This window comes from Monodon monoceros, unplaced genomic scaffold, assembly GCF_005190385.1.
Source record: "Monodon monoceros isolate NGI ecotype Baffin Bay Population unplaced genomic scaffold, NGI_Narwhal_1 Super_Scaffold_14, whole genome shotgun sequence".
NCBI classification, from domain to species: domain Eukaryota; kingdom Metazoa; phylum Chordata; class Mammalia; order Artiodactyla; family Monodontidae; genus Monodon; species Monodon monoceros.
The window spans coordinates 39,224,316-39,365,972 of NW_021703770.1; the positions used below are offsets into that span (position 1 = coordinate 39,224,316).

Here is a 141,657-nt window from a genome sequence, read left to right on the forward strand (position 1 = left end):
GTCAACTTTAATTTACCACTTGCCCATGGTTTCCTTGGCTTAGACCAGCTGCTCTTGCATTGTTTTTCACATTAGTCATGATTTGCAGAGCTTTGGCAAATGTACAGCAAGAGGCACTGTGGAGGCGAAGGCAGTTTCTCCTGTGTCATTCCCACCAGAAGGTGGCCATGGCATATCTGCTTGCTCTGGACGTGTCTGTTGGGTGTGTAACTCATGGATGGGTATGTTATTTTCATGTCTGCACCCAGTGGCTTTGCCAAGCACTCAGCCTCTTACCTACTCCAGGTCCTCCTGGAGATAAGGCACTGCACTAAGGCAGGAATAAGGTTATCTGGGGGCCATACAGAGAAGAAAGAGATAGACTGCTTTCCTAGCCAAAATACCACCACAGACAATTTTTTTTTTTTTGGTGGTACGCGGGCCTCTCACTCTTGTGGCCTCTCCCGTTGCAGAGCACAGGCTCCGGACATGCAGGCTCAGTAGCCATGGCTCACGGGCCCAGCCGCTCCGCGGCACATGGGATCTTCCCGGACTGGGGCACGAACCCGTGTCCCCTACATTGGCAGGCGGACTCTCAACCACTGTGCCACCAGGGAAGCCCCACCACAGACTTTTTATTAAATTAATTTTTTTTGGAGTAGAGTTGATTTACAATGTTGTGCTAGTTTCTGCTGTACAGCAAAGTGAAATCAATTATACATATACATATATCCACTTTTTTAAAATTCTTTTCCCATATAGGTCATTATAGAGTATTGAGTAGAGTTCTCTGTGCTATACAGTAGGTCCTTATTAGTTATCTATTTTATTTATAGTAGTGTGTATATGTCAATCCCAATCTCCCAATTTATCTCCCTCCCCAATCCCCCTTGGTCCAACACAAACTTTTAAAAGCAAACAGCACAAATGTTTCTATTACCACGTTCTTGGATTGGAAGAATCGATACTGCGAAAATGACTATACTACCCAAAGCAAACTACAGATTCAATGCAATCCCTATCAAATTACCAATGGCATTTTTTACAGAACTAGAACAAAAAATCTTAAAATTTGTATGGAGACACAAAAGACCGCAAGTAGCCAAAGCAATCTTGAGGGAAAAAAACGGAGCTGGAGGAATCAGACTCCCTGACTTCAGACTATATTACAAAGCTACAGCAATCAACAATATGGTTCTGGCACAAAAACAGAAATATAGATCAATGCAACAGGATAGAAAGCCCAGAGATAAACCCACACACCTATGGTCAACTAATCTATGACAAAGGAGGCAAAGATATACAATGGAGAAAAGGCAGTCTCTTCAATAAGTGGTGCTGGGAAAACTGGACAGCTACATGTAAAAGAATGACATTAGAACACTCCCTAACACCACACACAAAAATAAACTCAAAATGGATTAAAGACCTAAATGTAAGATTGGACTCTATAAAACTCCTAGAGGAAAACATAGGAAGAACACTCTTTGACATAAATCACAGCAAGATCTTTTTTGACCCACCTCTTAGAGTAATGGAAATAAAAACAAAAATAAACAAATGGGACTTAATTAAACTTTAAAGCTTTTTCACAGCAAGAAAACTATAAATAAGACAAAAAGACAACCCTCAGAATGGGAGAAAATGTTTGCAAATGGATCAGCAGACAAAGGATTAATCTCCAAAATATATAAACAGCTCATGCAGCTCAATATTTAAAAAATGAAAAACCCAATTAAAAAATAGGCAGAAGACCTAAAAAGACATTTCTGCAAAGAAGACATACAGATGGCCAAGAGGCACATGAAAAGATGCTCAACATCACTAATTATTAGAGAAATGCAAATCAACACTACAATGAGTTATCACCTAACATGGGTCAGAATGGGCATCATCAAAAAATCTACAAACAGTAAATGCCGGAGAGGGTGTAGAGAAAAGGGAACCCTCTTGCACTGTTGGTGGGGATGTAAATTGATACAACCACTATGGAGAGCAGTATGGAGGTTCCTTACAAAACTAAAAATAGAATTACCATATGACTGAGCAATGCCATTACTGGGCATATACCCTGAGAAAACCATAACTCAAAAAGACATATGCACCCCATTGTTCATTGCAGCACTATTTACAATAGCAAGGTCATGGAAGCAACCTAAATGCCCATCGACAGTTGAATGGATAAAGAAGATGTGGTACATATATACAATGGAATATTACTCAGCCATAAAAAGGAATGAAATCGGGTCATTTGTAGAGACGTGGATGGACCTAGAGACTGTCATACAGAGTGAAGTAAGTCAGAAAGAGAAAAGCAAATATCATATATTAAAGCATATATGTGGAATCTAGAAAAATGGTACAGATGGACTGGTTTGCAAGGCAGAAATAGAGACACAGATATAGAGAACAAACGTATGAGCATCAAAGGGGAAAAGCGGGGCGGGGGGTCATGGTGGTGGGATGAATTGGGAGATTGGGATTGACATATATACACTAATATGTATAAAATAGATAACTAATAAGAACCTGCTGTATAAAAAATGAATAAATAAGAAAAACAAGTTATGCAAGTGAAAAAAAAAAGAAGAAGAAATAAAATAATAGTACCTTGAAATTGATATGATGATGCTCTCATCAGGCAAGTGACCTCTTTGGAGGGCTCCAGAAGACCCCTGGTGCTTGGCATTATGAGGTAGATACTTCCTTCCTCACTTTGTAATGAATCTTGATCAAGTGTGTGTGTATGTGTGTGTGTGTGTGTGTGTGTGTGTGTGTAAGAGAGAGAGTGATTGTGACAGTTAAGGGACAACTTGGCTGGGCCATGCTGCCCAGATATGTTGTCAAACATATGTGTTTCTGTGAGAGTGTTTTTGGATGTGATTAGAATTTAAATTGGTGGGCTCAAGTAAAGCAGATTGCTCTCCCTAGTGTGGTGAGCCTTACCCAATAAGTTGAAGGCCTGAACAGAACAAGACTGATTTTCCCCTGGGCAAGAATTCTGTCAGTCGATGGCCTTTGGACTTGAACTGCTCTTCCTGGTTCTCCAGCCTGCTGGCCCACCCTGCAGATTTTGGATTTGCCAGCCTCCATAATTGCCTGAGCCAATTCCTTAAAAGAAATCTCTTGCTGTTGGCTCTGCTTCCCTGGAGATCCCTGACTAATTCTGGTGAGACAAGAGGAGTATCAGTGTTTTCTGCTGCCTTGTACCAGCTCAGGGACTTCACTTGACAGCCCTGCTCATAGCACTTTTTTCACAAAGATTCTGCATTTTAGAAATACTGTAGTCTTTTTGTCTTGTGCCTGCTTTTCAGCATTTCCTTACTTGGGATAAATTAAAAGCATAAAACAGGGAATAATATGGTCATTATTAGATTGTACTATGTTCAAGGGAATCTTAATTCAAACTAAGACCAAAGACACACACCCACTCCTCTTCTGCTGACAAAATAAAAGACAATATAAGCCAGTCTCCATCAATGTAGTTCTATTATAAGGACCTACAAGGCAAGGATCATTTTAATAATTATAATATGATAGTAATAACAATAGCTGCCACTTAGGAGCCCTTACCAATTATTGGGCATATACAGGACTTTACATATATTATTTCCTTAAACATGATAATAGATTTGAGCAGCCTCCCCAAATGTACTGGGGAATCACTACAGGCTCCCAAGTTGTAGTGTTTAGTATCTCCCTAGGAATGATACATTTTGAAAGGGCTATCTCCAGATGATTTTCTACTAGATTCTTTCCAGTTTAGTTTTATGTATCTTCAACTCTTCATGTGGTAGAGTAAATATGTATGGTGGAGGTTTTGTTTACCTAGATCCAATGACAGAAAAGCCAGCATCATCAGAGAATATGTTTATTCTGGGTAATCAAGTATTCCGGTTATATAGATTTCACATAACCATACGCAGCTGAACAGTTGTCAGATAAATTTAATTCAATAAGACATATTTAATGCTCTGCCTCTGGAATGTAATTGCATTTTGATGGGTCATAAACCTCTTTAGGATATCTCACTGCCTTTGGGTCATCTTCACAGTCATCGATTCTCACTGTATTGTACCACTATTTTTTTTTTTGCAGGGGTATAAACTTTATTCCTAATATTTTATGTCATAAGCTGGGCAATAGTAACATGGGGGTTTAATATATAACTTACATCCTTCATGTCTAAACTGTTTTAAACAAAAAACAAGAACAAAGATTCATGCAGTCTCTGCTTCCAGAGAGACCTGGTTTTGAATCCTGGCTCTGTTACTTACAGGCTGTGCAATGCTGAGTAAATCACTGAACTCCCCTAAATGTTAGTTTGCTTTTCTGTGATTGGGGATAAAAATAGAAGCTACCACATAGGAATGCTATAGAATATTGAAATAACAGGATACATTTAAAGCTCTTAGCATACTGTCCTGTTCTAGAATAAGTGCCAAAGAAGAATAACCTCTGTTTAAACATGCTTTAAATAGTCTCCTTGATTTTTTTTATGCTCTTTTTTTTGACATCTTTATTGGAGTATAATTGCTTTATAATGTTGTGTTAGTTTCTGCTGTATAACAAAGTGAATCAGCTATACGTACACATACATCCCCATATCCCCTCCCTTTTGTGTCTTCCTCCCACCCTCCCTATCCCACCCCTCCAGGTGGTCACAAAGCACCGAGCTGATCTCCCTGTGCTATGTGGCTGCTTCCCACTAGCTATCTATTTTACATTTGGTAGAGTATATATGTCAATGCCACTCTCTCACTTCATCCCAGCTTACCCTTCCCCCTCCCCACGTCCTCAAGTCCATTCTCTACGTCTACATCTTTATTCCTGTCCTGTCCCTAGGTTCTTCAGAACCATTTTATTTAGATTCCATATATATGTGCTAGCATACGGTATTTGTTTTTCTCTTTCTGACTTACTTCACTCTGTACGACAGACTCTAGGTCCATCCACCTCACTACAAATAACTCAATTTCGTTTCTTTTTGCGGCTGAGTAATATTCCATTGTATATATGTGCCACATCTTCTTTATCCATTCATCTGTCAATGGACACTTAGGTGGCTTCCATGTCCTGGTTACTGTAAATAGAGCTGCAATGAACATTGTCATACATGACTCTTTTTGAATTATGGTTTTCTCAAGGTATATGCCCAGTAGTGGGATTGCTGGGTCATATAGTAGTTCTATTCTTAGTTTCTTAAGGGACCTCCATACTGTTCTCCATAGTGGCTGTACCAATTTACATTCCCACCAACAGTGCAAGAGGGTTCCCTTTTCTCCATACCCTCTCCAGCATTTATTGTTTCTAGATTTTTTGATGATGGCCATTCTGCCCAGTGTGAGGTGATACCTCATTATAGTTTTGATTTGCATTTCTCTAATGTGTATCACTACTTTCTAATCAATGGGATGCTAAATAAATGAGCCTTTATTGCATTACTTGCCACAGGGGAAAAGGGGCTGTGTTTGTCTATAAAAATATCATTTGAGGTCTATTTAAAAGTGTTATAAGGTAATGGGAAATAGGAGCTGTGAAATATACTTTCTCCTTACTCACTGCCCACCAGCACCTGTCGGGCTTTCTGGATGTTTTTGTCCTGGATTTGCTGCCCGGATAGGCGACAGAGGCATACATTGTCTTCTGAACTCGCTTAACTTCTGTAACAGGTATTTATCCTTTCCCTGATGGTGCTGTTGCCCTCATTTCAAGGGGTAGGATTTTCACCCAGGAAATGCTCTGTGCATGGTGCCTGCAGGGACACCAATCACTGGTGTCCACAAAGTGCTGCCCAAGGCCTACCAAACCCAGACAGGGGAGGAAGGGTTTTGCAGGCGAACTTCCCTAGGTTCGAGGACAAATGAAGTCACTTGCTGGCTGTGTGACCCTGAGAGGATAATTCGACCTCTCTGAACCTCCTTTTTCTTATCTGTAAAATTGGGGTGATAATTCCTGTGCCATGGGGGAGGGGAAGGACTGTGAAGATTCAGTGAGGTAATTAATATAAAATGCTTAGTACGTGGTCTGGAATGATAATTCATGAACGGCAGTGAGTCTAATTGCTTGTAAACCCGCCATCAGCTCAGATTTCCCTGACCATTGAAGACACAGAATCTCAAATTATGCTGTGAAAGGCAAAAGACATCCCCAAGATGTCTGAAAATTCCTGAGGCTTAATCTCAAGTGGACAGTCTGCCCCTTCCCCCTACACCCCCTTTGCTTCCAGGTCTCTAGCTCCTCTGTCTACAAGCACTACTTCTGTTTAGACGCTAACAAAGGAGAACAGTTCTTCTGTTTCAATACTAATATTGTAGTACTTTGACCTTCAAATTTACCTTCCAGTTCAGGAATCTTCATTTACTTTTTCTGAAAGGCCAGATTCAGAATGTGAAATTAGAGGAACAGCACATGGGGTTACGGTGGAACCGTCTCTTCTCCGTCAGCTTTCCAATGAGAATGTGCTCATCACTGTCTCTAAAGAAATAAATGTCTTGATTGTTTGAACAAAAAAAAATCACCACTCACCCATTATTATTATTATTATTTTGCGGTACGCGGGCCTCTCACGCCGCGGAGCGCAGGCTCCGGACACGCAGGCTGAGCGGCCATGGCTCACGGGCCCAGCCGCTCCGTGGCATGTGGGATCTTCCCGGACCGGGGCACGAACCCGTGTCCCCTGCATCGGCAGGCGGACTCTCAACCACTGCGCCACCAGGGAAGCCCCACTCACCCATTATTGACCCAGATCCTTTGCTCAAAACATGATCAAGAAGGTAGGGAAAGCCAGGGTGTGTGTGTGTGTGTGTGTGTGTGTGTGTGTAACAAATTTTTTCGTTTTAAAGTTTTCTAATAGAACATGTCAAAATAAACAAAAGTAGAGAGAATAATGTAATAAACTCCCATGTACCATCATTGCCCAGTTGCTTTGGCAATTATCAGCTCATGCCTAGTCTTGTTTCATTTCTGCTGCCCTCTACCATACTACCCTCCCCGACAGCCGGAATGGATTCTTTTGAAGCAAATACAAAATAGCAAACCACTTCATCCATAACTCTTTTTATGTGTATTGCTAAATGAGAACCTTTTAAGAACTGAAATCACGTAACCATTTTCACACCTAAAAATGGACAACAAAAGAATTTCCCTATTTATATATATATTTTTCAAAAAAGAATTGGTTTGGGGAATTTCCTGGCAGTCCAGTGGTTAGGACTCTGTGCTCTCACTGCCGAGGCCCTGGGTTTGATCCCTGGTTGGTGAACTAAAATCCCACAAGCCTCAGGGTGTGGCCAAAAACAAAAAAAAGAAATAATTGGTTTGTTTCAATCAGGTCCAAATAAAGTCCACACCTTCTCTTAAATTTCTTTTAATCTATAATCTTTTTTTCCTTTTCAGTTTATACTTGGAAGAAACAGTCATCTGTCCTGTAGTTTCTCACATTTTGTATTTTGCAACCCTGAGTGTCATTTCATCTGTAACTTGTTTCTCTGACCAACATTTCCTATAGAGTAATTCTTTATTTTATTTTATTTTTTTTTTGCACTACGCGGGCCTCTCACTGCTGTGGCCTCTCCCGTTGCAGAGCACAGGCTCCGGACGCACAGGCTCAGCGGCCATGGCTCACGGGCCCAGTCGCCCCGCGGCGTGTGGGATCCTCCCGGACCGGGGCATGAACCCGCGTCCCCTGCATCAGCAGGCGGACTCTCAACCACTTCTCCACCAAGGAAGCCCACCTATAGAGTAATTCTTTAGACCTACAGTCTAGAATGGAAGGTTTGATCTGACTTAAGTATAATTTTTCCATCAAGAATTCTTCATAAGTGGTATTGCATACTTCTTTCAGGAGGCAAACTGGGCGACCCGTTGTCTGTTTGTTGTAGTTTATCATCTTTGATTAGATCCGATTTTTCAGTAGGGATTGCAAAACGGTAATATTCTAATTCTATCATTCCTTCATTTATTCACTGGAAGACTTCAAGAAAGAGAAACTTTTCCTTAAAACTATTTGGTTACCCTGAGATACAGTTTGTATGGCAAGGGCAGGTTAAATCCTTGATTCTTACATGTGTTCAGAATAATGAATTGGTTCTCAGGCATCCTCCAAGGGTGATCAATGAGTTTTGTTGTCAAGTATAATTACAACCACATGGATTTTAACATATTTGATGTGTTTCAGTTCATTGCAGTCATTATTCTTGTTGGTTTTCAAAAATTTCACCTTTTGCCTCTGAGAGCCTCTTTCCGTTTGCTTCTGAATCCTTTGATACAACCCCAGTATTTTTTGATAACTTCCTTGCTGTCCGTTATGACAAATGTTCTAGGTACATTTTGTACATTTCCTGCTCCAGACCTAGAATCAGCAGTTTCTCCAAGGAGGTTTAGTTCCTTCTGTGAAAAGCAATATTTAAAGATCACAAGCTGGCTTTAGGGCTGCTCAGTGCTTATGAGGTGGTCATTGTTTCTAGGATGTTTCAGTGGACAGAATGATAAAAAATATTTAGGAGAAAATACATCATGAGTTCCTGCTAATATTTTGAATTTGAACTTAGTACTGCAGGACTTTAACTTCTTTGATTTTGTATTTGTATATTTCCACTCTTCTGCCTCAAATCTTGGTTCCAAACAATATTAACATAATTACTTTTGACTTTACTATCTACATTTCAGAATGATGATATTAATATAATTGCTAGCAGGATGATTTCTGAAAACAGTTCAAGATTTTTAAAGTGATTTTTGTCCTTAGGTTCTAACCCACTAGGGTTCACAGAAATATTACTGTTTGTTTTTTTTCTTCCTTTTTTTAAATTTTATTTCATTTTAATTTATTTTTGGTTGTGTTGGGCTGCGCGCGGGCTTTCTCCAGCTGCAGCAAGCTTGGGTCACTCCTTGCTGCGGTGCGTGGGCTTCTCAGTGCGGTGTCCTCTCCTATTGCGGAGCACGGACTCCAGGAGCACGGGATTCAGTAGTGGTGGCTTGCAGGCTTCAGTAGTTGTGGCATACAGGCTCAGCAGTTGTGGCTTGCAGGCTCTAGAGCCCAGGCTTAATAGTTGTGTTGCATGGGCCTAGCCACTCCGCAGCATGGGAGATCCTCCCGGACCAGGGCTTGAACCCATATCCCCTGCATTGGCAGGCGGACTCCTAACCACTGTGTCACCAGGAAGCCTGATATTACTGTTTTTAAATTACTTGGATTAGTTCCTCTCAGGTTATGCTTCCGACTCAATATGCAGCAAAGTTCATTTGTTTAATTTGCTTTCTATTTTTAGGAATAGCTTCTTTTCATTTTGATTTAATGTTGTTTTGTAGTTATGTAAAGAATTTACATGGTTCCAATGTCAAATCTATACAGTCAGTTATATTCAGAGAAATTCTAGCTTCTGTTCTTATTCTCTCCGCTTTGATCCCTCGCTTCCCCTAAGGTAACTATTACACAAATATGGTTTATCCTTCTATTTTCTGAAGTATAAGCAAATGCACACTTACATGTGTTTATATATGTACATAATTTTATATACATACAAATATATAAATTTGTGTCTTCCCCTTCCTCATTATTAGATAAATGGTATCATACTATATATACTTTCTTCAATCCTGCGTTTTTCACTTAATAGTTATCCTAGAGATTGCTCCATAATGGTATATAGAAATCATCCTTGTTCCTTTTAACTGCTAACTGTTCATCGAGTGGGTGCAGCACATTTAATTCAACCAGAGCCTTATTGTGGGTATTTTCGTTGCTTCTAGTTTTTTTGGTTTTTGGTAATAACTAGTGCTGAAATAAATAACCTTGTACATACATGTTTGGATAATTTTTCCAGTGTATCTATGGGATATATTCCTAGAAGTGAGATTTCTAAGACAAAGGGTAAAAGTAATTTTGCTAATATTGCCAAATTCCCATCCACAGCGTTGTAATACCATTTCGCATTCCCGCTGCTCTCGCTAGCAGTGTATGAGAGTAGTTCTTTCTCCATAGCCTCTCCAACAGGACTTGTATTTTAGGTTTTTATTAATCTGAGAGTTAAATAGTCTTTAACTGACAATTGTTTTTTATTTTTAGTGAGGTACAGTGTTTTTCTCATATGTTTTGGGGCTATTCGCATTTCTTTCCTGTAAACTTGTGTTCATATTGCTTGTCCATTTTTTTTTTTTTTTTTTTTTTTTTTGCTGTACACAGGCCTCTCACTGCTGTGGCCTCTCCCGTTGCCGAGCACAGGCTCCGGACGCGCAGGCTCAGCGGCCATGGCTCACGGGCCCAGCTGCTCTGTGGCATGTGGGATCTTCCTGGACCGGGGCACGAAGCCGTGTTCCCTGTATCGGCAGGCGGACTCTCAACCACTGTGCCACCAGGGAAGCCTAATTCTTTGAACAATATTGGCTGCTAGGCCTGGTCTGAGCTGAGCTCCAGTAAAGCTAACCACTCCCTCATTAGCTCAGAGAGAGAGTGACCTTCCTCCAGACCAGCTGAGAGACAGACTGGATCCAAGTCAGCCAGGTGATGCTCTTGCTGCATGACAAGGGAGGTCAGGGGGACATCTAAGAGGATACAGCTGGGGAAGAGATCTCGGTAGAAAGCGCTCTATGGGATAAAGCGGTTGGTGTTATCACCGCATGGAAATGACACCCGGGCAGGTTTCACAGCCCGGGCAGGATTCCCAGCGAAGTAACTCTCAGAAAAGGTGGAGTGGAAGGACAGCTGGTGAGAATGCTCCTAGGGTGGAAGTGTTGACGTTTTGGCTGTGGCTCTGTGAGCTGATGCATCTGCCTAGCGGACTGAGCTGCGCATCTGATTGTCGTGCCTGGTAGGTAAGTAGAGCTGCGTAGGAGACGCATTCTACAGGAGCTCAGCCCAGGGCAGCTGTGAAGTGCTTTGATTTTTTTTTTTTAATTCACACCTGGATTCAAGCCTTGGAGAGTCCATTTTTATCTTCTTTGTTCCTCAGTTTCCTTATTTGTAAAGTAATAAAAATAATGACCTCACAGTTTCGTTGTGAGGATTAAATGAGATACTGTGCTTAGACCAATTAGGAAAGTGCCCGGCAAAGGCCCGCATTAGATCGGTGGGTCTCAACCTGAGCTGTGCCTTTGGTACCAAGAAGAACCTAGAGATGGTTGCTGTCAGGTCATCAAACACCAATCCTATCAGAATCCCTATGATTCCATGCAGCCAGGGCTAAGAACCTCAGTCCTGAAAATTTATTATTTGTCTTCAGAAAATTCTTTCAGGGGTTAGAAAAGAGTGGTGGGTTTTGGTTAACTTTTAGTCAAGTCCTGTGTTGTTAACTGTTATTAGTTTTCTTTTGTATTTGTAACTTAGAGACGGTACAGCCACCTCCGTCTTGTAAGTCTGTTTGGATATAGTCCTGGTTCTAGGCAACCCCCTTTGTTTCTCATGTTTAGGGAGCAGATTTAAAAATAGTCCCTCTGGAGCCCTGTCTCTGTGACACACTGGTCAAGCTCATCAGGTTTAAATTAGGGGCATGGGGGTGAGTGGGATTCTAGCAGTTTAATTCAAGATGCTCTGCAGGGCCTCCCCCATGCTTTGTGAGGGAGACCTGGTGTTTCCTGAGCGTTCATTGGTGACCCCCGAGAACCTCTCCGCAGTGGCCCCCCTCCTCCCCTCCTGTGCACTGTGAGAAGCTCCTGAGGACTGGCAGAGGCAGGGGAACTAAGTGGATCGTAGATGTGAGATTTCAGTTCCTGGATTTTCTCACGTAGCAACTGGGAAATTTCAGGCTTAAGATAACAGAGGTTTTCCAGAAATTCTCCTGGGCTGTTACTGACACTAGGCTTAATATTACCCTGAGTGGAAAGACCAAAGGGAGAAAAGAATTTCTCCTTTTTCTTCCGAGTTGCTAGGTGTGGTCATGTAGAAAGAAAATTTTCTTCCCTTTTGGGTGGGCAGTGAGTTTAAAGGGTTTCTTTAGTGTTGAACTGCCTGACCTGAAACACTAGGAGAGAGACCGAAGGGCCTGTGGTCGGTCACACTGTCTTCTCCTTCCTTCTTTGCTCAGGGCAAAGATAATCTTCAAGTACTGAAATGTTCTTATTCACATTTTTAAAAGTAAAACATAAAAGAGGAGATCAAATAATAAGTAAAATAAGTAAAACAAGTATATTTAAGTGAAAATAAAATGATTAAAAACCCTCAAAACATCTATGATAATAGAACACAATGAATTTGTTCTGAAATGCCTGGTCTGAGGTAACTGCAAATGTTTAGCCTGTGTCTTGTATTTCATATCAGGGTGGGTTTGGCTGCAGGACTTACCTCTTCCTTTTTTTGTTAACAGCTTTATTGAGATAAAATTAATGTACATAAAATTCACCCATTTAAAGTATAGAATTCAATAGCTTTTAGTATATTTACAGAATTGTGCAACCATCATCACAATGAATTTTAGAACATTTTCACCAGCACAGAAAGAAACCCCATATCCTTTAACTATAACCCTCCACCCCATCCCCCTACTCCCTGACCTCAGGCAACCATTAATCTACTTTCTAGCTCTATGAACTTCCCTGTTCTGGACATTTCACATGAATAGAATCATACAGTACTTGGCCTTTTTTTGTCTGGCTACTTTTGCTTTATCCATGTTGTAGCATATGCCAGTGTTTCATTCCTTTTTATGGCTGAAAAATATCCTATTATGTGGATATACCACATTTTGTTTATCCATTTGGCAGATGAATGGACATTTGGTTGTTTTTACTTTTGGTTATTATGAATAATGCTGCCAGGAACATTCATGTACAAGTTTTTGTTTGAACATATGTTTTCATTTTTCTTAGATACATACCTAAGAATGAAATTGCTAGGTCCAATGGTTTAAGTTTTTGAGGAAACTTCCAGAATTTTTTTCCAAAGTGTCTGTATCATTTTACATTCCCACCAGAAGTGTATGAGGATTCTGATTTCTCTACATCCTCTCCAATACTTGTTATTATGTGTATCCTTTTTATTATAGCTATCTTAATGGGTATAAAGTAGTATCTCATTGTGGTTTTGATTTACATTTTGCTTACACCTAATCATGTGGACCATCTTTTCATATATTTGTTAGCTATTTGTGTACCTTCTTTAATAATGTCTATTCTTACCCTTTGTCTATTTTTATTAGATTTTTGTGTATTTATTTTTGAATTGTAAGAGTTTTTTTTATGTCTTCTAGCTACAATTCCCTTCTCGGATATGTGATTTGCAATATTTTCTCCCATCCTGTGGGTTGTCTTTTCACTTTTTCAATAGTATTCTTTGAAGCACAGATTCTTAATTTTGATGAAGTCCAATTTGTTTTTTCTATTGTTTGTGCATTTGCTGTTATATCTAAGAAACCATTGCCAAATCCAAGGACATACAGATTTACCATTGTTTTCTTCTAAGGGTTTTACAGAGTTCTTACACTTAAGTCTTTAATCCGTTCTGAGTTAATTTTTCTGGATGGTGTGAGGTAGGAGTTTGACTTCATTCCTTTGCATGTGGATATGCAGTTGTTTCAACACCATTTGTCGAAAAGGCTATTTTTTTCCCAGGAAATACTTCTTAAGGACAACATTTTCAGAGGCAGTCCCAATGTTTTGTTGTCTAGTGAGAGACTCATAAGCAGAGAAGGGAAACCAATGTTTATTGAGCCCCCAATATCCAAGTCATAGAGTCCTCCTAGACAAGGTTGGTGATTTCCAGGCATATCCATTGCCAGTCTTCTATTTGTACCCGTGACAGGAATTACTAATCAATCACAGCACACATGCTACCAGGGCTAGCATGAAGCAGTGGTGTCCCAGGAGGATCTGTTTGGGAGGAATTAAAACCGTGGATTTTGGATATGTTTTTGGATATGTTGAGTTCGTTGTGCGTTTGGGAAGTGTAGATGGTGCTCTGGCAAAAATTGGTTGTACTAAAAAGACTGAAGCCCAGTCCAAGAGAGAGATCTGGGCGGTGAGAGGGACTTGAGATTTTGGTGTACAGATGGGAACAGATCCAACCTCCTAGAATGAGTGATGAGGCCAGACAACTTGGGATTGACCCCAGGAGTCTGGTGAGGCTACAAATAGGACTACCAGGGACTGGCTCGAGAGGTAGAAGAAAAACCAGGACCGAGTACTGGCAAACAAACCAAGGGTAAAGGACAATTCAGGGAGAGCTGTGGATAGTTTCAGATGTTTTAAGAGGTCTGGTAAGGTGCAGCCCGGAGAGCATCTCTGATTATCATGAGGAGGTGTTATCACCTTGGCGAGGGCAGTTTCCATGGGGTACAGGAGGTGGAAACAAGATGCAATGGTCTGGCCAGTGAACTGGATGTGAGGAATGACCCATGCTGGTGAAATCTGATAAGAGAGACAGAGATAGGTCTCAGAAAACCAACAAGGTTATTGTAATTTCTTGGAATTAAGAAAAATCTGAGGTCAAATAAAACATTCAGTAGACTGTGAAAAAAAATGTCTGAGGCAAGATGAGCATCTTTGTGTCTGTCAGATTCAATCTTCATGTACATCAAGTCAACTGCAGTGTTGTATGAGACAGATCCTGCAGAAATGGATCCTAAATGATGGGGGAAATTAATATCAAGCACAGGCCTTGCTAAAGAATATTTACTGGTGGATAAAGCACAGAATCCTTAAGCTGTGTTTCTCAGAGAAGGGTCCATGTGATTACCCACATAAGGAATCCAGAGGGCTTTAAAAATGTTGATCCCTGGGATGCACCCCAGACCTACTGAACCAGGATCTCATGACATAAGGCCCAGTTTTAATAAACTCTTCAGATTTAGAAAGTTCTAGAAGGCATTTGTCCAATGTATGGCTGATGTGGATATTTCCTAACCATTCCAGTCACAGGATTCTCTAGCAGTTTCCTGACATGGGTAACTAGCGCCAGATCAAGGACCTTGTCTAATTGCCTGGAGCAACCATCTATAGATGGAGTAAAAATATTTCTGAAATAAACAACTGCAAACCGGATCTACTTCTGTCAGAATAGAGAGCAGGGGAAAAAACCTCTTTATTAGCCTCAAGCTGTCTTTTTTGAACATTTTTAGGTTGAACACAGGTGACTCTTAGCTAAGATTTTGCAACTGCATTATGTATGGTTCGATGTTTCTTGGCATTAGTGATTTATTTTCTTATCTAACTCTTAAATCATTTAATAATTCCTTAAAGTGTCCTGGTTTGGAAAATTGCCCAAAACAACAAAAGAATCCCAAACTCAAACAAACGCACAGACAAGTATAAGAGCTGTAAAAGTAGGGGGTGTATTGCTTATATTTAAACGGACGCTGTCCTGGCCAGTGAGAGGAATTAGGGAAAATTTTGCTTCAGCCTCAAAGATTCACTAGCAGAAAATTAGTTTCACCTCATCCCACTAAATAAATATGGAACAAAAGATGTAAAATATTGGTTTGAGGGGGTACAAAATCGTTCACTTGTCTGGGTTCCCATCAGCCTTGGTTGAGCCTGTCTGCAATCCTATTTGGAAATATGGAATTAAACAACTGAAAGGAGTTCAATTCTAAAAAGTATTTACTGAGTGCTAATGGAAGACAAAGTTTCTGCCATCATTAAGTTAACCTTAAGAGACAGATATCGAGTAATTTAAAAATATTATTGTTATATATGTATGTATTATCCAACTTCTGTCAGGTGAGGCTGTATGTTGATAGGCCCATGATAAAATGTTCTCAAGACACATGATATGTAATGCAAATAAAGTCCATGTTAAAGTGCAAGTGCATGAAAAATGGAAAAATGTAGCATTCGTAGACTTCGTTTACCATGAGTTTTAAGTAATAGGAATATTAAAAATGTGACATACTTTGAATTTTAAGAATCATTCCAAATTTCATAAAGTTTTTATCTGGGAGGCTCTCCAAACTTTATTCATTGCTGACTAGCACTGTCCATAAATTAAATATTACTTACATATTTTCTAGGGCTAATGTTTGAGGAATGGTTAAAACATTATTATAGACAGAAGTGCTAATATGTTTTAATACCATGAAGCTGTTCGTCAGAAGTATTTGCCCAAATCTTTCCAATTGTTCACTTGTTTCCATCATATACATAATTTATGTCTACTTCGCTCTGATACAGGGAATTAATAATCTTCATCAATTAGATTTTCCTTATTATTCCTATTATTACTGAGTCAGTATTAAACTACTGAACTAGAAATGCCTCATTTTTGTGTGAAAATGGGTTCCTAAAATGCGTGTTCACTCTAAAACACAGGGCAAAACGTGCATGCTCTTAATCTTTGGATTTAATCTAGAATTATAAAATCCAGATAATTTTATAAATTATAAATATATAATTTAATACATAAACGATGAAACACACAGCTCTGAGCACCATGCTAACCTGTTATCATGGAGAGCACAGGAAAAGCCTTTATAATTCAGAGATGCAATCACCTGTTAATTTCTCTGATGGCTTTTTTAGAATTTAATCAATCTGATGCTCTGACTTGGAAGCTACAGCCTAGAGGTAGCATAAAATATATAGGAAAGCCCAGTTCAGGAACTTGGCCATCTCCTGTCAGTAACGGCCTCACACAGAGGGACTTCTTCCTGTAGATTTTTTATTACTTGGAGCCAGAAGGAAAATAATCTGGCAAGTTCAGCACTTGCGGTGAATAGGTTGGGCTTTGACTCAGACAGACGAGGGCTGGAGTCCTGATTCTGTAATCACAGGCTGTGTGACTTGGGCAAGAGGTAAAACCCCTCTGTGCCTTTGTTTTCTGTTTATAAGATGGAATCCACTTCAGGCCATGTTGTAAAGACTAAACAAGAAAACATCTTTTTTAACATATGCTATGAACATAGCTGTATAATATTGCTAAGAAACAAGGATTAAAAGTGATACATATATATACATTCTTTTGCAGAAAACTTTATAGATTTAAACGTACTTTTTGCATACCTTATTAAAAAGTACAAAAAATTTCCAAAGAAGAAGCAAACTCCTTTCAAAGCAATGCCATGAGATTCTTGTCATTGATTCGGGGAGGTGAAACATACAAGAGGAAGCTATTTGATTTTGTGGAGCCAGGTCATTTCATTCAGCTCAGGGGAGGGCACAGATGTTAAGAATGTGAGAGCTGCTTAGCCTCACTGACCTCATTTCCCTAAATGTAGTTATCTTGGCTGTGAGACAGAGGAAGAAGGATCTTTCCTGGGCCTGCTGGTCCACTGAGTATGCTAACCACTGGCACGCAACTAGATGGTTTCACTTCACGGTCCCCAAGATAAACGAGGCTTAGAGCAATCACTAAGTCTTCTCAAGGGGATCTGGGAAGCAAGAAGCCCATCTAGACAGTGGGCTGTGCTCTTGTGCCTTCATTGTGCTAGATGCACACCTAGCAGATGGAAAACACAACACAGCTCAGGAGAAGCCCAGAAATGAATATCAGAATGGATATCAAATTTGACACAAAGGCGACCTTGATTCTCATCTTTAGTGTAGATTCCAAGATTGACTGAGGGGTGGGAATCAGGAATCTGTCTAAAAGAGCCCTTGCCTTAAGAAATCTGGGGCCATGTTGTTTAATCGGAAACCTCATTCTGAGTGAAAAAAGTAGTAACTTGCTCTCAGGCAAATCCATTCTGAGTGGTGAGAAAAAGGACTTGGTGTGTGGTTTGGGGGAAGGCTACTGCTGGTTGTTTCATGCAAACTTTGAAGAGGACCCTTGGGTTTCAGAAGCAGGTGCAGCCCATTTACATCATTGGCTGTACCTTCTGAGTCATTTCCCATGTCTCTCGTGGCTGGTTATCAATGAACTGAGTCACTGCTCAGACATGGCACCCTGTGCTTGTCTGTGTTTAAGACGGAATCTACACAAATATATGTCAGCTGAGTCTTCTGTGCTAAGTGGTGGGGGAGCAAAATATGGATGAACTCTTGGATATCATGGACCTCGCACTCTACAGATAGTTGAATACACAGAGAGTTTTTCCACTTTAACTTCTTGTCTTCTAATTTATTAAACCTACATTCCAAAATTCAGAAACCTGTTTTGAGATATATTAGATGTGAATTAACTTCTTTTGGTACAAACACGTTTCTTTCCTGGAGTACAATACCTTTTATGACATCTGATGGTTCCTGAAAATCAATAAAGCCAGTCGACGGTTAATGTTTGACTGAAGGTGAAGGGAGAGGCTGGGGAAGCAGAGCAGAGCAGGGGAGTGTCCTCTGGGGAAGATACTCAAGTCCCAGCAAGAGTCTCAACGGTTGAATGGAAGAAAATAACTTTTAACAACCATTTTGTTACTTACAGAAAGGTAAGCGTTGACATGTCTTAACTATGTCGATAGCGTATTTCTTTAAGAATGACAGAATAGATGGTGAAGGGATTACTTAAGTTGCTGGACAAATTGATTCCTTGAGGGGTGCTATGTATCATTTGCTGGGAAGGAAAGTTTATTCCTAGTGTGATAAATTTTGTTTACTGAGCATAATTTCTTTCGTGGTTTCTTTTTATTAGTCTATATCTTTTATAAATTCATTGGATGAACTGGTTTGGCTTGAATCTAGCTTGGTAGTGACATTAAAGAAAAGAATAAACTTTTGGATGTTTAAATGTGGATTACACCCATTCTTTGTAATTAAAATATAAAAAAAGTTCCTAGCCCTGAGATGCCCTGGGGCTCTTATACTCTACAAATCAGGGCTGGAATCTCATGTTCACAAAGTGTCATATCTCAGATGTGGTCTTCAAAAATTACAGTGAGATTCAATTCAGGATTCTTTTTTTTTTTGCGGTATGCGGGCCTCTCACTGTTGTGGTCTCTCCCGCCGTGGAGCACAGGCTCCGGACGCGCAGGCTCAGCGACCATGGCTCACAGGTCCAGCCGCTCCGTGGCACGTGGGATCCTCCCGGACCAGGGCACGAACCCGTGTCCCCTGCATCGGCAGGCGGACTCTCAACCACTGCGCCACCAGGGAAGCCCCCAGTTTAGGATTCTTAGGACTGACTGCCCAGGACACAGCAGGGAAGGGGAAAGTCATAGGAGGAAAAACGCCCTTTCTTAAAAGGAGCGGAATAAGATTTGAAAACAGACAGATCTGCCTTCCCAATTGGGAAAGCAAGGCTGGTGTGTATGTTGGTCAGATTCTGGTCCTTCTTTAGGCCACATTGGCAGATGTAACATCAACTAATGTGTGATTATTTTGAGATGTCAAAACGTGTACAGCTTATTGGTGTCTTCAAAGGTCCAGCCCCTGCCTCTGTCTCAGTTTTTTCTTCATTGTGAGTGACTTTCTGGGAACAGATGCCCTCTGTGATGGGGGATACCAAACAGGAGATTGGAAGAGCAATGTATTCTCTAATATTTTCTTGTCTTTATTTTTCTTCAAAAACTTAGATAGCAAGAGAGGAATAATTTGAAAGAAGAAGAAAGCATATGTTTAGGTGACATGGAAAATGGATGGCATTCAGCTCTCACCAGGAAACAAATGAGTCTTACTGAGTGAGGGTTTATCATGGACTGTTGGGTATATAGTTTATGAGTCTTCAGGGTTGGGCAGATGGATTAGGCCAGTTTCATCATTTACCAGCCAGCAAGCACTGAACAGATTGCTTAAGCTCACTGTACCTTAATTTTCTCATCTACAAAATGGAGATATTTGCCTAACCAAGTGATTGTGAGAGTAAATTAGATCAGCGTGTAAAGAACTCATTACTTTGTCTGACAGCCAACAGATGTTCAATGAATATTATCTCTTCTTTCCATGAGAAAGTTCAAGCAGGTGACGCAGGTCAAACTGAGAAGTTGCTGTTTCATTCTCTAGGGGAAAAAGCCCAGTAATGCTGCAATAACTACATTGTCCATTGTGCAAGGGAGAAACCAATTCTATGCCAAAGAAGTGGGGTCCAATAATATGAGAGGATGAGAAAACACTTGAGTTTTGCTTTTTTTTTTAAATGAGGCATTTTATTTATTTATTTTTGAGGTTTTTTTGTTTTTTTTTAACATCTTTATTGGAGTATAATTAAGCAATTATAATGGTGCGTTAGTTTCTGCTTTATAACAAAGTGAATCAACTATACATATACATATGTCCCCATATCTCTTCCCTCTTACGTCTCCCTCCCTCCCACCCTCCCTATCCCACCCCTCTAGGTGCTCACAAAGCACCGAGCTGATCTCCCTGTGCTATGCAGCTGCTTCCCACTAGCTAGCTATTTTATCTATTTTGGTAGTGTATATATGTCCATGCCACTCTCTCACTTTGTCCCAGCTTCCCCTTCCCCTTCCCCGTATCCTCAAGTCCATTCTCTAGTAGGTCTGTGTCTTTATTCCCATCTTGCCCCTAGGTTCTTCATGACCATTTTTTTTTTTTTTTTTAGATTCCATATATATGTGTTAGCCTACGGTATTTGTTTTTCTCTTTCTGACTTACTTCACTCTGTATGACAGACTCTAGGTCCATCCACCTCACTACAAATAACCAATTTCGTTTCTTTTTATGACTGAGTAATATTCCATTGTATATATGTGCCACATCTTCTTTATCCATTCATCTGTCGATGGACATTTAGGTGGCTTCCATGTCCTGGCTATTGTAAATAGAGCTGCAATGAACATTGTGGTACATGACTCTTTTTGAATTATGGTTTTCTCAGGGTATATGCCCAGTAGTGGGATTGCTGGGTCATATGGTAGTTCTATTTTTAGTTTTTTGAGGAACCTCCATACTGTTCTCCATAGTGGCTGTATCAATTTACATTCCCACCAACAGTGCAAGAGTGTTCCCTTTTCTCCCCACCCTCTCCAATTTTGGACCTGCCCACCAGAAAGACAAGATCCAGCCTCAGCCACCAGAACACAGGCACTAGTCCCCTCCACCAGGAAGCCTACACAACCCACTGAACCAACCTTAGCCACTGGGGGCAGACACCAAAAACAACGGGAACTGTGAAACCTGCAGCCTGCGAAAAGGAGACCCCAAACACAGTAAGTTAAGCAAAATGAGAGGACAGAGAAACACACAGCAGATGAAGGAGCAAGTTAAAAACACACCAGACCTAACAAATGAAGAGGAAATACCTGAAAAAGAATTCAGAATACTGATAGTAAAGATGATCCAAAATCTTGGAAATAGAATGGAGAAAATACAAGAAACGGTTAACAAGGACCTAGAAGAACTAAAGAGCAAACAAACAATGATGAACAACACAGTAAATGAAAGTAAAAATTCTCTAGAAGGGATCAATAGCAGAATAACAGGCTGAAGAACAGATAAGTGACCTGGAAGATAAAGTAGCGGAAATAACTACTGCAGAGCAGAATAAAGAAAAAAGAATGAAAAAAATTGAGGACAGTCTCAGAGACCTCTGGGACAACATTAATGAGGCATTTTAAAGCCCCTCTGATGTTTCACTATAAGCCTTCTGGTGAGGTGTGGGCGTGGCATCCTTTGAAACTTGCTAAGATGTCCCCTGGGAAAAGTCACTGTCATTCAAGGTGAAGATTGCATTTCTGGTACCTCCTCCATTCTTTTATGAAAGGCAAAATATATCCTGGCAGCAACTCGACTTCCTATTCCTTTGTCAAAGGAACTCTCTGGAGAGTGTGCTCTCGCTTTTCTTCCAGGTCAAGAGAGATGACTCTGAGAAGGAAAGCTGAGCACCACTGTGTCCCTTTCTCCAAAGGCTGACAAATAAGTGCTTTTAATGGCTCTTAGTTTACACAGATAGAAATATACATATTTATTTGTTGGCATACAATTGTATTCCTTCAGAAACCTCTGGTGTTGAATTTAGAAGGAGCTAGTTGTTCTGTGGTCTCCCCAATGATTAAACAAGGAAAGAGTACTGACTTTTGTTAGGGGAATATCTATCTATCTATCTGTTACTTGTGAGAACAAACATGAATGTTTACTTAGGTATAAGAAATATTAACTTAATAAAAGCAGACATTCACCTAGTGGTTGAGGTTTTAACCATACTCAAGATGATTTTTTCACTTATGCATATATGACAGACAAAGCTATCCTTGGCTATTGTGTATGTGACACAAAGAAAACTTAATTTCTCTTAAAATATTCTGTAAGCCTGACACTGAGTTCTCTCATCCATGATATTCTGAATCAATGATTTCTTACCGTATGTTAATTATTTTAAAACATTAGGACTTGTGTTTCTGAGTAAGAGATAAAGAGAAATCAGAAAAGTAGATTTATGCCCTTAAAGAATATTTAAGGATGAGCACATCTTCCTCACACAGAGGGTCTGTGCTTGGTCTCTGCAGTCAGACTGACACCCTTTCCTCAACCTCGCTGAGCTGTTTCCTGTCCTGTGCGATGACAACAGGACCTGCCTCTAGGATTGTTGTGAAACTTAAATGAAATAAGTCTTCCAAAGTACTTAGCTTAGTAAATGTTCATTAAATGCTAGTTTTTTAAACTTTCAATTATTAAAAAAAACTAGCGAATGAGTGAGATTTCATAGTGATATGGCATCCTTTAGAGGTAAACTAAATGGCACACAGGATTATTTGGTGCTGTTTGGTTCTGGTGATGTTATGAATTCTAGTCACATTCTTTCCTGTCCACATCACCTATGATATTCGAAAACAAATTTTGCAGTCCCCTCCTCTGTACCTTCTCTGTTCTTGGGAAATGTGTGGTTTAGCCTTAGAGTGTGGTGAAGTGTTTTAATTCAAAGCCCTTAACTTTTTTTTTTTTTTTTTTAACGAAAAGGATGAGCCATGACCGACTCGATTTAAGGTTTGCCTATCACTTAGCTTTCGTAAGAGGGGGGAAAGAAATCAATGCTTATGTATTGATTTACTTGCAGAGTTTGAGAACTGGGACCTAGAAATTTCCTGTCCTTACCCAGATAAATGGCAAAATGACAGGAGTGTCTAAAAATGCCTCTTGGAGTCTCTGGAGCCCAGCAGGAGATTCAATCAAGCTTGGAGTGGACCCCCTGGGATGCCGTGGGCACTGCATGTATAATAACTGGATAAAGCCCCATCCGAGGCCACCCTATCCTGGGACGGCAGTGCCCCTATCAGTCAAAACTAGAGTTCCTTGATATATTAGTTTGCTAGGGCTGCTGTCACAAAGTACCACAGACGGGGTGGCTTAAGCAATAGAAATTTATTGTGTCACAGTTCTGGAGGCTCGAAGTCCAAAATGAAGGTGTCTGCAGGGCTGGTTCCTTCTGAGGACCATAAGAATTGGTCTCAGGCCTTTCTCCTGGGCTCTCAGACGGCTGTCTTTCCCATGTGTCTTCATGTTGTCTTTCCTCTATGTGTGTCTCCACATCCAAGTTTTCCCTTTTCATGAGGACACTAGTCATATTGGATCAGGGCCCACCCTAATGACTTAGTTCTAACTTCATTACCTCTGTAAAGACCCTGTCTCCAAATAAAATCACATTCTGAGGTACTTGGGGGTTAGGCTCCAACATGAATTTTGAGGCAGGGGACACCATTCAACCCATAACACTTGGCTTGATTGAAAAATGAGAGACTGCTGAGGTGAAGGTCAGAAGGAAATGAGGAGAGAGGGTACAAATCAGAAATAGATGTGCTGTAGGAGCCAAATCTCCTAGACTGACGGCCCTCTGAGAAGGCAGACTCATGTCAGCATCGAAGAAGAAGGGCAGCTATGGAATGAAAAAAAACCTTTTTGAATTTTTGGAAGGATGTGTAATAGATTCAATGCCGCTAGATGTCTTATTTATCAGGATGCTTGTGCTTTCATAGAGAGAATAATATATGAATAGAGTACAGGTGTGAAATTAGCCAGGCAGTGTGATCTTGGACAAGTCTGGTAACTGTTTTGACCCTCACCTCTTGATTTTTGATCTTTGAGAGAGAAATTTTAACAGTACCTGCTTCATAGGGTTCTTATGAAAAATCAATAAGATAATTCATATAAATCTCTCAGCATGTGCTGAGACAAAGGGCTTCTAGTAGATGTTAGCTGCCTTTGTGTTGTTATCCTGGCTGGACACAGATTCAGGATATGGAGGGTTTCAGTGTTTTCTGGGCTACGGTGAATTAAACGAAGGCTTCAGCCCTAATCTGCAAGTCCAGCAGCCCTGATTCTGCATGTGTAAGTGGTCCAAGATTAAAGCAAGTGGTGGTGGCTTTTTAAAACTCCCCCTAAACCTTTGACCTCTGTTGCTAAGGATGTACTTGCCATCTCAGATAGTTGCCATAGAAACTGTCTGAATTTAGTCTTTGTACCTGAGGAAACCCTGACAAATAGCAAAAATTCCCAGCAGATGGTTGGATCAACTATTTCAGGTAGTTCAGACGAAATGTCACTGAATTATCTGGAAATCTACTCCAATCCTTTGCCAGGTAGGGTTTGTGAAATAATCTATCAAGTGTGTATGGCTTGGTGATTTTAGGCAATTTCAGTTATAAACCATGGTTTCCCTCCAGCATCATTATGATCCAGGATGTGGTATTCATTAGTGAAATTATGTCTGTAAAAAGAGGAAATATAGGCAAGACTTGTTTGAGAGGCTGAAGTCCTCTTCTGGAATAATCCTAGCAGTGGTGTAGTTTGCCTTGGATCATTCAGACGAAGGCTTTGCCTGGCCACTTCATTTGGCTGTGAGGGTGTTGCTGTGAAGGGTGCTTCTTGAGTATCCTTATGGCCAGGGCCATTGAAAGCTGGGAATTGTGATAGGAGCTGTCCTGTGGGACAATATTTAATTTCTGACTAAGCAAACTTGGGTGGCAGAAGGAATTTTTATTTGACAAACACTGTTCAAAATATTAACTTATTGAGTCCCATAACTCTCAAAAGTAGATACTATTATTATCCTTGCTTTACAGATGAGTAGACATTAGTCGGTGAAGGAGCCAGGATCCAAACCAGACAAACTAACAACCACATGGTATGATAGATTTGTCCACAAAGAAATCACGAGACCCTAGGCATGGGAGCAGAAAGCAATTACTTCTGTTTCCCACCAGAAACCCTTCCGTGAAGGATGAAACTAAATGTAAATGACAAAAGAAAGGATGAGTGTAATGCTACGTTTACTTTTTAGGTTCCATTAAAACACCCCGGACAGTGGCCTGTTTGAGCATCTGACTAAAATAAGGCATTTAATTTATTTTTATTTGCTTTTTATCATTCAACTTACATGTCTTTGGAAGATTGAAAGTGCTAAAAAAATCATTTCAAGTGGAGATGGTATATATATCAACCAGCTCTTAACCTATTTACTGAACAGAAATCTGTTCATGTATTTAAAAGAGAAATAATCCTCTTTGTCAACAATAAAAATTTATTACTTTGCATCAAAATAAATCTTTAGATTTCAAATTAGTTTCCTTTAACATTTTCTGTTTATTCTGAAAGCTCTTATAGATTGGACAAATTCATAGAACACCAATGTTAGACAATCACAAGTGTTTTAGAAGTTAAGAAACATCTGTTGAGAGCTTAGTATGTGCAAGCCATACTATGAAGAGCCATGAGAGGTTAAAAAAATATGATTTTAAAATGAGGCCTCTGTCTTGAAGGACTTTGTATTCTAGTAGTGGCAGCAACACAGACATGTAAATATGTGATAAAAAATAAAATGCAGGCAGGAGGGGCCTTGAGAGGAAGATGCTTCTGGCTGGAAATCAGGGAGATTTCATGAAGGACGTAGGTTCTAGCTCCATGAAGCAGACCTTGTACCCCTTACTTTGTCATCCCTGTTCTTAGCACAGCATCTTGCACATAATAGAATTATTAAATTCAGTGATTTTAAAATAACTGAATAAGTTGGTCTTAGATGGTAGGGTATGAGAAGTAAAAGTAGAAGTGAGAAAGGATAATCTCAATCCAGCTTGATTCAGAAAATATCAATTGTCATTTACTCCAGGTGGGGCCCTGTGCCGGGTGGGGAGAACAGCCAGTGACAAATTGTGGAGACAGGGAAGCTCGGTGCAAAGTCCGTGGGGTGCTCAGCATTACTGGGTGTGGTGGGTGTGGGAGATAAGGCCAGATGAGTAAAGTGGAAGCAGCATTTAAAGGATCTTGAGGGACTTCCCTGGTGGCTCAGTGGTTGGGAACCTACCTGCCAATGTAGGGGACAGGGGTTCGAGCCATGGTCCGGGAGGATCCCATGTGCCGCGGAGCAACTAAGCCAGTGCGCCACCACTGTTGAGCCTGCGCTCGAGAGCCCGTGAGCCACAACTGCTGAAGCCTGTGCGCCCGGAGCCCGTGCTCCGCAATGGGGGTGGGGGGCCACAGCAGTGAGAAGCCTGCGCGCCGCAATGAAGAGTAGCCCCCGCTCACCGCAACTAGAGAAGACCCACGTGCCAGCGAAGACCCAACGCAGCCAAAAAAATAAAAATAAAAGTTCTTGAACGCTGAGGGGTTTGAGGAGAAACATCCTCCAATGTGTCATTATTGTCTGTATTTTTACTTCTCTTAAGCAAATATTGGTTGATAGCTGATCATGTTTATTTGGCTAATATAAAAAAAGACCAATTAGACTTAAGAATACCAATTTATTCATTTAGATACATTTCATATTGCAATATGCTAGAACCTGCGATTCTTATTTGTTTCTGTGTGTTTCCAAACCCCGTGAGCAGTCTAAAGCAGCAGAAAAATGTCTTGTTTGTGTTTGACAAGGAGCCAATTCTAAAATGATGTTTGGACACATCGACCAGACTAATTCTGTTGCAAAAGCTCATTTCTAAACATTCACAAAATTTACAGATCTAGTTGCACCGAAGGGTTGTAGTCCTAGCTCTTCCTTAACATAGCTGTAGATCCTTGGGACAAGTTACTTCATTTATATAGCATGTACAAGCAATATGTACATTTTCTACGTCTCTACATCTCTACACCTACAGCTACGTCTGTTCAGCTATCACACTGTGTAGGGTATAGCAGAAAGACTCGAAAGGCTCTTTGGACTTTGGCATCTGACAGATCTGGTTGGAAACATGGCAATATCACTTCCTAGCTATGTGTCTTAAGGTGAATGGCTTAACTTTGAACCTCAATTTCCTCATGTACAAAATAAGAGTAACATTTCCTAACTCATTATGTCTGTGAGAAACTCATAAGAGCACTCATTTATTACTGAGCAATTGCTATGTATTTTCCATTTGAGGAAACTGAGGCACAGAGAGATTAAGTAATACACCCACGGCCACACAGCTAATGAAAGGCCAAGCTGGGTTTCTGGTCCAGGATGACTCAGAGTTTACCTTCTGTACCTCTGACATCCTGTTTGTAAAGGTCCCTCCACTAATCTACCCTATAGAATGATGCTTAATAAATGCTCATTTCTATCTTTATCTCCCAGGGCATTTGTGAAGCTAAAATGTGATAGTACTTTGACCTCTATAAAGTTCAAATATAAGCTATCCAAGAGTAAGGAATTAAACAACTTCAGGGTCTAAATTTTTAGAGTGGTTAGAATTTTATAACCATTTGCCCATGCTGATTGTACTGATGATATAAGTTCAATGCAGAAAACTTTAAAAAATAAAGGAAAAGATAAAGAAATAAACCAAGATCATCCACAATCCCTAGAGGCGATAAAATAATTGGAATTTTAGTGAAGTGAATGCATTCTTCATTTCCCTGGTTTTTTGTTTTGTTTTGTTTTAGCAGTCCAATATTATGATAGGCAACAACCCTGCTTTACAGGCCATGTGGAAAATTTATCTCAGATCTTAAAATCAGTTAGTCATCATGTGTCTTAGGGTGAAAGTTATAATTTCTGTGAAATGCAAAGGCACGAGGAAAAAGGAAAAATAACATTGAAAAGAATAGAAGAGGGGCAGAGTTTGGATTTTTATTGGGTTGCTTTTGAAGTAATAAGTACATTTTTTCCTTAGATGTATGGCATAGTTAACAGCAAGGTTTAGAAGAGCAAAGAGGCAGCTGGTGAGGTCTTTGAATGAAGGGTTGTGAACATTCTTGGGTTCTTCCTGCTTGAAGAAGCTCATCCATTTGCAGGTTTGAATCAGCACCACTAACATTTTAGTATCTACTTATTGTGGCATTTGTCAAAACATATATCCCCCACGCATATAATGAGTGAAAATTATACTTATTGCCTATCATTTAAGACTCTTAAATGAAGAAGACTAATAAAGTGAAGCGGTTAGTAAAGATGGAATTAGCACACGCTTGTTTCCAGATGTTGACTTGTGGTGGCTGTGGACAAGGTATCAGGAAGCTACTGGAAGCCCAGGCTGTTCCACAGAGCAGAGGCTGAACTTCAGGAATGCCTTCTACTAGGTTTATAAATGAATATGATCCAATGATCCTTTATGCTTGGAGAAGCATGGTTTTAACAGGATTGGCAACTAATCAACTTATCTCCGGTTTATTCACAGGAGTTTGAATAAAGAAAACCATGACGATGCAAGCCCAACTGCACTGCTTGTGTCTCTTTACACTTTACTTGGTAAGAGAAGAGAATGTTCTTTATTTATTTAGTAGAATATTCCCAGTCATCCTTGTACCCCGTACCGGGGAAGCAACAGCTATCATCATTTAAAAAATAGTCTATCAAAATTAACTCATTGTGAGCAAAGGACAATTTGTCCCGATGGACTATTTTTGTTGAAATAGCTACAAGTCATATGTCCAACCTTTAACCAGAGGTGTGCTTTCTCCTCAGCTCTTAAAAGCCAATGTCACTTCACGGGCAAGGTTTAAGCAAATCCATCTACTTAGCTTTAGACCATTGCATACAGCTCAGGGAATCTGGAAAGAAAAGTATACTGATACATGTGTTAGTCTATGTCCCTTAATCTTGACTTTTTTTTTTTTTTTTAACTTTGACCATGAGAAATTACCACTGAAATTAAGAAAAGCATTTTCTCCATTTTTGACCCTGCTCTGCTCTGTACTTTTCTTCCCGTATATGGCTTGGAGTTTTCTGACCAAATTTGTGCTTAGTCACTTGTTGAGCTAACCCTATCGACTCGGGCTTCTAGAAGTTGGAGCTGGATGGAACCTGGGGAGACCAGACCTTAACCTCGGGTAGAGACAGGGATGCTGTCTTCACTTTCCTTATGAAGCTCATAAAGGTTATACACTTGCCAAATCTGTTGTATTATGAAGCAAGATTATGGGGAAGCATTTGCTTTCTCCTTAGAAGGAAGCTACTAGATCCTCATACCTCTAATCTTGGTTCCTTTCTTCTAAAACCCAAATATACCATATTGAATTTCAAGTTCCAGAGAGCCCCTGAGAGCCCACACAGTTCAAAATATTTAGAGTGAAATACAGCCAAACTTGTAAACCTACCAGAGCTCTCCCCTTGAGGGGAAAATCTGCAGTTCAAACCTTACGAGCAAGGTACATCCTCACAGACCAGGGCTTGAAGCGTGTAGCTAAGACTGCCTAAGGACTGGGTCTAACATCCCCACTTGACTTCTCTCCTCTTCCTACCCTCTCAGATGTCCTTTGCTATCTGTATTATCTCAGAATGGTGGTGAAGTCAGTGCCTAGTTCAAACTTGGCACTGCTATTGATTGGTGATAAGAACTTGGGTGAGTTACTAAGCTCTGAACCTCAGTTTTCTGCCCTGTGAAATGGGTCTAATAATAGTACTTGCCTTATGTGGCAATTAAATGAGATAATGCATTTATCAAGCCCTTGAATCAATGACTCGCACAGTCTAAGGACTTGATAAATATTAGCTATTATTATTACTACCATGTTTTAAATATTCAGCGTCTACACTCAGATGGACTCTGACCTCCATGAGGAGAACTGTGTTTTAGTCATCTTTGCAGCCTCAGCACATAGCACAGTGCCCGGAACAAGTTAGAACTTAAATACATAATTACGGATTTATATTAGGAAACATTAGGAAACAACAGTGAGACCTAAGAGAGAGAGAAGATTCTGTCATGATAATTTGACATTAGCAGGATCATCAGCTTCTTGTCTGAGAAGGGGACATGCATTTTTCTTCCTAGATAAAGGATGAAAGTAAGTTTTCCTTTTCCCCTACTCTCACCCCAGTGGGATTTTTACCTGGAGTAAGAAATACTGCCCAAACTACTGCTGGCAGCAAGAGCCTTGCCCAGGAGACAGCCACGTGCACAGCTGTCTCTGGGTGAAGGAGGGAGGCTGAGGTCTGTGTGCTGGGATTTCAGGGTCGTTGGGACGGAGCCATTTCTCTTCTGCCTTCACCGACCCCTATGCCCAGACCCTCTCCTGTGAAGACTGGAAGTTCAGTTGGAGCTTCTTTCCTTCAGCATAAGGCTTTATTCAGCAGAGGTAGCCATTTAAAGTGATTGCCAGTCATTTATTCTATACTATGAGTGGCTCTCCTGTTCTTTCCTGAGAACTGGTTCTCATAGGGGGTTAGAAACACTGCACGAATATATTATAAGGGCACTGATGAGAGGGTTTGGGAAAGAGTGCTGAGTAGGGAGGCAGGGAAATCAAGGAGAAGGCAACTATTTTGGAGTTTTGCCTGGGACTATGCTTCTTCTGGAAGGAAGAGCTGACATACATACTATATAAACAGAGAACTCTTGCTGGAAAGTACAATGACGGTGGCTACTAGGCAGGCAGATCTGATAACAGCATGCGTCCTTTGCTGGCCCGGAAGGCAGTGGAGCAACGTGGTGCAGAGTTGGGGCTTGGTGGTCCAACAGAGCTGGCACCATCCCACAGCAGCACCAGTTATATGTGCCTCTGCTGTGGGACTCCTCCAGAGCTTTCCTGATATTGTTGAGGATCAGAAGAAATGACATGTGTGGAGGTTCTAGTTCCATAGCTGCCATACAAGAAACACTCAAAAATATCAGTTCCATTCTCTTCCTACTTTTCACCTCTTTATGCAAGATGGTGGGTTTTATTCTTCCAACTCTTTTCACAAATTTCCACCGTAGCATTCTTCCCAGTTATGGATGTATGGCTTGATGACTCATGACGTGCCCATGCATTTTGAAATCTTTATAGCTCAGATAGCCAGGTTAATGGGCAGGAAGAGAGATTTGTTGCCCTGATACGAGAACCCAACCCAACTTTGAACATTGCAACTGAGACTTATCCTTTATTTCTCATAGGTGAGCCAGCTCGTCTACCTGGGAAAAATGCAGGCTTATTTGTGAGGTTTGCCTGACTAATGTAGTTTTCCTATAGATGCCATCACTGGTGTGGTCAGCTGAAAGATGGGCTGCTTGCTGACGTGAGCAGAAAGTTGATGAAGCCATTTGCTGTTAAGCAGTAGCCCCTCAAAAAGCACTGCCCTCGTCCTGTACCAACCATGGCACCTACATCTTGTGTCCTGCCTTGCAGAGAAACTGCTGGAGCTGGAGAAGATGTGGAAAGGACTGGAAGGGAGGAAGAGCCCCCAGAGGAAAATACACTTTGAGAGGAACTGATGAGCTAGAAGTCTGTATAGTTATTGTGTCAGTTAAGAATGCTTTTAGCTACAAGCAAATTTAGAGTGTTTCCAGTCAATAGGGATTTATTTTTCTCAGACAACGAGAAGCCTGTCGTGGGCAGTCCCAGGCAGGTTTAGCAGTTCTGTGATGTTATCAGAGATTTGGGCTTCTTTCTCTTTGCTCCACCGTTGTTTGAGCTGGTTTATCCCCTTGTGGTTTCATGATGGCTGCCACAGCTACAGACATGAGGTCCATTGCTTGAGCAAGACGAACAGGGCAGAGGCCAGCCACATCTGTCTTTCTTAATCAGGAATACAAAATCTTGACCAGAACCATTCCCTCACCTCCACCCAGGCACAGCAGACTCCACCTTTTGTTTAACAAACCAGAACTGGGTCACTTGGTCACCCTCCTAGCTGCAAGGGAGTCTGGGAAAGAGATCACTTGTCTTCCCAAGGGAGAGAGGCTGGCAGTGGCTGGGGACAGCTAACCCAAGGGCCTGACACAACTCTGAGGGAGAGGAGACCAAATTCCAAAGTCTTCAGTGTTCTTTTTGTTTGTTTGTTTGTTTTTTACATCTTTATTGGAGTATAATTGCTTTACAATTGTGTTAGTTTCTGCTTTATAACAAAGTGAATCAGTTATACATATACATATGTTCCCATATCTCTTCCCTCCTGCATCTCCCTCCCTCCCACCCTCCCTATCCCAACCCCTCTAGGTGGTCACAAAGCACCGAGCTGATCTCCCTGTGCTATGCGGCTGCTTCCCACTAGCTATCTATTTTACGTTTGGTAGTGTATATATGTCCATGCCACTCTCTCACTTTGTCACAGCTTATCCTTCCCCCTCCCCATATCCTCAAGTCCATTCTCTAGTAGGTCTCTGTCTTTATTCCTGTCTTACCCCTAGGTTCTGCATGACATTTTTTTTTCTTAAATTCCATATATATGTGTTAGCATACGTTATATGTCTTTCTCTTTCTGACTTACTTCACTCTGTATGACAGACTCTAGGTCCATCTACCTCATTACAAATAGCTCAATTTCATTTCTTTTTATGGCTGAGTAATATTCCATTGTATATATGTGCCACATCTTCTTTATCCATTCAACCGATGATGGACACTTAGGTTGTTTCCATCGCCGGGCTATTGTAAGTAGAGCTGCAATGAACATTTTGGTACATGATTCTTTTTGAATTATGGTTTTCTCAGGGTATATGCCCAGTAGTGGGATTGCTGGGTCATATGGCAGTTCTATTTGTAGTTTTTTAAGGAACCTCCATACTGTTCTCCATAGTGGCTGTACCAATTCACATTCCCACCAGCAGTGCAAGAGTGTTCTCTTTTATCCATACCCTCTCCAGCATTTATTGTTTCTAGATTTTTTGATAATGGCCATTCTGACTGGTGTGAGATGATATCTCATTGTAGTTTTGACTTGCATTTCTCTAATGAGGTTGAGCATTCTTTCATGTGTTTGTTGCCAATCTGTATATCTTCTTTGGAGAAATGTCTATTTAGATCTTCTGCCCATTTTTGGATTGAGTTGTTTGCTTTTTTGTTATTGAGCCGCATGAGCTGCTTATAAATTTTGGAGATTAATCCTTTGTCAGTTGCTTCATTTGCAAATATTTTCTCCCATTCTGAGGGTTGTCTTCTGGTCCTTTGCTGTGCAAAAGCTTTTAAGTTTCATTAGGTCCCATTTGTTTATTTTTGTTTTTATTTCCATTTCTCTAGGAGGTGGATCAAAAAGGATCTTGCTGTGATTTATGTCATAGAGTGTTCTGCCTATGTTTTCCTCTAAGAGTTTGATAGTTTCTGGCCTTACATTTAGGTCTTTAATCCATATTGAGTTTATTTCTGTTTATGGTGTCAGGTAGTGTTCTAATTTCATTCTTCTACATGTACCTGTCCAGTTTTCCCAGCAGCACTTATTGAAGAGGCTTTCCTTTCTCCACTGTACATTCCTGCCTCCTTTATCAAAGATAAGGTGACCATATGTGTGTGGGTTTATCTCTGGGCTTTCTACCCTCTTCCATTGATCTATCTTTCTGTTTTTGTGCCAGTACCATACTGTCTAGATTACTGTAGCTTTGTAGTATAGTATGAAGTCAGGGAGCCTGATTCCTCCAGCTCCGTTTTTCGTTCTCAAGATTGCTTTGGCTATTCGGGGTCTTTTGTGTTTCGATACAAATTGTGAATTTTTTCATTCTAGTTCTGTGAAAAAGGCCAGTGGTAGTTTGATAGGGATTGCATTGAATCTGTAGATTGCTTTGGGTAGTAGAGTCATTTTCACAATGTTGATTCTTCCAATCCAAGAACATGGTATATCTCTCCATCTATTTGTATCATCTTTAATTTCTTTCATCAGTGTCTTATAATTTTCTGCATACAGGCCTTTTGTCTCCTTAGGTAGGTTCATTCCTATTTTATTCTTTTTGTTGCAATGGTAAATGGGAGTGTTTTCTTGATTTCACTTTCAGATTTTTCATTAGTGTATAGGAATGCCAGAGATTTCTGTGCATTAATTTTGTATCCTGCTACTTTACCAAATTCATTGATTAGCTCTAGTAGTTTTCTGGTAGCATCTTTAGGATTCTCTACGTATAGTATCATGTCATCTGCAAACAGTGACAGCTTTACTTCTTCTTTTCTGATTTGGATTCCTTTTATTTCCTTTTCTTCTGTGATTGCTGTGGCTAAAACTTCCAAAACTATGTGGAATAATAGTGGTGAGAGTGGGCAACCTCGTCTTTTTCCTGATCTTAGTGGAAATGCTTTCAGTTTTTCACCATTGAGGACGATGTTGGCTGTGGGTTTGTCATATATGGCCTTTGTTATGTTGAGGAAGTTCCCTCTATGCCTACTTTCTGCAGGGTTTTTGTTATAAATGGGTGTTGAATTTTGTCAAAAGCTTTCTCTGCATCTATTGAGGTGATCATACAGTTTTTCTCCTTCAGTTGGTTAATATGGTGTATCACATTGATTGATTTGCATATATTGAAGAATCCTTGCATTCCTGGAATAAACCCCACTTGATCATGGTGTATGATCCTTTTAATGTGCTGTTGGATTCTGTTTGCTAGTATTTTATTTAGGATATTTGCATCTATGTTCATCAGTGATATTGGCCTGTAGTTTTCTTTCTTTGTGACATCCTTCTTTGGTTTTGGAATCAAGGTGATGGTGGCCTCGTAGAATGAGTTTGGGAGTGTTCCTCCCTCTGCTATATTTCGGAAGAGTTTGAGAAGGATAGGTGTTAGCTCTTCTCTAAATGTTTGATAGAATTCGCCTGTGAAGCCGTCTGGTCCTGGGCTTTTGTTTGTTGGAAGATTTTTAATCACAGTTTCAATTTCAGTGCATGTGATTGGTCTGTTCATAGTTTCTATTTCTTCCTGATTCAGTCTTGGCAGGTTGTGCATTTCTAAGAATTTGTCCATTTCTTTCAGGTTGACCATTTTATTGGCATAGAGTTGCTTGTAGTAATCTCTCATGATCTTTTGTATTTCTGCAGTGTCAGTTGTTACTTCTCCTTTTTCATTTCTAATTCTATGGATTTGAGTCTTCTCCCTTTTTTTTGATGAGTCTGGCTAGTGGTTTATCAATTTTGTTTATCTTCTCAAAGAACCAGCTTTTAGTTTTATTGATCTTTGCTATCGTTTCCTTCATTTCTTTTTCATTTATTTCTGATCTGATTTTTATGATTTCTTTCCTTCTGCTAACTTTGGTTTTTTTTTGTTCTTCTTTCTCTAATTGCTTTAGGTGCAAGGTTAGGTTGTTTATTCGAGATGTTTCCTGTTTCTTAAGGTAGGATTGTATTGCTATAAAATTCCCTCTTAGAACTGCTTTTGCTGCATCCCATAGGTTTTGGGTCGTTGTGTCTCCATTGTCATTTGTTTCTAGGTATTTTTTGATTTCCTCTTTGATTTCTTCAGTGATCACTTCATTATTAAGTAGTGTATTGTTTAGCCTCCATGTGTTTGTATTTTTTACAGATCTTTTCCTGTAATTGATATCTAGTCTCATAGCGTTGTGGTTGGAAAAGATACTTGATATGATTTCAGCTTTCTTAAATTTACCAAGGTTTGATTTGTGACCAAAGATATAATCTATCCTGGAGATTTTTCCATGAGCAATTGGGAAGAAAGTGTATTCTGTTGTTTTTGGATGGAATGTCCTATAAATATCAATTAAGTCCACCTTGTTTAATGCGTCATTTAAAGCTTGTTTTTCCTGTAACTGGTATCTAGTCTCATATGTTGTGGTTGGAAAAGATACTTGATATGATTTCAGCTTTCTTAAATTTACCAAGGCTTGATTTGTGACCCAGGATATGATCTATCCTGGAGAATGGTCCATGAGCACTTGAGAAAAATGTGTATTCTGTTGTTTTTGGATGGAGTGTTCTATAAATATCAATTAAGTCCATATTGTTTAATGTATCATTTAAAGCTTGTGTTTTCTTGTTTATTTTCATTTTGGATGATCTGTCCATTGGTGAAAGTGGGGTGTGAAAATCTCCTACTATGAATGTGTTACTGTTGATTTCCCCTTTTATGGCTGTAAGTATTTGCCTTTTGTATTGAGGTGCTCCTATGTTGGGTGCATAAATATTTACAATTGTTATATCTTCTTCTTGGATCGATCCCTTGACCATTATGTAGTGTCCTTCTTTGTCTCTTGTAATAGTCTTTATTTTAAAGTCTATTTTGTCTGATATGAGAATTGCTACTCCAGCTTTCTTTTGGTTTCCATTTGCATGGAATATCTTTTTCCATCCCCTTACTTTCAGTCTGTATGTGTCTCTATGTCTGAAGTGGGTCTCTTGTAGACAGCATATATATGGTCTTGTTTTTGTATCCATTCAGCCAATCTGTGTCTTTTGGTGGGAGCATTTAATCCATTTACATTTAAGGTAATTATCAATATGTATGTTCCTATTACCATTTTCTTAATTGTTTTGGATTCGTTATTGGAGGTCTTTTCCTTCTCTTGAGTTTCTTGCCTAGAGAAGTTCCTTTAGCATTTGTTGTAAAGCTGGTTTGGTGGTGCTGAACTCTCTCAGCTTTTGCTTGTCTGTAAAGGTTTTAATTTCTCCATCAAATCTGAATGAGATCCTTGCTGGGTAGAGTAATCTTGGTTGCAGGTTTTTCTCCTTCATCACTTTAAATATGTCCTGCCAGTCCCTTCTGGCTTGCAGAGTTTCTGCTGAAAGATCAGCTGTTAACCTTATGGGGATTTCCTTGTGTGTTATTTGTTGTTTTTCCCTTGCTGCTTTTAATATGTTTTCTTTGTATTTAATTTTTGACAGTTTGATTAATATGTGTCCTGGCATGTTTCTCCTTGGATTTATACTGTATGGGACTCTCTGTGCTTCCTGGACTTGATTAACTATGTCCTTTCCCATATTAGGGAAGTTTTCAACTCTAACCTCTTCAAATATTTTCTCAGTCCCTTTCTTTTTCTCTTCTTCTTCTGGAAGCCCTATAATTCGAATGTTGGTGCATTTCATGTTGTCCCAGAGGTCTCTGAGACTGTCCTCAGTTCTTTTCATTCTTTTATCTTTATTCTGCTCTGCAGTAGTTATTTCCACTATTTTATCTTCCAGGTCACTTATCCGTTCTTCTGCCTCAGTTATTCTGCTATTGATCCCATCTAGAGTATTTTTAATTTCATTTATTGTGTTGTTCATCACTGCTTGTTTCATCTTTAGTTCTTCTAGGTCCTTGTTAAATGTTTCTTGCATTTTGTCTATTCTATTTCCAAGATTTTGGATCATCTTTACTATCATTATTCTGAGTTATTTTTCAGGTAGAATGCCTTTTTCCTCTTCATTTGTTAGGTCTGGTGGGTTTTACCTTGCTCCTTCATCTGCTGTGTGTTTTTCTGTCTTCTCATTTTGCTTATCTTACTGTGTTTGTGGTCTCCTTTTTTGCAGGCTGCAGGTTCGTAGTTCCCGTTGTTTTTGGTGTCTGTCCCCAGTGGCTAAGGTTGGTTCAGTGGGTTGTGTAGGCTTCCTGGTGGAGGGGACTAGTGCCTGTGTTCTGGTGGCTGAGGCTGGATCTTGTCTTTCTGGTAGGCAGGTCCACATCTGGTGGTGTGTTTTGGGGAGTCTGTGGATTTATTATGATTTCAGGCAGCCTCTCTGCTAGTGGGTGGGGTTGTGTTCCTGTCTTGCTAGTTGTTTGGCATAGGGTGTCCAGCACTGTAGCTTGCTGGTCATTGAGTGAAGCTGGGTGCTGGTGTTGAGATGGAGATCTCTGGGAGATTTTCACCGTTTGATAATATGTGGAGCTGGGAGGTCTCTTGTGGACCAGTGTCCTGAAGTTGGCTCTCCCACCTCAGAGGCACAGCAATGACTCCTGGCTGCAGCGCTAAGAGCCTTTCATCCACACGGGTCGGAATAAAAGCAAGAAAAAGTAGAAAGAATGAAAGAAAGAAAGAAGGAAAGAAAGAAAGGAGGGAGGGAGGGAGGGAGGAAGGAAGGAAGGAGGGAAGGAAGGAAAGGAAGAAAGAAAGAAGATAAAATAAAATAAAGTAAGATAAAATAAAATAAAGTTATTAAAATAAAAAATAATTATTATGAAAAAAAAATTTTTTTAAAGAAAAATAGAAGACCAAAAACAAAAAAACCAAAACCAAAACAAAAGGACGGATAGAACCCTAGGACAAATGGTGGAAGCAAAGCTCTACAGACAAAATCTCACACAGAAGCATACACATACACACTCACAAAAGGAGGAAAAGGGGAAAAAATAATAAATCTTCCTCTCAAAGTCCACCTCCTCAAATTGGGATGATTCGTTGTCTATTCATGTATTCCCCAGATGCAGCATACATCAAGTTGATTGTGGAGCCTTAATCCGGTGCTTCTGAGGCTGCTGGGAGAGATTTCCCTTTCTCTTCTTTGTTCTCACAGCTCCTGGGGCTCAGCTTTGGATTTGGCCCCGCCTCTGTGTGTAGGTCGCAGGAGGGCGTCTGTTCTCCGCTCAGACAGGACGGGGTTAAAAGAGCAGGTGACTCGGGGGCTCTGGCTCACTCAGGCCAGGGGGAGGGAGGGGCACGGAGTGCGGGACGACGCTGTGGTGGCAGAGGCCGGTGTGACTTTGCACCAGCCTGAGGCTCGCCGTGAGTTCTCCCGGGGAAGTTGTCCCTGGATCCCGGGACCCTGGCAGTGGCGGGCTGCACAGGCTCCCCGGATGGGGGGTGTGGATAGTGGCCTGTGCTCGCACACGGGCTTCTTGGTGGCGGCAGCAGCAGCCTTAGCATCTCATGCCCATCTCTGGGGTCCGCGCTTTTAGCCGCGGCTCGCGCCCGTCTCTGGAGTTCCTTTAAGCAGTGCTCTTAATCCCCTCTCCTCCTGCACCAGGAAACAAAGAGGCAAGAAAAAGTCTCTTGCCTCTTCGGGAGGTCCAGACTTTTCCCCGGACTCCCTCCCCGCTAGCCGTGGTGCACTAACCCCTTCAGGCTATGTTCACGCCGCCAACCCCAGTCCTCTCCCTTCGCTCCGACCAAAGCCCGAGCCTCAGCTCCCAGCCCCGCCCGCCCCGGCGGGTGAGCAGACAAACCTCTCGGGCTGGTGAGTGCCGGTCTGCACCGATCCTCTGTGCGGGAATCTCCCCGCTTTGCCCTCCACACCCCTGTTGCTGTGCTCTCCTCCGAGGCTCTGAAGCTCCCCTCTCCGCCACCCGCAGTCTCCGCCCGTGAAGGGGCTTCCTAGTGTGTGGAAACCTTTCCTCCTTCACAGCTCCCTCCCACTGGTGCAGGTCCCATCCCTATCCTTTTGTCTCTGTTTATTCTTTTTTCCTTTGCCCTACCCAGGTACGTGGGGGAGTTTCTTGCCTTTTGGGAGGTCTGAGGTCTTCTGCCAGCGTTCAGTAGGTGTTCTGTACGAGTTGTTCCACGTGTAGATCGTCCTCTGTGTTCTTGTTTGTTACTATTTTTTTGTTGGACAACCCAGATCAACTTAATCAAGATTCAATTAACCAAGGGATATAGTACAAGACCTTTTCCCCCATGATTTCATCCTAATTGTTTTGGGGTTATTCCCAGTGTTTCTATACGATAAGAGTGTACTAGCTCCTCATAAAGAAATGGAAAATAAATTCTCTTCTCTCCAGTTCTTCTTTCTTTTTTGGTTTTACCTGTCCAGTTCCCCAAACCATTAACTTTCCGTATCATACTTCTAATTCTAACCTATCCCAGCCCTGATTCCCATAACAAGTAGGAGACCTGAAGAACCACTCGGGAAGGAGGGGGCACTGGCATCGGTGTGGGTGCTAGATCCTTCGTTCCAGAGGGTGCTCTCTGTGGCGGGTTTACGGCTGGCTGCCCCTTCTTGCGTTCCGCCTGCTCCACTCTGCCTCGCGACTCCCGTTAGTGACCAGTCCTGGTGGGAGACGAAGGGATGGCAGGAGCTACTGCTGAATGCACCCTCCTGCACATCCCCATGCTGCCAGCTTTCCAACCCCCTCCCCCCACCCCAGGCTGTCTTGGCTGCTTCTGCTGTTGTGTAGTGTGGGTAGTGGCTAAGAGGGCTGGGTCTGGAGTTGCAGGTTCGAATCCTGCTTCCTGCACTACCTGGGCAGATTACTTAATCTCTCTGCGTCTCAGTCTAATCACCGGTGAAACAGAGCTGGCAATAATAATCTACCCTATAGGGTTGTTGTTGGGATTCAATGTGTTTAGGACAAAGCTCAGCATATACTAATTTAGCAAGTGTGAGCTCTTCTTGTTGGGTGCCAGGCAAGCATTGTACTAAACATGTCTACATATTTTTTTCCCCTTAAAAATTCAATTGTCTTTGAGGTGCCTGAACTCTAGCGTGCTGGGAATCTGCCATGGATTTCCTTATAAACTAACAGGAGTGGAATAGAGGGGTTTTAAGAAGCTGGTGTAGGGGCTTCCCTGGTGGTGCAGTGGTTAAGAATCCACCAGCCAATGCAGGGGATAGGGGTTTGAGCCCTGGTCCGGGAAGATCCCATATGTCGCGGAGCAGCTAAGCCCGTGCGCCACAACTACTGAGCCTGCGCTCTAGAGCCCGCAAGCCACAACTACTGAGCCCATGTGCTGCAACTACTGAAGCCCATGTGCCTAGAGCCCGTGCTCCGCAACGAGAGAGCCACCGCAGTGAGAAGCCCTGGCACCACAACGAAGAATAGCCCCTGCTCACTGCAACTAGAGAAAGCCTGTGTGCAGCAACGAAGACTCAATGCAGCCAAAAATAAAAAAGTTAAAAAAAAAAGAAGCTTATGTGAAACCATGTAGAATTTAACAGCATAGTGGCATTGTGGGAAGATCATGAACTTTCCTTCAGTTAGAACCCAGTGTGTGTGCCATGTCAACTGCTTATGGGTTTTACTCTGGGCAAGTAGCTAACCTCTGTGAGCCTCATTTATAAAACAGGAGTGTTAATTTCTCCCCACAGGGTGATTGCTTGAACGGTTAAATGAGAAAAGCAGTGTTAGGCTCTAAGCAAACCATTTTGACATAGTAGAACCTCAACAAATATTAGACCCCTTCCTGCCTGTTTTGACCACATTTCACATTGTTTTGAGCCAGGTTAGAATCTTAGGTTTCATATATCAGTCCTGGAACCATAAGAAAATCAGCAAGTGACACATATACATTCATAGTAGATGGTGATGTTAATTTTTTTTTTTTTTTTTGCTAATTTTCTTTTTCTTTCTTTTTTTAACAGACAACTGGATATGGCCAAGAGGAAAAGTTTAGTGGACCCCTGAAGCCCATGACCTTTTCTATTTTTGAAGGCCAAGGAACGAATCAAATCATATTCCAGGTAATGGCTACTCTTGATCACTGTCATCTTGATTTTGCAGGCTCCCTCTTTTACTCCTTTATCTACTGTACACCCAGAAGTAAAATATAGGCATAGTAGATCTCATTATCAAGAATGATTTCAGAAGCTAAGTTAAACACACAGATGAGTGGCTTCAGTGTTATAAGACGTTGTACCTAACTTCCTCATTCGGACTTCCTCAGTGGTGTCTGGGGCAAGTACTCCCATCTCTAGGGTGGGGACCTTGGTGCCTGTAGACTCCGCCTCTTCCCCCAGGGTGGGAAGGGAACCTGTCTCTGGGGTGACATGGCCATCTGAGTATCTGTCTGTTCAATGAGCTGGCTGCTTGAAGCATTTGAAGGTGCGGGTTCTCTGGAATACTGCTGGAATTGTCTGCTTTCCTCACGGCATCCTCTGAGCCCGTCCCTGGGCCCTCACCCATGGGTTGGACAAGGCACAGTGGGAGGCAGTCATCTCATTTAGTTAGTTAACTGAGAAAGCATCAGATTGAGGGGTGGACTGAAGCTTTAAGGGCACTGAAATAATCCCGGAAATGTAATGGAGAGAGGGAGAAAAACATACTACTGCATTGACCAGAAATCCCCTGGGGAAGCGTGCTTGGCCTTGGAGTGGCTGAGGATGCTTTGATGAGCCTCTGGGTGTGCCCATGATCTCCCATCCCATGCACTGGGGGAGCAACAGAGGGTTGCTAAACTACCATCTAAGGTGGATGCCTTCTGTTAACTGTCCAAGCATTTGTTTCGGCAGTTCCTGTCCACAGAGGAGAGACTGAAAGCTGCCTCATGCCACCTTCTGTCATTTGGTACCAAATTAGTGCAAAGGGGCTCCATAGTATGAGCTGTTGGGGGGTGCACGTGTACCTCTGTGCCCTGCTGTGGGTATTTTAGAGGCTTTGACCTCTCCAGTCAGGGAAGCCGGCACTGAGCGAGGAGCAAATGCTTTGAGAGCTGGAGGCTAATAAGAGAAGAGTGTTCCAGCAAAGGCACAGCTTGGACACCTGCCCTGTGCTGGGAGAGGGCAGGGCATGCCCCGAGTTTTGGCAGAAGGCCAGCAGAGAGCCTAAAGAAGAAGGTAGGAGAGGAGGCTGCAGAGACAGGAAGGGCCCTGACTTCTAAGGCTCTTAGATTTTCTCCTCAAAGCAGAGGGCCTGAATCAAGTTTCCATTCAGGGCTACAAACTGGAGGGGGGCGGGAAACGGAAGAGGTTGCAGAGGAACTGGTTGGGAGTCTATGGCAGGGCGCACACAAGAGGTGATCTCGTTAACTAACATTCCCCCCCTTGCCAGGGAGCACTTAGTTATAGATATCTTGTTTACATTTTAAAAATTCTGTTCAAGATGTAGAGAAAAAACATATGGACACCAAGGGGGGAAAGGGGGGGGTGGGATGAATTGAGAGATTGGGATTGACATATATACACTGATATGTATAAAATAGATAACTGATGAGAACCTACTGTATAGCATAGGGGACTCCACTTGGCTGTACAGTAGAAACTAACACAACATTGTAGAACAACTATACTCCAATAAAAAAACATTCTGTTCATTTGTGTACTTTTATGCTTCATAAGCTGGTAAGAATGCTGTGGGCTAGGCACACGTTCATCTTTTTTTTTTGAATTTGACATATTTGTATTTATTTATTTATTTTTATTGGGGTATAGTTGCTTTACAATATTGCATTAGTTTCTGCTGTACAACAGAGTGAATCAGCTATATGTATACATATATCCCCTCCCTCTTGGACCTCCCCCTCCCATCCCACCCATCTAGGTCACAACAGAGCACCGAGCTGAGCTCCCTGCGCTATATAGCAGGTTCCCACTAGCTATCTGTTTTACACATGGTGGTGTATATATGTCATTCCCAATCTCCCAATTCATACCAGCCCCCCACGCCCCCGCCCCGTGTCCACACATCAGTTGTCTATGTCTGTGTCTCTATTCCTACGTTGCGAATAGGTTCATCTGTACCGTTTTTCTAAATTCCACATGTATGCGTTAAGATACAATCTTTATTTTTCTCCTTCTGATTTACTTCACTCTGTATGACAGACTCTAGGTCCATCCACGTCTCTACAAATGACCCAATTTCGTTCCTGATGGTGCCTATTGTTATAAGGCACTGTGCTGGGTACTGAGGATACAAGATGACACCAACACCATCCCTGCCCCCGGTGAGCTCATAGGGTAGTAGAAGGAAGCTAACAAGTAAGCAGACAATGTAGTGAAGGGTTCTGATCGGAGTCTGGTGGGCTGCAGAGGGAACCAAGTGCAGATGGAGAAAGAGCGCTCGATTTTAAGTGTGGGCGGTAGTGGTTGAACAGAAAAGGTTTCACTGACCCCTCAGCTGAGTATTTAAAGTTGAACAGGCACTCACAGACAGAAAGCGGGCCCTGGATACAGTATGGGAAAAAGCACGGGGCTGTGCAAATCAGCAAGAGAATGAAAGATAACAGGTGGTTTAGGGTGTGCAAAGGTGAGGCTGCCGAGGTCGGGTGGTGGGGATGGGTGTCCAGACCGGCCCTTTAACCTGTGGTAGGCTGCAGGGCACCTGTGGAGGTTAAAGAAGGTGTGAAGGAATTAGACTGTGCTTGCACAGACCTACTCTGTGATCACTGTAAGTGTGGGATGAAGGGGGTGAGCCTAGAGGTGGGAAGGCTCTCGGGACAGTTTGCCATAGACCAGTGGGAAGCGGTGGAGGCCTGGTTTAAGTAAGCATAAAGGGGGAGTGGAGGGAAGGAGAGGGGTGGGAGCAATGCAAGGAAGTCACACCTTCTGGGGTTGGTGACTGAATGAGTGCAGTGGGCGAGAGGAGGTGTTTAGGGTAACTCCGAGGCCTCTGGCTTGCTTCACTGGCTGGTTAGTGATGTCATTCAGAGAGAGAGAGAGAGAGAGGGAAGGAGAGAGAGAGAAGGAGGGGAGGGGAGGGAAGATTTATGGGAAAGTCAGTAAATAAGTGTTAGGCCTATTGAATTTAAGGTAATATGTGGGGTTAGCTAGGTGGAGATGTTGAGGAGACAGTGGCCATGTGGGTCTGGAGATACAGACTGGGGAGCCTTCCTCACACAGGTGCTAACCCAGTGCTTGGGTGTGAAAGTCCATCTGTAGTAAGTATCTCAATGGCCCACAAGGGCCAGGTAATTGATGAATGATGCTATCTTGGGATAAGACAGGCAGTGGCAAAAAACAGATGTAGAAAAACCCCCAACTGTGCAAACGTGAAATTAAAAGTCTTCTGATACTTGGCTCCAGCATGTGGGACACAGGGAATAGTGGGGACTGTGACAAACTGAGGGTACATCAAAAAGTATAGCCTTAATTCAATTCCAGACGATTTCACAAGTCAGAATTTGTGTACAGTATTACTGGATTCTATGGTTTTTCCACAAAAGTCAGAAATTTTTATATTCATGTAAAATTTCCTGATCTAAGAATATTGGCATAGTAAAAAAGTCATCTTATAATCTAAGCAAAATGTACTTGTGGGTCAGAGAGTCTGTGGTTACTTCTGCAACCTCTATTTGAGGAGACTCTTGAGCAGAAGGGAGTAGATGTTCTGTGAGTACAGGTCCACGTGCCACTGAACAGAATCAGAACTGTACCTAGAGGCAATGTCCAGCTAACAAACGTCACACACCTGGAAACTGCTTCATAGGATCCTTCCACAGTCTCTCAGGAGCCCAGCCAGTAAAATCATTCCTTGGGTTACTCCACTTCTTTTTCTGTTCTTTTTCCATTAGCCACACTACAAAGCTGTCTCTTCTTGACAGAAAATGATAGCCCAACTGCCATGGCTGAATGCTTCTTGTTTATGGGTGTGTGTGTTGGAGTGGAGGAGTGGAGGCCACGAAGGGGATTTCCTTCTAGAATCTCAGAGTCTTTGTTCTAGAAAAGACCTTAGAGATTTTTGTACCAACTGCTTGTTTTACAGATAGGGAAACTGAGGCTTAAATAAGTTAATGGCATAACTGATATTAGAACACTGATATTCTCATGTTCTAGTCAAGCATATCATGCTACTTAACACCATATACAAAAATTAACTCAAAATGGATTAAAGACCCAAATGTAAGACCAAAACCATAAAACTCCTAGAAGAACACATAAGCAGAATACTCTTTGATATAAATCGTAGGAATATTTTTTGGACCTGTCTCCTAAAGCAAAGGAAATAAAAGCAAAAATAAACAAATGGAAACTAATTAAACTCAAAAGCTTTTGCATAGCAAAGGAAACCATTGACAAAATGAAAAGACAAACTACTGAATGGGGGAAAATATTTGCAAATGATATGACTGATAAGAGGCTAATATCAAAAATATAGAAAGAGCTCATACAACTCAACATCAAGAAGCGAACAACCCAATTAAAAAATGGGTAGAGGGCTTCCTTGGTGGCACAGTGGTTGAGAGTCCGCCTGCCGATGCAGGGGACACGGGTTCGTGCCCCGGTCCGGGAAGATCCCACATGCCGCGGAGCGGCTGGGCCCGTGAGCCATGGCCGCTGAGCCTGCGCGTCCGGAGCCTGTGCTCCGCAACGGGAGAGGCCACAGCAGTGAGAGGCCCGTGTACCGCAAAAAAAAAAAAAAAAAATGGGTAGAAGACCTGAATAGACATTTTTCCAAAGAGGACATGTAAAAGGCCAACAGGCACATGAAAAGATGTTCAACATTGTTAATCATCAGAGAAATGCAAGTTAAAACCACAATGAGATATCACCTCACACCTGTCAAATGGTTATCACTAAAAATAACACAAATGACAAATGTTGGTGAGGAGAAAACGGAAACTTCATGCACTGTTGGTGGGAGTGTAAATTGGTGCAGCCAAGGAAAACAGTGTGGAGCTTTCTCAAAAAACTAGAAATAGAACTACCATATGACCCAGCAATTCCACTCCTGGGGTATATATCTGAAAAAAATGAAAATACTAATTTGAAAAGATACATTCACCCCAATATTCATAGTAGTATTATTTACAGTTGCCAAGATATGGAAGCAACCTAAATGTCCATCGGATAAAGAAGATGTAATTATCTATCTATTATCTATCTATCTATCTATCTATATGTGCACACACGCACACAATGAAATGCTACTCAGCATAAAAAAGAATGAAATTTTGCCATTTGCAACAACATGGATGGACTTGGAGGGTATTATGCTTAGTGAAATGTCAGACAGAGAAAGATAAATACTGTATGATATCACTTACACGTGGAATCTAAAAAATAAAACAAACTAGTGAATATAACAAAAAAGAAAAGACAGATACAGAAAACAAACTAGTTGTTACCAGTGGGTGGAGTGCAGGTGAGAGGGGCAAGTTAGGAGTAGGGGATTAAGAGGTACAAACCATTATGTATAAAGCAAATAAGCTACAAGGATGTCTTGTACAACACAGGGAATACAGCCAGTATTTTGTAGTAACTATTAGTGGAATATAACCTTTAAACATTGTGAATCACTATGTTGTACACCTATAATTTATGTAGTATTGTACATCAACTATACTTCAATTAAAAAAAAGGCCAAAATAAAAAGTAGGTTACATAGCAAAAAAAATAAAGTAAAATCTGGCATATACAAAAAAAAAAAATAGCATACTGTGCTCTCTCCATCTTCTTATGTGGAAATGATGTGGAAAACCCAGCCTTGGTAAGATGTACTTTGAGCTCTTTATTACAGTGGTGGGAAGGAGTTGTCCCAGTTCCCTCATCTGTATCACTTGAAATATTCTTACCTGAAGTCAGGGAGGAACAAAGCAAGCTTTTTGCCCCATGAGGTTGATCCCTGGGTTATTAACATGTCCTCCAAAAAAAAAAAAAAAAAAGAAAGAAAAAAAAAGAACTAAACACCTACAGACTTCTCTCACTGAGGATTTTCAACTATCCCCAGCTCTGTACTCTCAGGGGCTTCCAGATCTAAGGATAGTATGATACATATCTCAGACAGGTAATTCTTCTTCTTCTTCTTCTTTTTTTTTTGCTTCAAAGGAGTAATGTTATTTTATAATTCTCCCCATTTATTAGTTGCTTAGTACTTGAGTTTTAAAAGTGCACATTAAAAAAATGAGAGTTGAATACAGGACTTTGGAATAAAGAGGTCAGGGATACCAAATAAATTGAGTCCGTTTTTAGTTTTCTTCATGATAATTAAAGATGATTCAGCAACGATGGCCATTTTACGCAGCTCGTTCAGGAGGGCTTCTAGTACATGCAAGTGCATGCACTTGGTACAGAGGAGGATCTCACGAAGTTTCAGTGACGACTAGAAATATCATAAGGCGATTATGGACAATCTATCAACACCTGTTGTTGTCACTGGACAGAGAATGCTTCCAGTTTTCCAATCCACAGCTGGAACCAAGCTCTCGGATCTTCCACTCGTCTTCACTGGCCAAAAGAAAACTTTGTAATGGCTGATATTTTTTCCTTACAATTTCAATGAAGCCTTAGATTGGATCACATGAAAATGTCTCCGCGTATCTTCCAGAACTCCCCAATACCTTCCTTAATAGCATATTCAGCACAGTTCTTGCACTCTTGGGGTGTAAATCCAATTAATGCTCTCCCTGTAGTACCAATTCTCCGATCACTTGTCAATTTTTTAAATTTGAGCTTCTATGTAATGAGGAGATACATAATAAAAATGGTCCCCAAGGACACTGTAAGCCATGTATTGAGAGCCTTCTGAGGTTTCTGTAACTTCTTGATCTTCAAAACTCTCTACATTGCAAGCTATCTCCATTTTCCCTTCGTGAGGAAAAGCCATCGTTTGGACGCCCTTCAGTCCATTCACATTTGAGCCCCGAATGGCACTAGCGATCTGTTTTCCCAGAGCCAAGTCTTGATATCATCTTTGGTAACATTGCAGTTCATCACATACAGGCTAGCTACGATGCCTGATGTGAAAGTTTGTTTCTCAGTTTGCGGTTTCGCTCAGCTCCTGCCTCCCGCAGATTGGCTCTCGGCTGCTCTAGCGGCAGCATGAATCTCCTCACTGCAAAGCTGAAATTCCAATTTTGTTCCAACGCAACTGTCACAACACCCTGAAGCAAGCTGTTAAACCACATCTTCGGGCAGGTGCAGCTCCCAGGTCAGGTTTAAGAACACCGAAATCCCTCCTTGTGAACCAGCCCAGTTGCTTCCTTCTCTGGACAAGAGTGCGCTTCTCAGGCAGGTCAGCCTCACCAAAGAGAAACACACTGCAGCCAGGAACACGTTGGACGAGATTCTCACCAAGGCTTCTAGCCACAGCTCCACACTTCCACTCCGACACCAGAGAGAGGGTAAATGGGAATCAGGTCCACTGCTCCCAGGCAAGGATGGATCCCCTCTTGAACCTCCATATCAATTGACTGGAAGGCCTCCAGGCAGGCAGCCAGAATGGAATTGCGTAACTCAGCAAGAGAAGCTTTTATTGTAATGACTGACCTGTTGTCCTTTTTTTTTTTTTTTTTGCGGTACGCGGGCCTCTCACTGTTGTGGCCTCTCCCGTTGCGGAGGACGCACAGGCTCAGCGGCCATGGCTCACGGGCCCAGCCGCTCCGCGGCATGTGGGATCTTCCCGGACCGGGGCACGAACCCGTGTCCCCTGCATCGGCAGGCGGACTCTCAACCACTGCGCCACCAGGGAAGCCCTATTGCACTCTTGATCAGAAAATATATTGAGCACTGATACCTCAGGATGTTTCTGTCCATTTTTTTTCAAGAAAAGCTGCTTTCGCTGCGTTCTCAACAATGTATTATTTTCTTCTGGCTTCTGAAATGTTTCATAAACAGGCAGCCAAACGGAGCCCCAGTCTGTGTCCTGCGCACGCACCACCGTTGGCACTTTTAGGGCGGCAGAGGCTCTCCGGGGAGGTTGCAGTGCGAGGTCTGGGCAGACACCGGCGCTGGGACCCCCTGCGCGGTGCCGCCCAGGTTCTGGTGTGGAGTGGCCCAGACCCACGTGGGCCGAAGGGCAACCAGAGGGACTCGCTGAGGGCCCCGGGAGACTCCAGCAGGGGGATCAGCGTCCGCGGGCGGCGGGGCCCGGAGCGAGGGGCGGCCGGCGGCGGCGCCGCCCCGGGCCCGCCTCCAGCCTGCGACCACGCCGGCAGCTCCGCGGTTTGGGGGGACGCACCTGCGGGGATGGAGGACGTCGCTGTAGGATGGCCTCTTTTTTCTTTGTAATGTGTGAGATATAGCTTATATATCTTAAGATCTACCCTTTTGTTTTTGTTTGTTTGTTTTTTTTTTTTTTGTGGTACGCGGGCCTCTCCCTGTTGTGGCCTCTCCCGTTGCGGAGCACAGGCTCCGGACGCGCAGGCTCAGCGGCCATGGCTCACGGGCCCAGCCGCTCCGCGGCATGTGGGATCTTCCCGAACCGGGGCACGAACCCGTGTCCCCTGCATCGGCAGGCGGACTCTCAACCACTGCACCACCAAGGAAGCCCTACCCTTTTAAAATGTCCAATTCAGTGGTTTTTAATATGTCACAAAAATGTACAACCATCACCACTATCTGATCCCAGAACACTTTCACCAGCCTCAAAGAAACCCTGTAACCAGCTAGCAGTCACCCCCTATTCTCCTCTCCTCCCAGCCCCTGGCAAACACTAATCGACTTGCAGTCTCTAGAGATTTCCTTTATAGACATTTCATGTAAATGGAATCATGTAACATGTGACCTTTTGTGTATAATTTCTTTTACTTAGCATAATGTTTTCAAGGTTCATCCATATTGTAGCAGGTATTAGTACTTTGTTCCTTTTTTTATGGCTGATTAATATCCCATTGTATGAATATAATCATTTTGAATATCCAGTTATCATTTGATGGGCATTTATGGCTATTATAAATAATGCTATTATGGACATTCATGTACAATTTTTGTGAGGATATATGTTTTCCATTCTCTAGGATATATACCTAGGAGTAAAATTTCTGGGACATAGTTAATTCAATTTTTAACTTTTTAAATAACTGCAAAACTGTTCTGCAAAACAACTGAACCATTTTACATTCCCACCAGCATTGTATAAGTGTTCTGATTTCTCCACATCCTTGCCAACACTTGTTACTTATCTGTTTCTTTATTGTATTGATAGCTATCCTAGTGGAGTAAAGTGATAGTTCTCTGTGGTTTGGGTTTGCATTTCCCTAATGACTAATGTTAATATCTTTTAATGTGCTTATTGGCTATTTGTATATCTTCTTTGGAGAACTGTCTGTTCAAATCCTTTACCTCTTTTTAAATTGAATTATTTGTCTTTTTATTGTTGTAAGAGCTCTTTATATATTCTGCATAAAGTTTCTTATCATACACATGATTTGCAAATATTTTCTCACATTCTATAGGTTACTTTTCACTTTCTTGATAGTTCGTTTGAAGCACAAAAGCTTTTAATTTTGATGAAGTTCAATTTATTTTCTTTTTTGTTTGTGCTTTTGCTATAACATCTAAAAAACTCTTGCCTCATCCAGAGTCACAAAGATTTATGCCTCTTTTTTCTTCTCAGTTTTATAGTATTAATTCTTAACATTTAGGCCTTTGGTCTATTTTTAGTTAATTTTTGTGCATGATACGAGAGGTAGGGATCTAACTTCATTCTTCTGCATGTGGATATCCAGTTGTTCCAGCACCATTTGTTGAAAACACTATTTTTTCCCCATTGAATTATCTTAGCACATTTGTCAAAAATTAATTTGACCATAAATACAAAAGTTTATTTCTGTACTCCTGATTTTGAATCCATTGATCTATATGTCTGTCCTTATGCCAGTGCCACACTCTCTAGAATACTGTAGCTTTGTAGAAAATTTTGAAATCAGGCAGTGTTAAGTCTCCCAACTTTGTTCTTCTTTTTCAAGGTTGTTTTGGTTATTCTGGGCCTTATACATTTTTATATAAACTTTAGGATCATCGTGTCAATTCTACAAACAAGACAAAATAATTTTGATAGGGATTGTGTTGAATTTGTATCTCAACTTGGAGAATAGTACTATCTTAACAATATTAAGTTTTTCAAGTTTTGAGCACGGGATGTTTTTTCCATTTATTTAGATCTTCTTTAATTTCTTTCAACAATGTTTCGTAGTTTTCAGTTTACAAATCTTGTATTTCTCTGGTTAAATTTATTCTGAAGTATGTTATTCCTTTTAATCCTATTGTAAATGGAATTGTTTTCTTAACATCATTTTCCGATTTCTTTTTGCTGGTGTATAGAAATACAGTTGATTTTTTTTTCTTTTTTTTTGTATATTGATCGTTTATCTTGCAACCTTACTGGACTTGTTTATTTGCTGTAAAACTTTTTTAGATTCCTTAGGATTTTCCATATGTAAGATCATGTCATCTATGAATAGAAATACTTTTACTCATTTCTTTCCAATCTGGATGACTTTTATTTCTTTCTCTTTCCTAGGATTTCAAGTACGATGTTATATAGAAGTGACAAGATTGGGCATCATTATCTTGTTCCTGATCATATAGGGAAAGCTTTCAGTCTTTCACCATTATGTATAATATTAGCTGTGGGTTTTTCTTAGATGCCCTTTATTAGGTTGAGGAAGTTATCTTCTATTCCTACTTTGTTGTGTATTTTTTTTTACCATGAAAGGATGCTGGATTTTGTCAAATGATTTTCTGCCTCTATAGAGATACTCATCTGGTTTTGTCCTTTATTCTATTAATATGGGGTATTAAATTAATTGATTTTCATACGTTGAACCAGCCTTGTATTCTGAGATAAATTCCACTTGGTCATGATATATAATTCTTTTTATATGTTGCTGGATTCAGTTTGCTAGTATTCTGTTGAAAACTTTTGCATCTATATTTATGAGATATTGCTCTGTAGTTTTATTTTGTTATTCTTTTTCTGTTTTGCATATAAGGATGACACTGGCCTCATAGAATAAGTTGGGAAGTATTCCATACTCTTCTACTTTTTGGAAGCGTTTGTGAAGGTTTGATGTTAATTCTCCCATACTTTTTAGGTAGAATTCACCAGTGAAGTTACCTGGTCCTGGGCTTTACTTTGTGGGAAATTTTTTGATTACAATTCAAGCTCTTTAGTTGTTATAGTTCTTTTCAGACTTTCTACTTATTCTTTGGTCAATTTTGGTAGTTTTTATCTAAGAATTCATCCATTTCACTTAGGTTGTCTGATTTGTGGGAAAACAATTGCTTATAGTATTCTATTTCATCCTTTTTATCTCTGTAAGTTTGGTAGTACTGTCCCCTCTTACATTCCTGATTTTAGTTGTTTGATTCTTGTGTTTTTTAAAAAAATATTTATTTGTTTGTTTATTTATTTTGGCTGTGCTGGGTCTTAGTTTTGGCACGCGGGATCTTTTTTTTTAGTTGCGGTGTGCGGGCTTCTTAGTTGCGGCATGTGGACTTCTTAGTAGTGGTATGCATGCGAGATCTAGTTCCCTGACCAGGGATCAAATCCAGGCCCTCTGCATTGGGAGCAGGGAGTCTTACCCACTGGACCACCAGAGAAGTCCCTCTTGTGTCTATTTTTTTCTTGGTAAGTCCAATTGAAGATTTGTCCATTTTGTTGATCTTTTCAAAAGACCAACTTTTTGTTTTGCTGATTTTCTCCTTTGCTTTTGTGTTCTCCATTTTATTAATTTCCACTCTAATCTTTATTTCCTTCTGCTTGCTTTGGGTTAGTTTATTCATCTTCTTCTAGTCTCTTAAGGTAGAAGATTATTGATTTGATATTTTCTTCTTTTATAGGCATTTATAGCTATAGATTTGCCTCCATGTACTGCTTAATCTGTATCCCATAAAGTTTGGTATGCTGTGTTTTCATTTTCATTCATCTAAAAGTATATTCTAATTTCCCTTTTAATTTCCTCTTTGACCTATTGGTTATTAGAGTGTATTGTTATTTCCATATACTTGTGGTTTTCCCACATTTCCTGCTATTTGGTTTTAGTTTCTCCATTGTGGTTAGAGAACATATTTTGTATGATTTCAATGCTTTAAATTTATTGAAACTTGTTTTGTGATCTATCATATGATCTAGCCTGGAGAATGTTTAATGTATATTTAAGAAGAATGTGTGTTAGGATTTTGTTGGATGGAGTGTTCCATAGATGTCTGTTAGCTTCTGGTTGGTTTACAGCGTTGTTCAAGTCTTCTATTTTCTTGTTGATCGTCTGTCTGTTTGTTATATTCATTATTGAAAGTGAAGTTTTCAAGTCACCAACTATTATTGTTGAATTGTATATATTATCTTCAATTCTGTCAGTTTTTGCTTCATGTATTTTGGGGTCTGTTGGTAGGTGGATATATGTTTATAATTGTTATAGAATCTTGATGGATTGACCCTTGTATCAGTATAGAATATCCTTCTTTTCTCTAGTAATAATTTTTATCTTAAAGTTTGTTTGTTCTAATAGTAGTATAGCTTAATTTCACCCTCATTTTGAAGGACAGTTTTGTTGCATGTACAACTCTTAGTTGGCAGTCTTTTTCTTTCAGCACTTTGAATATGTCATTTCACTGTCTTCTGGCCTCCATGAGAAATCAGCTGTTCAGTTTATTGAGGATCCTTTGTATGTGATGAGTCTCTGCACTTCCAAATTCTCTTTTTTTTTTTTTTGCGGTACACGGGCCTCTCACTGTTGTGGCCTCTCCCATTGTGGAGCACAGGCTCCGGACTTGCAGGCTCAGCAGCCATGGCTCACGGGCCTAGATGCTCCACGGCATGTGGGATCTTCCCGGACCGGGGCATGAACCTGTGTCCCCTGCATCGGCAGGTGGACTCTCAACCACTGCGCCACCAGGGAAGCCCTTTTTGTTTTTTTTTAAATAAATTTATATATTTTTATTTATTTATTTTTGGTTGCATTGGGTCTCCATTGTTGCATGCAGGCTTCCTCTAGTTGCGGCAAGTGGGGGCTACTCTTCGTTGCAGTGTGCAGGCTTCTCATTGCAGTGGCTTCTTTTGTTGTGGAGCATGGGCTCTAGGTGCATGGGCTTCAGTAATTGTGTCACGCACTCAGTAGTTGTGGCTCACAGGCTCTAGAGCACAGGCTCAGTAGTTGTGGCACATGGGCTTATTTGCTCCACGGCACATGGGATCTTCCTGGACCAAGGATCGAACCCATGTCCCCTGCATTAGCAGGTGGATTCTTAACCACTGCACCATCAGAAAAGTCCCTGTTTGTTTGTTTTGTGCTTTATTATGATGAGTCTAAGTTTGAGTCTCTTTGAATTTATTGTGTTTCAAGTTCAGTGAACTTCTTGGAAACATAGATTAATGTTTTTCTCAAATTTGGGAAGTTTTTGATTAGTCTTTCTTCAAATAATCTTTCTGCCCCTTTCACTCTTTCCTTTTCTTCTATGACTCTCATTATGCATGTTTGCTTGATGATGTTCCATTTGTCTCTAGGGTTCTGTTAATATTTCTTCTTTCTTTCTGTCAGGATGGATAACCTCAATTGATCTATTATCAAATTCACAAATTCTTCTCCTGCTAGCTAAGACTTACTGTTGGACCTTTTCTAATGAATTTTTCATTTCAGTTATTATGCTTTTCAACTCTAGAATTCTTATTTGTTTTTTTAAAAAATAATTTCCATGTCTTTATTTATATTCTCTATTTGGTGAGACATTGTTACCATACTTTAGTTCTTTAGAGATAGTTTCCTTTTGTTTTTGAACCTGTTTAAAATAGTTAATTTAAAATCCTATTTAGTAAGTCTAACATCTAGACTTCCTTGGGGACAGTTTCTGTTGACTGCTATTTTTCCTATATATGGGCCTTACTTTTCTTTTATTTGCATGTCTCACAATCATTTGTTGAAAACTGGACTTTATAAATAATATGATGTGGCAACACCAGAAATCATATCCCATTGTCTTCCCAGGATTTGTTGTTGCTGCTGTTTGTTTGTTTAATGACTTTCCTGAATTAATGCTGTAAAGTCTGTATTCTTTGCCATATGTAGCCACCGAAGTCTGTTTGGTTAGCTTAGTCTTCAGCTAATGATTGAATTAAGATTTCCTTACAAGCCTAGAATCAATAAGTCTTCCAACCTTTGCCAATAGGCTCTGTGTACTTGTTGGGTACATCTTCAAAGATGTGGCAAACAGTTGACAACTCTGCCTTAGCCTTTACTTCCTGCTTGCACAGAGCCTCAAGGTCAGTCAGAGGTGAGAGATTAGGGCCTTCTAAGGTTGTTCCTGGGCATGTGCACAGCTCTACTTATGAATGTGGCCTTTTAGACTCCCAGAAATCTATTGGAGATTTTTGATGCTCCCCTGGCCCCTGCAAGGGACATCTCATTCTCAAGCTTTACCTTTTAAGTGTTCTAGTTAGAGTCTTATTTGCATCAACTGCTATCACGGTCTCAGGCAGCTGCAGTGTTAAGCAAGTGCTGATGATTATTTTCAACAGATTCCCCAGGAAGAAAATTGTTTGCAGTGAGTGAGCTCTGAGTTGGGTCAAATAAAGACAAGCTGCATGAATAGGTATTTCCAGGGAGCTTCCAGGTAGGTTAGATAATATCAGTTCTTTGGGGACAGGACTTCTGGGAAACTCCAAATTCCTTCTACCCCCTACATAGTACCATGGTTGTGAGGCTGTTGGTTTTCAAGGCCACTGCATATCCTGAGACAGGATAATGGAATTAGGGCAAGTCAAAGCAACTACAAAGCTTGGTTCTAACTGATGGTAATTTTCTTAAATAAACAGTCCTTGGATTTTGCAAGCCACAGTTCTACGCATGTAACACATCAGCTGTTTTTTTTTTTTTTTTAATTCCATTTCTTGCCAACCAACATGAATACACTTGGTACTGTTACAATCATTATCTAGACTTACTCATGTTCTCCTTTGGTTACTTTACACCATATCATTGTTCTTTTGCTGATTCATAATTTATAGAATGAACATTTTAATGCTTAAAATTCATTAAGTTTATGTGTTATATAATTTTATACCTTTCTTTTTTTGACCATTTAGGAGTTTTCAACTTTACCAGTATTGTAGGCTACTATACTACAAGCATGCAGTTTATTGTTTAAAAAATATTTCCTTAGAATAAATTCTATTTAGTAATATTTGCTATCAAAGGCTACAAACATTTTATGCCTCAAGTTATTTCCAAAAGGATTATACTAATTTATATTTTCATCAATAATATGTGTGTTTATTTACATCCTTTACAACATTGACTATTAGTTTTTATTTTTTAAATATATAAAAATATATTAGGGGCTTCCCTGGTGGCGAAGTGGTTGAGAGTCTGCCTGCCGACGCAGGGGACACGGGTTCGTGCCCCGGTCTGGGAAGACCCCACATGCTGTGGAGCGGCTGGGCCCGTGAGCCATGGCCGCTGAGCCTGCGCGTCCAGAGCCTGTGCTCCGCAACGGGAGATGCCACAACAGTGAGAGGCCCGCGTACCGCAAAAAAAAAAAAAAAAAATATATATATATATATATATATATATAAAATTATTAATGAGGTTGAACAACTTTTACATCTGCTTTATTTTATGTGAATTTTCTATTCTTGTGGTCTTAAAAGTATTATAGCTATCCCATGAATAATCATTGGTATTTTCTTTACTTCTGAAAAAGTGAGAACTTTATCAATTAAAGCCACTTTTAAGTTGTTTTCCTTGATAGTAAAATGTCTTTTAATCTTTGTCACAATTTGTAGAAGTACTAAATGACATCTTTTTTATCCTAGCAAAGAAGCTACCCTTTTTAATGTTACTTAAATGCTAGCAGTATTATAGCTTTCCGATATTCCCAGAAAAATCTCATCTAATTTTAGCTACAATTTAAAGCATCTACTGGCTTTCATCAATGTACTGAATTATGTCACATATTGTTTCTTGAGGAAAATGTATTTTGAATGTACATAGCTAACGTTCAAGCAGACTTTTAGAATGTATCATTTTAAAAGCTTAGAATTTCTTATTTTAGTGATTGTACAAATGAAAACGTTACCTGAAATTGGTGACTTACTACAAATTCTACAACATTGTTTTTCCTTACAACCTAATCTAATGTTTGCTTTTTCCCAGTTTAAGGCCAGTCCTCTTGCTGTGACTTTCAAACTAACTGGGGAGACAGATGACATATTTCAGATACAACCAGATGGACTTCTGTATCACAGCAAAGCCCTGGACAGGGAAACAAGAGCTGTTCACAAACTCCAGGTGAACTGAGACCAGACAAAGGACACTAACTCTAATCTCTCTGAGCATTCTTTGTCCTGGAAGTATCACTGGCACCTTCTTTCCTAGCACAGAATCCTGTTTCAGCTCTCCTGACACTAATGACGTGATTTGCAAATCTAATTTGTCTTTTTTAATTTAATTTTTTAACAACTAGAGAGGTGTGTGGCAAAGGTATCCTCTTTTTTAGGCTTTATGACCAGAGTAACCCAATTTATATTGCTAAGGCTCTTAGATGGCATTACTCATCAAAATGAGTGGAAACCTGGATGGCACCTGGATCAAAACTAGTCAGTACTTCTCTGATATTTCACTGATGTCTGCCTATGGCTGTTGGGTGGGCTCTGGACCCACAAAGAAGGTGGCACTGGTACTAGGTGGAGCTCCTTTGGGCCTTGCAAGAAGCAGAAGTAATCAATGACCAAAGTCAGAGGCTGCCTAGAGAGACCCTTCTCTCTCTCTTTCCCCCTTAGTTTTCATGGTTTGTATCTCTATCTGAATGATAGAGAGCTAGTTGTGGGGAAAAGAGCAAGCCAAAAGCTTTCTGTTTAAATTTTACTACTGGCTCTGCAGATCAACCACTAAAATGTCTCTGTAACAGGACATATTTTCATACCCTCAAGGGTCAAAGTGTTCTTATTTTACTGATTCCAGCTATTTAGAAAAAAAGCATGTCCAGTGTCCAGCCAACCCCACTGCTGGAAAAATACAGTCATGATTAGATTGATTTAACTGATAGGGCCTCTATTTTAGCAGCTCCCAATTTGGGCTCTTATGGGTGTCTTTCTCCCCTGTAGTGATCAGGTTATTTGTTGTTTGGGCTCTAATTTCTTTCAAGTGACTTTTGAGTGTGTGATATGAGGTCCAGACTCACCAAGGAGGTTTCCTTTTCCTGTCAACATCAGGTCTCAGCCCTGGATGCTCACGGCAATACAGTGGAGGGCCCGGTCCCCATCACCATAGAAGTGAAGGACATCAACGACAATCGACCTGTGTTTCTCCAGTCAAAGTATGAAGGCTCAGTAAGGCAGAATTCTCGCCCAGGTAATAGGCAGGAGCCTGGAGATATCTGTGGAAAGATGGAAGTGTAACAGGCAGAGGGGCAGATTTGTGTGGCTAACATGTGTAACTAGCATTCATTAAGGACTTACCATCTTATTTAAATTTTATTTATCTTATTTAAACTTCACAGCAATACTCTGGGAGTTGTTTTATTATCCCCACTGCTCTAGGACACAACTTCTCAACGTTGGCACTGTGGACATCTTGGGCCTGATAATTCTTTCTTTGTTAGGGGCTGTTCTGTGCATTATACGATGTTAGGCAGCATCCCTGACATCTATCAATGCACCAGATGCCAGGAGCAACACTTCCCTTCCAAATTGTGACAGCAAAGATGTCTTCAGACATCGCCAAATGTCCCCTGGGGGGCAAAATCACCCCTAGTTAAGAATCACCATTTTAGGGTGAGAATTTAGAACACCTTACAGCTTTAGAACACTCTAGAACACTCTGGAAAGGTAAGCTTACTCTCCTACATCCTCCCAGAAATCCACATTCTCATGGTCACTGCTGGCTTCCAGTTCTTTTTCTTCTCTGACTTCAGCTCCTAGCTATGACTCATCCCTTCACTCTTTTAATTTTCATTTCTACAAAAGCCCCTCATCAAAGCATAGGTGTGTGTGGCAGGCTTTATTGAAGATTTAGAGGAGTGAAGGAGCATCATGTCATAACAGTGCACAAAATAAACATGAATATTAGACTGTGAGTTCTCAAAAAGACTTTTGGCCATTTCCACCAACTCACTGTCAAACTTCCCTCTGTGTCACTTAATCGCTATCTCTCACTCTTCAATGCCCACTTCCAATAACTCAGGAAGAATATTCCTTCCACTTTATTATGTGGAGCAATTTCACGTGTCTCTGTCCCTGAGGTTGCATACCAAAGGCTCACCACTAAATTCTGCCAAGTAATAATCTTCCAGGTCTTATTCTTTACCAGTAGGGTTTTCTAATTCAGTGATTCTCAAACTTTTTGGTCTCAGGCCCCTTGTATTCTCATAAAAACTATTGTGGACTCCAAGAAACTTTTGGTTATATCCAGTAGTGTGCTAGTAAATTTTAATAGCTGTCTCTCTGGGGAGAAAAAACCCTGATTTGTAGAATTTGTCAATTTCTGTGGTATAAGTACTCTCACCATAACTTATTTTAAGCTACCACTGGTGTTAATAATTGGCTCACAAAATTTCTGAAAATTCAACTAGGTCTCACGAGTTGACTCCAATATGTCACTGGTTATATCTATCAATATTTATCGTATTTGAAATTAAAACTGAGAAATTAAAAATATTTATTTAGTGATTGATTTAAAGTAATAAGCATATTTTAATAAAAATAACTATTTTCAAAGACAAAAGGAATGTTAAGAAGAATGGCATTGTTTTAATCTTTGCACATCTCTTTAATGTCTGGATTAATTGAGAACAGTTGGATTCTCATTTCTGTTTCTGCATTCATTTCGTTGCCATATGCTGTTTTGGTTGAAACATTTAAAGAAAAACTCTCCTTACACAGTGTTAATAGTGTAATAACGCTTCAGATGACTGTGGATATTCTTTGATACTAGACCAAAACTCAACAAGTGGTGGTTTCTTAAATGTTATTTTCAATGTAGAATCCGAAACCATATTAATGCCTTTTTTGGGATACACCTTTATGCTAAAATCCATCAAATTATGTTTTTTGTTTTTTTTTTGCCGTGCACAGGCCTCTCACTGCTGTGGCCTCTCCCGTTGCGGAGCACAGGCTCCGGACGCGCAGGCTCAGCGGCCATGGCTCACGGGCCCAGCCGCTCCGCGGCATGTGGGATCTTCCCGGACAGGGGCACGAACCCGTGTCCCCTGCATCAGCAGGCGGACTCTCAACCACTGCGCCACCAGGGAAGCCCTTATGTTGTGATTTGAATGGGTCTTTCACACATGTATGACCCTAAAAACAGTCTCAAAGACCTCTAGAGGTCCCTGGACCATACTTTAAGAAACCTCATCCTAGAGGAAAGGGGCAGAATAAAGAATTATTTCACCACTGATATGAATTATGGCATCTTCCTCCATTCTATTTCTGCCTCTTAGAAGGCAAATGTGTCTGTGGTTGGTTTGGGTTTCAATTAATATCTTTTTTTTCTGGGTACATTTTGTTAAACAGGAAAGCCCTTTATGTATGTCAATGCTACAGACTTGGATGATCCAGCCACACCCAACGGCCAGCTTATTTATAAAATTATCATGCAGCTTCCCAAGGTCAACAATGTCATGTACTTTCAGATCAACAACAAAACAGGGGCAATTTCACTTACTCTAGCAGGTAAGTTAAGTGATGTCCTCATATGACTCTCTGAGGCAGTTAAAAGGACCTAGATCTGTATCACCTTCAGAGACATTTCCTTTTCTTTTCTCTCCTACTTCCCATAGGATCCCAGGAGCTGGATCCTTTGAAGAATCCTTCCTACAAGCTGGTGGTCTCAGTGGAGGACATGGGAGGCCAGAATGAGCATTCCTTTAGTGACACCACATCTGTGGATATTATGGTGAAGGCGAATATTTGGAAAGCACCAGAACCAGTGGAGATTGAAGAAAATTCAACTAATCCTTACCCCATTAAAATCACTCAGGTAGTGCCCAAGGAATGCCTAGAGCCTACCCAGTCAATCAGCACTCACATTGTAGGGGCCCACCCTCATGGTCTTCACTGACATTTCTGCATAGCATCATTATGAAGCAAACTAAATAGACAAGGTCTCTGGCCCCAAGTCTCTGGAGTTTGCCATCATGGGTAAACTCTGGACTTTACAACTTGGATTCAGATATATATGTGTGTGTGTGTATATATATATATATGAGTTTTAAAAGAGAACTTCACTCACCTTCACCTTCCAAGTAGATAATACTGTTGTTCCCTGTCAAGAGTGTAGGATATGGCTGCCCTAGAGTGGGCTGTATATGGTACACATACATGATTCAAATTTGGGGCTGCAAATTATTTTTGAAAGGCTGTTTCTTATTCCTTTGGGAAAAATCTCTATGCGAAAGACTCAACCCATCACAGGCTGAGGAACAGAGATAAGACTGGTCAAGTGTAAAAGCTGAGCAGATGACCTTTACCCTTGGAGCCCACCCCTGCCAACTCCATCTCCTGTGGGTACCTCTCCCCTCCATTCAAACCCTCCCCCGGTCCCACCTCTATGGCTGGTGTTCATCCTGAGCCCCCTCCTCTTTCTTTAGCTCCTGGAAATCCACTCTGGGGTTCACCCAGATCTGATCTTTTCTGGAAGATCAGGAAGTTTCTTGATGCAAAAGCTGTGAGTTAGTGGGAGAGCACTGGATTTGGAAGCAGATAAACTGTTATGAGCCCCAACTTCTCACCAATAAAATGGGGATAATAACAGATCTTTGGGTTGTTGTGGAAATTAATTAGTATCTGTGGAAGTGAATAAAAGGTATTAACGTTATGAAGGAGTTGTAGTCTGTAGTAGCCCTAATTTTTTTTAGATGACACTGTTGTTGTTAAGGGGTCCTGGAATGGCCTATCCCACCATATCTATTGTCTAACTTGAAAGGATTTTTATTCATTAAACGCTGAATTAATGAATTTCACCTTCAGAGGAAAAAAAAAAAGAATGAGAGGAAGAAATATTCTGCTTTACCAGCTAAGAAACTATGTCAGGACTCTTTACCGTGAGAATTTCAGATTGGGTTCCTTTACTAAAGTCTTCCTGTTTATTGTTTAGGTTACCTTCATAAGGATTTGTAAATGCTAAAAAGAACACATACACTTGTTTTCACTTAGGGCTGTCAAAGAAAAGAAAATCTAAAGAGCCACACCCAATACCTAGGCCTGGGGAAAGTACTTTGTGTGGCTTGAAACTGAATAAGAGTGGAGGGGGACAGCTCAAGAGAGAACTTAGGCTGAATTTTTAGGGCATCAAAGGAGCTCGCTTACAACTAAGAACATGGTTTTTGTCTTGGACAGAGGGTGTGCTTAAATAACTAGAAAGGGATACCCTTCCCAAGCTGGTTTGAGAGAATAGTTTAGTGTGGAAATTTCAAATGGCTGTAAGACTATAGGCAAGTCACTTAAATTTTTGTGCCCTAGTTTCCCCATTTATAAGGTGGGGATAACAATAGTCTCTACCTCATGGGGCTGTTTGAGGATTTAATGAGATAACATATAAAAGTGTTTAGAATTATGTCTGGAATGGGGTAAAACCCTCAGTACGTGTTGTTATTAGTACTAGACTATCAGATAGGCCAGGCTCTGTCTGCAGCAAGTAGACAGGTCTTACTATTGAGTTTACTGATTTTTTTTTCAAACACCTTTATTGGAATATAATTGCTTTACAATGTCGTGTTAGTTTCTGGTGTATAACAAAGTGAATCAGCTATATTCACTTATATCCCCATATCCCCTCCCTCTTACACCTCCCTCCCACCCTCCCTATCCCACCCTTCTACAGTGGTCACAGAGCACCAAGCTCATCTCCCTGTGCTATGCGGCTGCTTCCCACTAGCTATCTATTTTACGTTTGGTAGTGTATATATGTCCATGCTACTCTCTCACTTCGTCCCAGCTTACCCTTCCCCCCCCCATGTCCTCAAGTCCATTCTCTATGTCTGTGTCTTTATTCCTGTCCTGCCCCTAGGTTCATCAGAACCATTTTTTTTCTTAGATTCCATATACATGTGTTAGTGTATGGGATTTGTTTTTCTCTTTCTGACTTACTTCACTCTGTATGACAGTCTCTAGGTCTATCCACCTCACTACAAATAACTCAATTTCATTTCTTTTTATGGCTGAGTAATATTCCATTGTATAGATGTGCCACATCTTCTTTATCCATTCATCTATCAATGGACACCTTGGTTGCTTCCATGTCCTGGCTATTGTAAATAGTGCTTCAATGAATATTGGGGTGCATGTCTCTTTTTGAATTATGGTTTTCTCAGGGTATATGCCCAGTAGTGGGATTGCTGGGTCATATGGTAGTTCTATTTTTAGTTTTTTAAGGAACCTCCATACTGTTCTCCATAGTGGCTGTATCAATTTACATTCCCACCAACAATGCAGGAGGGTTCCCTTTTCACCACACCCTTTCCAGCATTTATTGTTTCTAGATATTTTGATGATGGCCATTCCGACCGGTGTGAGGTGATACCTCATTGTGGTTTTGATTTGCATTTCTCTAATGATTAGTGATGTTGAGCATCCTGTCATGTGTTTGTTGGCAATCTGTATATCTTCTTTGGAGAAATGTCTGTTTAGGTCTTCTGCCCATTTTCAGATTGGGTTGTTTATTGTTTTGATATTGAGCTGCATGAGCTGCTTGTATATTTTGGAGATTAATCCTTTGTCAGTAGCTTGGTTTGCAGTATTTTCTCCCATTCTGAGGGTTGTCTTTTCGTCTTGTTTGTGGTTTCCTTTCCCATTTGTTTATTTTTGTTTTTATTTCCATTTCTCTAGGAGGTGGGTCAAAAAGGATCTTGCTGTGATTTATGCCATAGAGTATTCTGCCTATGTTTTCCTCTAAGAGTTTTACAGTGTCTGGCCTTACATTTAGGTCTTTAATCCACTTTGAGTTTATTTTTGTTTATGGTGTTAGGAAGTGTTCTAATTTAATTCTTTTACGTGTAGTAGTCCAGTTTTCCCAGCACCACTTTATTGATTTTTTTTGCCAAGTTGTTTACAAAACAACTCTAGGAGTTGGCAAATATTCTTTGTTTTAAAAAAGTAATTAGTGAGTTAATTTATTTCTTTTTGGCTGCGTTGGGTCTTCGTTGCTGCACGCGGGCTTTTCTCTAGTTGCGGTGAGTGGGGGCTGCTCTTCGTTGCGGTGCGCGGGCTTCACATTGAGGTGGCTTCTTTTTTTGTGGAGCACGGGCTCTAGGTGCGTGGGCTTCAGTAGTTGTGGCTTGTGGGCTGTAGAGTGCAGGCTCAGTAGTTGTGGTGCGTGGGCTTCGTTGCTCCACAGTATGTGGGATCTTCCCTCATCAGGGATCGAACCCGTGTCACCTGCATTGGCAGGCGGATTCTTAACCACTGCGCACCCAGGGAAGTCTGTTGGCAAATATTCTTATCCCTGAAGTCGTTAAGACTAAAGACTTAAGGGAGGAATGTTCTTTATTTATGTGTCATTTGTCTTGCTTAAATAATAGCATGGTGAAGAACTGAAAGTGTCTCATCGTCTTCACTGGTGAGTTCTGGGAGTTTGTTGTCCATCATGGCTTAGTGATCAGATAATGCCGCTACTAAATACATTTTGTTTCTTAAATTGGTGTTTCATGACATGAAATCTTCACATTCGGACTTCCAAAAGAACAACCCACAAACTCTTTAGAGGGTTCACAAAGAATTGCTTTAGAGAAGAAAAATACCCCTCTATGCTTATTTGGAGCAATATAACTTAGTACAAAGGAGAAAAAATGGAGGGATTATTTTAAGCTGAAAATGAAAAATGTAATTTAGTAGTTATAAGAAACCACAGACATCTAAACAAGGTTGTCAGAAATTTCAAATCGAGAACCAGAAAATTGTTTATTTCCTTTCCAGTTCTCTCTGTCCGGATGTATCTTTCCTAACAATTCACTTTGGGCCCTGTAGGTGCGGTGGAACGAACCAGGTGCACTATATTCATTAGTGGAAAAGGAGAAGCTGTCAAAATTCCCATTTTTAATTGACCAGGAAGGAGATATCTATGTGACTCAGCCCTTGGACCGAGAAGAAAAGGATGCAGTGAGTAAAATTAGTAGGAGTTTCACAGGTGATGAGATCCTGGGCCCATGGATATCTGAGAGCAGAAACAATTTTACTTAACACCCAGCCCCCCACCAATATCCCCCAAACTGTGTTCTGAAGCTCAGTGCATTATTGCTCTCAGAGACATGATAATACCCTCACAAATTCAGCCCATTTTATATTTTCTCATTTCCCAATTCTAAGCGAATTGATGATAAGGGGATAAATGAAATAGCATTGAAATAGTTGTTTTCTCTGCCTTATAAAGGGGATGATGAAGGATTCATGTCTTAACTCTGATCTCGTTGTAGTATGTTTTTTATGCGGTTGCAACGGATGAGCATAGAAAACCACTTGCATTTCCATTGCAAATTCAAGTGAAAGTTAAAGACATTAATGATAATCCACCTACATGTTCATCTACAGTGACTGTACTTGAGGTCCAGGAGAATGAACAAATAGGTAAGAAACTGTGTATCTGTCCTCCCTATGTTAACTCTGTAATCCCTTTCTCCTCTTTGTCAAGTAAAAGGTGGGCAGGTAAACCTGATTGGGGATCAGTGGTCCATGCCCAGCACAGCATAGAGGTAGACTAGACTTTGGGACTCACATAGGTACAGTATTTAATTTCAAGCAATATCTGGGAAGAGTTTTTCAAAATTGGACATTTTATAACTACGACTCATACTCCTAGCACTGTTACTGCCACTACTATTACTACTACTACTACCACCCTTACCACTACCACTAGCACTGTAACCATTTACACCAGTATCCTGTATACATGTATAAGGTTATCTCTTTGCAAGGTTTTTTTTAGATTTTATTTATTTATTTATTTATTGGCTGCGTTGGGTCTTCCATTGCTGTGCGCCGGCTTTCTCTAGTTACAGCGAGCGGGAGCTAGTCTTTGTTGTGGTGCGAGGGCTTTTCATTGCAGTGGCTTTTCTTGTTGTGGAGCACAGGCTCTAGGCACACAGGCTTCAGTAGTTGTGGCACACGGGCTTTAAGTAGTTGTGACTCATGGGCTCAAGAGCACAGGCTCAGTAGTTGTGGCACACGGGCTTAGTTGCTCGGCGGCATGTAGGATCTTCCCGGACCAGGGATCGAACCCGTGTCCCCTGCATTGGCAGGCAGATTCTATTTTTTTTTTTTTTTATAATTCATCTATTTTATTTATTTTTGGCTGCAACGGGTCTCCGTTGGTGCACGCGGTCCCTCTCCAGTTGTGGAGAGCATGGGCCACTCTTCATTGCGGTGCGCACGCCTATCGTGGTGGCTTCTCTTGTTGCGGAGCACAGGCTCCAGGCTCACGGGCTTCAGTAGTTGTGGCACGCGGGCTCAGCAGTCGTGGCACACGGGCTCAGTAGCTCTGCAGCACATGGGATCCTCCCGGACCAGGGCCTGAACCTCCGTCTCCCGCATCGGCGGGCGGATTCTTAACCACTGCACCACCAGGGAAGCCCCTGCAAGGTTTCTCCATAGATTCTTATTTGCCTTCAACAAACTCAGTGACAGGTAAAATCCCATCAAACTTGCTAAATAATTTAAACAAACATTCACACCCAATGTCCTGCAGTTGACCCTTGATTGTCCCTCTCTAGGAAGCTGATAATAGCTCATGAGGCTGGAAGATGAAGTTCAAATCCTATCTGTTTTTGACCTTTTGTTCTTGACCTGTTTTGTTTCCTCTTACTGTGCCAGGATAGCTTTAGTTTTGTACAGGGACGACTACTATTAGAGCACTGTGATTTCTGGGAGTTTTATGACTTTGCTGGATTTGGGACATCTATTGTCTGTTACCCCTTGGTGTTGAGCCCATTGGCTGAGCAGGTTGGCATTGCTTGAAGTGTTTTTGTCTGTTTCGTGTACGTTTCAGGGCTTACAGGGTTAGCAGGCTCTCTTGACTACCATTCCCAGGGCTTGGCTGCCCTTGTAGGCAGATCCTCACCTGCCTCATGGGCATTCTCATCATTTTCTTTTGATCTCTTTACTCTTCTTGCCACACACTTTTCACACAGTGGGTGCTGTCTTGGTGGACACTGCTCACGTGGCCTGCTTGCTCAATGCTCACTTTTTTTCCTTCTTGCTGTCAAGAGTCATATGTAGGCTATCTATTGTCACTGTGTTCTGCTTAGGTCTTCTCTTTTTCATTTATTCCAGTTATTCTTACAACGGGAAGTATTAAACGACAGTTTGAAGGATTTCAGTTAATTTTAAGGAAGAATCTTCTAAAGTGACAGTGGAGTAACAATGAAATGTGTGACAATAGCCAAGAAATACCTATGGCATCACCCTTTTTGAAAATATGGGATGGTCTGTGATGCTGAATGAAGGCAGAAGACCTTTGAAGACGTTTGTAGATGATACCTCAAGTCTCTTTGCACAGGGCCTAACATTTAGTGTATCAGTCATCTATGTTGCATAACAAATTGTCCCAAAATTTAGCAGCTTAAAACAGCAAACATTTATTATCTCACAGTTTCTGGAAGTCAGGAATCTGGATATGGGGTGCATGCCTTTGATTCAGAATCTAGATGTGAGGTGAGTGCCTTTGATTCAGAGAGAGAGAGAAAGAGAAAGGGAGAGAGCTCAAGAAATGGCAAGTAAGATGGAAGTCAGGGGCTTCCCTGGTGGCGCAGTGGTTGAGAGTCCGCCTGCCGATGCAGGGGACACGGGTTTGTGCCCCAGTCCGGGAGGATCCCACATGCTGTGGAGCAGCTGGGCCTGTGAGCCATGGCCGCTGAGCCTGCGCGTCCGGAGCCTGTGTTCCGCAACGGGAGAGGCCACAACAGTGAGAGGCCCGCGGACCGCGAAAAAAAAAAAGATGGAAGTCAGTCTTCTTATAACTAATCTCGGAAGTAACATCCCATAACTTTTGCTATATTCATTAGAAATGAGTCACTAGGCTCAGTTCGCACTCAAAAGGAGGAGGTTACACCAAGGCATCAATATCAGGGCTGGGGGGATTGCTGGGAGCCACCGTAGAGGCTGCCTGCCTTATTTGGGAGGAGGACAGTACTAGTTTTCTGAAGCTGCTGAAGATGTCATTGTTGGTAAAACAAATTGTTCAGGGATGCAGCATGCTCTTTGCATCTCCAAAAGTGAGAATTTATTTTGTAACAATATTTCACAAAGTCTTGAATTGTGGACTCAATGGACCAGGAATTCTTATAAATCAACACAGATTGAGTCTATTCTCTATATGTAGCCCAAAGGGGTACAAAAAATATCCCTGCCTTTTGGGGGCTTACTGTCTAGCTCAATAAAATACTCAATTATTCCTTAGTATATTTATATTCTCCTGTTTGGTGTCTTATATTGGCCAGAATCTTGTGGGACTCATGTCCCCAAGTCTCAGCAATAACAACATTAATTCTGAAATCCCACCTGCTACCAAGACCTTTGTGTTCATACAGGAACTTCATCCTCTGGTAAAAGCCCCACCTCCCTAAAGTATTTCTGAGTGCCCCAAGAGTTGCTGTATGTACCTCTGAATCAGTTTGGGCTGCCACTTGTTCCTGGCCTTTGTCACTCAGGGACATGGCACTTCTTTGACTCCTGGCTCATTCATAAGCTCTCTGTTCCCAACGAGTGGTGTCTCCTACTGGAATTTCCCTGTCACTGACGTCAGCAGTCTTCACGGTACCTCTGACAGCTGGAGGTTTCCTCCGTGGTGAGAGAAGGACAGTGTCCTCTGTGTTATGCTCACTTGCTGGGGGGAAAGGTGCAGAGCAGGGCTGCTCAGACACCAAACAATCACAGAAGTTAGCAAGACACTCTTTCATTCCAACACACAGATGCTTTTCTTACAAGGGCAGATGCATGTTCCAAAGGTGACTCGGTTGTTTGTGAAAGCGGAAATGCCAGCAGCTGCAACACTAGATACGTGTTCTTTTCTGCTACCCACGTTGCCCCGCCTCCCCAGCCCATGAGACACGTCTGCACATGCCAGCTCCATTATAGACATAACATAGGTACTTCCATTCCTCCCCTCACAAACCCTCCAAATCTCCCTGTAAATCAGTTGATGCAAAGTAACATGGGGAAGGGGATGAAACCGACCTCCGCAAGTGGGGAATACATATTCAAGTTTTAGCCCTCACGTGGGATTCTGGCTGTGTGTAGAGAAACCCACAATTCCCATTTCACAGAGCAAGATGACCCAGCACCTATCAGAACTCAGCCAGACCTGGGTGGAGCACTGAGTCAGAGCCGAACTTCTGGAACTCCCTGGACTGAGACGTCAACAGAAGTAAAACTTAGGACCATAAACTGCAGCAAGGCAGAGACGGTCCCTGCTCTCCGTCCCGTGCCCGTCTTTATCTTTGGGGTGGAGTCAGTCTCTGCCATTTTTCCAGGAAGTTACTTAGAAGTAACCACGGTTGGCTTGGCCTTGTTTAGTTTTACCATTTGCCTTGTGTATTAGTGTCTGAGGGTGGCCGTAACAAATTACCACAGACTTGGTGACTTAAAACCACAGAAATTTATTTGCTAAGAGTTCTGGAGACTAGAAGTCTGAAATCAAGGTGCCAGCTAGGGGAGCATTCTTCCTTGCCTCTTCTGGTTCCTTGTGGCTCCTTGGCTGCTTGTGGCAGCATCGCTGCAGTCTCGGCACTCTCCTCACATTGCCTCCGCCTCCGTGGGCATCTCTGTGTCTTCTCTTCCTCTTATAAGAACGCCCACCACTGGATTTAAGGCCCACTCCAAATCCAGGATGAGGGACTTCCCTGGTGGTGTAGTGGTTAAGAATCTGCCTGCCAATGCAGGGGACACAGGTTCGATCCCTGGTCCGGGGAGATCCCACATGTCGTGGAGCCATTAAGCCGCGTGCCACAACTACTGAGCTTGTGCTCTAGAGCCCGCGAACCACAACTACTGAGCCTGTGTGCCATAACAATTGAAGCCCGTGTGCCTAGAACCTGTGCTCTGCAACAAGAGAAGCCACCGCAATGAGAAGCCCACACACTGCAACGAAGAGTAGCCCCCTCTTGCCACAACTAGAGAAAGCCCGTGGACAGCAAGAAGACCCAACATAGCCAAAAGTAAATTTAAAAAAAAAACCAAATCCAGGATGATTTCATCTCAAGGACATCTGAACTGTGTCCTCCCAAAATTCATATGGTGAAGTCCTAACTTCCAGCACCTCAAAGGGTGACTATTATTTAGAGATAGGGTCTTTAAAGAGGTAATTAAGTTAAAATGATGTCATTAGTGTGGGTCTTAAGCCAATATGACTGGTGTCCTTCTAAGAAGAAAAAATCTGGACAGATACAAGTACAGGGGAAGACCATGTGAAAGCACATGCACCAGACAGCTAGCTACAAGCCAAGGAGAAAGGTCTCAGAAGAAATCAACCCTGCTGACACCTTGATCTCAGACCTCTAGTGTCCAGAAACTGTGAGAAAATAAGTTTCTGTTGTTAAAGCCATCCAGTTTGTGGTACTTTGTTATGGTGCCCTTAGCAGACTAAGACACTTCTCCACACACTGCGCTACTGAAAGGGTTAGAAGAACCAACATCGATCTAAGAACTTTAGTCTGCTACTCAAAGTTACTTCCAGTGCTTTCTAGGAACCTGATTCTTCAGTGAAATCATTTTTTAACAGAGTAAAAAGAGCCTATAATGGATGGGTTTCCTTCTTTTCTTCTCTACAGGGAACAGTATTGGAACACTTATTGCTCATGACATGGATGAAGAAAACACTATCAACAGTGTTTTAGGATACAGAATTGTGGATCAAACCCCCAAAGTTCCTAGAGATGGACTCTTCCTGGTCCAAGCCTACTCAGGAATGTTCCAGTTAGCCTTGCAGTCCTTGCGGAAGCGAGACACTCCGCAGTACAACTTGACAGTAGAGGTGTCTGACAAAGGTTAGTATCACCTTCCCTGTGTCAAGAGTGATAACACTTGTTTTCTTTCTAGTTGTGATTTGCTAGGCTGCTCTGATGCCTGGGTGTATTACAGAAGGATGCTGTTTAAGAGTTCTTGCTTCCTATGTGAAACACAGCACAGAGGCAGCAGGTCCGACATGGTAATGGCCAGAGTGGCGGCTTAGGCAACATTATTACGTTGGTTCCCTGAGAAGAAGATGCCCAAGAGGGGATTAAATATATAAGGATTTTATTAGGGGAATTGCCTATGAGAAAAAATGGGGAGGGATACAGAGAAGGCTGGGAGAGCCATCAGACCTCAATCCAAGCCGGACGCTGAGTGAAGGAGAGAAGGAAGGACAGTGGTGGGAGTACCATAGACCACTAAGCAGTCAAAGGGAAGCTCAGCAAGGTCATTAGGGGTCCAAAGTTGGCCGTGGAAGGAGTCTGTGATCTCCAAAACAGGCCTACCTTAGCCTGCCGGCCTTGCTCTGTCACTGGCTTGGGGCAGCCAATGGGAAGCAAGGCCTTGGTGCAAATGTGGTGACGGGTTTCAGAGCAAGGCGGCATGTTGTCAATTAAGATCCCTGGTGTTAGGGGTTGGCAAGGCACGTCGTCATGGCCACCATGGTCACAAACAAGAAAATTAGTTGTATTTCCCAAGTCTCCCTTTCAGACTCAAAGGATTCTACTGTATGACAGTGAAGGAAAAATGTATCGTTTGGGAGGTTTTGTCTTCTTATATTAGCTTCCAGGCAGCCATTTGACGATATCTGGAGACATTCTTCCTTAACGCCTTATACAATTTCAAAACAAGTGGTTTTTAATCTTTGTTAAGTCATGAGACCCTTTGAGGATCTGATGGAAACTATGAATTCCTCAACAAATGTACACATTATCAACAAATTGCACAGACACACAAACTTACATGAACTCAGGGATAGGCTTATTTTAAGATCATTAATACTCCTAGGCTAAGAATCGTTCTTTAACTGGCACTGAATCTTAGATTACCAAATAGTTCAGTAATTGTTATGCTACGAGAGAGAGATTATACAGGTGTGCTGAAGTAAAGAGCACCATTTCATACTGTGCTTCACATTTTTTTTCTTCATTACACAGTTGCTGAGATACTGAAGAGAGCTGGGGTTTAGCGGGCCCCCGAAGCAGAATGGTTGAGACATAGTGATTAGGCAAATATTGAGGGCCTAACATAATGTCTAGCATTATGTTAAGAGGTACAACAGAAGTGGGTATAATAAATCATCCCTGCCCATGATGAGCTGACAATCTCACACCATTAGCCAGCCATTCTTTCAGCAGTTATTGAGCAGTTACCGTGATTGAGGCACCATTCAAGGTACTGGGGACACACAAATGAATAAGACCCCGTGTCTGTCCTCAAGGAGCATTTGTGGTAGAGGAGATGGACATGTGAATAAATAAATTGTAAGAAATATATACAAGGTAGCCCATGAAGGCAATGAGGGACTCAGTGGAGTGGTAGAGAGCTGATAAAGCTTTCTGGAAGAGGTGTCATTGCTCTGAACTTTGATGGATAAATATGACAAGTTACAAAATAGTGTAAAGGCTTACAGAGGAGAAGAAAGCCCATGTGAAAATGCATGGGGACCTGAAGCAGTTTGAAGCTGCAAGAGCATCAGATTACAAATTGTCTGTGTACCTGAGTACATCTATAGACTATATGGACCATATTATACAGTATATTTATATATAACTATATATGTGTATTGATGGAGTTAAACATCCAGTTGCATACTGTAGAAAATTAGACTGGTAGGTGGTAATTAACACAGTTTTACCTAAAATCAGGGAAGGTCTGTTAGCCAGGAGGTCCACTGCTGGCCCAAATAAGGTCTGTGCAGAGCAGGGAGCCAGTGAGTTCAGGCCCTGGGACCTCCTGAAATCTTCAGCCGTTCTTGCTGTCTACAAATGATCTGGGGACTGGACCCAACTTGAGTTAACATCCACTTATTTGTAATACCGTTATTATTAGATTACACGCCTGGCTTTGTGTCCAGTGTGCCGAGCACAAGCTTTAGAGCTAGGCTGTGTGAGTATATTTGTCAGGATCCCAGCAGGAAACAGACAGCCCCCTCAAAAGAAGTAACCAAAAAGTGTTTAGAGAGGGGATTATTTGTAAAGGCTGGGGGTAGGGGTTATGGGAAACCAACAGGGGGTGTGAAGCACAATGGCAGCCTTTCTTACCTGAAGGTGAGAAGGGATGAGGGAAGGTAACATCCCCTGAAGGAGCAAAGCCTGTTCCTGTGACTATAGAAGAGGCTGCTGGCAGTGGGGAACTAGACCCTGACCCTGTTCCTCCTGCCCTTCCTTAGATCTCCTGCCAGTGCTACCACTGGTGGAACCCTACTTCTACCCAGAGGGCCAGGATGCCCACTGATGCAGTTCCTAAGGTCAGCCTCCGGGGCACAAAGCAGGGTGAAGGGAGGAGAGTGGACAGAGAGGGAAAAGGAACGCATGGATTTGAATTCTGGCTTGAACACTAGTTAGTTGTATGACCTTGGTCAGGTCACCAACTTCTCTGTCCTTTGGCTTCCTCATTTGTGAACTCAAATGATGTGTGTGAACTCATCATGTGTGTGAACTCATTTGAGTGTGGACTCAAACTCAAATGAGAATGATAATTGTACCTACATCACAGAGTTAGAATGAAGATGAAATGAGTCATGCAAGCAAAGCACTTAATATGGTGCCTGGTACATAGAGAGTGCTAACAATGTTAGTTAGGACGAGAACCTTGGCTCTGTTGCAATCTACATTTTTTAGATAAACTGACTACCGCACAGAGATTTTGAGTGACATTTCCGAGCTCTCACACATCTGATAAGTAGCAGAGACAGAATTTGAACAGTGAGGCTCCAAAGCCCAGAGTCTTAGCCCTTGTATAATACACTACTTCATAGCTAGAACAATGGAAACCCCAACAAAAAACCTATCATGTTGGTTCTCACTGTGGATATTTCCCTGGGGATCCCATCCCAACCTGTACTCCATGCTCATCTTGGACCTAGGTTGAACCTGCTGTCTCTGACTAGGTCTCTGAATTGTCAAACCCACCCCTCAAAGCCTATGCCATCTCCCAGAGTTCTATGAGCTACCTCTGCCTCTGTAGGCTGGGCAGCAAGGCCTTTGGAAGGGGGCTAATTGTACCTTTCCTCCCTCACTTGGGCCTTCCCTTTGCGGGGGGGGCAGAAGGGATATAGGACAGTAAGTGCTGGAAGTGTTCAGAGTAGGAAAGACAACCCTCTGGGATGCTCAAAGAAGTCTTTCTAGAAGGATAGTTTTGTACTGGGCTTTGAAGGCTACATAAGTTTCACTAGCCAGAAAAGAGAGGCTGCTTCACAGAAAAGAAGCCATCTTGCTTGGGGACAAGCCTTACTGAGGAGGGGGCAGGTAGAGGGAGTGGGAAGCCCAAGGGAGTCTCTCGTGGGGTTTTCTTCAGCCCTTGGTGACCTGCTCATGGGTGCAGGTGGGGAGCAGAGAATCCTCTCACCACACAAATCGCATGTCAATAGTAAAATTGTGGCTATGGTCGTCACTTTACTTGCCAACTGTTTTTCTTGCAGATTTCTGATTTTCATGCATGATTTTCAGTGAAAATTTCTGATGTGACTTTGATTTTCAGATTTCAAGACCCTCTGCTTTGTGCAGATCAACATTATTGATATCAATGATCAGATCCCCATCTTTGAAAAATCAGATGTGAGTAGTTATCACCTTGCTTTTTCTTTACTTTGTTCGTATTTACCTGACCCCTACTTCTGGAATAAAGACACAAACAGTAGTTCGGGAAAATGCCAGACTTAATATCTTAATCAATGCACTGGTACCAAACTCAAACACCGTCTTCAGTGGAACTCTTCAGGGAACAGTAACATTCACGGTTATAGCATCTGGAAGCATCTGGTTTTTTTATTAAAAACTTTTGCCAACAGCTCATTTATTTCAAGGACTGCTTGGAAGCTACAACCAGTGTATAGCAGGACAATAAATAGATTACTGCTAGGTCTCAAACAAGCATGTGTAGTCACAGTTTAAAATTTTGAATACTGCCAATTTAAACTCATTTTGTATTTATTGGATAAGAGAAAAGGGGAAGAAAAAACGAATCTCTGGTTTATGCCAAAAAATGTGCCCAAGACATCTGCAAGAATTAGAATTGGGAAAAAAGAGCAGGAGAAAAATGATCAGTTGAGTATATCAAGAAGAATTCAAGTTAACTTATTATTAATGTGGGGGTAGTTTGATCGATGCTTCCCTTAAAATGGATGCCTCTATTTATTTTTTCTGGAGAAGAGAGAAGCCTTTTTGGGTAGATTGTTATGTTTGAAGTCAGTTTATGAGGCAGCCCAGAGCCTTGTGACGATGTTCATAAATCACAATAGGGATAAGGCAGTGACAAAGAACGGGAATTGATTTATGGGAGGGTTTGAGGAGGTAAAAAGTGTGACAATATAACTTGTATAGTAGGCACTGAGGTTAAGCAAGTGTGAGAGTAAGAGCCTGTTTCTACTCTGCCTCCATTCTCTTGGGCGTTTGATCCTTTCTGTGTGTTGTAGTTTCCTTGCATTACATCTAGACAGTGTTTTTAGATTGAGGGTAAGAGTCCTGCTTTGGGAATCTCAGAGCTTGGAAAGGCAAACTGGGCCTTAGAAAGGTGAGTCCACTTCTTTCATTGCTGTGGTCCTTTCCTGGACCCTGCCTGTTACCATCTTCATGATCATCATGCCAAGAGACATGATCTGGGGGATTTTCAGCGGAGGAGTGGAAGATGGTCTAGGTCAGTGTTAATTAAGAGCACCTGCTTTGGAGTTGGACAGACATTGGTTTGAATCCCAATTCTGTGACCAGCGAGCTGTGTGGTCTTGGGTGGGTTTTACCTCTCCAGTCTTTTGCTCCTCTGTCAAATGGAGATGATAATATAGCTACTCAGTAGGGTGCTTTTTTTTTGGGTGGGGGGGGACTCTCACTGCTGTGGCTTCTCCTGTTGCGGAGCACAGGCTCCGGACGCGCAGGCTCAGCGGCCATGGCTCACGGGCCCAGCCGCTCCGCGGCATGTGGGATCTTCCCGGACCGGGGCACGAACCCGCGTCCCCTGCGTCAGCAGGCGGACTCTCAACCACTGCGCCATCAGGGAAGCCCGGGTGCTTTGTTTTGTTGCTTATCTTTATTGATCACTTATTATGTGCCAGGCATTCAGGGGTTTTATATGCATCGTCTCTGTAAATCACCACAGCACACATGAAGTAAGTTCTGTTATTATTATTATTATTATTATCGTCATTATCACCTCCAAGGACAGATGATAAACCTGAGACTTTAAAAAATTCGATAACTTACTTCAGTTCACCCAGGTCATAAGTGACAAGCCTAGGATTCATACCCAGGCCATTTAACGCTGAAGTCCAGGCTCTTAACCACTATTCCCTGATTGATTTAAGAATTAATTAAAATAATGTAAAGTGCCTGCCACATTGTAGGCACGCAATACATAGTAGCCATCTATTTGTCTCAACTATAATGATAATTACAGTTATTAAACATATTGGATGTGAGTGGAGGGATATGTTTTAGAATCCTCTCAGTAGATCTCTGAGACGTTGTGTTTCCTGGTACAATGGATATCAGTCTACAAGTATGACTGATGTCAAAATCAACTGTAACCCACTCATTAATAGAAAAAAACATGCTTGGTAAGTATCGATGCAAACTGTGACTTGTGTCCATTCTGAAACCAAGGAGACAAGTTTGCCCTTTGACAATTGTACTCGATGACAATAGACATTCTCATTGTTTCCTTCTTAGTATGGAAACCTAACTCTCCCTGAAGATACAGCCATTGGAACTGTCATCTTAACCATCCAGGCCACCGATGCTGATGAACCACATACGGGAAGTTCTAAAATCCTGTACCGAATTACACAGGGAGACAGTGAGGGACATTTGGAGATTGAAACAGATCCCGAAACCAATACTGGATATGTCAAGGTTAAAAAGGTAAAGAGCACGTTGAATGGAATTTGTCTTTTTCAAAGGTTAATTTACTTAGGACCATTCAAGGACCTATAAGCAGAGGTGACATATTAGCAGTGACCTCTCAGGTGTGTGATGGACTCCTGGAACACTCTCAGTCATTCCTGTCCTCCCAAAAGACAGAAGGCAGGATTCTTGTTCTGGGTCTGTCACTAACTGACCAAGTAGCCTTTGCAGAGTGAGGTAGGATTGACAAATAAAATATATAAACTACAAGATAGAGAGTTTTTTAGTATAAGTATGTCCCATGAAATACTTGGGACATACTTATACTAAAAAATTGCTTGTTGTTTACCTGCAATTCCAATATAACCAGTTGTTCTATATTTTTATTTGCTAAATCTTGGGCAAGGTGGTGCTCCAGGCTTTATTTCTCTCTTTGCAAATGTGGGGTATTAGACTAGATGAACCCTGTGAGCCCTTTAGGCTGCTAGACTCTTTATTCTAATGGGCCAGCCATTGGCTCCTCTTTAATAATGACTGGAAATTGGTAGGTCTCCTTTAATAGACAAGTTTTAATAAACAAGTTTATTCTTTCATGGCTTCTTCCCTGCCTACCCCTTACTTTCATCTTTTATGGTATTGCTGCGTCCACTGGCTCTTGCTTCGTCTCTCCCTTTGTAAGGACTGGGTAGTCTAGAGCCAAAATCTTGATTACCATGATACTTGCTTTTTAATAGAGGGTCTTCCCATCCTTCCCTCAGTCTAATCCCATCCCCTACTGTGTACAGCTGAAGTTTGACCCTTTCCTCCATGGCTGCCTCATTTATGCTTTAGAGCATGTAAACCGTTTACCAGATGACTCAATAGGAAGCAGCGCTTGTCATCCAATGTAGTTAGAATTAAAAGGGGTCAGAGTTACAGCAATTGAGACTTTGCAGACATGGTTGAATGCTGAAGGTTTGTAGGGCAGTGTGTTGGAGGCTGCAAAAGAAAGCTCTGGAGGAAAGTTTTGACCCAGAATAAAGGAAAGCTAAAGTAGAGGCTAAAAATGAAGACAGAATAATTTCACAGAAAATAGAAGCACAGGGAGAAAAGTGCTAATGCTGAAGGAAGCCCTGGGGCAGAATCTCAGAATTCTGATACCATTATGACTATATAACCTACTTCTGACAAAGGGCCTCGCTGAGTTTTAGCTGCGAGGTTTTTGTGTGGACCTACTCAAGACATTAGTATTTTGTGTGAGTCTGACATTTGGAAAAGGTGCCATAACATCTTCCCCCTCTATTCATGGCTGCCTACATGGAGACAAAGAACTCAGAAGGAAAGGCTAATTTTCAGAGTTTGCAGCGGGTGGTCCAGGCAACATACGTGATCTTTTTGCAGGAGGTAGGGGCAGGTAGCTTCTATTCTCCCACAGGCCCAGAGCTCTCTAGGTATCTAAGAGAAGATAAAGCCCTGTCTATCTCAGTATGAATGAGTCCCACATGTCAGTAATTTTTCATGATGGCTTGTTGTGAATCAAGTTAATTGGACCATTTGTGGCTAAAGGGCACCTATAGGGAAAAATTGGTAACCTTGATGATTAGCGGTAGGTAAGGGCTGTAAGTATCCTCCCACATGCTCTTGACACGAGGAGGTATGTTACAGTACAGCAGGCCTCTGGCCAAAATCTTTGTCACATCCTTATTTTGTTTGTGGTTATATTCCAAGTGTCCAGAATATCGCCTGGCACATAGTGGAGGTTCAATAAACATTGGTTGCGTTGAATAAATAATTGAATACTGTGCCATGTACAATTAATGACAAGCTGGGACAAAAAACCAGCATCCAACTTGTGCTTTAGGCTTGTGACGTCCCAGCTCTCTGTCCCTCAGGCACTGTGGGCACAGTACTCTAGTGAGAGGATTCATCTGACTGTCCACAGAAAAGGTGTTGATACACACAACAGAACTGGCGTCCTGGAACTATGAAGGCTATAAGCTGCTGGACTAGCCAGATGCCACACTCTTGTTCATTTAATGACCAAGAGATATACTATATTGTTAACCAAACTGCATGTCTTGAATACCACTAATATCACAAAACCTCTTTGTAGGATCACTTTGCTAATTAACAAACCTTCTAGGCAGCTTGAGATAGTGTGAGCTCAAAGCCTGTAGTAGCTGCCTCTGGAGTGTGGATCTCTGATTAGGATCTGTCAAATGCTAAGTGACAGCCAGCCCAGAGGTGTGGATTCTTGATGAGGATACACTAGATGTTAGCCAACTGCCCCAAGGATGTGTGTACTCACATTGACAGATGTATGTATTCATACAGTTTTCAGTATTTTAAATAAATTAGACTCTATTATGTGGTTTTTCGTGTGTAGCTTAGCCTTACTTCTAATTCCCTCCCCATTAAGCTATCCATTGCTTCAGGACCATTGTGTTGATCATTTTTTAAAAATTTAAAATCCCAATGTAGACTACTTTTTTTTTTTTTTTTTTTTGCGGTACGCAGGCCTCTCACTTTTGTGGCCTCTTCCGTTGCGGAGCACAGGCTCCGGATGCGCAGGCTCAGCGGCCATGGCTCACGGGCCCAGCCGCTCCGCGGCATGTGGGATCTTCCAGGACCAGGGCATGAACTCATGTCCCCTGCATCAGTAGGTGGACTCTCAACCACTGCGCCACCAGGGAAGCCCCAGACTACTTTTATTTCCTAATATTTTCTTCATTTTTTTTAAACGTCTTTATTGGAGTATAATTGCTTTACATTGTTGTATTATTTGCTGCTGTATAACAAAGTGAATCAGCTCTACACATACATATATCCCCATATCCCCTCCCTCTTGCATCTCCCTCCCACCCTCGCTATCCCACCCCCTAGGTGGTCCCAAAGCACCGAGCTGATCTCGCTATGCTATGCAACTGCTTCCCACTAGCTATCTATTTTACATTTGGTAGTGTATATATGTCCATGCCACTCTCGCACTTTGTCCCAGCTTACCCTACCGCTCCCCATGTCCTCAAGTCCATTCTCTACTTCTGCATCTTTATTCCTGTCCTGCCCCTAGGTTCTTCAGAACTATTGGATTTTTTTTTTTAGATTCCATATATATGTGTTAGCATATGGTATTTGTTTTTCTCTTTCTGACTTACTTCACTCTGTATGACAGACTCTAGGTCCATCCACCTCACTACAAATAACTCAATTTCATTTCTTTTTATGGCTGAGTAATATTCCATTGTATATATGTGTCACATCTTCTTTATCCATTCATCTGTTGATGGACACTTAGGTGGCTTCCATGTCCTGGCTATTGTAAATAGAGCTGCAATGAATATTGTGGTACATGTCTCTTTTAGAATTATGGTTTTCTCAGGGTATATGCCCAGTAGTGGGATTGCTGGGTCATATGGTAGTTCTATTTTTGGTTTTTTAAGGAACCTCCATACTGTTCTCCATAGTGGCCATATCAGTTTACATTCCCACCAACAGTGCAAGAGGGTTCTCTTTTCTCCACACCCTCTCCAGCATTTATTGTTTGTAGATTTTTTGATGATGGCCATTCTGACCCGTGTGAGGTGATACCTCATGGTAGTTTTGATTTCCATTTGTCTAATGATTAGTGATGTTGAGCATCTTTTCATGTGTTTGTTGGCAGTCTGTATATCTTCTTTGGAGAAATGTCTATTTAGATCTTCTGCCCATTTTGGGATTGGGTTGTTTGTTTTTTTGATATTGAGCTGCATGAGCTGCTTGTATATTTTGGAGATTAATCCTTTGTCTGTTGATTCATTTGCAAATACATTCTCCCATTCTGAGGGTTGTCTTTTTGTCTTGTTTATGGTTTCCTTTGCTGTGCAAAAGCTTTTAAGTTTCATTAGGTCCCATTTCTTTATTATTTTTTTTTATTTCCATTTCTCTAGGAGGTGGGTCAGAAAGGATCTTGCTGTGATTTATGTCATAGAGTGTTCTGCCTATATTTTTCTCTAAGAATTTTATAGTGTCTGGCCTTACATTTAGGTCTTTAATCCATTTTGAATTTATTTTTGTGTATGGTGTTAGGGAGTGTTCTAATTTCATTCTTTTACATGTACCTGTGCAGTTTTCCCAGCACCACTTATTGAAGAGGCTCTCTTTTCTCCATTGTATATTCTTGCCTCCTTTATCAAAATAAGGAGACCATATGTGTGTGGGTTTATCTCTGGGCTCTCTATCCTGTTTCATTGATCTATATTTCTGTTTTTGTGCCAGTACCATATTGTCTTGATTACTGTAGCTTTGTAGTATAGTCTGTAGTTGGGGAGCCTGATTCCTCCAGCTCCATTTTTCTTTCTTAAGATTTCTTTTGCTACTTGGGGTCTTTTGTGTTTCCATACAAATTGTAAAATTTTTTGTTCTAGTTCTGTGAAAAATGCCATTGGTAGTTTGGTAGGGATTGCATTGAATCTGTAGATTGCTTTGGGTAGTAGAGTCATTTTCACAATGTTGATTCTTCCAATCCAAGAACATGGTATATCTCTCCATCTGTTTGTGTCGTCTTTAATTTCTTTCATCAGTGTCTTACAGTTTTCTGCATATAGGTCTTTTGTCTCCTTAGGTAGGTTTATTCCTAGGTATTTTATTCTTTTTGCTGAAATGGTAAATGGGAGTGTTTCCTTAATTTCTCTTTCAGATTTTTCATCAATAGTGTATAAGAATGCCAGAGATTTCTGTGCATTAATTTTGTATCCTGCTACTTTACCAAATTCATTGATTAGCTCTAGTAGTTTTCTGGTAGCATCTTTTGGATTCTCTATGTATAGTATCATGTCATCTGCAAACAGTGACAGTCTTATTCCTTCTTTTCCAATTTGGATTCCTTTTATTTCTTTTTCTTCTCTGATTGCTATGGCTAAAACTTCCAAAACTATGTTGAATAATAATGGTGAGAGTGGGCAACCGTGTCTTGTTCCTGATCTTAGTGGAAATGGTTTCAGTTTTTCACCATTGAGAATGATGTTGGCTGTGGGTTTGTCATATATGGCCTTTATTATGTGGAGGAAAGTTCCCTCTATGCCCACTTTCTGGAGGGTTTTTATCATAAATAGGTGTTGAATTTTGTTGAAAGCTTTTTCTGCATGTATTGGGATGATCATATGTTTTTCATCCTTCAATTTGTTACTATGGTGTATCACATTGATTGATTTGCATATATTGAAGAATCCTTGAATTCCTGGGATAAACCTCTCTTGGTCATGGTGTATGATCCTTTTAATGTGCTTTTGGATTCTGTTTGCTAGTATTTTGTTGAGGATATTTGCATCTATGTTCATCAGTGATATTGGCCTGTAGTTTTCTTTTTTTTGTAACACCTTTGTCTTGTTTTGGTATCAGGATGATGGTGGCCTCGTAGAATGAGTTTGGGAATATTCCTCCCTTTGCTATATTTTGGAAGAGTTTGAGAAGGATAGGTGTTAGCTCTGCTCTAAATGTTTGTGAATGTTCCAAATGTTTCACCTGTGAATCAGTCGGGTCCCAGGATTTTGTTTGATGAAGATTTTTAATCACAGTTTCAATTTCAGTGCTTGTGATGTGTCTGTTCGTATTTTCAATTTCTTCCAGTCTCAGTCTCAGAAGGTTGTACTTTTATAAGAATTTGTCCATTTTATTGGCATATAGTTGCTTGTAGTAATCTCTCATGATCCTTTGTATTTCTGCAGTATCAGTTATTACTTCTCCTTTTTCATTTCTAAGTCTATTGATTTGAATCTTCTCCCTTTTCTTCTTGATGAGTCTGGCTAATGGTTTATCAATTTTGTTTATCTTCTCAAAGAACCAGCTTTTAGTTTTATTGATCTTTGCTACCATTTCCTTCATTTCTTTTTCAGGTATTTCTGATCTGATCTTTATGATTTATTTCCTTCTGCTAACTTAGGGGTTTTTTTTTGTTATTCTTTCTCTAATTACTATAGATGTAAGGTTACATTGTTTTTTTGAGATTTTTCTTGTTTCTTGAGGTAGAATTGTAGTGCTATAAACTTCCCTCTTAGAAATGCTTTTGCTGTATCCCATAGGTTTTGGGCCATCGAGTATTCATTGTTATTTGTTTGTAGGTATTTTTTAATTTCTTCTTTGATTTCTTGAGTGATCTCTTGGTTATTTAGTAGCGTGTTGTTGAGCTTCCTTGTGTTTGTATTTTTTACAGTTATTTTTTTCCTGTAATTGATATCTAGTCTCATAGCATTGTGGTCAGAAAAGATACTTGATATGATTTCAGTTTTCTTAAATTTACCAAGCCTTGATTTGTGACCCAAGATGTGATCTATCCTGGAGAATGTTCCATGAGCACTTGAGAAGAAAGTGTATTCTGTTGTTTTTGGATGGAATAGCCTATAAATATCAATTAAGTCCATCTTGTTTAATGTATCATTTAAAGCTTGTGTTTCCTTATTTATTTTCATTTTCGATTATCTGTCCATTGGTGAAAGTGAGGTGTTAAATTCTCCTACTATTATTGTGTTACTGTCACTTTCCCCTTTTATGGCTGTTAGCATTTGCCTTATGTATTGAGGTGCTCCTATGCTGGGTGCATAAAGATTTACAATTGTTATATCTTCTTCTTGGATTGATCCCTTGATCATTATGTAGTGTTCTTCTTTGTCTCTTGTAATAGTTTTTATTTTAAAGTCTGTTTGTCTGATATGAGAATTGCTACTCCTGCTTTCTTTTGATTTCCATTTGCATGGAAAATCTTTTTCCATCCCCTCACTTTCAGTCTGTATGTGTCCCTAGGTCTGAAGTGAGTCTCTTGTAGACAGCATATATATGGGTCTTGTTTTCATATCCACTCAGCCAGTCTATGTCTTTTGGTTGGAGCTCTTAATCCATATACGTTTAAGGTAATTATTGATATGTATGTTCCTATTACCATTTTCTTAATTGTTTTGTGTTTGTTATTGTAGGTCTTTTCCTTCTCTTGTGTTTCTTGCCTAGAGAAGTTTCTTTAGCATTTGTTGTAAGGCTGGTTTGGTGGTGCTGAATTCTCTTAGCTTTTCCTTGTCTGTAAATGTTTTAATTTCTCAGTGAATCTGAATGAGATTCTTGCTGGGTAGAGTAATCTTGGTTGTAGGTTTTTCCCTCTCATCACTTTAAATATGTCCTGTCACTCCTTTCTGGCTGCAGAGTTTCTGCTGAAAGATCAGCTATTAATCTTATGGGGATTCCCTTGTATGTTATTTGTTGCTTTTCCCTTGCTGCTTTTAATATTTTTTCTTTGTATTTAATTGTTGATAGTTTGATTAATATGTGTCTTGGCATGTTTCTCCTTGGATTTATCCTGTATGGGACTCTCTGTGCTTCCTGGACTTGATTAACTATTTCCTTTCCCATATTAGGGAGCTTTTCAACTATAATCTCTTTAAATATTTTCTCACTCCCTTTCTTTTTCTCTTCTTCTTTTGGGTCCCCTATAATTCGAATGTTGGTGCATTTAATGTTGTCCCAGAGGTCTCTGAGATTGTCCTCCACTCTTTTCATTCTTTTTTCTTTATTCTGCTCTGCAGTAGTTATTTCCACTATTTTATCTTCCAGGTCACTTATCCATTCTTCTGCCTCAATTATTCTGCTATTGTTTCTCTAGAGAATTTTTAACTTCATTTATTGTGGTGTTTATCATTGTTTGCCCTTTAGTTCTTCTAGGTCCTTGTTAAAGGTTTCTTTATTTTCTCCATTCTGTTTCCATGGTTTTGGATCATCTTTGCTATCATTACTCTGAATTGTTTTTCAGGTAGACTGCCTATTTCCTATTCATTTGGTCATGTTTGGTCTGGTGGGTTTTTACCTTGCTCCTTCATTTGCTGCATATTTCTCTGTCTTCTCATTTTGCTTAACTTACTGTGTTTGGGGTCTCCTTTTCACAGGCTGCAGGTTTGTAGTTCCTGTTGTTTTTGGTGTCTGCCCGCAGTGGGTAAGATTAGTTCAGTGGGTTGTGTAAGCTTCCTGGTGGAGGGGACTGGTGCCTGTGTTCTGGTGGATGAGGCTGGATCTTGTCTTTCTGGTGGACAGGTCCATGTCTGGTGGTGTGTTTTGGGGTGTCTGTGAACTTATTATGATTTTAGGCAAACTCTCTGCCAATCGGTGGAGTTGTGTTCCTGTCTTGCTAGTTGTTCTGCAGGGGGTATCCAGCACTGGGGCTTGCTGGTCATTGACTGGAGCTGGGTCTTAGCATTGAGATGGAGATCTCTGGGAGAGTTCTTGCTGATTGATATTATGTGGGGCCAGGAGGTCTCTGGTGGCCCAATGTCCTGAACTCAGCTCTCCCACCTCAGAGGCTCAGGCCTGACACCTGGCCAGAGCACTAAGACCCTGTCAGCCACACAGCTCAGAAAAAAAAGGAAAAAAAATAGAAAGAAAGAAAAATAAATAAAATTATTAAACTAAAAAATTATTTTAATTATTAAAAAAAATTTTTTTAAAGAAGAGAGCAGCCAAATCAATAAACAAATCTACCCATGATAACAAGTGCTAAAAACTGAACTAAGATAACCTTATAAATCAGAAACTAGTCAGTCACATACAACAAACCCAAAGTCTACAGTTGCTCCCAAAGGCCACCACCTCAATTTTGGGATGATTCATTGTCTATTCAGGTATTCCACAGATGCAGGGTACGTCAAGTTGATTATGGAGATTTAATCTGCTACTCCTGAGGCTGCACAGAGAAATTTCCCTGAAGCTTGTTTAGACGGTGCTGTGAATCCCCTCTCCTCCTGCACCCTGAAACAATGATCTCTTGCCTCTTAGGCAGGTCCAGACTTTTTCCCGAACTCCCTCCCAGCTAGGCATGGCGCACTAACCCCTTCAGGCTCTGTTCACGTTGCCAACCCCAGTCCTCTCCCTGGGATCCGACCTCCAAAGCCCGAGCCTCAGCTCCCAGCCCCGCCCACCCTGGGCGGGTGAGCAGACAAGCCTCTCGGGCTGGTGAGTGCCAGTCAGCACCGATCCTCTGTGCGGGAATCTCTCCGCTTTGCCCTCTGCAGCCCCGTTGCTGTGCTCTCCTCTGTGGCTCTGAAGCTTCCCCCCTCCGCCACCCGCAGTCTCTGCCCGCGAAGGGGCTTCCTAGTGTGTGGAAACCTTTCCTCCTTCACAGCTCCCTCCCACTGGTGCTGGTCCCGTCCCTATCCTTTTGTCTCTGTTTTTTCTTTTTTTCTTTTACCCTACCCAGGTACGTGGGAGTTTCTTGCCTTTTGGGAGGTCTGAGGTCTTCTGCCAGCATTCAGTAGGTGTTCTGTATGAGTTGTTCCACGTGTAGATGTATTTCTGGTGTATCTGTGGGGAGGAAGGTGACCTCCGCGTCTTACTCTTCCGCCATCTTGAAGCTCCTCTCCCTGATATTTTCTTAATCACAATTCTATCAGAACCTGTTCATCTGAATTACAAATGTGCTAACAGCAGGTAAAATTCACTGAGGAGCGCACACTCCACAACTGAAGCCCCTTGTGCTTCATGAAGCACTTCTGCACATGCTCCTTTTCTTCTCACGCCAACTCTGAGGGAGGCAGAAATAGCCCCGCTGTACAGATGAGGTTCAGGCCCACAGCAAGATGCAGTCAGTCCCCCAGGGATGGCAGAGTTGGGAACTTGACCCCAGGCTTCTGACTCCCTTCAGGAAATGATTTCTGTTGGGGCCTGGCATTGCCATTTACTAGCTCTGCGACCTTGACCGAATGTTGTAACCTCAGACCTCAGTTTTCTGATCTGAAACATTGGTGAAATGGCAGCACCTTCTTGATAAGGACATTGGAGGATTCAGTGTGAAAATACATATATAGCTCTTAACACAGCCCCCAGCAGGTAGCAGTCAATTTAATGAATGTCCAGCATTATCTTAATTCTAATTAATTAGAGTGAGGGCAGAAGCCAGGATTCTGCCTGTGGATAGATGTGTTTTCACTTCTTGCCAAGGGGACCAAACTTGTCTAATCCAAGAGTCAAATGGTGCCCACTGGGGACTGCTGACTCAGCCTCTCTATGGGAGGACCTGGAAATCAGTAATTTTAGTGCCCTGCAAAGTGTTTCTCCTTTACTCTTGCATTACTACCACACTTCACTTTTGACACCAGGTTTGTGGGTTTTCCACACATCAAGCCATTATCCAACACCAGGCTGATGTCCTACAATTTAACTCAGTTCTGACACTGTCTACCTGGAGATAGCATCAGACCCCACAGGTTAAGGGCTCAGTCCCACAAGACTCCCCCGCACCCCACTTCAAAAGTCAATTGCAAGTCCTAGGTTGTCACCTGTATTTCTGACTGACTGGCTATAAATCAGAGGTTCCCATGACTCTCTCCTTGGGTTGGATCATTTGCTAGAGCAGCTCACAGAGCTCAGGGAAACATATTTACCAATTTTTATTTAATAAAGGATATGATAAGGGATATAGATGAGCAGCCAGATGAGGAGATACATAGGGCGAGGTCTGGGAGGGCCCCAAGAGTAGGAGCTTCTGTCCCATGGAGTTAGGGTGTGTATTCACTTTCCCAGCACATCGATGTGTTCACTAACCCACAAGCTCTCTGAAGGCCTCACTTTGGGGATTTTTACTGAGGCTTCATCATGTAGACATGATTGATCATTAACTCAATCTCCAGCCCCTCTCCCCTTCCAGGGGTGGGGGGTGGGGTGGGTGTGGGGCTGAAAGTTCCAAGCTTCTAATCATGGCTTGGTCTTTCTGGTAACCAGCCCCCATCCTGAAACCATCCAAGGAGCCACCAAGAGTCACCTCATTAGAATAAAAGGCACTCCTATCATCCAGGAAATTCCAAGGGATTTAGGAGCTCAGTGTCAGGAACCAGGGGCACAGACCAATATATACATTTTTTATTGTTTCACTTGCCCCAAGTGATGCTTAGGATTAAGCAAGTTTTAGAAGCGCTGTCCTCTCTCTGTTTACTGCTGCCCCAAGCTCTCACCTGTTGTGTGGTAGATCATCATACCCTTGGGACCAAGCAGGTGTCAGGAGCCAGGAAGGCTATTTCTTTGAGCCCTGCCTGGCTCATCAATAACTCCCCTGGCACCCCCTTTCTTGAAATTCAGGGGTTTGTTTTGGCTTTAATTTTTTTTTATACAAATGTTGTCACTTCTTCATTATGGCTGATTCTTTTTCATTCTTAGTACGTGACTTATTTTTAACCAGCAAGGGTATCATCTGGAAAACTAATGTGCACTTTTTCCTCATCACTGATGATTGGTGTAAATGTTAAATATCCCCAGTCTCAATTCCTTTCCTTCGGCACTTTATCTCTGCTTCCAGGTGGAATCTAAATCAGGGGGTTTGACCTTTTGAGCAGTTGTATGCAGAAGAGCGATTGTGGCATGAGCATATGTTTTCAGCTTACCTGAGGAGTAAGTTGCCCAGATGGGCCCGAGGTAATCCCAAGAGGCCGTAAGGGTCTCTTGACTTGGCTTTGCAGGCCTGCCATGTCATGAAAGACAGTATATGTGGTTTGACAAGGCTCGTCCTTGATTCAACTCTGCTGATTATCATTTGCAAATTTAGCATCGTCCATTTCTAATTTTATCCCTGGAAAACTTGGTTCAGTGTTTTTCCTGGTGTGAAAGTTAAGCAGACTGATTGATGGCAGGCTGATTCTTCCATTCAGTAAGTGTTTCAGGAGCACTGACACCCTCTCCTAGGAGGGTGACTCCCAAGAGACTGACACTGGTCTCGCTGCCCAGGTCAGATGAATTCAAATCCATCCCTCCCATGGCTGCTCCCAGAGTTAACTTTCTGCAACACAAATCCCCGCCCTTGTCAGTCTTGCACTCACCACCTTTCTCTGCTCATCAAGGATAAAGTCCCAACTCCTTAGCTTGATGTGTATCTTCTCTGTCATCTCTCTCTTCTCTCAGCTTCACATGTTCTGTTCTGGTAACACAGGCTGCTCCACCTCTGCAGATATACCGTCTCATTTCTTTACCCCTCACCTCTGGTGACCACATGAAGGGATGGAAAAGCCAGGGAGGGGACTTAGGACCTGATGATAAGAATGGGGGGTGTGCATCCTCTGCCTGAGCACGTAGAATGATGTGCTGCCTGTCTGAGCTTGGGTGTGGCTGGACCCACAAGGAACAGAGTGCTGTGTCCTTTATCCACGCGGCAGGCTTGCTCTGGGGGCCGCTGCCTTCCTGCTCCATCAACCAGATCTCGGTTTGACACCCCTGCCCTTATCCCCTGAGATGATGAATGGGTCCCTGGGAGTCAGATGCTCCAGCTTGCACACACCTCCTCACAACCCCCCAGGTGAGCGGCCCTTTCAGACCATGTGGTAGTGATCAACAGGTCATCATGGGGTTGTGCCCTGCGGGCAGTGGGTGCTTATCTCTATGAAAAACCTCATTTTTACATTGTAGTTAGCTTACAAGATTTTATATCCTGTATTTTAACAAAAGTCAATTGATTCTTATTTTCTACCTCAAATGACCTTGAGTCTTCATACTTAATTCTTTCTCTTCCATATGGGCAAACTTTCTATTATACTTTCTTTTGAACTAGAAATTGGGTTGTGATGTTGTGTGTGTTTGTGTGTACGTGGAGGAGAGGGTTTCTAGAGAGTGGGGATTTTCTCCAGAATCTCTTTCCCACTGGAGTCTCCAAGGGCTTGAGAAGGACCAAGGCCTTCTCATTTTTATCTATCCTAATGGATATACTATGGGCACTGCATGTCAGGGAAGTGATGAGAAGCAAAGAAGAATATAACACAATTCCTCTCCTCAGAGAGCTCATGGTCAATAAGGATCTAGAATATATAACCAAACAATTAGAATCCTGAGTTAAGTGTGATGAGATTACAGAGGACATGGAGCTCACCCATTTGGGGATAGAGAGGAAGGTCCAGGGAAGCCAATATGGTGAGGACAGCATTGAGCCAATTTTTGACTGAGTGGGAGAATTTTTTCAGATGTTGGGGAAGGGCAGGCCAAGCTAATGCAATCACGTGTCAATTTTTCTCTTCATGAAAGGATACTACCGTTTTTGTTTAACTGATGAGAAACTGATATAAACTCAAGTTAAAGAGCTGACAGCTCACCAGGAGATCCTGGGTCCTCCAGGCCTGGAAGAGTGAATAAAACAGTGCAGTTCCCATAATCTATAATGTGCCTTTTGGGCTTTACTTTGGTTCCTTCATCTTTTTGAGGTCATGGGTACCTTTGAGACTCTGACAAAAGCTACATATCCTCCCCCTACCAAAAGATTCACATATGAACATATGTATTGTTAAACAACAAAAATTCAATTGAGTAAATTTAAGGATCAAATTGGCTTTATTAAATACTTCATAAATCAAATGTCATCCGACTTAGCAAATAGAAAGAAGCTACACCAAGCTGTAGAAAAGAAAAGATTTTTTAAAGGTAGAAAGGGGGCAGACAAAGGAAATTATTAGCAAAGAATGCATTGTTTCAGACAAGGTTGCCCCCCTAAGGGGAACAAAAGGGCCTATGGGGTGGATTACCTCACTAGTGCTGACCAGATAATTCAAGACTGACTGGTTAAAGGTTGCATTCCTGGAGCAGGGATTGAAACTGCAATAGGTTAGTTATTAAGTTTTGATTTGCTTACATGGGGTTTAGCACAAGTGACTCCATTTTGGGCCTGCTGTTTCTTTTTAACAATTTTCCCCTTTTGATCAGACTCTCAGCTTATCTGAGAGATGTGATCAAAATGTAAGGCATTAAATGCCACTATCACATACCTCTCTGTAGTTCTCTCAGCTTCTGTTGATCCTCTGTGTGGTACTCACAAGTCATAATGTTTTTTTGCTTAATCTCTGTGATAGTCACAGGCATCAGCTTCAGGTTCACAATTTTTAAGTTGGTCATTCTCTTTGTCTCTTTTCTGATGTTCTAGTCTTAGGGAGACTTGATAGTTAGCAGTTGTGAGCATGCATTTAATGCTTTTTTTTTGCGGTACGCGGGTCTCTCACTGTTGTGGCCTCTCCCGTTGCGGAGCACAGGCTCCAGACGCGCAGGCTCAGCAGCCATGGCTCACGGGTCCAGCCACTCTGCGGCATGCGGGATCTTCCCGGCCCGGGGCACGAACCCGTGTCCCCTGCATCGGCAGGCGGACTCTCAACCACTGCGCCACCAGAGAAGCCCTGCATTTAATGCTTTTGAGAGAATACAGCACATGAGGGAGAGTACTCTGATTCTAACAAGCAGGATAATTCCCAATGTCTGGAGTGCACTTTGGAGCCATGGTCCCCAAGACCCAAACCAATCAAATCAAATAAGTCAAAGAAAGACTCCATGGCAGAAGTCACTCTTTTAAGCCAAGAGAAGTGGCTTGCTCAGTGATCTTATGGAACTGAATTTCAGCTTCCCCAGAAGTGTTACTCCAGGTGCAGCAGGTGGTATTGGCCACAGTGTAGACACCTCCTTGCTCAGCTAAAAGAGAATCAAGGGCTATATTATTATCAAGAACAACTTGGGCCAGAAAGCCTAAAGATTTTTTTGTTGGACAGCTATTGCTCTAACAGAGGATTTTTCAATATGTTTCAATATTTTCAAGAGTTAAGGAAACGTTCCTGATCTAGTCTCATTTACATATACTCTTTTTTTTTTTCTCTCATTTACATATATTCTTAACTGGGGAAGTATGGCCCTGCTAAAGGAAGTGAATCCTGAGTCATGAATACCTCTTGATAATTCCTTTCTAACTCAATGACGTAAATCCAGGGGAGTCAACCAATGAGGTGTCTCAGTTTGTTTGTGAACATTTAGGGGAACAGTTAGATAACCTAAGAGACATTGCCTGATATGTACCAGCCGTCTAGGTACATAAGAAGAATGACAACCACCACAGGCAAAGATAAATCCTGTCGGGACACAAATCACTTCCACCAAGGTGGCACTGTTAATAGATTCACTTGCAGGGATAGTTGCATTTGCCTGTTCAAGCTAGATGTCAGTTAGGTTTTCTCCTAGCCTGAAATAGTAGTTGTTTTAAATTTCAGAGGTTACCTCCCTTAGCAGTGGTCTGGAAGATACAGATGATGGTGTTACCTTTCCAGGCCAATGCCAGAGTAAAAGAAAGGGAAAGAAAAAAAAAAGTTTCTTGTTGTTCAGTTGAAGTACGAAGTCTTGATGTGGTGTCTTGGAAGGAAGCATCTACCTCAGTGTCAGCTACTTCTCTTCCCAGTCAATTTGATTTGGAGATTTCCAGCATTTGTATAAGACCAGATGTCAGGTGGAGTCTTCTTCAGCTGTGAGATGTGTATCCAAGGTTTAAGACCCTGAAGTTTGGCTGCCATCTGGGTAGTGAGGAGGACCTGGTATAGTCCCTTGCAAGGAGATTCAAGGGCAGTCTTTGTCCTTAGTGCTTCCAATTCAGAAGGGTGGGAGAAAACTGGAAACATTAGTTTGGAAAGTTGTAGCCAGATATTTGAGGAAAGTAGAAAAATTCAGGATCCAGTCCAGTTTACAGGTATATAACAAATCCTTAAAGATAATTAGCAGGATTAGAATCTAATATAGATAAAGGTACAAACATAATTTATTAAGCAGTTAATAAATTTAAGTAGTTATTCCTGCTTTTTTAAAAAAATCTTTTTAAGGATAATCCTACTAAAACTTAATTTGTTTGCATTAAATTTGCCTTGATTATTTACATAAGTGCAGCAAGAATAGTGATTGACTATATAAGCTCTTTTTAAGATTGCTTTGCTGGAACCTTGGAAGCAAGGTACTCTCTGAGTCTATGTATCTCTCTCTCAAATGTGACAATTCAGTCCAAGCCTTGGTAATATGGTCAATGTTTCCAGTTGTGTTCCATTACAGGAGAACAGATTCTTATTGAACTTATGTGAATGACTACCTATATTGCCATGAAAAGAATACATTAAGAGTTTCTAAATTCTGGAGAGATCATGTAGAAAAAAATGTCATTTTTGTTTACAAAGGTATAGTGTATCAATTGCTGTAAGTCATAGATTGCTTAAGTGAAAAGATTTCTTTAAATCTGGAAAACCAAAGCATTAAGGAACCAGCAGTGTTTTAAAAGTCATACAAATTATAATCAATTCCTCCTCATTTTATTTAATCCAATGTAATTATTACTTTGCTCTGTTTGAATCTAGTTTTTCCACTAGTTCTGGAAATTCTTACTCAGTTTAGTTTTATGATCTTAAAATGATCAGAGGGCTTCCCTGGTGGCGCAGCGGTTGGGAGTCCGCCTGCCGATGCAGGGGACGCGGGTTCGTGCCCCGGTCCGGGAAGATCCCACATGTCACGGAGCGGCTGGGCCCGTGAGCCATGGCCGCTGAGCCTGCGCGTCCGGAGCCTGTGCTCCGCAACGGAAGAGGCCACAACAGTGAGAGGCCCGCGTACCGCAAAAAAAAAACACAACAAAATGATCAGAAACCTGTATTCTAGAATACCTGTCAGAGTCCTTCTTATGGATTTCTCTGAAGATGAAGCAATTTTGTAGGAACGTTTTCGCAAAAGCATCAGAATAAAAAAATTAACTATCTGTAAATGACAAAATCCTTAAAATGCCCATCATTAAAGATCTGATGAGAATTCATTATAATGGAATTGACAAGGAAATTTGGTTATTTTTGTAATATGTAATGTTTAAGATAATAATTACAATTATGACTGATAACATCATACCAGGAAATAATAGATTTCCAGGAATTTTATCCCATTTCTGTAACACTTATAACATGTATCTATACAAATATAACATAAAGAAGGCTCAGTATTACTTGTTTGATGATTTTTCCCATGTAATTTAACATATCAAATAAGCCTAATTAGTGTAACATCTCTCTTTTTATAAGGAGAAAGAACAAATCTTTTCTGATTTTTCCAAAGGCCCTATGGAAAATCCCAAAGTTATTTCCAGGTCAAAAAGACTTCACTTAGAATTTGATTTGGGGAAGTTTGCCAAAAAATTCAAAAGGTTTTGGACACTTGGCTAAAAAGGATCACAGATCATTATGAAACAATACTTAATTATCCACTTAATTATCCAAAATGACAATAAAAGATTTCAAGAGCAAATGCAATAAGTTACATACTTCTGAGCCAAACTTTGCTCTTTTAATGTTGAGAAGACTCAGTTTACTTAAGTAATCAAAGACCTGATAATAAAGATATAAAACACAAAAAATTATTTTGATAAAACACAAAATCTTTGCTTTCCAGGCAGGTTATTTTACAGATAAAGAAAAAACTTTGTTTAAATTTCTTATTAAGAGTAGATCTCATTTATTAGTAAATCTAATAAAACTTTGTCCTTTTAACAGAGGAAAGAAAATTAAGTTTTAGTTTTACATAAGTATACTACTGGTATTAAAGCTTATTTTAAAACACTTATAATAACAATTTAATTTTTAGCCAACTTGACCACACAAGATTTCCTCATTTTCCCTCTTTTTTTCTGTTTCTCTCTTTCATTCTTCTTAACTTCCTATATCCATAGTTTGTCCTTTTTTTTCTTCCCATTTTGAAATAACTAGTTTTACTTTAGAGCAAAATCACTTTTATTTCCCTCAACAAAATGTATCTCCATACTTCATACCCTTTTAACCAAAAAAAAAAAAAACCTCCAAAACAAAAAACATATCCAATTTTCCTTGCATACAGAGTTGTTTCTTATTATTTTTAATTGCATATATTAGAATTCTTAACCCTTAGAAACCTTAATTTATAGTGAAAACTTAGTAAGCAGTTGTGAACTATTCCACTAGCATTCTTTAGATTAGCAAATTTGTGAATACATTTCATAATTTTTAGAAATACATGCTTCTTCATAGTAAAATTTTTAATGTGGCACAAACCATATATACTAATAGAGCCAAATATCTTTAGTTCCTCTGCAAAAGGAAACCAAAAGTAGGTAAAAATCTACGTTCAGTAATTAATGTTTTAGTATTTTATATTATTTAGAAGTGATCTAGATATTCAATGAACTTCTAACATTTAATTTAGCAAAATGCTAAGGGTGTAAGTTATTAAAGAGAGACTAAGTACACATACCATAAAATATAATTATTGCAGAAAAAAGTTTACCTAAAAACTCTTATCCCACTTACATCTATCTAAATCACTTGCTCCCAACTATTATGTTTAGATTACCCATGAAAACTTCATGAGACATTAGACAAAGTCAGCCATCACCCCAAGCTTTTTTTTTTTTTAATTTTTTGCTGACAAATTTTGTAACAGAGATAACATGGACTTATTTGACTAATAAACCCATGTAGCATAAAATTTGTGTGCCTGTATTATATTCAGTGTAATTCTAGACACATTCTATTTTAAGTAAACCAGCAACTTTAAATTAACTTTGATATAAAATATTTTCCCAGGATATATAAAACTGAAAAACATTTGGATTAGCCTCTATTATATTTTTGAGACTTTCTATGAAGACTAAATTTATATAAATGCTTGTTTGTTTAAGCCAGCTAAATAGAACTCTTTTGTAAATGAGTTTTAGCAATACCATACATCTGCAACACACGTATATGTAGACACACACGAACATACAGATGGATGGAGAGACCTTATCACATCTGTTTTACTAGTTATTAAAAGAGTTGAATTTAAGTTGCTTTTTTTGGTCCTAAATTTCAAATGACCTTTCCCCTTTCTGTTTTTCTTCTGATAAAACTTACCTCCCTGAAGTTTGTACTTTAACATTTACATCTCAGAGGCACAGGGAAAGAATGCAAGTTATAAGCCTTTTAAGATAAAATAGGGGCGGTTTGGAGATTGGTAAAAGGAATAGGTGAACTTTGAATCGCCTCTAGAGCTGCATATCTAGTTTTGCAAAGATTTGTAAGATGAAAAGAATTGCTCTTGATTCCTCAAGGAATTGGTTTGAAACCTAAATGACATTATCAATAGCTTGTCAGTTTTCAGCCTGTTTAAATGGTAAATGTTTCTGGCAGTGTTAAGGAACTCCATGGACCCAAGAGGTATCCTCAAAGAGGGTGCAAAGGTTACTACCTTTCCAGGATCCAGAGTTACTCCCAAAGATAGCGAAAGGAAAAAACTGACAGCCTGCTTGCCCTAGGTAGGCAGAAAGCCAAGCTAAGCTCTTATTTTATTAATAAAAGGTAACTAATTAATAGTTTCTTCAGAGTGGAGAGGCAATTCAGACAGAAGATTACCAGAATGAATATTCAAATAAAGGAGGATGGAGGGGAGCAGTAGGAATTATGTCAGTCCTATAGTCTTTTTGGGGCACTTTTTATTAGCCTTTTGCAATGAAATTTTCAATGACACTATTTTGGAAATTTTAAGTCTTTTGGAGGCTTCTGCATGCCCATTAATTTTAAGTGCAATTCTTTTTTTTTTTTTTCGGTACGCGGGCCTCTCACTGTTGTGGCCTCTCCCGCTGCGGAGCACAGGCTCCGGACATGCAGGCTCAACGGCCATGGCTCACGGGCCCAGCCGCTCCGCGGCACGTGGGATCTTCCCGGACCAGGGCATGAACCCGTGTCCCCTGCATCGGCAGGTGGACTCTTAACCACTGCGCCACCAGGGAAGCCCTAAGTGCAACTCTTAAATGCTTTTATCTAATTGGAACGTTTGCTAGGACCCTTAGCAGCAAATGGAGTTCAACTTCCATTACTTTCTGTTCAGCCATATTTGGGACCTCAGTCTGATGGTTACCAAGCCAAGTTCTTATGCACAAAATTCTAGGTTGTCTTTAGTAAAATTTTGGCCATTTTTTGGTAGGTATTTATAGCTCCTGAGACATAGTTTTTAGACATAAAATAAGCAGGCATGCTGGAAGGTGGTGCACTCAACTCCTTAGAGTTTATGGATCCCATTAGCTATGCTGAACTAATACCTAAAAGGGCTGTGCCACTGACTTCGGGATTGTGCATTGTTTTACCATGTATTGTACCTTGTTGCACAGAAATTTTCTTTAGGTTGGCAGGTGGTCTGTATCAGTCTAACCTGTTCTATGACCAACTTATCCTAATACAGGAGTCTGAGTTAGGTGGTAAGCATTCTAACAGCCCTCAAATGCTCCATCTGTACCCACCAAATTTTGCAGCTCTTTTTTTGGCTTCTGAGATCTCTGCTAGCAATAGCCCTTATCTACACAAAATAAGACAAACAAACATGTACACCTTAACACACCAGAGGTAACCAAGAGAAGGTTGTGCACACCATCAGCAATTCCCAGCATGGATTAAGTCAACAGACTCCAGTAAATGGGGACTGTGGACTGGAACTAGGGAAAGGGATGCTATACAACCGAGGGGAACTTCAGACAGAACCAAGGCCTAGGGACTCAGATTCTGCATGGAACCATCAGCCAGCTCAGGTTGACCCACTGAGCCCTGGACTGGAAAGCCAAGTGGATCAGGAGCTAAACACAAACAGAGTGGAGCTCAGAGGGATTTACCCCCAGCTCTTGGAAATAGCAAGAAGGACAGTGAACTTACAGTTTTTGAGGGGTACCACACCTGTGTTTCTCATTGTCCTCCAAGCTGTTGTAAGTCTCCTTCAATCCCACCACTGCCACCAAATTTGTTAACAAAAATTCAACTGAGGAAATTTAAGGATCCAATTGGCTTTAGTAAACAATTAATGGATTGGGCATTAGCAATCTAGCAAGTAGAAAGAACCTCCGCCAAGCTGTAGAAAAGGAGAGGTTATTAAAGACAGAAAGGAGGCGGAAAAAGGAAATTATTAGCAAAGAATGCATTGTTTCAGGCAAGGTTTCCCTCCTAAAGGGAACAAAAGGGCCTATTGGGCAGATTACCTCACTAGTTCTGATGAGGTAATTCCAGGTTGATTGGTAAAAGGTTGCATTTCTGGGCAGGGGTTGAGACTGTAATTAGGTTAGGTATTAAGTTTTGGTTTGTTGACATGGGGTTTAGCACAAGTGACCCCATTTTGGGCCTCCTGTTTCTTTTTAACAATGCAATATTTAGATTTTGGTTTCTGGGAGTTCATGGATCCCAGGAAACCCTTTCTTCCCCCTTTAGAAGCCCTACTTTAGGGTCTGTCTCACTCCTCAGCAGGTCTCTAGGATTAGGATTTTTTCCCCATAGAATTATGGATTCTGCCTTGAGAGGAACCTTAAAAGAATGTAAACCAATTGTTTGGGTGATATTTTAAAAAAAGAAACAATTGCTTAAATGATACTTAAGTCCTTTTATGCTAGCCTGACATGTATTGTTTAAGCCTATTCTTTTTTTTTTTTTTTTTTTGCGGTACGCGGGCCTCCCCCGTCGCGGAGCACAGGCTCCGGACGCGCAGGCTCAGCGGCCATGGCTCACAGGCCCAGCCGCTCCGTGGCATGTGGGATCTTCCCGGACCGGGGCACGAACCCATGTCCCCTGCATCGGCAGGCGGACTCTCAACCACTGCGCCACCAGGGAAGCCCTGTTTAAGCCTATTCTTGAAAGCTTCCAGAGTTAGGAACTTGCTTTTTGAAGCAACTCTTTCTGTCTTGGGTAGCCCTAACCATTAAATTCTTCCTCAAACTAAACCAAAATTAGTTTCTTGATTTTCATTCCTGGTCCTGTCCGACATGGCTTGAACCAGAGCAGACCATCTATCTCTTGATTGTGTCTGCTAAACTCTCCCACCCTCCATGAGTTTAAAGTCTTTTATTTTGAGGTTTAAGTCCTGAGGTTTCTGGGAAATCATCCTCCACCAATGTGAAAATCTCTGCATAAGCACTTCCCAGTGACTTCTGAGAACCATCTTGAGAGAATCAGTAAGTTTCTGCTGAATGAATGAATTACTCAAGGGTTAATAAATTTGAGGAGTGCTGCATTGATTTCCTCTTCTAGGAGAGTCAGAACACACATTAGTATATTAAAAGTCCTGAGAAGTCCTGCAGCAAAAACTTTTCCATGGCTCTATTATCCTGAAAAGTAAGTTTTTGCTGACACTAGATTAAGAACTGCTGCTCTGTAAGCGTTTTTTCAAGGAACATAGGGAATGAATCTTAAGAGAGCTAATTATCCCCCAATTAATTTTCCTTCTTTTTTTTCCCTACACAGCCTCTTGATTTTGAAGCAGTAGATGTTTACAATATTGTGTTCCAAGCAGAAAACCCGGAGCCTCTGGTGCTTGATGTACAGTACAATGCCAGCTCTTCTGCTACATTCAGACTTAGTGTGACAGATGTGAATGAAGCACCGCAATTTTCCCAACAACTATACCAAGCAAGAGTCAGAGAGGATGTGGCTAAAGGCACTAAAGTGGGCAACGTGACTGCCAAGGATCCGGAAGGTCTGGACATAAGGTAGAGGAGAGCAGCGCTGGGCAGGCCTAGCCGTGCGCTGTGACCACAGATGGTGGGGAGGAGGAAGGGCTGGGAAGGGCAGAGAAGCTGGCCTGACTCCAGGACTCTCCCCTAAGGGAGCAGCCAGCAATCTGAGGCCATGTCCCAGTGCACTTGGTGAATCTGCCCTTGGTTCTGGCAGGTGCCAGTACCCTGGGGGGCATCAGTGAGAATCCAGGCTCGGGCAAGCGGGAAGCAGGTCAGATTCCACCCCAACCTGCCTACTGCAGGTCCCAACTGAGAGCTGGTGAGTTCAGGAGTTGGGGTCTAGAGACTGGGCTGTCCAAAGCTAGGCCCTCTGTCTGGACCAGTCGTGGGACCAGGGTCTGGGGAAGAGTTCCAGCCCCTAAGGCGGACTGGAGTTCTAAACAGAAGAATAAAGCAAAAACCTGACTCAGCAGACTCAGCCACCTGACAAGGTGAAGGGAATCTTCTCAAAGGGGGTCGTATAGGATCCTCAGCTTTGCAGAGAGCAGGTCTGGGGCAACAAGACTCATTCCAGAACTCAGCCCTGGAGAGATGAGTACATGGGCTGAGAAGGTTAAACAAGATGTGTAACTCTTTCTACGTTAGCAATTCTCAATCTTTTTTTTTTTTCAGTGCAATAGAACCCACACAGATTTGCCTTAAATATGTACAATGATAATTAATTTTTCTTAGGTAACATATGTATGTGTATGTATCCATATCTGTATCAATATCTATAACCTTTTTAAGATCATCTAGTCAATAAGCACACAGATAGGACTTGAACCCGGATCTTTTGCTTCTATTGTAGAACATCAGTCCTACTGTCCATGGCATGACAAATATTTTAGCATGACTTAAAACCCATGCATGTGGTTATGAATGACAATTCCTTAAGTGCCTCTAAACATTTAAGGGGAGTTTTGCCTCCCATTGAGCGATCATTTAGGCAATTGGAATCAGTTCCAAGACCTTTTTCTTATTGTCTGTCTGAGTAAAGATCCCACCTACTGTTTTGCTCTGCAAGCACTTGTCAACTTCATAAAGACAAATATGAGGGCTTCCCTGGTGGCACAGTGCTTGAGAGTCCGCCTGCCGATGCAGGGGACACGGGTTCGTGCCCCGGTCCGGGAAGATCCCACATGCCGCGGAGCGGCTGGGCCCGTGAGCCATGGCCGCTGAGCCTGCGCATCCGGAGCCTGTGCCCCGCAGCGGGAGAGGCCACAACAGTGAGAGGCCTGCATACCGCAAAAAAAAAAAAAAAAGAAAGACAAATAGAAAGGAAAGAAGACTTGGGTTGTACTGTATGGATAGTGTAGATACTGCTCCATACATCAGTCACTAATTATGATGGGGCACAAAATGTTCCTAATTTAACAACCATTTATTGTTTAACAAATGCTTCTATCTCCCTTATGAGAATGCTATGAAAGTTATTAGTCAGAGACAAGTGAGTAAAAATTTGACTTTATGAGTGGAGAAAACAAAGGCATTTAAGATCATTCCTCAGATGGATCCAGGAAAAGATATAACGTACGTACTATTAAGTTAAAATCAGGAAGCTGAGAAAGAAGACTGAGAAAGGGAGTGTCCTGTAAGAGACAAATGAAAAAAGTACTTCATGAATGAGGAATGATCAATAGATCGAATGCTAGTAATGAGTCAGTTAAGAATCAAGGATGACTCCAAAGCTGTCAAAGCCTGAGCAATTTAATTCTTTTCTTTCTTTCAGGTCCACAAACTTAGAATCCATTAGCACCCAATGGCTCCTAATCCAATGTATCAGTAAATATTAGAGATTCTTTCATTGAAATATATCCAGAATCCACCTGCTTCTCACCACTTCTGCAATGGTCCAGGTCACCATAATCACCTCCTCCACCCCTCCCTGAGTCCATTCACTGCAATCAGAGTGTAGGTCTTTAAAAAAGTAAATCAGATCATGTGACTCCTCTGAAAACCTTCCAAAGGGTGTCTGTCTCACTCAGAAATCCCGACTACATAGGAATTTTTAATTCACCTACCATACACATAACCTAACACAGTGCTTGGCATATAGAATATTCTAACACTGGGGGAAAATTAATTTGAACTAACACATTATAACTTCTTAATCATTCTCCTACTACTGGACATGTAGGTTGCTTCCAGTATTTTTTTTTAAATTCTAGAAAAGTTTTGAATGTATGTATATAATTCTTTTTCTTAACTTCTATTCAATTGTTTTTTATTTGGAGAACATTTCCAGAGGTGGGATTCTTTGACCTAAAGATATAGACATCCTTATGGCTCTTAAGTGTTGTTCCCAAAAGGCTATAGAAATTGGTTTTCCCGTGGTTCTAGGCTTGTCTCTCTCAAATTCACCTTTCATACACCTACCAATGAGTTCCACTGAAGACACAAACATGACTAGGTCACCGTCCTGCTTACCACCATTCCCTGGCTGCCCACTGCTTCTCATGATTCAGCTCTTTCCAATCCCTCTGGCTTCATCTTTTGCCATCCACTGCGTCCTATTGATATGTTATCCCACCACTGCTGGAACGTCTGATGCCTCCACACCCTAAGCTACTCCTTGGCCTCTCAGCCTTAGTTCATACAATTCCTTCTGCTTAAAGCATCCTTCTTTTTCTTGCTTTAGTTAACATCTACTCTTTCAGAGAGACTTCTCTGATTCCCTTTAATTTATTTGGGATTCCACATGGCCTCTTTGTATTCACCACATTTTACTGGAATTATCTGTCTCTGTGTCTGTCTCCTCCACTGGCCTAGAACCCGTTTGTGTAATCTCCTCTCTTGGTCCACAGCCTGATATTTGCTAAGCCCTCAATAGATGTCTCCTGAATGAGGAATTCACTGCGCCACCCACCAGTAGCCTCTGAGTATCCACCCATTCACACATTTCCACCAATGAGTGTTCAAGTTTTCTGAGAGGGGGCGATTTGCTAATCAATTTTAAAAGATAATTCCAGGTTGTTTTAATTGAAATTCTTTGATTGCCAGAAAAGTTTAACTTTTTTTCTGCTAGAGTTTGTGATGATACCTTTTCTTTTTTTTTTTTTTTTTTTTTGCGATACGCCGACCTCTCACTGTTGTGGCCTCCCCCGTCGCGGAGCACAGGCTCTGGACGCGCAGGCTCAGCAGCCATGGCTCACGGGTCCAGCTGCTCCGCGGCATGTGGGATCCTCCCGGACCGGGGCACGAACCCGTGTCCGCTGCATCGGCAGGCGGACTCTCAACCACTGCGCCACCAGGGAAGCCCCCTCGATACCTTTTCTTTTAAAACAAGTACAAAAACCACTTTGTAAGGATGAACAAATCCTCCCTTTGAAGGCAGGTGGTATGCAAATGAAGCAGTAATAATATTAGATCATGTTTCTTTAAATATGTTGTCAGTAATATGCAAGGGATAGTGCTGATATAATAGCATAGTGATGCATAAACTATCTTTACGTTTTCATGCAGAGTAATGTGGGCTTCCTTTTGCTCTTTTCTCTTACTAAAGTTATTCATTAAGAGGTGACAAGAGAGGTTGGCTAAAAATTGACCCCGTCACCGGCGAGATCTTTAGTGTGGCTTCGTTGGACAGGGAAGCTGAAAGTCTGTATCGGGTACAAGTGGTGGCAACAGAAGTAGGTGAGCCTAAATAGATAAATAAATGTAAAAAATAATAAATAAAAGGTAACACAAATGATTCGGGGCTACATCAGTAGAAATGGGAAGGAGGGTGAGGTGGGTGGGAAACTGGGTCAAATTGTCAGAATATCTTACAGTGGAAAAATGAAAAGGGTACAAAAGTGGAGAGAAGTGCTCACACCTTCTTGGCTTTGTTCAAGATGAGAACTCCCGTGCCCGGTAGCAGGGCTCTTTCAGGCAGGGATGCACCTGGAGGCTGGCTAGGCTTCAGGGCTGCTGCTCACTCTGTGGTGTCCTGAAGGGACCACAGCTTCTAGGAAGGTTCCTGTGTCCCCACTGAGCTACCTCCCTTCCTCCAAAGTGGCTGTGGGTTTCTCCAGGGAGCAGGGTCAAACCACTGACCTGCCTACCTAGACTATTACTTGCTCCTTCAGGCTTAAATTGCAGTGACCGAGGTCTCAACCTTTTGAAACATAAAATGTTTTGTTCAATATTCTCAACTTTATATATGCCAGAATCACCCGGGAGCTTGTTCAATACAGATAGGAATTCACCTTGCAGATTCTGATTTGGTAGATTTGGGTGGCCCTAGATAACTGTTTTGATGAAACCAGGTGAACTTTTGAAAGGAAAGATTTATTATAAAGATAAGCCAAGGCTGTTTGAATCTTATATAGCTATAAAAATAAACTCACAGGAATATTTTAAATGGAATTTTCCAACTTGGAGTCGGGATTCTGTTGATCTTATGCTGGTCAGAGCCTCTAATTAGACAATAAATATATCTGCCTGGATTACCAAAAAAGTAGAATTGAACAGATTATGACTAAATAAATATAGTTTTATACCAAAGAAGGAAACTTTCAAAATGTGAAGCCCAGGGTTGGGAGCTGGAATGCAGAACATTCCAATAGGTGGGAATCATGAAAATGGTCCCTGTCTGTGAAAAGATGAAGAAAAACAAAAGTACTGCAGTCACGTTAAACCAGTGAGGGTAGACATGCAGAAGCGTGTGTCGAACTTGGAATGGTGGTGTGTGAGTGGACGGGCCTCGCTGAGGCAGGTCGGGGACTGGCTCTCTCTCTTCCTTCTAGTTGATGTGCTTCTAGCACATACCACTATCACACTCCATAAATTTAACTCTCAATTTAAAAGTTCCTGATTTAATCAGCAGGAAGTTTCTGGCTAAGCCTTTGTGCTGTGCCTTCCACTAAAATGTACTGTGGGGTCAGCGCTTTGCTTTGGATGTGTCCTAAAGGCCTCTCACATTTTAGAAGTTTCATGAATCGAAACCGGGGTTCAAAACCCTGCTCTGTTTGCAATTGTTGGCCCTGAAATGATACACATTGATGAAATGACTTCCTCCTTTGGTTAAGGAGACAGCCGACAAGAAAAGCAGGCAAGTAGTGTTTACTGGAATTGAAGCAGGTCAGAGTCAGAAATTGTAGAAACATCAGGGAGAATGAGAACAGTAAGTGTTTACGTTGTACTGACCGTCCTGTTCTAAGCACTTACCCCTCATACAACACTATGGGGTAGGTATTATTATTGACCGTATTTGATGTATGAAGAAACCAAGGTACTGAGAAGTAACTTGCCCATGATCACGCAGTTACCAATTGTTCAGGCTACAGAGGTCAAAATTTTCTCCAGGATACCACAGCAAATAACATTTGTACAGCTCTGTACGATTTTCTAAGAATACATGTCAGATCCTCATAAAGTCACGTTTTACAGCTGAAGAAATGAGCCTTAGAAAACTTAACGAACATGCCTAAGTCAGTGTTGAGCGATTAAAGGTGTGGGCTCTAGAGTCAGATCCCCTGGGTTGGAAGCCTCTCTACCGCTATGTGACCTTGGGCAAGTCACACAACTTCTCTGAACCTCAGTCTTCTCATCTGTAAATGTACACCAGTGTTGTTTTGAAGTAATGTATATAAAATGTTAGCACATAATTCTTATCATCAAGACCTTCTAAGCAGAAAATGAAACTAGGTCTGAATTGTAAATTTTTTTTTTAAAGAAAAGGAAATATGCTTTCTTATTGAGAGGAGAATGAGAAAGCAGATACCATCTTTCAATGATTCAATTCCTTAGGTGGATCCTCCTTGAGCTCCACGGCGCGATTCCACCTGACCCTCATGGATGTGAACGACAACCCGCCGCGGCTGGTCAAGGAGTACACAGGCTTGTTCTTCTGCTATCCCCCTAAAGCACCCGGAAGTCTCATTTTCGAGGCCACTGATGACGATCAGCAGTCATTTCGGGGTCGACACTTTACATTTTCCCTTGGCAGGGAAAGCTTACAAAAAGACTGGGAAGTTTCCAAAATCAATGGTGAGTTGTCAAAAGAACATCGAGAAAAACACTGATGGGCGATGGAATGAGTTTTTATTTGCCTTGGTATGCATGCAGCACTCAACACAGAGCTTTCTTCCACGCTCCAGGAAGGAAGTTCATGCTGTGGAAACTTGCACAGGCAAGCTCTCCAGAGGGTTGAAAGCCCCTGGGGTTTGGAGGAAAGAAAGATTGTTAATACACAACATCTCTCTTAGTGTACATGAATAGTTGGGCAATCAGAGCAACATTGCAAAATTTCCAATGGCAGCTGAGAAACGGGTTTCATCATGATTTTTTATTAAATAAATTTATTTATTTTATTTATTTTTATTTTTGGCTGTGTTGGGTCTTCCTTGCTGCGCGGGCTTTCTCTAGTTGCGGCGAGGGGGGGCTACTCTTGGGTGCGGCGCGCGGGCTTCTCATTGCGGTGGCTTCTCTTGTTGCTGAGCATGGGCTCTAGGCATGAGGGCTTCCGTAGTTGTGGCACACGGGCTCAGTAGTTGTGGCGCACGGGCTCTAGAGAGCAGGCTCAGTAGTGTGGCACATGGGCTTAGTTGCTCCACAGCATGTGGGATCTTCCCGGACCAGGGCTTGAACCCGTGTCCCCTGCATTGGCAGGTGGATTCTTAACCACTGCGCGCTAGGGAAACCCGCTCATCATGAGTTTTAAAAAGAGCTTTATTGAAATATAATTGAATTACAATTAACAGCACATATTTAAAGCATACAATTTTATAAAAATCAATATATGTATATACCATTGAAGCCATCAGCACAATCAGATAAGAACAGTTCCACCCCCCCCCAAAGTTTTATTCATGCTCTGCTGCAATCCCTATTTTCCACCCCACACTGTCCATCCCTCACCCCCAGGTAATCACTGATCTGCTTCCCGTCACTATAGATTCGTTTGCATTTTCAAGAATTTTATCTAAATAAAATAACAGCATGTACTCTTTTTTTGTTTGGTGAATATCACTTAGTATACATATTTGGGGATTTCACCATGTTGTTGCATATATCAACACTTCACTCCTTTATATTATAGAACAGTATTCCATTGTATGACTATATCATGATTTATTATTCACTAACATTGATTATTACTTAAATTGCTTCCAATTTTTGCTATTTCAAATAAAATTGCTATGAACATTTGTGAACAAGTGCTTTGTAGGAGCTACGCTTTCATTTTTCTTGGTTAAATACCTACAAGTCGTCATATGGTAGCTATACAGTCAAATTTTTAAGAGAATATCAAATTGCTTCCCGAATAGTCTGTAACATTTTACATTCCCACCAGTGAATGAGAATTCTAGTTGCTTAATATTCTTCCCGATGCTTGCTATGCTCAGTCTTTTTAATTTTAGCCATTGTAGTGGGAGTGTAGTATTTCATTATGTTTTTTTTTAATATGGTTATATGAGTTGTTAACATATTTATTGACTTGGTTTTTTTTTAACGTCTTTATTGGAGTATAATTGCTTTACAGTGGTGTGTTAGTTTCTGCTTTATAACAAAGTGAATCAGTTATACATATACATATGTTCCCATATCTCTTCCCTCTTGGGTCTCTGTCCCTCCCACCCTCCCTATCACACCTCTCTAGGTGGTCACAAAGCACTGAGCTCATCTCCCTGTGCTATGCGGCTGCTTCCCACTAGCTATCTATTTTACCTTTGGTAGTGTATATATGTCCATGCCACTCTCTCACTTTGTCACAGCTTACCCTTCCCCCTCCCCGTATCATCAAGTCCATTCTCTAGTAAGTCTGTGTCTTTATTCCCATCTTGCCCCTAGGTTCTTCATGACCTTTTTTTTTTTTTTTTTTTAGATTCCGTGTATATGTTAGCATACGGTATTTGTTTTTGTCTTTCTGACTTACTTCACTCTGTACGACAGACTCTAGGTCCATCCACCTCACTACAAATAACTCAATTTCGTTTCTTTTAATGGCTGAGTAATATTCCATTGTATATATGTGCCACATCTTCTTTACCCATTCATCTATCGATGGACACTTAGGTTGATTCCATGTCCTGGCTATTGTAAATAGAGCCGAAATGAACATTTTGGTACATGACTCTTTTTGAATTATGGTTTTCTCAGGGTATATGCCCAGGAGTGGGATTGCTGGGTCATTATGGTTTTAATTTATATTTTCTTAATGACTAATGGTGTTGAACTTCTTTTCATATGCTTATTTGCCATCCGTATATCTTCACTGGCGTAGTGTCTGGTCAAATATTGTGCCTGCTTAAAATATTTAGCAGTTTGGCTTCTGTTGTTGAGTCATAAACATTCTTTATATAGTCTAGATTCAAGTTCTTTGTCAGATATATGTTTATAAATATTTTTTCCCAGGCCATGGCTTACATTTTTATTTTGTAACAGTGCCTTTTGAAGAGCAAATTAAATTTCTTTCTTTCTTTTTTTTTTTTTTTTTGTGGTACGCGGGCCTCTCACTGTTGTGGCCTCTCCCATTGCAGAGCACAGGCTCTGGACGCACAGGCTCAGCAGCCATGGCTCACGGGCCCAGCCGCTCTGTGGCATGTGGGATCTTCCCGGACTGGGGCATGAACCCGTGTCCCCTGCATCGGCAGGCGGACTCTCAACCACTGCTCCACCAGGGAAGCCCGCCCCTAAATTTTTTTGATGACATCTGATTTACTGACTTTTTTCTTCTATAATTTGTGACTATTTTGTGTATTAAGAAATTTTTGCCAAGGTCACTAAATTTTTCTATTTTTTTTTCTCCCAGAGGTCTTATAGTTTTAGCTTTTACAGTTAGGCTATCTAATTGTTTAAACACTATTTATTGAAAATATCATTTTCACATTGAATTGTCTTGGCAGCTTTGTCAAAAATCAAGTGACCACATATATATGAGTCTATTTCTGGACTTTCTTTTCTGTTTCATTGATCTCTTTGTCTTTATAGCAATGCTCTAATGTTTTGATTACTGCAGCTCAATAATAAGACTTGAAATCAGGTAGTGTAAATGTCCTCGCTTTGTTCTTTTTCAAAACATTTATTTTGCATTTCTATATAAATTTTAGAATTGAATTTGTCTATTTCTACCCAAAAAACCTATGCAGATTGTGACTGAGATTGTGTGAATCTATAGCTGAATTTGGGGGAGAATTTACATCTTAACAAAATTGAATTTTCCAATCCATGAATATGATTATGTCTCCACTTATTTAGGTCTTCTTTACTTTCTCTGAGCAATGTGTTTTAATTTTCAATGTATAGTTCTTATAGAATTTCCCCTAAGCATTTCATATGTTTGTGCTATTTTAGATATTTAAAAATTTTAAATTTTTAAGTAATTCCAGGATGTGGAAATATAATTGATGATTTTTGTATATTGATCTTGTAGCCTATAACATTGCTGACCTCACTTGTAAGTTCTCTCTCCCTCTTTTTCTTACGTTTTCATAGATTTTCTATATAGACAGTCATGTTGTCTGTGAATTATAGGTTTTCTTTCCTTTCCAGTCTGGATGGCTTTTATATATTTAGCTTGCTTTCTTAGTGGTTAAAGTCTTCAGGACAATGTTGAATGAAGGTAGTGAGAGCAGAAACAACTTGGCTTGTTCCTAATCTTAGGGAGATGGCATTCATAGTCTTTCACCATTAAGTATAAAGTTAGCTATAGGTTTTTTTGTAGATGCCCTTTATCAGACTAAGGACTTTATCTTCTATTCTTAATTTGCTGAGAGGTGTTTTTTGGGTTTTTTAAATTAGGAATGGGTGCTAAAAATTTCAGGTGTTTTTTTCTGCATCTATTGAGATGATTGTATGGTTGATTTGGGGTTTTGGTTGTTGTTGTTGTTCTTTGGGGGCGTACGCAGGCCTCTCACTGTTGTGGCCTCTCCCGTTGCGGAGTACAGGCTCCGGACGCGCAGGTTCAGTGGCCATGGCTCACGGGCCCAGCCGCTCTGCGGCATGTGGGATCCTCCCGGACCGGGGCACGAACCCGTGTCCCCTGCATTGGCAGGCGGACTCTCAACCACTGCGCCACCAGGGAAGCCCTGACTGGAATACTTTTAAACTTATTGAGACTTTTTTCTTTCAGTACTTTAAAGATATTTCTCCTTTGTGTTCTGGATTGTATTGTTTCTTCTTCGTTCCTTTGAATGTCATGTGTCTTTTTTCTCTGGATGTCTTTACAATTTTCTTTTTCACTAGTTTTAAGTAATCTGAGTATTATGTGCCTTGGTGTAGTTTTGTTCGTTTTTCTTTTTCCTAAGATTTGTCTGTCTTCTTGGATCTGAGGATTTAGACTTTTCATCAACTTTGGAAAGAAGTTAGCAGTTATTTCTTCAAATATGTTTTCTCTTTCTAATTCAGTGTTTGCGGCCACTATATGGAACATAACTACCACGAGTAATGACAACCTACTATGTTTAGTATTCATTTCTACAGAGAAGTCATGAATTGAGAACTTGAAGGATGCTTTAGCATCCTTTTTGACATTTTGGAGGGTACCTGTGGAGTGGTAATACTTTTGGTAGTTTAACTCATACTTATATCTAACCATTTCCTAGTCAACTTTAGTATTATATGATACAGAGATGAACTTTATTCCTGCTCATCCAGGGGCCTGCAGTTGTGTTCTCATGTCAGTCATTTTTTCCATATTCTGACAGGAACTCATGCCAGGCTCTCCACCAAGCACACGGGCTTTGAGGAGAGAGTTTACCACATCCCAGTCCGCATCAATGATAGCGGTCGGCCACCCTTGGAAGGGACTGTCTCTTTACCAGGTAGATATTTTGCTGCAGGCAACTTGGGATAATGTCTGTCAATATGGTAGTTTGTAGGAATTCTTGTCTTTGAGATGGGATTCTACAATTGTTCGCTCGCAAATTTATCTACAAAATATTGTTCTGTTTTTCAGTTACTTTCTGCAAGTGTGAGGAAGATAGGTGTTTCCAGCCAGCAGGTCACATGCCTGGGATACCTACTGTGGGCATGACAGTTGGTGTACTCCTTACCACCTTTTTGGTCATCGGTGAGTATAATTTCTCAGATTCAAGGATTTCTGTTCTGGGCCTTGGAAACATAAGCTCACATCAGGGTCTGACTTCATGGACTGGTGTGGGGCTGCTCAAATGGCAATCTAGGCAATAACCAAGAATATAGATCACCAGTAAACCATATCCAACTTTCCTGATTGGGAGCTACTGCTTTAGTACCACCCTCTACCTATCACTGCCTTGCTGGTTAGGTTGGGAAATACAACATAAGAGGCTTTAAAGAATAAATTATTGTATTTTATGCTTAGTTACCAAGCTTTCATGATGAAGGAGAAAGAAATGCAGTAGCTGTGCCTCTGCTATGTGTCAGGCACTGTGCTTGGTGGGGAACACAGTGACAGATATACACAGATCCATCACGCACAGAGCTTATGGTCTAGTCTGCCATTGTTGGAATAGGTAGAAGCTAGCCTTCCAGTGGAGATGCTGGCATACCTGAAATGTTGCAGAACTCCCCTTTTTATGTTTTGTGACTGTGGGCCTTGATTCTTTATTATCTCAGAATAATTCCACTGCATCACAGGCCTCACTCTGCCATGGCCCCTGGCCTGGCTAGATAGCAGAGTTCCCTGTCTTCTTTTTTGTAAACAGCTCAGTGCCTACTGTAGTCCTTACCCTCTTTCAACTGGTGTCTTCACCACAAGTTAAGTATTAGAAGTAGGTACTTCTTCTGTCCATTTTTTAATTGAGTTGTTTGTTTTTTTGCTGTTGAGCTCCATGAGCTACTTGTATTTCACCAAAGAAGACATATAGGTGGCCAAGAGGCACATGAAAAGATGCTCAAAATCACTAATTATTAGAGAAATGCAAATCAAAACTACAATGAGGTATCACCTCACATGGGTCAAAATGGCCATCATCAAAAAATCTAGAAACAATAAATGCTGGAAAGGGTGTGGTGAAAAGGGAACCCTCTTGCACTGTTGGTGGAAATGTAAATTGATACAACCACTATGGAGAACAGTATGGAGGTTCCTTAAAAAACTAAAAGTAGAACTACCATATGACCCAGCAATCCCACTACTGGGCATATACCCTGAGAAAACCATAATTCAAAAAGAGTCATGTACCACAGTGTTCATTGCAGCTCTATTTACAATAGCCAGGACATGGAAGCAACCTAAGTGTCCATCGACAGATGAATGGATAAAGAAGATGTGGCACATATATACAGTGGAATATTACTCAGCCATAAAAGGAAACGAAATTGAGTTATTTGTAGTGAGGTGGATGGACCTAGAGTCTGTCGTACAGAGTGAAGTAAGTCAGAAAGAGAAAAACAAATACCGTATGCTAGCACATATATATGGAATCTAAATAAAATGGTTCTGAAGAACCTAGGGACAGGACAGGAATAAAGATGTAGACGTAGAGAATGGACTTGAGGACGTGGGGAGGGGGAAGGGTAAGCTGGGATGAAGTGAGAGAGTGGCATTGACATATATACTCTACCAAATGTAAAATAGATAGCTAGTGGGAAGCAGCCACATAGCACAGGGAGATCAGCTCGGTGCTTTGCGATGATCTAGAGGGATGGGATAGGGAGGGTGCAAGGGAGACTCAAGAGGGAGGGGATATGGGTATATATGTATGCATATGGCTGATTCATTTTGTTGTACAACAGAAACTAACACAGCATCGAGAAGCAATTATACTCCAAAAAAGATGTACTAAAAATAAAAAGTAGATTCTTCATCAATTCACCTGTGTAAAGGGGTTTATAGAGTTCCACATCCTTTCTCTTTTAAAGGAAGAGCTGGTATTATTCTAAGTCTTCTTAATTGCTCTCTTGGCATCTGGTCTTTTCTGCCACCATCCAGTCTACCACATTGGACTCTGATTCACAGCTCTAAAAGGGATCTCATTTCCTTATACCCTTCCATTCGAATTCCTCATTATTATGGCATAGAAGGGCCTTTGTGACATGACCATTAGGCATCCTAATATTGCATGGTGACCATCATTTCTCTTTGAGAACCACAGTTTGGTGCACACCTTTTATACTAATTGAGCTGGCTTTTGAGGTTTACTCACTTATCAAACTCCCCTCTACTTCTATGCCTTTTCTTATTCTATTTGTCCTCTCATCTTGAAAGGATTTTTGAGTTTTTATGCCATGGTTTTCTAACATGACCATTTACTCTCATAATTTTACAACAAGTTAAAGATTGGATGAGTTTGGTGATCTAAAGATAGAAGTAATAGGATCTTGTAGTTTCATACCCTTACTTTTTTCAAAATAGGAGGGTTGGGATTATTGCAAGATTCTTAACGGGCTTCTGAGCATCCAGTCTTTTTTGCCATGATTCCTCTTGTAAACTTACTGCCAGGTTAATTTCTTAAAAACAACGTACTTTTCCAGATAAGTCTCTGATTTATAGTATACATAGTGCTAAAATGCACAATGTAATTTTGTAGTAGGTCAGAGATGGGGGAAACCAGAGAGGTTAGGTAGTCTACTCAAGCTGGAGCGACAAGGAAGACGGCAAAGAAAATGTAATACTTGATAGAGATGGGGGAAACCAGAGAGGTTAGGTAGTCTACTCAAGCTGGAGTGACAAGGAAGACGGCAAAGAAAATGTAATACTTGATGTGGACGTGGTGAAAGTAGGCTTTAGGTAGGTGAATTGGTCTAAGAACAGCTTTCTGGTTTTTCTCATTGGACTACTTCCTCTAGGGAAGAGGAAGAAGAACTGGAATCAACATTTATTGACTGTGTCTGAAGTTCAGGAATTCTGTCTAATGCTCACACACTTAGTCTTCAGGGTAGCGTAGGCATTAAGTCCTATATTCCTTGATAGAGACCCAGCGATAGCCACCAGCTTCGATATGACTTGGGACTTGTTACATACTTACTGACAACAAGATAAGTGGTAAGCTTACTTATCCAAGAGAGCCCATGCCTAGAATCTCTTAATCACCAGGACAATGAAACTTTGTTGAACCACAAACAAAAATGAAATTATATGAGTCATTTTTTCCTATGCAGGTGCTACTTTATAAACGAATGTGACAGTACATTTTAAGACTCCATCTCTTTGACTCTGAATTTTCTCTTTTAGGTATAATTTTAGCTGTCGTGTTTTTCCAGATAAAGAAGAATAAAGGCCAACATAATGTTGAAAGTGCTCAGGCATCTGAAGTCAAGCCTCTGAGAAACTGAATGTGAAAAGGAATGTTTGAGTCTATGTACCAAGTGCTATTTCAGTAACACAACCATTTAATCCCATAATTTTGCTTTTCATCCAACATGTGCACTATAATTTTTTACGTTATACCTTCTTGCCCTTTACTATTTTATTACTCTTAGATATTTCATGTGCTGTAGACATTAGAGATATTTTCCATTTTCTCATGACACTTTTCCACTCTGCAAAAGCCTTAGCTATTTATCCAAACACAAAAATGTATGTGCTTTTCCCTCTTAGGGAAAGAGGGGCTGATGAAATACTCTGTTCATTTTTTCTTCATTAAGAGATCTATCAGTCATCCATCACAGCACATCCTGGATTCCATTTATGCTTTTTCTAATTCCATCCCGTGTCTCCTTCCTCCATATCTCCTTTGGTATTTCACTAATTTTAAAACATTTGTTGGAGGAAAGAACAAAGCTAAGTCTCAGGAAAAAGAATTAAAGCGCAGACCTGTCCCTTAGTTTGAACAGAAACTTTTTGTTGTTATTAGCCTCCTTTAGCCCCACGTGGCTTATGTTGCTTTTCGTTGGAGGATTTTGCACTTGGGAACAGCATGAGACCACTGCAGACCATGCAGAGGCCTGCTTCATAAACCCTGGTGCAAACACCAGCCACTACCTACCATGCTCACATGCTGCGCATGTTTTCTTTATGTGTATATTAATAAAGTTTCGGTTATTATATATTTAACAGTAGAGGAAGATAAGGAAGCACAAAAGATGTAGTGACAAAAATCAAGAATAAACATTGACTTTGGTTTTGTTTCTTGGATCTCTTTGTCTCTGCTTCCTGGTTCTCTGCATTTGTTGAGGGAAGGACTAGATAACAATGGTTATCTATCATTTATCAAAATTGCCTCCCAGGTAGAATTAACCCATAAAGAGGGGGTCCACAATGAAATAAAAATTCCCTGTGCTCACGACTGTGGATTGGGGTGTTCGAGGCAGATACACTAGGAATTTTAAAATTTTAAATAAGAAAACCTTAGAGATTTGGAAGCATTTCGAGGCCCTGGAGCTGTTTTCTGGCTTCTGATTTGAGGCTTGAAAGCATTCAACATTACGCAGCCTCTCAGAATTTTCAAGAATGTTTGGGAAAAAAACTTGTATCTGAAAAGGTGCTCCTACAATGACGGCTGAAGCAGGCCATGGAGTTCTGTTTTTCATAAATAATCCTCTTTGAGGGCTTTTATTATATTTTTTTAAGGCAAAAAAGTAAAACAAAAGAAAATATCCGAACTCTATTTCTAAGACCTCAGTATTACTTTCTTGTATTGATATAATGTTATCCTGTGCTTCAGGATAATATTGAGCTCTCTTACCTGTTTTTTTTCCACACAAGGCTCATTGGAAATCTCATAACGGGCGAGGTTCTCTCTTGTCTCACCATACGCTGAAAGACAAAACGAGAAAACAAAAATCGAAGAGCACCAACAGCAAATTATATCCCAACCTAAGGAATGGTTTAACTTTCTCAGCAACTTCTGTAGGTATTTTCTTGTGTGTTTTTGACCAAGAGTGACTGTGATATGACATTTAGTTCACTTAAAATTGCATCATTGCTAGCCCTGCTTATTTTCCGAAAAGCACTTTATCATTCCTGAAAGACTGAGGCAGTCCCAAGGCAGGTCTGCTCAGAGGGCTTAGGGATGCCTCCTGCCTCAGTTCAGGGTTGTTCTCTCTGGACCAGCTTGTATCACCGAATAATAGACTGATCACACATAACCTTCTCGTCTAAAACCACACATTAGTATTCACATTTCTTGTGCTGCTCTTCCTCTGGGTGGGCCTTCCCTCTAAACCTTCTCTTCCTTCCATGACCAGATCCCACCCATTCCTAAAGGCTTAAAGACCAATTTAGAGACTGGTCCCTTTGGGAAGCCTTCTCTTAGGAAACTACAGGGTACCAGGCCACTACCTCATCTAAACTACTATACTGTGGTGAGGAAAATTCTAGGATCTATTCCCTCTTCTGGTAAAGATGGTTCCATTTCCACTGGAAAACATCTTCCCCTCCCCTTCACCTGGCTCTTCTACACCTAGTCTGTATAGTTTGAGTAGAGTCAACTTCCTGTTTTCCCCCATCTCCCCATCTCTCACTTCTAGAATTGTGTTGAAACTCTTAGAAAATAGCCCTCTTTAAGTGGAATTTGCTAAAGTAGTAGAAAATAAACTCAGAGCATTCTAATTACCACAAAAGGTAAGCCTACCCCAGAACAAGGACCACACAGTTGAGAGAAGATTCTGAAGATGTTGAGTGCCTGGATCCAGCTGTGCCTGAAGGCAACCTTGCCCTGGACTTTCCTATCCTGTGAGCCAGTACATTCCTTATTACTTAAAGCTCAATATATTTCTGCCCTTGCAACCAAGAGTGCATATTTGTGCCATGCTTATGGACCTTATGTTCTACAGTTAGGGCCCATTTGATCTCCTTAACTAGTCTGGGACTTCTTGGAATCCTCTCAATGTCTCTATGACAAGTCTTGGCTCATAGTAGCTCCTCTATAAGTTTTTGAAGAATGAATACATGAAATAGCTGATTCATGTAGGCCACTTATGCTACTGTCATCTTAGAGCCACCCACCTGACAAAATTGAAACTAATCCACTCTCTGTTTTTAGTTACAGTATCCTCAAAGAGGCGTTAAACTCCCACTTCACTACACTCCGTTTCCCTACATACAAACTCTGACGCTCCGTTCAAACATCCTCAGAGCTGAATGCAGTGGTGAATGAGGCTGTGAGTGACAAAGCCCTCAGGAATTTCTGGATGGTTAAGAAATAGCAGGGAGAGTGAGAGGGTCTCAGGGTGGGGGTGGGAAGTATAGGGGCAACTCCTGTGAGTAGCTACGTAGAAAGTCTCAGGGGTTTCTGGAGAGCAGTAAATTAAGAGTAGAGATCTCAGGGTGCTGGTCCATGGTCTAGACAACTCACAAGCAGGAAGCTGAGATTACCTCTGAAGCATCTAGGGCAAGAAGGAAATAATTTGTTTCCAAGATTCTGTATAATGCCATATGCATCATGGGAACTTGTTAAACTTGGAACCTTAAAAGTTACCTGAAAAGGTACAGTATCTTACAATTTGATTTTAAAAACTCATTTAAACTGTCTTGAAATGTACAGTTCAGTTGCATTAAGTCCATTCACGTTTTTGGGCAATCACCACCATCATCCACCTCCAGAACATTTTCATCTTCCTAAATGAAACTCTACTCATTAAATAAGAACTCCCCCGGGCTTCTCTGGTGGCGCAGTGGTTGAGAGTCCGCCTGCCGATGCAGGGGACGCGGGTTCGTGCCCCGGTCCGGGAAGATCCCATCATGCCGCGGAGCGGCTGGGCCCGTGAACCATGGCCGCTGAGCCTGCGCATCCGGAGCCTGTGCTCCGCAACGGGAGAGGCCACAACAGTGAGAGGCCCGCGTACAGCAAAAAAAAAAAAAAAAAAAAAAAAAAAAAAGAACTCCCCATTCCTTCCTACCTCCAGTCCCTGGTAACCACTATTCTAGCTTTCTGTCTCCATGAATTTGAGTGTGCTAGGTACAAATGGAATCATACAATATTTGTTCATAATATCAATGTTTTAAAACAGGTTTTACAATAGTAAGAGAGAAAAAAATAGCATTCAAACCTAAAAGTTATCTTATGAGGAGACTCTTTCAAGACTAATGCTATTTTTGATTTTGTTGCATTCAAATGTGTCACACGTTGTATATACTTAAATATACATTTTGCACACCTGTGAAGATATCCATACAATGTATACACAATGCAGGTGTGTTCTCCAAACACCACTCATTGCTCCTAAATTTCTTCTCACCAAAGCCTGTCTCATTCTGACTAAGTCCCAAGACTGTGGTCAGGTGTCGGATGCCCAGCTCTCTACCACAGGAGTGCTCAATGGGTGCAGGTTAGAAACACCTGGGGGAGTTTTTCAAAAATACTCATTCCAGAGCCCTACCCCCAACTGAGTCAGCATCTCTGGGCAGGGCGCCCTAGCTTTAATATTCTGAAAAAATATCCCCATGTGAGTCTAATGTGCAACCACAGCTGAGCTCCCTTATTCCAGACAATCCCCAGAGGGGTTAGTACCAGTCTGGTGTGGAATATGATCTTTTGTAAGCTCTGCATCAGTGTCTTTCTTCAGAACATCACCTTCCCAATCCTCTCAATTTTCGGGGCACCTTTAATCCTAACCAGGCCTGCTTAGACCCTTTCCCAGATGCAAACATGGGCCACGCCCCAGAGTTCAGGGAAGGTAGGAAGGGCTCTGTCAAGAGAGCCATTCCTTGGCTCATAGAGATCCTTCAGCTAAGAGCAGCCTGGTGGGTCCAGCCCCAGGTCACTCTTGCCAGCACATCGGAGCCTATGAACTCCAGCCACGAAGCTGAGAAGAAAGAAGCTGGTTTCACCTGCAGGAGAGTAGCCCCTTTGTAGACCAGAGCAAAAATTACTGTGAAAACACACGTTTCTGTAAAGTGATCTTCTTGTGCTTGTGCTTGGAGAACTGGCTATTTAAAGGGAAATTCCTGACAGTGTTAACAAAAATAAATAACGTTTTTTATAACACAATTATTTCCCATTTTATTGGTTTTCCACTTTTACCTCCTAGCATAGTTCAGGCTCCATTCGACATTTCAGAGTGACTATATGCTATGTGTTAGTCGTGTGTCAGCCATCTGGGCCCTTAAGACAAGGAGGACGGCCTCCTGAGATGGTAGATAATTCTAAAGGGTAAGGGGCTGCCCTGGAATCCAGGGCTAAGAATGTCGATGGCTAAAGCACAAGTCCCACTTTAGGCCTCCACAAGTTACTTGCCACGAACAGTCATTGGTTTCTTTGGACGGAAATCAAAACTCCCCTTTTTTTCATGTGATCCTTATCCTGGAAGGGCCGACTGAGTGCACAGTGGGACAGGAAGGGGTGTGACGAATGGCCGGTTATGGAAACAAGTGTTCATCTAATTGAGAGAAAGAGTTCTCATTTTTTCCATTGCAGCACTTGGGCTGAGGAGAAGTCCAGGATTTGGAGGGCTGCATTTGGAAGGGGAGGAGGGTATGCAGAAGGAGGTGGGAATAAAAATAGGCCCTGTGTGTACCCAGCATTTCAGTTAGTCTCTTGAATTAAGAACAGGACAGGGGGAAACAGAATATATTTTTAGTAACAGAAGTTAAACTGAGCCTCTTTGGCTCCTGGCCAAGAAGAGATCCCGGAGGCAGAGTTTCCGGGGGCTCTGCTCTGGGACAACCAGAGTCAGCCGTGGCCTTGGTTGGCGGTGGACGCAAAGAACCAGGGAAAGGTCCACTGTGGGGCAGGAGGGGAGAGGCCCCAGCTGAGGTTCCCTGCTGAGTTTTGCCTTTTGTGGTGGGGTCTCAGACAGCCTTCCTGGGGCCTACGAGGGGGAGGGATTCCCCTGAGTAAGCAAACGTGGCTTGGTGTATGCTCGCAGAAATCCCAGCACAGGGATTTTGGCCCTGAGCCGTGATGGAAGGTTGATGGGTATTAAAGAAGAGAAGGGACTCAGGTCCATTATACAGCTCTGAGAGAGCCTGGGCCAGGCGGGAGCCGAGCCCCGAAGCAAAGACTGATTGAGGAGCCCATGTTCGGCAGAAACCACTGATCTTAGAACCCCTACTCTGCCAAGTCGCTGACTAGGGGTGTGATCCTGAAGGTGAAGATGGCCGTCAGCCAGCTCCTGCAGTGGGGGCCTCTTGAGGGAAGGTCTGAGCCTGACCCCCCAGGGCTGTCATAGTTAGTTTGCTGTGTTACTCTTTGCTTATTTTTCAGATGCTTATCGAGCCCCCATCATGGCCAGATACTGAGTTGGTCACTAGGAACACAAACAGCAGTAGCTAATAATTCTACATTTATAATGTGCCCTGAACTATTCTAAATGCCTTACAAAATGTTGTCATTGAATTCTTACAACAACTGTATGAGTGAGATACAATTATTATGTCTATTGTACAGATCAGAAACTCTGATAGAGAAAGCTTAAGCATGTAACTCGCTCAGGGTCACAAATAAACTATCCCAGAAGTCTTACTCTGAAGGTCACGCCCAAAGCTACCGTATTTCATCTAATCTATGGAACCGAATATTGTAAGATGTGTTATTTTATGTGACACTAAGAAAGAAAAGAGCACTATCAGTCAGCTTTGCCGTACCATTATAGGATTGCATCCTCAACTTCAGAGATGTTAAAATGTGAAAAAATGTGAGTCTTGAACTGACAGCTGTTACACAGAGGCACTGTCTCTCTTCTCATGGGCTGCACAATTGCACAGGAGAGACCACCTAAACAGTCATCATGCAATGAGGTGAGCATCAGGTATCACCAAGGTGGAGCACACAGATTGCTGCGGTGATGAGAGAAGAGAGGCCTTCACTTTTTTTTTTTTTGCGGTACGCAGGCCTCCCACTGTTGTGGCCTCTCCCGTTGCGGAGCACAGGCTCCGGAGGCGCAGGCTCAGCGGCCATGGCTCACGGGCCCAGCCGCTCCGCAGCATGAGGGATCTTCCAGGACCGGGGCACGAACCCGCGTCCCCTGCATCGGCAGGCGGACTCTCAACCACTGCGCCACCAGGGAAGCCCTAGAGAGACCTTCACTTTTGCCTGAGGGTCTTGGGAACCCATCACAGAAGTGACACCCAGCTGTGCCTTAGCGTTTCTCCAAATACAGAAGGGGAGGATGAAATGGGAAATCTGGGGCATTTTAAGGGCCATGGTTGATAATGCTAATGCTAATAATATAGCAATAGCTAACAATAGCTAATCACTAAGCACTCACTGTGTGCCAGGAACTGCCTAAGGGCTTTCTATGAATCACCCCATTTAATCCCCACAGAAACTCTATGAGAAAGCACTCTTATCAGCCAGAAACCTGAGGCTAAGGAGGTGAAGCAATTCATCCCGCAGGGCACAGCTAGAGGGAAATATACCAGGATAAGGATCTCCAGAAGCCTGACTCCCAAGTTTCAGACTTTAACCACACTGCTAGACCACCTCTCAGAAGTAAATTAGTCTGATAACACTGTACTGTATAACCGAAATTTGGAGGACAGTAGAACTTCAATGTTCTCACACACACACACAAAAGGTAAATATGTGAGGTGATGATTGTGTTCATTTAAATAGTTCAATGGGAGGAATCCTTTCATAATGCGTACGTAACTCAAATCATCACGATGTACACTTTTGAATACTGGATTGGCCAAAAAGTTCATTTGTAACATCTTACAGAAAAACTCGAACGAACTTTTTGGCCAACCAAATTTTATTTGTCAATTACTATACATCTCAATAAAACTGAAAAAAAGAAAAAGAAAAAGAAGAGAGTTAGTGATGAGACATGTTCACCAAAGTCATTCTCATCCACTGAGCTCTCCATTTCCTGGGATAAGCACGAGTGAGGGCTGGACATTGTCAAACACAAGGATTGAAGAGAGGCCTCTGGGAGACCTGACTCTGAAGTTGGGCAGAGAATGACTGATGGGCGGGAGGTTCTGGAAGTGTTGCTCAAGACGGGGACCTCAGTCATTTCAACTATCAAGTATCTGCTGAAATCTCATCCTGAGCAAAGGTCTGTGCCAGGCATTAAGGGGACTGTTGAAGGAAGTCGTGGCCTGAGGGCCAATGCTGAATGAAAGAAGTATAGCGTTGAATCCCTTCGCAGGCCTGCCTGGTGTGGCACTCTGACCTGGTCTCCTGCCTCCTTCCTCTTGCTCACCATGCTTTAGCCACACTGACCATCCGGCACTTCCTTGAGGAGGCTGAATGCCTTCCATTTCGTTCCTTTATGCGTGCCTTGCCTGGAACATTCTCCCAGCTCCAGCCTCTTTTGTATGGCTTGCCTTTTCTCTTGCTTTAGGTCTCTGTAAAGTTGGTCTCCTCTGAGCTGTCCTGCCAGTTATTTTCTACCTGTTAATTTTCTTCCTAGCACTTTTCAGAGTGTAGAATATGTCCTTTATTAGTTTGCATCTTTGGGGGCAGAAATTTTGTTCACTGTTGTGTCCCAGCACTGAGCATGGTGCTGGCATATTGTAGACACTCCCTATCTGAATGGATGAATGGCTTAGCTTAGAATCTAATCATGGAGCCAAGAGGTACATCTATGATACAGAAAATAGCTGCTGAACTTCTCAAGGAATGGAGAGATTGATGTGGGTAGAAACTGTCAAAGAGATGCAAGCATTGAACAGGGTGGGCAGAATTCAGAGACTTAGGGATGGCCTTGGAGAAGAACCAGCTGGGGGAGAACAAAAAATAGTTTTCTCTTTCCTTCAGGTTTGAAGCACCTTTATTTTCAGTATCTGGAATCACCCTAGCTTTCCTTACCTCCTGAGCTCTCCTTCAACTTACTGTAACATGGGTGAAAGCCATGGTGGCCAGTTGTCCAGCCTTCTCTCCCAGAGTGCTTTGGTGGACTCCCTTCGGGGACCAAACACAACATTGAGACTGAACTCTCATATGGCTCCTCAGCCTAGGAATGGGGATGTTTGGGGGAAACCTTTATGGATGCCATTCTCACTTCCAGCATCATGAACAAAGTGATTCCCAATGTCCAGAAAGGACCTCAGATGGCCATATTTTAGAATCCTTTCAAGGATTTTAGAAGCAGAGATATAGCTCAATAATTATAGTGTCTTCAGTCAGCTATTCCTGTCCCCTCGCCACCCACTCACACAAATCTAATAGAGCACATCATGTGATTCACTCTCTTAATAGTTGTACTTGTACAACTTTGAATTTCATGGATTTCCACACCATAAATTTTGAAGGTCAAGATTTGTTACCATTTTATACATGTTTTGCCTTATTTGTCTTACATGTCTAGAAGGATGTCTGTCTACAGAGTATTAAGTGTTATTTTTATTATTTATTCATGTGTTTACCTCTCCTCACCCCACCTCCTGAGGGCAGGAGACCATGTCTTATTATCATTGTAACTCTGCTGCCAGCAAAGCATCTTTAACAAAAGTTTCTTGGTAAACTTGAACTAAATTGAAGAGTTCCAAGACCTTCCAGAAGTTCAGTTCTCTTTTTAGCAGAGCAAGTTGCCTCAATTCACCTGAGCCCAAGGTTGTTGCCTGTTAACCATATAAACCAAATTCGTGTCGTCCTTGTCAAAGACTATTAAAGAGCAGAAATCTCATTTTAGCTTTGATTGATCTGTGACTTAATTTGGGAAGCCTTGCCTCACCCAAGATTAGACATTATTGAACAAGAAAACAGAGAATGAACTAAAATAACTTTCTGCTATAATGGAACAACAATTTAAAAATTTAAGCAAAACTCTTTGCCATCAACCCTTTAAAAAGCATCTAGTTATTTCAGAATTTGTAGGGCATATTAATCGCCACTTTTCAGCCAAGGACAACACCATGCAATGGAGCTAGGAATGAAGTCATTTTGGTACGTGTTTTCTGGAACTGTGCCCTGAATAGTTTTCTTCTTGACATATGTCCAGCTCTTTAATACAGCTTAACATTAGTAATGCTCGTAGTTTGTTTATAAAAATCATGTTTAGAATATAAAGGAAGCATGGAAAAATTCTCAGAGTGGAGGGAAAGGAGAGAAAAGTAGGAAGAAAACAGTTGTTGAGGATGAGTGAGCATTTACCCTGAGAGTGCGCGATGAGACTGCTCTGTCAATGAGAGGCTTATCCAAAGGGTCATCCCAATGATTGACATGACATTTGCTCCCTGAATTAGGACACTCTGAATTTAGCTAAGGATTATCTTCTTCAGATTCAGGCATTATTCACTTAGTCCACAAATGACTATTTATTACTTTTTTATTCCTACGAAGCAGGCAGAAGCAGTGGTAACAACCCCTATAGCTTTTGTTCATGCAGTTTCCTCTCCATTAATCTTCTCATTCAACAGAACCCTGTCAAGTCTTCAGAAGGAATTGTGGATGTTCCCAGACTCCAGGTTCAAGGACTCTTCCACCAAGTGATTATTAAGTAAATGTTTGCAGTAATATTTACCCACTTTGGACTGTTCCTATCTCTGGTATTTCACCACAATCAGAGCCTGATCCTAAGATCAACTGGGAAACATTTTAAGGAAATAAAAGGTAAAATCCCTTTGTGAGGGCGGAACTATGGAATTACAGAGAGACTTGGTAAATTCTCCCCAGCAGCTGGGAACAGTCAGCCAGAGAGTGATGCAGAATTCATAAACCATGTTAAAAGTTTTGGTGCCCTGGAAAAAGCTCTGAAATGTTCCAATCATTAAATTACTCAACTGAAATCACTTTCAGATGAGCCAATTCAGAGCAAACATTACCAAGCTTTTAAACTACATCATATGTTCCAAAAGTAAAATGGAAAACAATAAAGCAGAAAGGTCTGTTCCCCCACTGGCTTATGCAGGTGATTTCAGATTTAATACAAAGAAATCTCCAGTATGTCTGCCCTCAGCACCAATAACGTGAATAAGCTTGGACCACTGATTCCAAGGAGTTTAATCTTTAAATTGTTCTGCCAATTAGAGTGGTTAATGTCAGGACACTTCATACGTGGTAGATGTTCAGTAATGTTCATTTCACGGGTACGTAAACACACGGATAAATAACATCTGATGAAGAGAATAAGGTGAAAACTCCTAAAGTTTGGCAGAGTAAGATAGCCCTATGAAAGAGGATAAAAACAGAGGTCAAAAAAGTAAGACAAAAACTTGCAGACTAAAGCGTCGACAAAAATCAGAGAAGAAAAGTATAAAAAGGAGTAAGTGGTTGACAAGATCAAATGTAGTGAGATGCCTTGGACTGATAAGTGTCAAGTGGATTTAATAACAAAGTGGTAATCTGGACGATGACAGTTGCAATTTGCATATAAGACCAATTAAGTAGGCAGCCTTTACCACTACCTCCAACTTCCTGCGTTCACACCCTTGTATAATCCCCTACCAGGAGTGTGGGCTGGATTTAGTGACGGAATCCTAGTGAATAGAATCTGGCAGAAGTTATGGATGCTACTTCTGGTGTTGGGTAGCAGGAAGACTGTGGCTTCTCTCTTGGGCTGCCCTCTCATTCTCACTCTCTGATTTGCTTTTTCTGCCACGTTGTGAGCTGTCCTAAGGAGAGAGTTACATGACAAAACCCCTAATGTTTCTGGCCGGTAGCCAGGGTGAACCTGAGGCCTGCCAGCAGCCATATGTACCCAAGCACATTTCTGCAGTCACTTACTCTGTTAAGAATATGTATTAATAAACATGGATTATTTTCATTGGTCTCAAGAAGTACTGCTATGCTATTGCTGAAGATCACAGGGTAGCCATTCTCTCACCTAACAGCAAAGAGTGGTGGCCCTATGGGCTTAAGGATAACTATGGAAGACATCCCTCCTAAATGACTGAGCTAAGAAGATGTATGTCTTCTCACATTCAATTTACTCTTTAGTCCCCCAATTCATGGTTTCATCTATTGCTTCAATGTCCATTTAGAAAATTCCAAACTGTTTTGACTAAGTAGGCAAAATAGATAACTAAGAGCCAAAACGAAATACTTCAGAAATTGTGATCTTTTAAAATGGGATGTGTTTTAAAGTCACTTTCTCTTTTGAAAAAAAATACCTGAAGAAAAACATTTTAACAGGATTGATTAACACAGCCATTTGGTTGTGGTTATTTTGATATAGGAAGTGTTTTGATCACAGTATTCTGTTGCTTCATCAGAATGAAAAATTACAGTTTATTTTTAAAACTTATCAACTGATATACCCAATAAATTAGTGGATATTTCTACTCTGATCCTCCCCTATCCTAGATCACTTTGATCTTAATTTCCAGGTACAAGTTGACGATGGGATGAAACTTGGGGATTGGGTAGGGATGACAACTTCACAGTATTGCAGAATGATATTTAAAATGTAAAATTTTACATTACAAGGAACTAGCAGACAAGGATGGTAAAACAGCTGTATTTGAGTATTTAAAGACAAAATATTGAGATCAGTAGAGCTATAAATAAGAACTCAAATGGAAATTCTAGAGATAAAACCCACAATATCTGAAATTTTAAAAAGTTCACAGGATGATATTAAGAGCCAATGAGCCACTACAGAAGAAAAGATTAGTGAATTGGAAGACATAACAATAGAATCTATACACACTGAAGCAGAGAGAAAAAAGACTGTAAAAAATGAGCAACTCAATAGAATGAAAAAACAAGTCACAGACTGTGAAAAAATATTTGCATAAGACATATATGAAAAGGGATTGTTATCCAAAATACATGAATAACCCATAAAACTCAACAATAAGAAAATGAACCTGATTTAAAAATGGGCAAAAGACCTAAACAGAAACCACACTAAAGAAGATACACAGAAAAAAATGTACACGAAAATATAGTCAACATCATGTCATTAGGGAATTACAAATTAAAAAAACAATGAGACACCACTACAAAAAATTTAGAAAACATTCAGATTTAAATGAAAATTAAAACACAACATATAAAATGTGTAGGATTCAGCTAGAGAAGTTCCTAAGAGGGAATTTTATAACTCTACAAGCTTATATTGTAAAAGAGGAGGGACAAAATCAATGATCTAAAATTTCACCTTAAAATACAAGAAAAAGAAGGGTAAGTTAAACCTAAAGTAACCAGAAGGAAGAAAATAATAGAGCAGAAAACAATAACTTAGAAAATGGAAAGAAATAGCAAAAATAAATTTATGTAAAAGCTGATTCTTTGAAAGATCAATGAAATTGATGAACATTTAGCTGGACGGATCAGAGAGAGAGAGAGAGAGAGAGAGAGAGAGAGAGAGAGAGAGAAAGACACAAATTACCAAAATCAGAAATGAAAGAAGGAACATCACTATAGATCTTATAGACATGAAAATTATAATAAGGTAATATTATGGGCAACTTTATACCAACAAATTAAAAAAATTAGACAAAATGGACACATTCTTGAAAGACTCAAATTACCAAAACTGACTCAGGAATAAGTAGATGATACTTATGGAGTCAACCTAGCACTGATTCACTGAATGCTATTGAAAATGACTAGTTTTGATCAGATTTTATCTAAATATATCAGTGGGCCAAAATTACAGACGATCTGAACAAGATTAGGGTGTCCAAATAAAGCCAAACAACCCATTAAATAATAAAATATACAATGCAATTGATGGCTGCACCACCAAACAAATGAAATATTTTTCACTGAGTTGCTGAACAACTTGACTCAGTTATTTAGGAGTTTTATAAACCTGACCTTCAAGATTTAGATGCGAAGGCACTGTGGGTTGGCTTACTCAACAGCCTTTCCCCTTCCCTCTTGCTTATTTTCTAAGCCTCCCTTGCAGCTAAATAAAGGTGGCCATATGCACCAATCTGGCAAGAGTTATAAGCAGATGTCTGCTAGAGGGTGGGGGAAACACCTTGATAAAAGGAAACAAAGTTCAGCAGCCGTCTTGCAAATGAGACAATTGCAGAGACAGTGGTCCTAACATCTTTTAGCTGTTGAATCAGTAATGGAAATAACGGCCTTCTTATTGATTTTTTCTTGTTGTTATGTGAGAAAAATATTTATTTAAACAGTTGATGTTGAGCTTTCATTTACTTGCAACTAAACACAGTCTTAACCAAAGAAGACCAGGGCACATTTATATACCCCCATAACGAAGGAAACAACTAAGGCCAAAAGGGAGCCATCATTCAGCTCTTCCCTTGACTGGCTACAAAATCTTAGAACCATTACTTAGCATCAATGAACCTGAGTTCTGACACCAATAGATTAATAAAAATAATAACAACAACAATAATAGCTATCTAGTAAAAGCAGTGCTGAGAGAGGGAACAAATAAGAGGCTTCAGAATTCCTTTTGGCCACTGGAAAGAAAGACGGTATGTCAATACAGGAATTTTTTACACATCAGAATTGCTAAATCTAGGCTGTGATTCTCCATGTGGCATAATAAAACTTCACTAGGCATCGGTTTTAGTATGAATATGAAGAGTCTTGAAATTTTTAGAGGCACTGGCACTAAGAAGGAGTCAACTCCTAAGAGGAACAGGAAAAGTAAATTAAACACATTCAGTGTTTCCCCAACAGAAGCCTGTGACAATATTTCATATGAAGGGATCTTTGCCTCTGTGATTCACTGCAAATCCCATGACCCGTGTTTCTTTTCACATGACAAACCACCAGGGTTCCCCCAGAATAACTCCTTGTTTAGTAGATATTTGTGGTCAAGGTTCAGAGAAGATTTTTGCCCATAAATGGCTTGTGCTCTATCCAGCTAGAGCAAAGGAGGGCTCATGGAATTTCAGAAGACTGCAATTGCCCGGGGAAATCCATGCAAACCAACTGGGCATGTAAGCAAACAGAGCAAGCCACAGTCATGTGCCACTTCCAGTTGAAAAGGAAAGGGAATAAGATTGGAATACACACAACCACGGTGCCTTACCTCTCTTTCTTGAAGCATGGAGCTCTGTTAGCTTGCTAGTCTAATTGGTTTCTTGTATAAAAAGGAGGGCTCTGACATCACCCAGCTCCACCACTTACCAGCGGGCTGTGTTGATACTGGGGAAATAAACAAGTTGTGTCTCAGTTTTGCCATATGTAAAATAAGGATAATAATAGTCCCTCAATAATAATAACAAAAATATTAAATTTATTGAGCATTTACTTCTTACAGAACACTATTTTAAATACATTAAGTATGTTCAACTCCTGTAATCTTCACAGCTCTATGACGTAGACTCTATTATCATTATTGTATTTTATGTTGAAAAAAATTCAAGAAAGGGTAAGAACCTTCCTGAGGTCACATAGCTGGTAAGTGGCAGAGATTAGATAGAGGGTTACTGTCAGGACCGAATGCAATAATGTATGTATGTAAAGCCCTGTCTGGCACATAGTAGGTATGTGCCATGATAAATGCTAGTTGTTATTTCTAGGTCACCTTTTGCCCACGATGTCACCTTAGAAACAATTATAGGAATCTATTGGAGGCCATGTGTAGGGAAAGTACCACAAATAAAAGCACTGAATCTTTTCATTGAAAACCAAGTGAGTGGGATAGGAACATGCTGGGTAAGGCAGTTGTAATAGTTTTCTTGGAAGCCTTTCAGGAGAAGCAGCCAGCACAAACCAGTTACAGAGCCATTGTCAATGGAGAACTAAAGTCAAGCTTAGGAGAGAAACGGATGCTGAATTCTCACAATGGCAGGGGAGCTATAAGAGAATGTGAAGTGGGTAACCCTGCAACAGACACATTCCCCCTTCTTTCCAAAATAATCTACAGGGATCTAATCCTTTTGTTTTTCTATTTCATAATTAAAGAGTCACTGGCTATCTTTCTGCTCCCCAGACAACCCCTTCTATTAATATGGACTCTTAGAACATTTTTTCCATTCCCCAAGATATACTTAATGCTAATCCACTCTTGATTTCATCTTTAGCCAAGCTGAATTTTATGCATCTTTACTTGTATCGCCTCCAACCGAGTTTAGAACTATTCACTGAGCTATTTTCTCAAAGATTTTTTCTGCAATCAGAAAGATTTATTCCTTAATGAACTTCATGGAAATAATTTTAAGGTTTTTTCCTTCTATTTCACAACTCTCCAACACAGCTTTCTGTTCTGATATATTTTAGAAATGGGGCTTTTGGGAACTATCCTGTGATTTGTAATATTCTCAGAGAGATGACTCCTTCCTTTCCCAGAGGTATTGTCCTCTGACCAAGGTTAACCTCCTGTGCACACCCTTGACTCCTTCCTCTCCTTCTTGCCCTTTGAGTCCACTCTTACTCTCCTCTTCCACCATCATCCATCGCTCCCTCTCCTGTGTCCCCACTTCCCACAGTCTCATTGATCTCTTGTCCCTTTAGCACACCAGCCCCCTCTGCTCTCTTCTTACTTCCTTCCCACAGTGGTCAGTTCTCTCCAACAAGTGGTATCACTTGTAGTTTCAGCTGTGCCTCAGCCTTATTTCCCTTTAAAAATACCCTCTCCTTGATGACCTATGACCTCCTACTTGTCAACGTCAACAACCTTTCCCGGGTTTTTGTCCTCCTTAAGCACTCGGTACTATTTGGTGCTGTTTACTCACCACACCCTTCCTGAAATTCTCTTCCTTCTTCTGGCTCCTCTTCCTGACAGAGGTGCTTCCCTGGGGTAGCTGTCAATCCCTGATTTCCCCAAATGAGATGCGACTTCCTCCTTCCTGCAATTGCACGTGTCTATGTCGTATCTGTTCTAGATTATTAATTCCTCGAGTGCAGTGACTTTGTTTTTATCTCTTTCTCCACATACATATATACACATACAACCTAGAACTAATAGAGTGCCCTGCTCAAAGCTAGTATTTAGCAACAATGAGCACAGATAGAAACATGGCCTCAGAATGTCAGGATGCAGGCCCAAAGTCTGAATGTGGCCCAAAGATTAACTTAATTTGTCCCACTTAGTTACTTTAAAAGATTTAATAATCAGCTTTTTAAAATTGGGATATTTCACATCAAATATTCATATGTTTTGGTCATTTTTTTGACAAATCTGATTTAATCTGATCTGGGTCCCTATTCCTATATGGCAACACTTAGAGGATCTGAGCATCCACTGTCACCATGGGGAGAACACATGTCCTCAGTTTTCCACTTCACTCATTGACATTTCCTTCGTGGACCCTCTAGGTACTTTTGTTTTATGAACTCTTGATAAATGAACCAAGACAACTGGGTCAAGGAGAGATAGACTCTTCAATTTCTCTGTCAGTTTTCCTATCAGCTCTGTCCTCTGGCCATCTATTAAGAATTTGGAGTGAATGGCAAATTGTAAGTCTCTCTGAGCTTCCTGTAACTGGCCAGGATCTGGAGCTAATGCTTCCTCCATGAAGTCTTCCATGGTTGTTCCTGCTAATACAGGACCCTCAAACTCAACACACACACACACACACACACACACACACACACACACTTCAGTCAGCTTTGGCTATATATATGGTTTAACTTTGACTGCCTACACCATGATTGCATCTTGAGGTCTATTCCCCTCTGTTCATACGTGTCTGAGCTTCTGGTTGGTGAGCGGTAGAGGAGGAGGAGCCTTGGTGGGGGCAGGGAGAAGAGGAGGAGGAGATTAGAAAGGATGATTTGGTCTCTTCCTCAAGGGCTGGCCCTATGGACTGAGTGTGCCTCATGGTGAATGGCGAGAGCCTGAAGCTGACACCCGTGTCTGGAGGGGCTCTGGGTAGAGCTGCCCAGATGCCCCAGGAGACTCAAGGTCTCCAGAGTTGCAAAGGAGTCCCTACTTACCTTTTTTTTTTTTTTTTTTTGCGGTACGCGGGCCTCTCACTGTTGTGGCCTCTCCCGTTGCAGAGCACAGGCTCCGGACGCGCAGGTTCAGCGGCCACGGCTCACAGACCCAGCCGCTCCGTGGCATGTGGGATCTTCCTGGACCTGGGACACGAACCCGTGTCTCCTGCATCGGCAGGCGGACTCTCAACCAGTGCGCCACCAGGCAAGCCCCCCTACTTACCTTTGTAAAGAACTTTGGCACCGCTCTTTACTCAGAAGGCTGGAGAGGTTGAAAGCGGGGGAAATAGTCTCTTCGCCTGGGTAGTGGCCATCTTGTGATGGACTGTGACTGTGGCAAGGCAGGCCAGGCTGAAGGCAATGTGGGTGACAGGGAGCAGAAAAGGAAGGATAGAAGTGTGCACATTAACAAACTAGTTGTGGGCCACTTGTAAAGCATCTTCTGGGGCTCCCAGGAGTAAGTGGGGACACCATTACACAAACGGGGCTTACCCACTTATTGGGCACCGATTTACAGGTATTTGTGTTCACATTTCTATTAATTGGTGTCTTTAACAAAGACACCTAAATAACAGTGATTTAAATGATAAGTTGACTTCTCTCTCAGGTAAAAGTACAGGGAGATGATAGTCCAAGGCTGGTATGGCAGCTACAGAATCATCACGGTCCTAGCTCCTTCTATGTTGCTGCTCTGCCATCCTGAATATGTGGCTTCCATGTCATGATTCTAGATGGCACCTCCTGCTCCTGCCATCATGTCTGCATTCCAAGCAGCAGGAAGGAAAAGGAGGGGGAAAGAATGGGAACATTGCTTCTGTTTCTTTTTTTAATTTATTTTTTATATATTTTTTTTATTGCGGTATAGTTGATGTACAATATTAGGTAAGTTTCAGGTGTACAACATAGTTACAATTTTTAAAGGTTATATTCCATTTATAGTTTTACAATATTGGCTATATTCCCTGTGTTGTACAATATATCCATGCTGTTGCAAATGGCAAAATTTCATTTTTTTTATGGCTGAGTTATATTCCATTGTGTATACATACCATCTCTTTTTATCCATTTATATGTTGATGGACACTTAGGTTGCTTCCATATCCTGACAATTATAAACAATGTTGCTATGAACATTGGGGTGCATGTATCTTTTTATTTTAATTTTAAAATATTTTATTGCTAAAAATTCCAAAACAATTACAATAGTAACATCAAAGATCACAGATCACCATAATAAGTATAATAATAATAATGAAAATGTTTAAAATATTGCAAGAATCACCAAAATGTGACACAGAGATGTGAAATGATCAAATGCTGTTGGAAAACTTGTGCTGACAGACTTGCTCAATGCAGGGTTGCTAAAAACCTTCAATTTGTAAAAAAAAAAAAAAAAAAAGCAACATCTTTGAAGCACAATAAAGCTAAGTGCAATAACACTAGGTGTGCCTGCAGTTGTAGTACTACACTTATGTTACTTTTAGCAGTCCTTGGTCACAGTGAAGCCCTCCAAACAAGGTGCTAAACCTTTCCTGGTTCTCAGTCACTTGTCTCAAGATTCCTATTTACTACTCACTCTTAAAGTCAGCATCCCACAGTTTAACATGTTTAAATGTCCTCTAGTTTCTTCAAGTGCTTTAGTCTTCTTAATTGTAAGTATTATAGGGCAGAGACCATGTCTTGAATTCTCAGAGATTCTGATTCAGCTAAAATAGCATGGGGTGCAACGGTTTGTTATAAGCACCTGAAGTGATTCTAATTCAGGTGGTTTATGCAGACCACATTTGGAGAAACAGTAAGATAATGGTTTAGAGTGAGCTCTGGAGCCAGGCTGCTAGTGAGTGGTTGTAGGCGTGGGCAAGTCAACTTGCCTCTCTTACCCTCAGTTTTCTTGTCTGTGAAAAATGAATAATAGTACCTGCCTCACGAAAGTTGCTGTGAGGATTGAATGACATATATTGATTTAAAGCGTGTCTCATTGGACGTGCCTGACCCACCATAAGTGCTCAATAAGCAGTAGCTCTTATTATTCCTGTAATGCTATTTATATTAATCACTGCATGTGCACTTTTTGAGTTAGTGTTTTTATTTTTTTCAGATATACACCCAAGAGTGGAATTGCTGGATCTTATGGTAGTTCTCTTTTCAGTTTTTTGAAAAACCTCCGTACTGTTTTCCACGGTGGCTGCACCAATTTACATTCCCATCAACAACAGTGTACAAGTGTTGTTGTACACTCCACATCCTCACCAACATTTGTTATTTGTATTCTTTTTTTTTTTTTTTTTTTTGCGCTACGCGGGCCTCTCACTGCTGCGGCCTCTCCCGTTGCGGAGTACAGGTTCCGGACGCGCAAGCCCAGCGGCCATGGCTCATGGGCCTAGCCGCTCCGCGGCATGTGGGATCTTCCCAGACCGGGGCCGAACCTGTGTCCCCTGCATCGGCAGGCGGACTCTCAACCACTGCGCCACCAGGGAAGCCCTGTATTCTTTTTGATGATAGTCATTCTGACAGCTGTGAGGTGATATCTCTTTGTGGTTTTAATTTGCATTTCTCTGATGATTAACAATGTTGAGCACCTCTTCATGTGCCTGCTGACTATCTGTATGTCTTCTTTGGCAAAATGTCTATTCAGGTCTTCTGCCCATTTTAAAACTGGCTTGTTTGTTTTTATGATGTTGAGTTGTGTGAACTGTTTATATATGTTGGATATTAACCTTTATCAGTCTTATCGTTTGCAAGTAAATATTTTTTCCCATTCAGTAGGTTGTGTTTTTGTTTTGTCTTTTCTGTGTAAAAGCTTTTAAGTTTAATTCAGTATCATTTGTTTATTTTTGCTTTTGTTTCCTTTGCCTTAGTAGACAGATCCAAAAAAAGATTGCTTTGATTTACATCAAAGAGTGTTCTGCCTATATTTCCCTCTAGGAGTTTTATGGTTTTAGTCTAACATTTTGTTCTTTAATCCATTTTGGGTTTATTTTTGTATATGGTGTGAGAAAATGTTCTAATTTCATTCTTTTACATGTTGCTGTTCAGTTTTCGCAGAACCACTTATTGAAGAGACTGTCTTTTCCAATGTATTTTCTTTCCTCCTTTGTCATAGATTAATTGGCCATAAGTGCCTGGGTTTGTTTCTGGGCTCTCTATTCTATTCCATTGATCTATGTGTCTGTTTTTGTGCCAGTGCCATACTGTTTTGATCACTGTAGCTTTGTAGTATAGTCTGAAGTCAGGGAGCATGATACCTCTACCTCTGTTCTTCTTTGTCAAGATTGCTTTGGCTATTCGATGTCTTCTGTGTTTCCATACAAATTTTAAAACTATTTGTTGAAAAGTGCCACTGGTATTTTGATAGGGACTGCACTGAATCTGTAGATTGCCTTGGGGATTATGGGCATTTTTAAAATATTAATTCTTCCAATCCATGAACATGGTATATCTTTCCATCTGTTTATGTTTTCTTCAGTTTCTCTCATGAGCCTCTTATAGTTTTCTGAGTACACATCTTTTACCTCGTTAGCCAGGTTTATTCCTAAGTATTTTATTCTTTTTCATGCAATGGTAAGTGGGATTGTTTTCTTAATTTCTCTTTCTGACAGTTCGTTGTTAATGTATAGCAATGCAACAGATTTCTGTATGTTAATTTTGTATCCTGCAACTTTACTGAATTCACTGATGAGCTCTAGTAGTTTTTTGACGGTGTCTTTAGGATTTTCTATGTATAGTATCATGTCATTTGTAAACAGTAACAATTTTACTTCTTCCTTTCCAATTTGGATTACTTTTATTTCTATGTCTTCTCTGATTTCTGGGCTAGGACTTCCAAAAATGTTGAGTAATAGTGGTGAGAATGGGGCTTCCCTGGTGGCGCAGTGGTTGAGAGTCCGCCTGCAGATGCAGGGGACACGGGTTCGTGCCCCAGTCTGGGAAGATCCCATGTGCCGCGGAGCGGCTGGGCCTGTGAGCCATGGCCGCTGAGCCTGCGCATCCAGAGCCTGTGCTCCGCAACGGGGGAGGCCACAACAGTGAGAGGCCCACGTACCACAAAAAAAAAAAAAAAAAAAAAATAGTGGTTAGAATGGACATCCTTGTCTTGTTCCTGATCTTAGAGGAAATGATTTCAGTTTTTCACATTGAGAATGATGTTTGCTGTGGGTTTGTTGTATATGGCTTTTATTATGTTGAGGTACCTCCCCTCTGTGCCCATTTTTTTTGGCAAGTTTTTAATCAAAACCTTTTTCTGAATCATTTGACATGATCATATGGTTTTTATTCTTCAATCTCTTCATGTGATTATATCACATTGATTGAGTTTGCAGATGTTGAAACATCCTTGCATCCCCGGAGTAAATCCACTTACTATGGTGTATGATCCTTTTCATATGTTATTGCAGGGGTTCCCAACCCCTGAGCTGCAGACCACTACCAGTCCGCAGCCTGTTAGGAACTGGGCCACACAGCAGGTGGTGAGCGAGTGTGCGAAGCTTCATCTGGTGCTCCCCATCACTGGCATTACTGCCTGAACCACCCCCCAACCCAGGCCGTGGAAAAATTGTCTTCCATGAAACCGGTCCCTGGGGCCAGAAAGGTTGGGGACCGCTGTATTATTGGATTTGGTTTGCTAGTATTTTGTTGAGAATTTTTGCATCTATGTTCATCAGTGATATTGGCCCATAGTTTTCTTTTTTTGTGATATTTTTGTCTGGTTTTGGTAACAGGGTGATGCTGGCCTTGTAGAATGAACATTTGGAAGTGTTCCTTCCTCTGCAATTTTTTGGAATAGTTTGAGAAAGATTGGTGTTAACTCTTCTCTAAATGTTTGGTAGAATTAACCTGTGAAGCCATCTGGTACTGGACTTCTGTTGTTGGGAGGTTTTTTTAAATTACTGATTCAATATCAGTACTGGTAATTGGTCTGGTCATATTGTGTATTTCTTCCTGATTGTGTTTTGGGAGACTGTACATTTCTAGGACTTTGTTAATGTCTTTTAGTTTGTCCATTTTATTGGCAAATAGTTGTTTGTAGTAGTCTCTTATGATCCTTTGAATTTCTGTGGTGTTGGTTGTAACCAATTTTTCATTTCTGATTTTATTGATTTAGGTCCTCTCTCTTTTTTTTCTTGATGATTCTGGCTAAAGGTTTATCAATTTTGTTTATCTTTTCAAAGAACCAGCCCTTAGTTTCATTAATCTTTTCTATTGCTTTTAGTCTCTATTATTTCTGTTCTGCTCTTTATGATATCTTTCCTTCTATTAATTTTGGGTTTTGTTTCTTCTTCTTCTAGCTCCTTTAGGTGTAAGGTTACGTTGTTTATTTGATACTTTTCTTAGTTCCTGAGGTAAGCCTATATCACTATACACTTCCCTCTTAGAAATGCTTTTGCTGCATCCTATAGATTTTGGATCATTGTATTTTCATTTGTCTCCTGGTATTTTTTTATTTTCTCTTTGATTTCTTCAGTGATCCATTGGTTATTTAGTAGCATACTTTTTAGACTCCATGTGTTTGTGTTTTTGCAGGGGTTTCTTTGAAGTTGATAGTTTTGCTCTGCTACTGGGCTGGGCCAGGGCCCAGCTGGTCCCAGGGCAGGATCTGGCCTGCTAGTGGGTGGGCTGGGTCAGCAGGCTGTGGGATGTTGGGTTTCTTGAAGGTAGTATCTGTCCACTGGTGGGTAAACCTGGGCCTGAGGCTAGAAGAGGTTCACTAGTGGGTAGGGCTGGGGACCAGCTGGTCCCAGGGCAGGATCTGGCCTGCTGGTTAGTGGGCCAGATCCATAGACTGCAGGGCTGCAGTTTTCTTGTGGCTGGTGTCTGCCCCTTGGTAAGGCTTGTCTCAAGGCTAGAGCAGGTTCCCTGGAGGGTGGGGCCAGGGCCCAGGGGATCTAGGGCTGAGGACTGCCCACTGGTGGGTAGAGCTCAGTACTGGGGTCTCTGGCTGTAGGCCCTGGTAGGGAGGGTGGTCTCATGTCTGATGCCTGTGCACTGGTACATATGGCCAGGTCCTGGCCCCTTTGGTGGTCAGGGTCATGTCCAGCGGAAGCTGTGGGCTCAGAGGGTCTTAAGGCAGCCTTTCTGTTGGTGGCTGGGGTTGTGTCCATGCCCAGTTAGTTGCTTGGCCTGAGGCATCCCAACACTGGCACCTACAGACTGTTGGGCCAGGGCAGGGCTGGGTCCTGGGCCTAATGAGCTAGAGGGAGGATTCCAAAATGACATTTGCCAGCACCATTGTCCAGGTGGTAGAGGAGCTCCCCAAAATGACAGCTTCCAGGGTCTATGTCCCCGGGATGAGCTGCAGTTGCCTCCTGCATGTCCAGAAGACTCTCCAAGATCAGCAGATAGGTCTGACCCAGGCTCCTACCAAACTACTGCTTCTGTCCTGTGTCCCAGAGGGTGTGAGGTTTAGTATGTGCCCTTTAAGAGTGACATCACTATTTCCCCCAGCTCTGGGACTCCTGAAAGCAAGCCCAACTGGCCTTCAGAACCAAGCGCTATGGGGGCTCATCTTCCTGGCACAGGACTCCCCAGGCTGTAGAGCCTGACATGGGTCTTGGACCTCTCACTCCTTGGAGAGAATCTCTGCAATTGTAATTATTTTCCCATTTGTGGGTTGCCCACCCAAGGGTATGGGACTTGACTACATAGTGATTCCGCCCTCCTACCCATCTCTTGTGGTTCCTTTAGTTAACTTTAGTTGTAGGAGATATTTTTCTGGTAGGTTATGGTCTTTTTCACCAACGGTTACTCTGCAAATAGTTGTGATTTTCGTGTACCTGTGAGAGGAGGTGAGCTCAGGGTTTTTCTACTTTGCCATCATCGCTTCTTTTTAAAGGCACAACTAAGAAATTGTGAAGACCACTTCTTACATCCCATTGACCAGAACTTTGTTATAGGGCCATTCCTAGCTACAAGGGAGGCTGGGGAATACAGTGTTTAGCTTGGTTATAATGCACCCACATAAACATTCTCTTTCCTAGGAGAAGGGGAGAATGAATTTTGGATTTCATCTGGAAGTCTGTTTTACAACAGCTGTTTCCAATACACTGAAAGCTCATGGAAGACCGGGTCTTTGGCAACACTTATTCCACTAAGTACTAGCATATTATGTATGCATAGTTGGTTCATAAACAAGAACTGCCATGAAATCTGCTCTTGCCATCCTGGTCACTATGGGCTAGTCATGGAGTTAGTGCATGCACCTGCAACGGAAGCTGATCATCACAGAATCAGTGTCTTCTCTACTACTTTCTAGCTGGGGGTCTTTGAACAAGTCAGCATGGAACCGAGTCTCTTCATCTATTCAGTGGGAATAATAATACCTGCCGTCACAGTGTTTTTAGGATTAAAGGTATGCTTAGTGATTGGTACTAGGTCAGTGCTCAATAAGTGTTTTAAGAAACTAGAATCACAAGTAGATTATCCCATAGCTGATAGGGACAGAGTAAAGGGACTAAGTGGGTGATTAAATGGTTAATCCCACTAAGGGATAGTAAGTAAAAAAAAAAAAAAGGTATGGGAGATCCCTGTAAGTTAATGATCACTCAAGAAAGCAGGCTCGCTTAACAACAAAACCAGGCAGGCTTGCTTAGCAATAAAACCATGCAAAAGAAGCATGAGACATGCCCTGAAACATTTAAACAGTGGTGGAATGAGATGTACATTGTGCCCAGTGAGGTCAGTAAGTTAATGATTCCTAGGACATACTCCTCTGTGCACACTAAAAACAAAAATATAAGGAAAAGGTGACATTATAGTGAAGCCTGAGATAGTTTACCACATTTTAGTATATGTTACTTGCCTTTTTGCTAATCTCGGTTGCACCATGACAATCCCAGCTTGACCAGGTAGGGACAAGAAAACTCCCCCACCCAATGTGGGGGAGGAACTGATAATAGAAGCTTGTCTACACATGAGAATGAGGAAGAAGGTGGTCTTCTCCACACCCCCACTTTTCCTCTGATTATAAAACTGTAGCCTACTAAGTCCTTGGGGTGGCACCCTCTTGCCCACCTGCTTGTAAACCTCACAAGTGTCCTATTCTAATAAATCACTTCTTTTCTATCACTTTGCCTCTTGCTGAATTCTTTCTGCACTGAGACATAAAGAACTGGAGCTCCTTGAAGCCCCTGAGCTGCATTTCTGTGGTTTCATAGCAACATCAGGGAGGGGCCCCACACAGAATCCCCCAGTTCACACAGCTGCTGGTAAGGAAAACAGAATAGTTCTGGGTAGGTGTGTGCTTGCTTGAGGAAACCCAATTTATAATCATCTTTATAAACAACCAAAGAAAATCCTCAGCAAGTAACATTAGGAGACCAATAGCTTGAATTTCTCCAATGATTTATGATATAGCTTTTCTCAGCATGACTTTTCTGCCAGGTACCAAGAGAGATACTGGGAACGTCTTCTCTCATGACGGAAGGGTACTAGTGGAAGGCAAAGAACTTTTCATCTAAAGGTTGAGCACTGCAGAATTCTAATCCTGTGGGAGGTTTGTCTATGAGACCTGCCCTAAAGGGCTTCTTCTGTTTCCAGACGGTAAGGATTCTTGGCTCCAGGGCTGAATTTTTCTTGTGAACTCTCAAGGCAGTCGGCTCCTTTTGTGCTCTCTAGAGGGGTGAGAGTATAGACCTCCCTCTAAATCACACAGTCATTGCAAAAACCACGCAAGCTACCATTCCCAAAGTGCTGCCACATTTTTTTAAAGTAAATGGTCTTGAGTGTGTCACCTGCAGGAACAAGAGTCATATTGACAAACACAGTGACATGGGAAGAGCATGGATTTAGAATCAGATGGACTTTGGATCAAGCCCCAGCTCCACCGCTTGGCTGAAAGAATTTGGGCAAGTCCTGTAACTTCAGAAAGCCTCAGTTTCCTCTGGAGGTGAATGTATTGCCTCAATCGTATCCTTAAAAGAATCAAATCAACTAAAATCATGTATCAGAAAAGCACTTTGTACACTGAAAACCTCTGAAAACATTATCTCTAACGTTGTGAAATTGGTCAAGGGACCAATTTCATGCTTTTAAAGGGACCTCCGGGGTCCTCTTCTACACAACCCCCCCCCCCCACCCCCATTAAAAGGCTAGGGTGTTATGCCACTCTGGCCTCTTATGCCTCCCCCATCTGATGAGGAATATTCAAAGAAGAATCACACTCGCTCCCTTATGATGTTGCATCCCCCACGAGGGTCTGGATCATTGTTTCCTTGGCTCCCCTCCCCTCTGTGAATGGCCCCTTCTCAGACTAGTTAGCAGGTTAGACCTTGGCATCAGAGTCAGAGAAATCCTGTTTTGAACTCTGTTCTCCAACTTTTGAGCTAATTAGTTAGCTGTCTGAGTCCTGATTTTCAAGTGGGGGAAAAATAATAGCAATGTATCAGCTTTGGGCTGCAAGTAGCAAAACAATCCAACTCAAACTGGCTTAAGCAGTAGGGTTATCTCACATAACAGGACATCCAGAAGAATTCTGGGAAGGAGACAAGATTACTCTGAAATGAAGCCAGCTTATCATTGGCGTGGGAATGCATTTGGCTTTCCTGAGGCTACACTGGGGGAGAACAAAACTGTGATTCAGTTAGCAGAAAGGGAAAAATGGATGCTGGGTGGGCAACCGAGAGTTTCTCCTGCCAGGATGCTACCAGGGATATGTGAGAGTTAAAGAAAATAAGGTGATGAAAAGGAAAACACTTGTTCCCTTAACTCACTATTCACTGAAGGCCTCTGTACTCCAAGTATAGGGAGGGATTTTTCCCTTACCAAGCAATTCTCCAAATTTCAGTGGACATAAACTTGGTATGCTACCAATTTAACTCAATCCCAACACTATCTACCTGGAGATAGCCTCAGATCCTACAGGTTAAGGGCTCAGTCCCAGAAGACTGCCCCACTCCCCACTTTAGATGCCGATCTCAAGTCTAGGTTATCATCTGTGCCTCTGACTGAAGGGCCATAAATAGGAGGTTCTCATGATCCCTCCTTGGGTTTGATAATTTGCTAGAGTGACTCACAGAACTCAGAAAAACAGTTTACTTACTATGGATTATTGTTTTATTGTAAACGGATACAACTCAGGAACAGCCAGGTGGAAGAGATGTATAGGGTAATGTATGAGGCAAGGGGTATGGAGTTTCCTTTTTCTCTCAGCCTCACCGCCCTTCCTGCACCTCCATGTGTTCAGCAACTGGGAAGCTCTCTGAACCCCATACTTTAGGGATTTTTATGGAGGCTTCATTACACAGGCATGATTGATGAAATCATTGGCCACTGGTGATTAAACTCAATCTCTGGCCCCTCTCACCTACTGAGAAGTGGAGGGGTGTGAGGCTGAAAACTCCAACCCTCTAATTGCTTGGCTGGTTCCCTCAGCAGCCGGCCCCCATCTGCAGGGGCTTTCCAAAAGTCAGCTCATTAACATAAACTCAGATGTGGTTAAAGGGGCTTGTTATGAATAACAGGTGATGCTCCTGTAGCCTTTAGAGCACTTACCACTTAGGGAATTACAAGGGTTTTAGGAGCTCTGTGCCAGGAATAGGGACAAAGACCAAATACCTACTTATTATATCTCAGTATCACAGGTAGTGAGTGCTTAATAAATGTTACCCACTAGTATTGTTCTTTGTTTTTTTCTTCTCCTGTCAAACCTTCTTTAAACTGGATCTTTCGTCCTCACGATCCAGATGTGTGATCAGACAGACGCTTAAAAAATGTGGCACTTTCTGGTATCAAGCAGAACTGTGAGGACAAGACTTTTAAGCAGAGGGGACACAAACCCCGTCAAATCACAACTGTACGGAATTCCCCTTAGGACCAACGTTGGTCACAGGTGTCTTCAAAGCAGCCCCTCAGGCCTCTTGCTGTGGCTGCTGTGTTGGAGGAGC

The 141,657-nt window shown here is 41.3% G+C and overlaps 1 protein-coding gene across 1 annotated transcript; it reads left to right on the top strand.

Moving 5' to 3' along the window:
- Positions 1-18,177: 18,177 nt before the first annotated feature.
- Positions 18,178-114,267, top strand: CDH17 (cadherin 17). Its single transcript, XM_029222962.1, has 18 exons — positions 18,178-18,269; positions 28,317-28,387; positions 41,039-41,137; positions 57,199-57,333; positions 58,257-58,395; positions 60,555-60,713; positions 60,821-61,020; positions 65,004-65,135; positions 65,450-65,600; positions 70,796-71,011; positions 74,679-74,755; positions 76,859-77,050; positions 99,040-99,284; positions 102,796-102,926; positions 105,024-105,263; positions 109,922-110,038; positions 110,173-110,286; positions 113,374-114,267. Exons 2-18 carry the CDS (start codon positions 28,337-28,339, stop codon positions 113,472-113,474), a joined length of 2,499 nt encoding a protein of 832 aa, XP_029078795.1. The 5' UTR covers positions 18,178-18,269; positions 28,317-28,336; the 3' UTR covers positions 113,475-114,267.
- The last annotated feature ends 27,390 nt before the right edge of the window (positions 114,268-141,657 follow it).

What these genes read in the sequence shown, in the direction of transcription:
- CDH17 (XM_029222962.1), top strand. Translation starts at nt 28,337, where the DNA reads ATGACGATGCAAGCCCAACTGCACTGCTTGTGTCTCTTTACACTTTAC. An exon ending in GATATGTCAAGGTTAAAAAG is followed by an intron (nt 77,051 to 99,039) that starts GTAAAGAGCACG and finishes TTCCCTACACAG; the next exon opens with CCTCTTGATTTTGAAGCAGT. An exon ending in AGGGACTGTCTCTTTACCAG is followed by an intron (nt 110,039 to 110,172) that starts GTAGATATTTTG and finishes TCTGTTTTTCAG; the next exon opens with TTACTTTCTGCAAGTGTGAG.